Genomic DNA, 144,179 nt, shown 5'->3' with positions numbered 1-144,179 from the left:
GTTACTATGGTTGCCATTTCTGCACCGCAGAAGGTGTAAGCATCGGCAAAACGCACGCCTATTACCCGTACCACAAGAGTGGGCAATTGCGTGATGCAAGCATTAATAATTTGTATGTATATTACGCTGAGAACTTTGATGCGGAAAAACCTTTGAACGTTGTCGGTGTTAAAGGGCGAAGCGCTTTTGCAGATTTAGTAGACGGGTTGCCTCTAACAGCCCCCATTGATTATATGCATTGCGTGTTACTGGGGGTTTTTCAGGAGCTTTTGAAATTTTGTCATAAATCGTTATCTTCAGACGATAAAACCACAACTGCGCAATTTGTGTACGATCTCTCTTGTCCGCGTGAAATGATTGCCTATTCGCGGAAAATCAGATCATTAGAAGAACTATCTCAATTCAAGGCCAACGAGTATTTCAATTGGTTACTATATCTAAGACCGCTAATTTTTTTGTCCCGTATTCCGAGTGAGTTGTATGAACATCTTTGCAATTTAGTGTTCGGCGTTGGATTACTTTTTGAGTCAAGCTTGCCCTCAGCAGTTTCAGTTGCAGAAAGTTTTTTGGATAAATTTTGCCGGGAAATTGTTTCAATTCATAAAAATGATCGAATCGAAACGATAAACGTGCACTGTATTAAACAATTAGTTGAGCAAGTTAAGAGGTTTGGACCACTGTGGTGTTACTCGGCAATGAGCTTCGAAGCAGCAAACAGACCTTTAGGAGATGTATTCAGTGGCAGTTCTCATTCAGAATGCAAAATCATTTGTCGTAGAGTATTGCAGCGTCACAAATTAGTGAATAGTGATATAGTTGAATCTCATTTGAAGCCAGTTTTTGACAAGCTCAGTGGAAATTCTGCTTCAAATTTAGATAATTTTGACAAAGAATTCATTGAAACAGAGGATCTCAGAGCAGCAAATTTGCGTTATCTTGGAGTGAAATTTCTCAACAGACATTTCAATGGCAGAATTTATTTTGACTCAACATGCTACAAACGATCAAAACGAGGAAATTGCTTTGTTAGATTCGCAGAAAACGGTGAAAAACGTTTTGGCCAAATTCTTTTTTTTATTCAAGAAACAGGACCGAAAAACTATGGGGAAGTTATGGCTCATGTTAAAATTTTGTCAGTTCTCGAAAAAGGTTGGACCATTGGCTGGCTTTTTTTACCGCGTGAAAGAAACAAATGAAGAAAAACTTATTTCATCAAAAGTAATAGATAAAGTTTTTTTTATTCTAACGAACCCAGCGAAAGCAAACCTCAAAACTGTTATGTAGTTGAGCTGTGTACCTCATTTGAACATTCCTAAAATTTAACGCAGACAGTAAAAAGAAATTGATCAAGGCATCAGATTACTGAACCTGCTATGCTACTTTGTAGATTGTGCTTCTTTCCTCGCAGTTATTTGTTCACTCGTTTGTTAGTTTTGCATCAAGTTACTGAACTTGTTATGCATTTGAATATACCAAATTATCAAAATTGAAATTCAATTGTTTTGGGTCATCTCTTCAAAATTTCTAGTTTAAATGAAAAATATGAAAGCATCGGGTTACTGGATCTGTTATGCTTAACAACTCTTTCCCAAATATTATCGCAGAAAGTTAAAAAAAAACTGATCAAGGCATCAGGTTACTGAACCTGCTATGCTTTTTTTGTAGATTTCTTTCCTCGCAGTTATTTGTTCACTGATTTGTTAGTTTTGCATCAAGTTACTGAACTTGTTATGCATTTGAGTTTTCCAAATTAGCAAAATTGAAATTTAAGTGTTTTGGGTCATTTCTTCGAATTTTCTAGTTTAAATGAAAAATATGAAAGCATCAGTTTACTGAACCTGCTATGCTATTTTGCGGAGATTGTGCTTCTTTCCTCGCAGTTATTTGTTCGCTGATTTTTTAGATTTGCATCAAGTTACTGAACTTGTTATGCATTTGAATTTTTCAAATTATCAAAATTGAAACTCAAGTGTTTTGGGTCCTTTCTTCAAAATTTCTAGTTTAAATGAAAAATATGAAAGCATCGGGTTACTGGATCTGTTATGCTTAACAACTCTTTGCTAAATATTAACGCAGAAAGAAACTGATCAAGGCATCAGGTTACTGAACCTGCTATGCTTTTTTTGGAGATTGTGCTTCTTTCCTCGCAGTTATTTGTTCACTGATTTGTTAGTTTTGCATCAAGTTGCTGAACTTGTTATGCATTTGAATTTTCAAAATTATCAAAATTGAAATTCAAGTGTTTCGGGTCATTTCTTCAAAATTTCTAGTTTAAACGAAAAATATAAAAGCATCAGGTTACTGAACCTGCTATGCTATTTTGCGGAGATTGTGCTTCTTTCCTCGCAGTTATTTGTTCGCTGATTTTTTAGATTTGCATCAAGTTACTGAACTTGTTATGCATTTGAATTTTTCAAATTATCGAAATTGAAATTCAAGTGTTTTGGGTCATTTCTTCAAAATTTCTAGTTTAAATGAAAATTATGAAAGCATCGGGTTACTGGATCTGTTATGCTTAACAACTCTTTGCTAAATATTAACGCAGAAAGAAAATGATCAAGGCATCAGGTTACTGAACCTGCTATGCTGTTTTTTGGAGATTGTGCTTCTTTCCTCGCAGTTATTTGTTCACTGATTTGTTAGTTTTGCATCAAGTTACTGAACTTTTTATGCATTTGAGTTTTCCAAATTATCAAAATTGAAATTTAAGTGTTTTGGGTCATTTCTTCGAAATTTCTAGTTTAAATGAAAAATATGAAATCATCAGGTTACTGAACTTGCTATGCTATTTTGCGGAGATTGTGCTTCTTTCCTCGCAGTTATTTGTTCACTGATTTTTTAGATTTGCATCAAATTACTGAACTTGTTATGCATTTGAATTTTCCAAATTATCAAATTTGAAATTCAAGTGTTTTGGGTCATTTCTTCAAAATTTCAAGTTTAAATGAAAAATATGAAAGCATCGGTTTACTGGATCTGTTATGCTTAACAACTCTTTCCTAAATATTATTGCAGAAAGTTAAAAGAAACTGATCAAGGCATCAGGTTACTGAACCTGTTATGCTTTTTTTGTAGATTTCTTTCCTTGCAGTTATTTGTTCACTGATTTTTTAGTTTTGCATCAAGTTACTGAACTTGTTATGCATTTCAATTTTCCAAATTATCAAAATTGAAATTCAAGTGTTTTGGGTCATTTTTCAAAATTTTTTGTTTAAATGAAAAATATGAAAGCATCGGGTTACTGGATCTGTTATGATTAACAACTCTTTCGTAAATATTATCGCAGAAAGTTAAAAGAAACTGATCAATGCATCAGGTTACTGAACCTGCTATGCTATTTTTTGGAGAATGTGCTTCTTTCCTCGCAGTTATTTGTTCACTGATTTGTTAGTTTTGGATCAAGTTACTGAACTTGTTATGCAATTGACTTTTACAAATTATCAAAATTGAAATTTAAATGTTTTGGGTCATTTCTTCGAAATTTCTGGTTTAAATGAAAAATATGAAAGCATCAGGTTACTGAACCTGCTGTGCTATTTTGCGGAGATTGTGCTTCCTTCCTCGCAGTTATTTGTTCACTGATTTGTTAGTTTTGGATCAAGTTACTGAACTTGTTATGCATTTGAATTTTCCAAATTATCAAAATTGAAAGTCAAGTGTTTTGGGTCATTTCCTCAAAATTTCTAGTTTAATTGAAAAATATGAAAGCATCAAGTTACTGAACCTGCTATGCCTGCACAAGCGTCTTTGTACATTTTTTCCCTTTCAAATTTATAAATTATCATTATTTTCGAAAATAATAAAGATTTTTTTGTAGATTGTCGGTTCTTCTAAATTGCAAATGATGAAGGAGAATGCATACTGAATACGTTAAAAGCAATGATTAGAAATGAAATTGCACATAAAATGTTTATTCTTACAGGACTTATTTCATTTTCTCAAAATGTCCGGAACACTTTTTGTCCAACCTATATCCGGGACAAGTTAAAGACATCGAGCAAAGTCCAAATTCTTTTCATGCTGTCAAGGACAGCCTTTTTCTGCCCTAATTCGGTCGAGGACAGTCTTTTAATAATTACACGTCTAGACTAGGCTCTGTTTGGGTGTGTGTGTGTGTGTGTGGTTGCGTGTGGGTGCATGTGTGTGGGGTGTGTGTATGTGTATGTGGGGTGCGTACGTATGTATGCGTGTGTGTGTGCGTATATGTGTGTGGTTGCGTGGTTGTGTGTATGTGTGTGTGGGGTGTGTAAGTATGTGTATGTGTCTGTGTGTGTGTGTGTGTGAATGTGTGTGTGGGTGGGTGGGTGGGGGTGGGAGGGGGGGAATTGATAAGAATATCCCAGATGCAACGGCTAACGCAGTTTTTTTATGCTGGATTTACGACAATCGCTTAGAAAAGTATTTGTGTTAAATAGAGATTCAAGAGAATCAGGAGACTTTGGAATAAAACTTTAATGTTTCAACCTTTTTTCTTTTTTAATAGCCGCACAGCGATAGCTGGGGCTATTATTGGCCTTCACTTTGTTTTTTTTACAATTCAAAGAAGTTGAATTGTATTGGGGCGCTTTCTTTTTTTTAAGATCTGTTCACACATTTTCATGATTTTTGAAGTCAAATTGGAGAAGTGATTTTGGTCACGCCGAAACAGAAAACGGAGCGAAAAGCGAGCGTTTTTGCGGCGTGAATTTTTTTGCTCTGATTTTTCAACCACAAATCTGCTTTTTGTTCAATCGTTCATGCAATTTCAACTGAATTGCGTGCCTGACGTCAGTTTTTGCTCTTAGTGGAGCGAGTTTTTTTGTTCGTTTGATTAAATTTTTGGTCACACTTGACCTACATCACTCTCAGAATGACTTCTTCACTTTGAAATTGACTTTTTTTACTTTAGTTCAAAGATAAGGTCAAGTGGGTGTCTGGCACTCTAAATGAAGGTTATTTCAGAGCAGCTAATAGAGGAAGCAAAGAATTAAACATACTTTTAAAATCAAAACATAACATAACAGCCTTCAATGAACGGATTTTTTTGGTCCGTTTTTTAATGTTTTTTTTTTTTGAGATTGCAGATCTACAAAGCTACTGCGGCTATTTTCTGGCAATCTGCCAGCTATGTTATTTATAAATTATAAAACTAAACTGTTTCAAGTTTAAAGTTTACTAGGTGGCAAGCAAAATACCGATGCGCACCAATCGTGGTCTGGGCGCGAACAACAGACAGGCTGCGTTAGAAGCTCAGGAAATTACAAAAAAGCAACTTAAGAACAAGTTTTGGTTGGTCCTTTTTGAAGACCATGCTTGCTCTGTGGTTTCTGTGTTGAGCAATAGCGTTTGCCTAGAGCTTGGAGAGAGGGCGGACGTGAAAGTGAGTTTAATTGATAAAGCAAAATTTTTTCAACTGAACAAGTTTTAAATAAAACTTCTTTTGAGGTTGTCGAGTAAGTGAATATAAAATGGATAAAAAAAATCCACGAACAAAGTCTTATATTTGGACAGCCAGAGTCCTGCAGGAAGGGCACGAGGATTTTTGTAAATTTTGGCTCAGTAAAGCAACAGTACAATTGGAGGATTCCGCTGGCAACACAAGTTTCGTACCAATTGTACCCAAGTCATGACCCAGACTTAAGTAAATAACAAAGTAAAAAAAAATGATTTCCAGTTTTTGAATAGTTTTCTGATTATCAGGTTGAGGAGCAAGTGCCGTCTTGCAGTGGTGCTCAAGCGATAAAAGCAAAGCCACTATCTTCAACACCTGGTGCTGTTAAGAAAGTCAAACGTGCAAGAACTATTAATCCTGACGATGTTGCAGAGTTTAAGTCCCGTAAAATTGACAGAGAAGCAACGGATTCCATCAAAGCTGCTGCGGACAAGATTATGGACGCAGCCATGTTGTTCATCAACTGCATGAATGATTTGAGACCAAAATTGAGAACTTTATCTAATCGCAACTACCGCGAGATCTAAATATCCACTTACGCTGTTAAACAACTGGTGAGTGAAAACAATTTTAATAAGACCTCAAAAATTCACAAAAACGTGTCATCGTCTGTAATAAATTTTGATTCCAAAATCGGAGACCGTTCGTAGCAAAAGTTTTTTGTTATTGTCTCGTTTTCGTACAGTTGAAACTGTTTCAAACTATTGAGATATCAAAATTGGGTGTGCTGCTACCAGCAGCAAAAAGCTTTCCTGTATCCGATCAGCCTTTACTACTTATCACAAAGGGACCGGGAAAAAGAAAAGATTTGGCTTTGGTAACGGGAACATCGCCTCAAATAATAGGGAGAAATGCCTCTAAACAACTCTGGACGGATGATGAGATGAAAAATTCACATGCTGTCTCCAAAAGGGAAGAAAAAACAAGGAGCCATCATTGGAACCGATTTCTCGCCAGTTAGAAAAGAACAACTCAAAGGTTTGAGTAAAATACTTGAAACTTTGTTTTTGGAATAAAGTTATCAATAGGATTGAATAATGTGTAATATAGATGCTCTGCGCTTTAAAAGTAATGGGAATTTACAAAATTTAGAAATGGGAGTTGCTGATAAGATGCGTCTTTGATGACTCAACATCAATTGTAGCAACCCTAGTGTGTTTGTTCTAGAACTTTTTCGCCTCAAATACGAGGAAAAATGGCTCCATATGTATGAGCTCACAAAAATTAGTCTTAACAATAAAGGCAATGAGATCAAGTCATGCGAACGCAGAAGTGGTGATCTCAGAGAGATGAATTCGCTGCCCGACGACCTTGGTGATCACGGCAGTCATATACCCGATGATAATCTTGGCAATATAGTGAATGAGGAAGAAAATCAATTCACTGAAAACCAAGATTGACACACGCATTCGTGGGATGCTAGGTAAACAATCTTGAAAATAATGTTCAATCACAAGTTGTACTCTCCTTTGAACTATCCAACTTTTAAATGTTGTTTGCTTGCTTTGCTTTCAGTAATTGTGCACTTGAATTGATGTTCAATTGTGATAAATTAATTCTTTTCTGCCAGTTTGAATTATTTTTGTTACGGATGTTCTTTTGCTAACGTAATATCTGGAAAGTTCATTTCTGTTAAAAAAATTCTTGTTTTTCTTAGATTGAGGTGCTTTTAAAAAAATGCGCAATGGTTTCATTTTTTGGTAGGTCCAACATGAAAAAAACCTGCGTCAGAAGTATCATTTTCTTTTAATTTTAGAGAAATAAATGTTACCAAAAAACGTAAATTGGTCAATTCTCGCCCGGTGCGATTTATTTCTTTGCGGTTGAAAAAATGGTTCAGACTGCGGATCGCACTGCGATGAAAACGATTGAGCCCTTGCGAGAAAGTATTTTTCAACGAAAATTACAAAACAATAAATTATGGAAAGAGACATTTGACACTGTATGTAGGGCTTATGCTAGCCTCGGCCCCAACTTCCAAATAACGCATGACGATTTTGGTGGCTATCGCTTGATGTATAGTGGTAAGCATCCGGTGAACCCGCCATCTATTCTAAGACGTAACCCAGTTGGTTTCATTTCTGTAGTTCCTGCGGGCATCGTAACAGATCTTTCAATAATGTCTTCTGAACGTACAGGTGAACAGTACATAATACTTGGGCCTATGCGTTTCGTTAATTCCGATTGTAGTCCCAATTGTGAATATGACTTTTCAAGTGATTGCGGCATTGTGCAACTGCGAGTTCGACAAAAGATAAAACCAGGCGATGAACTGTTTGTGAAAAATGGATCTGAGTTTTTTGAGCACAACACTTGTCGATGTAGAACCTGTGCCGTAAGGAAATCTCTGGAAGATCAAAACCAAAATTTTTTTGAACTGTTGTTGCATGACAATTTTTTAATGGTCGCAAATGAAGCAATCCATGAAATTCAAGCGGAGAGCCCACAATTAAATGAAATTGTGAGTCCTGTAAGAAAAAAACGCATCAAAGGTCGAGAGTTAGTTGAGCTATATAATGAGGCTGCTGACAGTCCACTGAGCAATGAAGGGTCGCCCATTGCATCTGCAAGGCCCAGTTCGTTTGGCAATCAGCAAATGTCAAAAGAATACAAAGGAAGTTCTGAATCGGAATCTGATTCAGAAATTTCTTTGTGCTCAACGGAAACCAGCTCAAATGAATATTTGTGTCCCTCCGAAGAAAACCCTGTTGCAGATGAGGCAATAAACCTCTCCAGTCAAACGATAAACGAAAGTTCTGTACATCCACAATCAAGTTCAACGTTAAATTCTGAGCCAGAATCTCCCCATTGCTCATCTAACATTTTTCTTGAGCCAAGTTCATACATTGTCTCTGAAAAATTGTACGAGGGTAGCCAGATTTCCGTTGACGATGCAAAATTTCTGGTAGAGTTTTTTTGTTCTCGTTTCAACCTGTCTGATGAATGCTCGTCTTCTTTACACTTGTTGATTAGAACCTGTTTACCTTTAGGGAATAAATTTCCATCGGGGTATTCATTCGTTCAAAAAATGATAAAATCATATGAAGAAGAGCTCTTCTTTAGTAAAAAAACTTTAGTTCTGAATATCCGTTCTCAACTCAAGGATTTAATCGAGCGTCACTTCATGTCAATCAGTAGTTACTCCTCTCAACGTAAACAGAACCCAAACAGTGATTTGAATGAAAAAGTCAGCCCCCCTGCAGAAAGAAAAGATTATGAGAGAACATTCAATCTTATTTTGTTTTCGGATGGAGTTAACATCAAAAAATCTACTTTAAAAAGGGAACTATGGCTTATCTGGGTACAACTCGCAGATCTACCTCCCGTTTTGAGAATGTCACGCAAAAATATTGTCCTGGCGTCTATGTTTGTTGGTTCAAGTCATCCTGAATGGAAGGAACTAGTGCTCCATATCAAAATGCAATTGCTTTCACCTGTGACATTATGGCCAGGAAACATCAACCCTATTCGTGCTCACTTCAAAGTAAGGTTAATTGTGTCTGATCTTTGCGCTAAATGTCTAATACTGAACATGATGAAATTCAACGGTTACTATGGTTGCCATTTCTGCACCGCAGAAGGTAAAAGCATCGGCAAAACGCACGCCTATTACCCGTACCACAAGGGTGGGCAATTGCGTGATGCAAGCATTCATAATTTGTATGTATATTACGCTGAGAACTTTGATGCGGAAAAACCTTTGAACGTTGTCGGTGTTAAAGGGCGAAGCGCTTTTGCAGATTTAGTAGACGGGTTGCCTCTAACAGCCCCCATTGATTATATGCATTGCGTGTTACTGGGGGTTTTTCAGGAGCTTTTGAAATTTTGTTATAAATCGTTATCTTCAGACGATAAAACCACAACTGCGCAATTTGTGTACGATCTCTCTTGTCCGCGTGAAATGATTGCCTATTCGCGGAAAATCAGATCATTAGAAGAACTATCTTTCAATTTGATTACTATATCTAAGACCGCTAATTTTTTTGTCCCGTATTCCGCGTGAGTTATATGAACATCTTTGCAATTTAGTGTTCGGCGTTAGGTTACTTTTTGAGTCAAGCTTGCCCTCAGCAGTTTCAGCTGCAGAAAGTTTTTTGGATAAATTTTGCCGGGAAATTGTTTCAATTCATAAAAATGATCGAATCGAAACGATAAACGTGCACTGTATTAAACAATTAGTTGATCAAGTTAAAAGGTTTGGACCACTGTGGTGTTACTCGGCAATGAGCTTCGAAGCAGCAAACAGAACTTTAGGAGATGTATTTAGTGGCAGTTCTCATTCAGAATGCGAAATCATTTGTCGTAGAGTATTGCAGCGTCACAATTTAGTGTATAGTGATATAGTTGAACCTCATTTGCAGCCAGTTTTTGACAAGCTCAGTGGAGATTCTGCTTCAAATTTAGATAAGTTTGACGAAGAATTCATTGAAACAGAGGCTCTCAGAGCAGCAAAGTTGCGTTATCTTGAAGTGAAATTTCTCAACAGACATTTCAATGGCAGAATTTATTTTGACTCAACATGCTACAAACGATCAAAACGAGGAAATTGCTTTGTTAGATTCGCAGAAAACGGCGAAGAACGTTTTGGCCAATATCTTTTTTTATTCAAGAAACAGGACCGAAAAACTATGGGGAAGTTATGGCTCATTTTAAAATTTTGTCAGTTCTCGAAAAGGTTGGACCAGTGGCTGGCTTTTTTTATCGCGTGAAAGAAACAAATGAAGAAAAATTTATTTCATCAAAAGTAATAGATAAAGTTTTTTTCTATTCTGACGAACCCAGCGAAAGCAAACCTCAAAACTGTTATGTAGTTGAACTGTGTACCTCATTTGAACATTCCTAAAATTTAACGCAGACAGTAAAAAGAAACTGATCAAGGCATCAGGTTACTGAACCTGCTATGCTATTTTGTAGATTGTGCTTCTTTCCTCGCAGTTATTTGTTCACTCCTTTGTTAGTTTTGCATCAAGTTACTGAACTTGTTATGCATTTGAATTTTCAAAATTATCAAAATTGAAATTCAAGTGTTTTGGGTCATTTCTTCAAAATTTCTAGTTTAAATGAAAAATATAAAAGCATCAGGTTACTGAACCTGCTATGCTATTTTGTAGATTGTGCTTCTTTCGTCGCAGTTATTTGTTCACTCATTTGTTAGTTTTGCATCAAGTTACTGAACTTGTTATGCATTTGAATATACCAAATTATCAAAATTGAAATTCAAGTGTTTTGGGTTTTTCTTCAAAATTTCTAGTTTAAATGAAAAATAAGAAAGCATCAGGTTACTGAACCTGCTATGCTATTTTGCGGATATTGTGCTTCTTTCCTCGCAGTTATTTGTTCACTGATTGTTTAGATTTGCATCAGGTTACTGAACTTGTTATGCATTTGAATTTTCCGAATTATCAAAATTGAAATTCAATTGTATTGGGCCATTTCTTCAAAAATTCTAGTTTAAATGAAAAATATGAAAGCATCGGGTTACTGGATCTGCTATGCTTAACAACTCTTCCCTAAAAATTATCGCAGAAAATTAAAAGAAACTGATCAAGGCATCAGGTTACTGAACCTGCTATGCTTTTTTTGTAGATTTCTTTCCTCGCAGTTATTTGTTCACTGATTTGTTAGTTTTGCATCAAGTTACTGAACTTGTTATGCATTTGAGTTTTCCAAATTATCAAAATTGCAATTTAAGTGTTTTGGGTCATTTCTTCGAAATTTCTAGTTTAAATGAAAAATATGAAATCATCAGGTTACTGAACCTGCTATGCTATTTTGCGGAGATTGTGCTTCTTTCCTCGCAGTTATTTGTTCACTGATTTTTTAGATTTGCATCAAGTTATTGAACTTGTTATGCATTTGAATTTTCCAAATTATCAAAAATGAAATTCAAGTGTTTTGGGTCATTTCTTCAAAATTTCTAGTTTAAATGAAATATATGAAAGCATTGGGTTACTGGATCTGTTATGCTAAACAACTCTTTGCTAAAAACTAACGCAGAAAAAAACTGATCAAGGCATCAGGTTACTGAACCTGCTATGCTATTTTGTAGATTGTGCTTCTTTCCTCGCAGTTATTTGTTCACTCATTTGTTAGTTTTGCATCAAGTTACTGAACTTGTTATGCATTTGAATATACCAAATTATCAAAATTGAAATTCAAGTGTTTTGGGTATTTCCTCAAAATTTCTAGTTTAAATGAAAAATAAGAAAGCATCAGGTTACTGAACCTGCTATGCTATTTTGCGGATATTGTGCTTCTTTCCTCGCAGTTATTTGTTCACTGATTTTTTAGATTTACATCAGGTTACTGAACTTGTTATGCATTTGAATTTTCCGAATTATCAAAATTGAAATTCAATTGTTTTGGGCCATTTCTTCAAAATTTCTAGTTTAAATGAAAAATATGAAAGCATCGGGTTACTGGATCTGCTATGCTTAACAACTCTTCCCTAAAAATTATCGCAGAAAGTTAAAAGAAACTGATCAAGGCATCAGGTTACTGAACCTGCTATGCTTTTTTTGTAGATTTCTTTCCTCGCAGTTATTTGTTCACTGATTTTTTTTAGTTTTGCATCAAGTTACTGAACTTGTTATGCATTTGATTTTTCCAAATTATCAAAATTGCAATTTAAGTGTTTTGGGTCATTTCTTCGAAATTTCTAGTTTAAATGAAAAATATGAAAGCATCAGGTTACTGAACCTGCTATGCTATTTTGCGGAGATTGTGCTTCTTTCCTCGCAGTTATTTGTTCACTGATTTTTTAGATTTGCATCAAGTTACTGAACTTGTTATGCATTTGAATTTTCCAATTTATCAAAATTGAAATTCAAGTGTTTTGGGTCATTTCTTCAAAATTTCTAGTTTAAATGAAAAATATGAAAGCATCGGGTTACTGGATCTGTTATGCTTAACAACTCTTTGCTAAATACTAATCGGAATCTGACTCAGAAATTTCTTTGTGCTCAACGGAAACCAGCTCAAATGAATATTTGTGTCCCTCCGAAGAAAACCCTGTTGCAGATGAGGCAATCAACCTCTCCAGTCAAACGATAAACGAAAGTTCTGTACATCCACAATCAAGATCAACGTTAACTTCTGAGCCAGAATCTCCCCATTGCTCATCTAACATTTTTCTTGAGCCAAGTTCATACATTATCTCTGAAAAATTGTACGAGGGTAGCCAGATTTCCGTTGACGATGCAAAATTTCTGGTAGAGTTTTTTTGTTCTCGTTTCAACCTGTCTGATGAATGCTCGTCTTCTTTACACTTGTTGATTAGAACCTGTTTACCTTTAGGGAATAAATTTCCATCGGTGTATTCATTCATTCAAAAAATGATAAAATCATATGAAGAAGAGCTCTTCTTTAGTAAAAAAACAGAAACGAAATCGTTTTGCGTTCTGAATATCCGTTCTCAACTCAAGGATTTAATCGAGCGTCACTTCATGTCAATCAGTGGTTACTCCTCTTAACGTAAACAGAACCCAAACAGTGATTTGAATGAAAAAGTCAGCCCCCTGCAGAAAGAAAAGATTATGAGAGAACATTCAATCTTATTTTGTTTTCGGATGGAGTTAACATCAAAAAATCTACTTTAAAAAGGGAACTATGGCCTATCTGGATACAACTCGCAGATCTACCTCCCGTTTTGAAAATGTCACGCAAAAATATTGTCCTGGCGTCTTTGTTTGTTGGTTCAAGTCATCCTGAATGGAAGGAACTAGTGCTCCATATCAAAATGCAATTGCTTTCACCTGTGACATTATGGCCAGGAAACATCAACCCTATTCGTGCTCACTTCAAAGTAAGGTTAATTGTGTCTGATCTTTGCGCTAAATGTCTAATACTGAACATGATGAAATTCAACGGTTACTATGGTTGCCATTTCTGCACCGCAGAAGGTATAAGCATCGGCAAAACGCACGCCTATTACCCGTACCACAAGAGTGGGCAATTGCGTGATGCAAGCATTAATAATTTGTATGTATATTACGCTGAGAACTTTGATGCGGAAAAATCTTTGAACGTGGTCGGTGTTAAAGGGCGAAGCGCTTTTGCAGATTTAGTAGACGGGTTGCCTCTAACAGCCCCCATTGATTATATGCATTGCGTGTTACTGGGGGTTTTTCAGGAGCTTTTGAAATTTTGTTATAAATCGTTATCTTCAGACGATAAAACCACAACTGCGCAATTTGTGTACGATCTCTCTTGTCCGCGTGAAATGATTGCCTATTCGCGGAAAATCAGATCATTAGAAGAACTATCTTTCAATTTGATTACTATATCTAAGACCGCTAATTTTTTTGTCCCGTATTCCGCGTGAGTTATATGAACATCTTTGCAATTTAGTGTTCGGCGTTAGGTTACTTTTTGAGTCAAGCTTGCCCTCAGCAGTTTCAGCTGCAGAAAGTTTTTTGGATAAATTTTGCCGGGAAATTGTTTCAATTCATAAAAATGATCGAATCGAAACGATAAACGTGCACTGTATTAAACAATTAGTTGATCAAGTTAAAAGGTTTGGACCACTGTGGTGTTACTCGGCAATGAGCTTCGAAGCAGCAAACAGAACTTTAGGAGATGTATTTAGTGGCAGTTCTCATTCAGAATGCGAAATCATTTGTCGTAGAGTATTGCAGCGTCACAATTTAGTGTATAGTGATATAGTTGAACCTCATTTGCAGCCAGTTTTTGACAAGCTCAGTGGAGATTCTGCTTCAAATTTAGATAAGTTTGACGAAGAATTCATTGAAACAGAGGCTCTCAGAGCAGCAAAGTTGCGTTATCTTGAAGTGAAATTTCTCAACAGACATTTCAACGGCAGAATTTATTTTGACTCAACATGCTACAAACGATCAAAACGAGGAAATTGCTTTGTTAGATTCGCAGAAAACGGTGAAGAACGTTTTGGCCAAATTCTTTTTTTTATTCAAGAAACAGGACCGAAAAACTATGGGGAAGTTATGGCTCATTTTAAAATTTTGTCAGTTCTCGAAAAGGTTGGACCAGTGGCTGGCTTTTTTATCGCGTGAAAGAAACAAATGAAGAAAAATTTATTTCATCAAAAGTAATAGATAAAGTTTTTTTCTATTCTGACGAACCCAGCGAAAGCAAACCTCAAAACTGTTATGTAGTTGAACTGTGTACCTCATTTGAACATTCCTAAAATTTAACGCAGACAGTAAAAAGAAACTGATCAAGGCATCAGGTTACTGAACCTGCTATGCTATTTTGTAGATTGTGCTTCTTTCCTCGCAGTTATTTGTTCACTCATTTGTTAGTTTTGCATCAAGTTACTGAACTTGTTATGCATTTGAATATACCAAATTATCAAAATTGAAATTCAAGTGTTTTGGGTCATTTCTTCAAAATTTCTAGTTTAAATGAAAAATAAGAAAGCATCAGGTTACTGAACCTGCTATGCTATTTTGCGGAGATTGTGCTTCTTTCCTCGCAGTTATTTGTTCACTGATTTTTTAGATTTGCATCAGGTTACTGAACTTGTGATGCATTTGAATTTTCCGAATTATCAAAATTGAAATTCAATTGTTTTGGGTCATTTCTTCAAAAATTCTAGTTTAAATGAAAAATATGAAAGCATCGGGTTACTGGATCTGTTATGCTTAACAACTCTTTCCTAAAAATTATCGCAGAAAGTTAAAAGAAACTGATCAAGGCATCAGGTTACTGAACCTGCTACGCTTTTTTTGTAGATTTCTTTCATCGCAGTTATTTGTTCACTGATTTTTTTAGTTTTGCATCAAGTTACTGAACTTGTTATGCATTTGAGTTTTCCAAATTATCAAAATTGCAATTTAAGTGTTTTGGGTCATTTCTTCGAAATTTCTAGTTTAAATGAAAAATATGAAAGCATCAGGTTACTGAACCTGCTATGCTATTTTGCGGAGATTGTGCTTCTTTCCTCGCAGTTATTTGTTCACTGATTTTTTAGATTTGCATCAAGTTACTGAACTTGTTATGCATTTGAGTTTTCCAAATTATCAAAATTGAAATTTAAGTGTTTTGGGTCATTTCTTCGAAATTTCTAGTTTAAATGAAAAATATGAAATCATCAGGTTACTGAACTTGCTATGCTATTTTGCGGAGATTGTGCTTCTTTCCTCGCAGTTATTTGTTCACTGATTTTTTAGATTTGCATCAAGTTACTGAACTTGTTATGCATTTGAATTTTTCAAATTATCAAAATTGAAACTCAAGTGTTTTGGGTCCTTTCTTCAAAATTTCTAGTTTAAATGAAAAATATGAAAGCATCGGGTTACTGGATCTGTTATGCTTAACAACTCTTTGCTAAATACTAACGCAGAAAGAAACTGATCAAGGCATCAGGTTACTGAACCCGCTATGCTATTTTTTGGAGATTGTGCTTCTTTCCTCGCAGTTATTTGTTCACTGATTTGTTAGTTTTGCATCAAGTTGCTGAACTTGTTATGCATTTGAATTTTCCAAATTATCAAAATTGAAATTCAAGTGTTTTGGGTCATTTCTTCAAAAGTTCTAGTTTAAATGAAAAATATGAAAGCATCGGGTTACTGGATCTGTTATGCTTAACAACTCTGTCCTAAATGTTATCGCAGAAAGTTAAAAGCAACTGATCAAGGCATCAGGTTACTGAACCTGCTATGCTTTTTTTATAGATTTCTTCCCTCGCAGTTATTTGTTCACTGATTTGTTAGTTTTGCATCAAGTTACTGAACTTGTTATGCATTTGAGTTTTCCAAATTATCAAAATTGAAATTTAAGTGTTCTGGGTCATTTCTTCGAAATTTCTAGTTTAAATGAAAAATAAGAAAGCATCAGTTTACTGAACCTGCTATGCTATTTTGCGGAGATTGTGCTTCTTTCCTCCCAGTTATTTGTTCACTGATTTTTTAGATTTGCATCAAGTTACTGAACTTGTTATGCATTTGAATTTTCCAAATTATCAAAATTGAAATTCAAGTGCTTTGGGTCATTTCTTCAAAATTTCTAGTTTAAATGAAATATATGAAAGCATTGGGTTACTGGATCTGTTATGCTAAACAACTCTTTGCTAAAAACTAACGCAGAAAAAAACTGATCAAGGCATCAGATTACTGAACCTGCTATGTTATTTTTTTGGAGATTGTGCTTCTTTCCTCGCAGTTATTTGTTCACTGATTTGTTAGTTTTGCATCAAGTTGCTGAACTTGTTATGCTTTTGAATTTTCCAAATTATCAAAATTGAAATTCAAGTGTTTTGGGTCATTTCTTCAAAGTTTCTAGTTTAAATGAAATATATGAAAGCATCAGGTTACTGAACCTGCTATGCTATTTTTTGGAGATTGTGCTTCTTTCCTCGCAGTTATTTGTTCACTAATTTTTGAGTTTTGCATCAAGTTGCTGAACTTGTTATGCATTTGAATATACCAATTTATCAAAATTGAAATTCAAGTGTTTTGGGTCATTTCTTCAAAATTTCTAGCTTAAATGAAAAATATGAAAGCATCGGGTTACTGGATCTGTTATGCTTAATAACTCTGTCCTAAATATTATCGCAGAAAGTTAAAAGAAACTGATCAAGGCATCAGGTTACTGAACCTGCTATGCTTTTTTTGTAGATTTCTTTCCTCGCAGTTATTTGTTCACTGATTTGTTAGTTTTGCATCAAATACTGAACTTGTTATGCATTTGAGTTTTCTAAATTATCAAAATTGAAATTTAAGTGTTTTGGGTCATTTCTTCGAAATTTTTGGTTTAAATGAAAAATATGAAAGCATCAGGTTACTGAACCTGCTATGCTATTTTGCGGAGATTGTGCTTCTTTCCTCGCAGTTAGTTGTTCACTGATTTTTTAGATTTGCATCAAGTTACTGAACTTGTTATGCATTTGAATTTTCCAAATTATCAAAATTGAAATTCAAGTGTTTTGGGTCATTTCTTCAAAATTTCTAGTTTAAATGAAAAATATGAAAGCATCGGGTTACTGGATCTGTTCTGCTTAACAACTCTATCCTAAATTTTATCGCAGAAAGTTAAAAGAAACTGATCAAGGCATCAGGTTACTGAACCTGCTATGCTTTTTTGTAGATTTCTTTCCTTGCAGTTATTTGTTCACTGATTTTTTAGTTTTGCATCAAGTTACTGAACTTGTTATGCATTTCAATTTTCCAAATTATCAAAATTGAAATTCAAGTGTTTTTGGTCTTTTCTTCGAAATTTCTAGTTTAAATGAAAAATATGAAAGCATCAGGTTACTGAACCTGCTATGCTATTTTGCGGAGATTGTGCTTCCTTCCTCGCAGTTATTTGTTCACTGATTTGTTAGTTTTGGATCAAGTCACTGAACTTGTTATGCATTTGAATTTTCCAAATTATCAAAATTGAAATTCAAGTGTTTTGGGTCATTTCCCCAAAATTTTTAGTTTAAATGAAAAATATGAAAGCATCAAGTTACTGAACCTGCTATGCCTGCACAAGCGTCTTTGTACATTTTTTCCCTTTCAAATTTATAAATTATCATTATTTTCGAAAATGATAAGGATTTTTTTGTAGATTGTCGGTTCTTCTAAATTGCAAATTATGAAGGAGAATGCATACTGAATACGTTAAAAGCAATGGTTAGAAATGAAATTGCACATAAAATGTTTATTCTTACAGGACTTATTTCATTTTCTCAAAATGTCCAGAACACTTTGTCGAACCTATATCCGGGACAAGTTAGAGACATTGAGCAAAGTCCAAATTCTTTTCATGCTGTCAAGGACAGCCTTTTTCTGCCCTAAATTGGTCGAGGACAGTCTTTTAATAATTACACGTCTAGACTAGGGTCTGTTTGGGTGTGTGTGTGTGTGTGTGTGTGGTTGCGTGTGGGTGCATGTGTGTGGGTTGTGTATATGTGTATGTGGTGTGCGTACGTATGTATGCGTGTGTGTGTGCGTATGTGTGTGTGGTTGCGTGCGTGTACGTATGTGTGTGTGGGGTCTGTGTATGTGTGTGTGTGTGTCTGTGTGTGTGTGTGTGTGTGTGTGTGTGTGTGTGTGTGTGTGTGTGTGTGTGTGTGGATGGGTGGGTGGGGGGTGGGAGGGGGGAATTGATAAGAATATCCCAGATGCAACGGCAAACGCAGTTTTTTTTATGCTGGATTTACGTCAATCGCTTAGAAAAGTACTTGTGTTAAATAGAGATTCAAGAGAATCAGGAGACTATATTCAAGAATAAATTCGCAAAAATTTTGATGGTGTAACTTACAGCTGCAAGTTCTCTGCCGATTACACTCTGTATCCCCATCCAGTTCACACACTAATTAAGTGCAGAAGAGATATGTTGCAGAGACCTCCTCAAAAAAGCGCACTGCTGGCATTGAGAATCGGGCCTGAAAAAAATCAAAAACAAAAATCCTTAATTTAGTCGTCGATCTACGCTAATTTAGACATAGACTTGTGAAAAGACCCAAAAATGTCTTGCGAGTGGGCATGAGGAGTGGGCGTGGGTGTGTGTGTTTTTGTGGTCGCGTGTGTGTGGGGGGTGCGTGTGTATGTATGTATGTATGTATGTATGTATGTATGTATGTATGTATGTATGTATGTATGTATGTATGTATGTATGTTTGTGTTAGTATGTGTGTGTGCGTGTGGGGTGTTTGTATGTGCCTGTGGTGTGCCTTTATATATGTGTGTATGTATGTATGTGTATGTATGTGTTAGTGTATGTGTATGTGTGTGTGTGTTTGTACGTGTGTGTGTTTGTGTGTGTATGTGTCTGTGAGGTGCGTATGTATGTATGTATGTATGTGTGTATGTGTGTGTGTGATTGCGTGTGCGTGCATGTGTGTGGAGGGTGTGTATGTGTATGTGTGTCTGTGTGTGTGTTTGTGTGTGGTCGCGTGTGTGTGTGTGTGGGGTGTGTATGTATGTATGTATGTATGTATGTATGTATGTATGTATGTTTGTGTTAGTATGTGTGTGTGCGTGTGGGGTGTTTGTATGTGCCTGTGGTGTGCCTTTATATGTGTGTATGTTTGTGTGTGTGTGTGTGTGTGTGGTTGCGTGCGTGTGTGTATGCGTTTGTGGTTGCGTGTGTGTGGGGTGTGTGTATGTGCCTGTGGTGTGCCTTTATATGTGTGAGTGTGTATGTATGTGTATGTATGTGTTAGTGTATGTGTATGTGTGTGTGTTTGTACGTGTGTGTGTTTGTGTGTGTGTATGTGTCTGTGGGGTGCGTATGTATGTATGTATGTATGTGTGTATGTGTGTGTGATTGCGTGTGGGTGCATGTGTGTGGAGTGTGTGTATGTGTATGTGTGTCTGTGTGTGTGTGTTTGTGTGTGGTTGCGTGCGTGTATGTGTTTGTGTGTGGTTGCGTGTGTGTGGGGGATGCGTATGTATGTATATATGTATGTATGTATGTGTTAGTATATGAGTTTGTGTGTGTGCGTGTGGGGTGTGTGTATGTGACTGTGGTGTTTTTAATGTTCTTTACATGTCGCTACAAGTCAAAACTGTAATGCAGTCGTTTTGGCTCTGCTCGAAAAAAGTTTTTAGTTTAAATTCTTCGTTAAGTAGTCACCAATATTTAATAAATCATAACACCGTCTTGAAATATATTTCAACTTGATGGGGCATTTTTGTTTCAGTGCTTGTTTTTGACGCATTTACAATAAGGTCCCTCTTTTTAGAACAGCAATATAATTCGCTTCCGTAAGACAACTTTTTAAAAGTTTCCAAGATCTAAAATGTAAGCTTTCATGAAATCTAACATTTACAACTGTTTGCTTAAATGCGACGAAAATTTTCTACCTGGGAATTTAGGAGGACGCAAACCTACAATTCCAGGTCAAGTAATCCAATCAATCGATGTTTTGTCTGGTCGTCACAGAAATTTTTAAGTTTCTCAATTTGGCTCAAAATTGATTTCAAAATTTCAAAAAAATTTAAAGTACCCTAATTTTCTCTAGCATGTAATTCTATAGAGAATTGTTGTTGCGAAACAATAATTTTTTCGGTTACTCTTGGAGAAAAGCTTTATTTGACGTCGAGAATTGCTCAGATTCAAAGTCCCGATGCCCAGGCAGTTCATCAAATTTTAGTGCGTATTTTATTGAGGCCTTTTTGCTCATTAATTAATTTTTGGTGGAACAAGTTACAGTCTGAGACTGAATTTGTGAATGAAGACTAACGCGCGCGTGTGTGCGTGCATGTGTGTGTATGTATGTGTTGTGTGTGCGCGCGTGCATGTGTGAGTGTGTGTGTGTGTGTCTGTGTGTGCGCGTGCCTGCGTGTGTGGTTTGTGTGTGGTATGTGTATGGTGTGTGGGTGGTGTGTGTGTTGTGTGTGAATGGTGTGTGGGTGGTGTGTGTCTGTGTGTGTGGTGTGTGTGTGTGTGGTTGCGTGTGTGTGGGGGTGCGTCTGTATGTATGTTTGTATGTATGTGTTAGTATGTGTTTGTGTGTGTGTGCGTGTGGGGTGTGTGTATGTGCCTGTGGTGTGCCTCTATTTGTGTACGTTTGTGTGTTTGTGTGTGTATGTATGTGTGTTTGTGTGTGTGTTTGTGGTTGCGTGTGTGTGTGGGGTGTGTGTATGTGTGTGGGGTGTGTGTGTGTGTATGTATGTATGTATGTGTTAGTATATGTGTTTGTGTGTGTTTATGTGTGTGTGCGTGTGGGGTGTGTGTATGTGCCTGTGGTGTGCCTTTATATGTGTACGTGTGTGTTTTTGTGTGTGTGTGTGTGGTTGCATGCGTGTGTGTATGCGTGTGTGTATGCGTGTGTGTGTGTGGTGTGTGTATGTGTGTGGGGGGTGCGTTTGTATGTATGTATGTATGTATGTGTTAGTATATGTGTTTGTGTGTGTTTATGTGTGTGTGCGTGTGGGGTGTGTGTATGTGCCTGTGGTGTGCCTCTATATGTGTACGTGTGTGTGTTTGTGTGTGTGTGTGTGGTTGCGTGCGTGTGTGCATGCGTGTGTGGTTGCGTGTGTGTATGGGGTGTGTGTATATGTGTGGGGTGTGTGTGTGTATGTATGTATGTATATATGTGTTAGTATATGTGTATGTGTGTGTTTATATGTGTGTGCGTGTGGGGTGTGTGTATATGCCTGTGGTGTGCCTCTATATGTGTACGTGTGTGTGTTTGTGTGTGTGTGTGGTTGCGTGAGTGTGTGCATGCATGTGTATGTGGGGTGTGTGTATGTGTGTGGGGGTGTGTGTGTGTATGCATGTATACATGTGTTAGTATATGTGTTTGTGTGTGTTTGTGTGTGTTTATGTGTGTGGGGTGTGTGTATGTGCCTGTGGTGTGCCTTTATATGTGTACGTGTGTGTGTTTATGTGTGTGGGGTGTACGTATGTGCCTGTGATGTGCCTTTATATGTGTATGTGTGTGTGTTTGTGTGTGTGCGTGTGTGTATGTGTATGTGTGTATGTTTCGTGATGCGGGTTGGCCCACAAAAGTAAAATTTTTTGGGCATCTGAGACGTAAGGATTTGCCAACTCAGTTAGTGTCTAAGAGTAATATGTTTCTACGAAATAAACTTGGGTCCCAACTTAAAGGAACCAGAGTGGTTAAACGCGAGGACTTCGATGATAATATTGGGTATCATTTTGATAAATATGGTGAAAATTTTCGCCACCTTGGTGTTTTAATATTATCTGTGTTCAAAGAGTTCTGTTATGTGTAACTGAAATGTTGAGTTTCAAGCAAACGCTAAGTCAGTTCTTCTGACAAATTTGTTTTCCCCTTAGAACCTACTTTTTGTTTAATTCATTTTATTTAATGGACTCCAGGTTCTGCTGCATTGTTTTACCATTTCAGATTCATGTTTTGATGTTCTGAGTTTGTGTTAATGTTCCGTGTGACGTCCGTGACGTTTGACATCTTTACCGTTCGATTCGAGAAGATGGCGCATGATGATGGCGCTTGGATCTGCCTGCGGCAAATGTTAGGAAAAGATCACCTGTGACAGGCGAAGTCGATTTACATACAGATTCTGACCTGATTAATTACAGAAAGAGGGGAAAGAGGATATGAGTGGGGACATTTAAACTTTTTAATGTAATGGACATCACGTATTAAATGGACATTAATTCCATATTCCATATTTACATTATTCCATATTTATATATGACATGTATTTAAAAATTCATGCGTTTATAAATTCAAACAATATGACATGTATTTATAATCATGCGTTTATAAATCCAAACCGGAGCTTATTCTTTTTGCATGAGAGAGGGAGCAATTTATTTGACCGAGCAGCGTGAAACAACCACTTAAAGCCCCTACCAGATCAAAAAGCGACAAAATTTAGGCAGCAATTAAGCATGAATTAACAAAATATGCAGAGCGAGTTTTAGCGGTAATTACTTGTGTGCAGACCAAAATTAGGCGGTAATTACTTATACACAGACAAAGCATAGCCGGCAATTATTCATGCGCAGATATCATTTAGAAGGGAATTATTCATTGGCAGATAAAACTAAAGGTAATTTACCCCTGCAAATAGTCAACAGTAAAACTTTTTCATGCTCGTAGTATTTACTATGAAATTTTATCTGTAATTTCCCAAAAGTTACATGAACATAGTAATGGTAAGCCAAAAAAACAGACTGCAATTTTCAATGATTCAGCGATGATTTTTGCTGCAAGCAAGGTACGGGAAGGTGAAAAAATTCAAGCACAGTTAGGAAAAAGAAACGATGGGAATTAACCAGAAACAATTGTGCTGCAGTCATCACAACCAATAGGTAAAATCTCAATCTCATCCATTGATACAATTACGTTACGTTCCCCAGGTCTACTATATATAGTTTTTTTGACAATATTGAGATAAACTGAATGCATTTTTAGGACAAAGACAGATCAGAAACAAAAATTTAAATCATTTGAAATCTGAGATTCAAGACAAGTTTTTTTGTACGTCAGATTCCAAAGAAACGCGATTGATAAAAAGGTCAAATGTTGGTTAATAAAATGTTGGTTGTCTAAATTTCATAACTCCCTTTGCTCTCTTTTTTTTTAGCTTTCTTTGCCTAATTCAATGAATGAAAAATCCATCTTTAGGAACGCTTACGGAAATCCGTTTCTTTAATATTCGAAAGGTGCATAGCACAAAAGACAAAAATGGTCCCTTACGCCTACCCGGGCCGAGGATTTTCCCCAAAAATAACGGGGAAGAGAGTGTAAAGAGTGTATTAATAAAAAAATTACCCCCTGTTTCTCCGCTTAATTGAGGGTGAAAGAGTGTAATTATAAGAGTGTAATCTTAAAAAATAAAGGTGGAAGAAGGTAATGAGAATTGATCCCCCCATCTTCCCCCTGTCGAACATATTACTTTAATAGTCTGCAATAGCCATTGCGCCAACTGACACTAGGATCAGATGTTTCAATTTGGTTATGTTAGTAATCGTGTAAGAGTGTAATTTTTTATCAGTTCACCGTAAATTACACTCTTTGCAAAGAGTGTAAAAAGAGTGGAGAAAAGAGTGTAAATACAGTGTAATTTTTTAAAATTACACTCTTACCCTCTTTTCCCCTATAAATAGGAGTGGAATACGCATTACACCCTAATCCCCGCTAATTAGGGGTGGATTAGGGGTGAAACCGCGGCCCGGGTATTAACACTGTTCGTTTTATTGGAGTTCTATATCTTGGTTTTTAACTGGTGCACCATTGCCCTAGAAATTTTACATCTGAATGTTCATTGAAAGACAAATAATCAAATAAAGTGCAAAGGCAATAAATGGACACTGCCTAATTAAAAGAAGAACGTAGAATGTTAAATCCTAAGTAGAATTTGGTAATATAAGAATTGCAGTAGAAAATGGGAGAATAACCGGAATACAGAACCATACCAACAGTTAGGATTAATTGATATACCTTAGAAAGTACTTAATCCGAAACTTTGTGCTTTTTTGGGTTGGTTCGGGAACAAATTGATTCAAAGTTAAATGTTTGGACAAATTAAAAAACTTTAATATACGGGAATTACTCGAAATAAGGAATTCTTAAACAATGCCAGAGAACTTGAAACACACCAGCAGGTATATATTTTAAGCTTGCGACGGATAAAAAATTTATAATTATTTTCGAGGCAATCTATCAGCAAACTCATTAAGATAATGAATTTTCTCTGAAGTTTTAAAAATAAAGATGAAAAGGTTTGACATAAACTCCAAAAGATCACAAGGAACTGAAAAAAAAAGAAACTTTGGAATCAATAGATCAATTAGTTATGCTTCTAAATTGTTTGATAAGGCGATGAGAACACAACCTTCATTTCAATAATTACCACAAACAGAGAAAGCAACTGAACTGAAGACCCGAATAGATTTCAGAATATACTATGCACTTTGAGAGCCTTGTTTTCGACAAGGAAAAAAGAGACAATGCCTTCATTTCCAAAATTTTTAAAAACTCTTGGGGTATTGATATTTTGCATATTGATTGGAAGTTGCCAATCATGCAGCTAATTAATTGGAGTCAATTTTTAGATGAATCAAGTTCTTGGCCTTCATAATACAGTTTCAAGCTTTTAATGCAGAAATTTTTGATTTCCCTTTAATTAATGATCATATGAAAGCACTTAGCTAGTATATTTTTTGCTACTGTTGTTCTTCTAATGATAAAAACTTCTTTGCATAGACTAGCTTCTCAGAATTTGAAGGTAGCACTTTTTGCAAATCATTTCAGAAAAAAACGATTTTGAAGTCTTTATAAGAATACGGCAATAGTTCGCTGTTGTTTCGTTGAAAGTGTTCAACTTTTTTTCCAAGTCGTCTTACGTCAGTGATGTTCTCCTCGCAAATCAAGCTCATAGGACATATTAGAACGAGGCATACTTTTCGGTCAGGAGGCCAAAAATAAAGTATATTTTTAATGCATCTACTTTTAGAACAACGACAACATATATTAAAAGAACATAAATTATCATGATCAAAAGACTTCTGGAGCAAATAGTTTCGTACCGCACGCTCATATTTCGGCCCAAATCCAGATATCATCTTGTGACGATGAAATATGTTAAACATTTCCGTAAATGTATAAAAATTAATTTTCAGAATTTCTCCTTAGTCTTGAGCACTCGCGTTTTTTATCACATGCTTGCCTGAGTTCTCTTTTTTTGTGTGAAACTTGTTTGAGATATCGACCGAAAAAAAACCTAGGATGAAAACGTGAAAATTTTTAGCTCAATTTCACGAACAAAGGAAGAAATTTACGTTGTTTAAAAAGCTACATAACTGATATTAGCCTAAAATATCCACATAAAACTTCTTTTAAAACGACTTCAATTTGTCTAAGTCGACTAATATCAGGCGTTCAAACTTGTAAACCGTAAATAAGGACAAGCATATGCATTGATTTGTAATGGTTCAGTTTCGCAATGGAAGGAGTGCTTTACGGAGTAACTTTCTTCAGGCTATGAAAGCATCTACATGCTTTTCATTTTTACTTTGACATGACTTGTCAAATTCAAATTAGAGCGAATTCTTACTCATAAGTCTTTTTAAGTTTTACATTATTGTTTTTCAAGCAATTTGCAAACTCAAATGTAATGTTTTCACAAAGTTTCAAGTAAACCGTTTTAAAACAGTTTGTAACCATCCCATTTGCTATGTTCCAATTGCACAACCCAGTCAAGTCATCACAAAAATTGACAAAACTAAATAGCAATTTTAGGTCAAGGGCAAACATCCAGGGTATAGAAAAAAAGGCATGGCAGGTCATTTATAAAAGGCAAGAAGAGTTGTGGGCCAAGTAATGAGCCCTGTGGTACACCAATCTTCACGTTTAGTACAAAGCAAGAAAAACTATTCAACTTTCTTGAATGAGTTCTATCAAATAGATAACTGTGGATACAATATGAAAATCGTCATCAAAATTGAAACAAGTGAGCTAATTCAGCAAAATATTAAAAAGAACTTTATCGAAAATTTTTTTAATAGTCTAGAGATGGCATTTAAGTGAGAGTTTTGATTCCAATGCACTGATTCTACGAAGTCAATTTGTTTTAAAATAGTGCTTTTATTAGATTGAAAACTGAATTGTTCCGGATGACCTTCAGATTTCACGTGATTATAAAAAAAATTCAAAATAAGTTCTTTCAAAAATTAAGCAAGTTGATTAGTTGATTGGTCTGTAGTTTCCAGTGTCCGGCTTAAAACTCTTCTTATGGAAAAGATTGATAAAAGCACATTTTCAAAAACTGAAAAACCCCTTGTTAAATCCATCGAACTAAAAATTGAGCGTAAACTGTCTGCAAAAAAACCAGCTAAGATTTGTCGAAGCTGCGTGGGAAAATTGTTGTTGGTTTATGAGTAGAACTTTAGTCTTCAAAATTTCACTCATAATGTCATACGAGGCAAAATATGACAAGCTATCTGTTAGTATAACGGAAGTTTTTGGAATCGTAGCATGTTTAACTGCAATCACTTTGCTTGAAACATGTAACAAAACAATTGTTAAACGCATCATCAATCTGCTGAGAAAAAGTAAAAAAGAAAAGGGTTCCATGGTTATTAATAATAGCAGGTTGAGTGTTTTACCTTGCGCTCCTGACAAGCAAAAAATAGTCGGCGGTTGTAGAAGAGGAAGCTCTGTTCATAAAAAAACTTTGTCCAGCTCAACAGAAACGCACATAACCGGGTTTTGGGCGATTTAACAGAGTTCTATTTTTATTTGACGGCTTTTTTCCAAAACGTCGTGCTGCAGTGTTCTTTTTAATGAGAAGATGCATTTTATGAGTTGTTATAAAAAGTACCCTTAACTCGTTTTCTTCTTTTTCGAGGGAAACACATATCAACACGCTCCCTTAAATTCCTTTTGTAAAGAATCATATTTGCTTCATCTGGATTTTTAACCAAAACGAATTCTATGAGTTCATAATATTCATTATGCAATTTGCGTCCTCAAAAGAGTAAACTTTTCTGAGTTGAATATCCTCTAGTGCAAAAACTAAATTGAATTGGAATATGGCCAGTGAAAGAAACGGGTTTCAGCACTACTGCTGAAAACAATTTGAAATTGTTGGTCACAAAAACATTGTTTAAATTGCTTCCTGCTATGTGGGTGCTGGATTTCGTGTTCAGAGAGATCTAACAGAAACTCCTGGAGAACATAAAATAGGATGCTTCCCTTATGTTTTGGCTAGTCAATTCCTTCAAATCCGTATAAAATTTTTTAAGATCCGTCATAACACGCAGTGAGATGTTGCATGGCGCAGATTTATACTTGTTTTTGCCCATTTGACTGCATGTTCAAAAAGGTTAAGTTAAGTATTATATGTAAAGGATTATTATAAAAGTTTTATAGCGAAACATACAGCAATAACTAAGAGGAATTAGTAGGATGTCTTTAGGAATGAACAGCAAGCAATATCTGTGTCAGAATAGACATCCAGATAATCTACTGATATTAAAACCTCTTTCCTTTCATAACAAGAACTCCACCAAGCTTTTCATTCTTTTTATTTTGACATGAAAAAATCTTGAACCAAGCAAACAAGCTCCACGTTGCAATGTCCTTCTCTTCAGAAAACCAATTGGGTTCGAAAAAAATATGCCAAAACCACGAATGTTCGCATAATCAAGTAGAGCAGCTTGTTTTGTTATATTGAGAAGTTGAAGACCTCTAATATTTAGGAGCAAAAGCAGGTGGGCCAGCTTGTTTAGTAATTACGAACCATTGGGTCTCAGTGCTCTAACGAGATCTTCCACATCCTTTCGTTTATCAATTTCATGAACCTTTTGAGATAGTTTCAGGTCTCGCATTCGGGAAATTTGATTACGGAGGCCTTTTTGAACGAGGCTGTATGGGACCTTGAGAAGAGTTTTTCCATTGAGCGTTTACTCCATTTCAATTTCGTTGTGATAAAGAAATTTGATCCTTGGAGTTTACATTTATTGGATATTGGAAGTCGTTCGTCGTATTCGCAATCAAGCAGTAGTCCAACTGGTCTAGCTCTGGCTTCAGAGTCACGCTTTTTTGGGCCTAGTCGCTCTGAATGTTTTTCAAAGTTTGCAGAAACAACTTGGTCCTCTTGAAGAAGGTAGAAAATTTCCGTTTTGGCTGCCTCTTATGTTCTGAAATTTTTCATTGTCCAATCCCATTTGCTTTGATAAGGTGTCCGTTGACTAAGAAACGTAATTATTGATGAATTGTAACCACACTCCTTTTTGAAAATGAGAGCAATCTGAGAGAACATTGTTGTAAAGCGTTATGCTATTGTCAACAGCTCTTTTAATATTATTGAATGAAATACTTTGAATTGATTTCCTAGCAGTTTTATGACGAGATTTAGATACTGAAGCAATGAATTTGCTGCTCATTCAAATAAACGATCAATTTACCTTAAAATAGGTTCTAGAAACTGGAAGTCATTGTTAAGTTTTCAACATAAGACTTGCAGACCCAAGCATAATTTCGTTTCTATACCAACCATATGGAATCAGCTTGAGAGCGTAACACCATGACCTCAAAGTTGACAGTAATTTGGCAGTAAATTGGAATTCATTTTTGGGGCAAAAACAGAAAAATAATATATTTGTATTTGAAATTTCCGAGTCAGAAAAAGAATTTTTGCTGCCCAATAACATTACCTTTGGTTAATAAAAAAGAACTGAAACCCAATGTGCGTTAGGTTTCAAAACAAGGCCATGAAAAGGAAAGGTCAAATGAACTAACAAAAATTTGCTGGTCAGCTCTATCGACTCAATTAGAGATTTACAAAGCTTACTAGGCAATAAAAGATAATCAACCAGTAATTGTACCTCATCTTACTTACATTCTTAACGAATGCCTTAAACAAAACTTTTTAACCACGCTGCTTGAAAAAAGTGGAAATCGGCCTTATCTACATGAAAGATGACCCGATGGAAGCAACCAACTCCCGCTCAATATCAATCACAAGTGTATTTTCAACTTTTTTGAGGTTATCCTACATCAAAAAATAACGCATCACGTACCAAAATTTTGAACCCAAGAATCTGCTTCAGTTTGTTTTCGAAAAAGTGATTCCACAGCCGATGCTTTGTTATTTTTCGTAGAACCAGTTTGTAAAAGTATAGACTCAAACAATATTGACCAAAATGCACCTTTGGATCTCCCAGAATTTTTCGATTCCATATCTTATGATGTCCAAAAACAAAAAATAAGTATAATTGGTTCTAATAGCGATGCACAGAACCTTTTAATTTTTTTCCTAACAGACTTCAACGTGTAAAATTAGATTCAATTCACTGCAACTGGATGAAGGTTATCAGAGGTGTAACCGAAGAAACCGTATTGGGACCTCTCTTGTTCAATTTATATGTAAGCGATCTTTGTACAGCTAATGATACTGATATAACAATGATACAGGATGCTGATCTTTGCCTAATTTGGCTTCTAACAAGGATAAAAAGATAGCAAAAGTCCATGGAATCAATCATACACATTTTAGCAATCTACTTCAGAGGATATCACTTATGTTTTAATTCTTCACAGACTTAGTTCCTTTATTTCAGCAAACGAACTGATCAATGAAACAAAACCCAGGACACAATATTTGTAGATAACAAAGTAATCAAAACGTCTCATGAATGTAAATATTTAGGACTAACAAATGATAACAGTCTTAGTTTCATGAATCATTTTAAACAAACATTAAAGAAGATGACACAGGGGACGAAACTATAGATTCAATTGGAACTCAACTACCTACATCATGCTTAGATATTTTACCTAATTCAATTGTTTTGTAACATCTCAATTGTACTGCTCTGTTTATCCAGCACATTAGAAAACGTATGATGACTTCTCTAGAAAGGCAGCTGAAATGAAGTCTTAAAAAAGTGTTCCTCCGTTCAAATTGCAAACAGTCGTGGCGCTTAAGAAAAAAAACAGGTGATCGGGGTTGAACGGAGAATTGATCAACTTTCTATAATTTAACTCAGAAAATATATCAGGCAAGAAAAAAATGCATTCATTAATCACTGATTTTACCATACGCAAAATACTCAAACAACGAACGCACCCAAAGAAAATTTTTCCATGACCACCGATCAACTTTTGTTCAAGACAACTTTTTTTTACATGCTACTTCAAAAAGAGGAAATCACTAGCAAAAAAACGTTTTATTAGCTTTCAAATCCAGCAAAAAGTTGTTTAAAAAACTGTTAATAAAGCACTACAAAGATAAAATTCCTGATAGCGTGAATAATTCTGAATCTTAGCATAATCAAGTAGAGCAGCTTGTTTTGTTATATTGAGAAGTTGAAGACCTCTAATATTTAGGAGCAAAAGCAGGTGGGCCAGCTTGTTTAGTAATTACGAACCATTGGGTCTCAGTGCTCTAACGAGATCTTCCACATCCTTTCGTTTATCAATTTCATGAACCTTTTGAGATAGTTTCAGGTCTCGCATTCGGGAAATTTGATTACGGAGGCCTTTTTGAACGAGGCTGTATGGGACCTTGAGAAGAGTTTTTCCATTGAGCGTTTACTCCATTTCAATTTCGTTGTGATAAAGAAATTTGATCCTTGGAGTTTACATTTATTGGATATTGGAAGTCGTTCGTCGTATTCGCAATCAAGCAGTAGTCCAACTGGTCTAGCTCTGGCTTCAGAGTCACGCTTTTTTGGGCCTAGTCGCTCTGAATGTTTTTCAAAGTTTGCAGAAACAACTTGGTCCTCTTGAAGAAGGTAGAAAATTTCCGTTTTGGCTGCCTCTTATGTTCTGAAATTTTTCATTGTCCAATCCCATTTGCTTTGATAAGGTGTCCGTTGACTAAGAAACGTAATTATTGATGAATTGTAACCACACTCCTTTTTGAAAATGAGAGCAATCTGAGAGAACATTGTTGTAAAGCGTTATGCTATTGTCAACAGCTCTTTTAATATTATTGAATGAAATACTTTGAATTGATTTCCTAGCAGTTTTATGACGAGATTTAGATACTGAAGCAATGAATTTGCTGCTCATTCAAATAAACGATCAATTTACCTTAAAATAGGTTCTAGAAACTGGAAGTCATTGTTAAGTTTTCAACATAAGACTTGCAGACCCAAGCATAATTTCGTTTCTATACCAACCATATGGAATCAGCTTGAGAGCGTAACACCATGACCTCAAAGTTGACAGTAATTTGGCAGTAAATTGGAATTCACATTTGGGGCAAAAACAGAAAAATAATATATTTGTATTTGAAATTTCCGAGTCAGAAAAAGAATTTTTGCTGCCCAATAACATTACGTTTGGTTAATAAAGAAGAACTGAAACCCAATGTGCGTTAGGTTTCAAAACAAGGCCATGAAAAGGAAAGGTCAAATGAACTAACAAAAATTTGCTGGTCAGCTCTATCGACTCAATTAGAGATTTACAAAGCCTACTAGGCTATAAAAGATAATCAATCAGTAATTGTACCTCATCTTACTTACATTCTTAACGAATGCCTTAAACAAAACTTTTTAACCACGCTGCTTTAAAAAAGTGGAAATCAGCCTTGTCTACAAAAAAGATGACCCGATGGAAGCAACCAACTCCCGCTCAATATCAATCACAAGTGCATTTTCAACTTTTTTGAGGTTATCCTACATCAAAAAAAAAACGCATCACGTACCAAAAATTTGAACCCAAGAATCTGCTTCAGTTTGTTTTTGAAAAAGTGATTCCACAGCCGATGCTTTGTTATTTTTCGTAGAACCAGTTTGTAAAAGTATAGACTCAAACAATATTGACCAAAATGCACCTTTGGATCTCCCAGAATTATTTGATTCCATATCTTATGATGTCCAAAAAGAAAAACTAAGTATAATTGGTTCTAATAGCGATGCACAGAACCTTTTAATTTTTTTTCCTAACAGACTTCAACGTGTAAAATTAGATTCAATTCACTGCAACTGGATGAAGGTTATCAGAGGTGTAACCGAAGAAACCGTATTGGGACCTCTCTTGTTCAATTTATATGTAAGCGATCTTTGTACAGCTAATGATACTGATGTAACAATGATACAGGATGCTGATCATTGCCTAATTTGGCTTCTAACAAGGATACAAAGATAGCAAAAGTACATGGAATCAATCATACACAATTTAGCAATCTACTTCAGAGGATATCACTCATGTTTTAATTCTTCACAGACTGAGTTCATTTATTTCAGCAAACAAACTGATCAATGAAACAAAACCCAGGACACAATATTTGTAGATAACAAAGTAATCAAAACGTCTCATGAATGTAAATAATTAGGACTAACAAATGATAACAGTCTTAGTTTCATGAATCATTTTAAACAAACATTAAAGAAGATAACACAGGGGACGAAACTATAGATTCAATTGGAACTCAACTACCTCCATCATGCTTAGATATTTTACCTAATTCAATTGTTTTGTAACATCTCAATTGTACTGCTCTGTTTATCCAGCACATTAGAAAACGTATGATGACTTCTCTAGAAAGGCAGCTGAACTGAAGTCTTAAAAAAGTGTTCCTCCATTCAAATTGTAAACAGTCGTGGCGCTTAAGAAAAAAAACAGGTGATCGGGGTTGAACGGAGAATTGATCAACTTTCTATAATTTAACTCAGAAAATATATCAGGCAAGAAAAAAATGCATTCATTAATCACTGATTTTACCATACGCAAAATACTCAATCAACGAACGCACCCAAAGAAAATTTTTCCATGACCACCGATCAACTTTTGTTCAAGACAATTTTTTTTTACATGCTACTTCAAAAAGAGGAAATCACTAGCAAAAAAACGTTTTATTAGCTTTCAAATCCAGCAAAAAGTTGTTTAAAAACTGTTAATAAAGCACTACAAAGATAAAATTCCTGATAGCGTGAATAATTCTGAATGTCTTGCGTGTCGTGGGTTTCGACTAGTTTAATCTTTAACCTAACTGTCCAGTTCTGCAACAACTTTTTTTAACGTAATTTTGTTTTGATTTAAACTTTAGTATTCATATGCACTTGATACACATTGATATACACGTTTTGTTTTACATTTTATATTTGATTTACTCCTCCCGCTCCAACAATTACAGTACCAAAAACGATAAATTGTCTTCTTCTTTTTCTTTAATTGCTTAATTGAACATAAAGAAACTGCTTTTTGTGAAACTTTGCGAATATTCTTCTCCTTAAGGTTCGAAAGCTGCATTGTATGAGAAGAGATATAAACTGGTGCGTTACGTCTTCTAGTTCTTTTTTTAATGGATTTCTAAAACCTTGATTTAAAAAAAGCGTACCACTGCTCTGGAAGTTTAACTAAACAATCATTGAAAACAAAAAACCAATTAAACTAGAGAGATAATTATTTAAATCTCTTTTCCAAACAAGAATATATCTGCGATTCAGAGAGTTAGCTTTTTTCCAGGTCGCTGCTCGTCAGTAATGTTCCCCTTGCAATCCAAACCCGTAGAAGATAATGTAATGGTCTTCTTCTTAACTTCTCTGTGCTTCAAATTGGTGTGTGCCAATTCAGTAACGCTAATGAAAATGAGAGAGCACTGAAGCGATATCGCTGTAAAATGGCATGCTTTCGTCAACGGCCTTTTTAATAGCGCATATAGTATTTGAAATAGACTCCTCGACAACTTTAGGAAGCATTTCAGAGAGAAAAAGAGAGAAAGAAAGAGAGAGGGAGAGGTGGAGAGAAATGCTTAATTCCCGAATAAGGGCAAATAAATAAAAATCGATGAAATTCATATCTACTATTTAACATTTACAAAGCTCGTACACACGGGGGCAATTGCAAAAAAAACCACGGGCATCAAAAACAGATATTAAAACATGGAATGATGGATTCAAATTGTTGAACAATATTGTTGATATTGAATTTTTTATAATCGAAAAAATTGATCATGCTACTGACCGTACGTAGAAAGCTCCAGGGGCTACTTTACGTTTGAGTTTGAAATTGTTTCTCCGTCTTCTCGTCACACCAAGAGATAACACTTCAACAGGAGTTGCTCAATAGCCTATTTTGGGCCAAGAGAATGAACAGTCAGCAGTCCTCAACTTGGATTCGAAAGGCCTTCGGTAAAGTTTTTTTGTGTGAGAAGAGTGTCCAAGTAGTTCTTATATCTCCCTAAACCCATTTCAAGCACTCTTATTGAATATTTTGGAAAACCATGAGTTCTGCAATGTACAGGCAAGATATTTGAGAAGCATTGGAACAACATAGGCGACGTAGAGTTTGTACTTGAAATGCGATGGATTGCTCCAAATTATAGTATTCTAAAGCTTTTAGAAAGCTCTGCGGCTATTTTTGACTTTACATTGAGTGTGCGTGTTCCATTTTAATTTTCTGTAGACATAATATCCAAAATCCTTCACGCACTCTTGTTGCGGAATTTTGGTGTTGGCGTACTAACATTGTTTCGACAGTCCCAAAAGAAAATCATAAGCATCTTTTTGCGTTGACAAATATCCAGTTTGTTTGATTCCATTTGCAAAAACGTACACGACCATCATTGAAATTCAATGAGTTGAATACTAGTTTTGCGTCATCCGCAAATAACCATATAAAACCGTCCAAAAGAATATGCGGCAAGATAAAAATTAAGAAGAGCATGGGCCCATGTACTGAACCTGGGCTACGCCCCTCACAATTCATGTGCATTGAAGAAAAAATGTTGATTCGTACTGCTTGAAATCTTCCGAGGAGGTAACTTTCGAAGAAGGAAGCAAAATTTGAGTCCAGACCAATTTTTTGACGTTTCACTAGCAGAACTGAATTTGGAACAAGACCGAAAGCTTTTTCATAATTGAATTACATGTATGTCTCCCCTGTTGAGATAGAGATAGTTGACGTATTCTAGGACCTGACAAACTGTTGATATCTTAGACTGGAAACCATACTGCCTCGGATAATTTTTATTCTCAAGTAGATTAATAGGAATCTTGTGGAGTACCTTTTCGAATATGAATGAGATCCTTGGCAGCAGACTAATAGAGCGGTATTTGGTGATCTTGTTCCATTAAGTTTCTATGTGGATAGGTTTAAAATACGAAGATTTCCATAATTCGGGGAATTGACAGTTCGGAATTACGCAACTGAAGACGTTCCGGAACAAGGTTGCAAAAATATCAGATCATTTCTTAATAGTCCTTTCGGGAAGTCATCAAGGGTCTCATAAGCGCAAGCGGTGCTGTTAAGAACTACTTGAAGACTATCAGATCACTAAATGAACCACAGAAATAACTGAAGAAAATAAGACTTTGGTTGTCACCTGGTTTCTTTGTTTCGTATGAATTCGTGTTAAAAGTCGTAGTAAAAAAAATCATTTAAAACATTGGCAACGTCAATCCATGAACCATGTATTTGAAAACATTGGATGGGGAAGATTTTTTTCCCTGAAGCTTTTGATGAGTTTGAAGCAAGATTCCAGATTGGAAGTAACTTTCCCAGATATGTAGAGCACATTGGTCAATTCCAAAAATTTTTCAAGGGTGTCCTCAAGGTTACGCACAACACATGACCAGAATGATACTTTCTTGTGCTAGTTGCAGTTTATTCAAAGTATGCATAGCATGGGATGAGTAGTAGGTTGGCACATATGCACTTTTTCTGGTTACGCTCCAAAATGACTGTTTGACACAAAGACAAAGATGTTGGTAGAAATGGGCGGCCACGTCCGCAGACGGGCAGCTCAAGAAGGTGTAACATTGCCATAGTGAGCAAAAGCGACAATGCTTGTTTCAGTGAGGGCACAATTTCGGATTTATATAGAGGTGGGTATAGATTTTGTTTATATCTTTGCTGATATGGGAGCATGATCTGACAGCGGATTGAGTGGGAGCACAGGCAGGCAAAAAAACCGGTGATAGAAGAGGGAACAAAAATGTTGTCGAGGTAGTTGCCACAGCTATGCGTGGAGCTGAGAAGAGTAGGGCACAGTTCATAGTCATCTTAGACTTTAAAAAGCTGGTTTTTCTCGCAGATGAAGGGCTGAATGTTGAACAATCAGTTTTCGGAAAAATAAAATCACCAGAAGGCATTTATGGCGGGATTCAAATTCAAAATTGTCATAAAAAATTAGCAAAAATGTCGAGCCATGATGTATGCAGTCTTGTGTTCAAGCAACGTAAATAGTCATGTCTCGATAAGAAAAACAAAGCGTAGTTGGTGTTTACGCAGGAGGGCTTCAAAGTCAGCTCGTTTTGCTAGCGATGTCATTACACGACAGTTCAGAAGAAAAAACAAACGTAAAAGTCATTGCCTATTCAATTGTCTTTAGTTTGCTTTGCTAGAACGTCTGGGGCTTTGGAGTAGTCCAAAGCCAGGTTCCCATGACAAAATTTAAGTTCAAAATTTTCATCTCTTCTTTGAATATAATTAGATTTGCTAGCTTGAAACACAAATTCAGCAGCTGTTTCTTCAGGGCTCGTTTTTCCGGAGTTAACATTGTTTTCAGAAAGAACTTGTTGTTTTTCAGCATATAAGGCGTCGACCGGCCTATCCGTTTGTCCCTTTGACTTTGGAAAGTTACAACTACTTCTCTGAGTTTATGATCGTTAGTGAAATTGCCATTTCGGTGGACATCTTCGATGGAGCAAATGAACGGATCTAGAAAAATTGGTCGGATATGGAGTTTTTGAGAAAATTTGGTGTCACTGCGGTCGGTGCAGGTGGGCAAGGCTTGGGTTTCGACAATTCAACTTTGATATTGTTGACTTCTGATGAAGACCAATTGACCAAGAACTTTACATCCGTCAATCCACAATTGATTTTGGTTAACGGATATGATATTCTTCTTCAGCTCCTCAACGCTGTCACGAAGTTTTTGGACTTCGTCAATTTTGGAAGATGACATGGAGAATGCTTCTTTAGCTGGACATTCACAAGACTCAAAAAACCGAAAGCAATCCTTCAACTTTATTCATGTGATTTAACGGCTGCTGGAACAGCTATGGCATTGGAGAGCTTTGACCTGCAGTGCGCAATGACCACGTGGTTATCCAATTAGGTTTGGATCCCGGGGGCATTTAAATGTTGAGTCCCGAAAACGAGATCTCGTTGCCCTCAAAACATTTAAGTCTCAAGGACTCAGAAAACCCAACAAAGAACAAAACAATTAGCTAGGCTCAAGTTTTCGCCGTCTAACTTTCAACATGTGCTATCTTTTTTTCTTGGAAGAATAGCGTTTCCGATAACCACGCTTCCTCTGGGCTAAACAACGAAGGTCTTTCAAGTTATTTAGGACGGTTGAAACAAATTTCAATTCCAAGTAAGCTGGTGGATGGACACGACGATGTTTTCAACAACGGAAATAGCTCCACGTTTTCGAGTGGAAAGCAAACGGTTCATGATGTCGATGGTCACTATTTGAGAATTCTTCAATTGCTCTAGTGTCAGGAGCCGATGATCTCGTATGTTAAAGATTGGCAGCTAGTTGAGGCTTGAATTGTTCGATGAGACTTAACAACTTGCCAATGCGAGAAGCCCGATTGTTGATAGAAAGATTTTCGGTGAGAGTATTGTTAATTATATCGCGCCAGATAACAATGTTGAACTTTTTGGATAACGTAGTTTTTTTGGAGAAAATTTAGCAGTCTTTTAAAAGGTTTACGTTACCAAGTGTTGAGTTTCATTCCAGGGATTGCGAAACAGTCGCAGTACCTCTTCAGACCGTAGGGAGCAGCGTCGATGGCATTTGTAAAGAGCTGGCGCCCACAATGAAGACCTATCAGCAGTAAAAATTCAAAATACTCTGAAATTGAACGTGATAAACTTATTGAATATTTAATAAGTTTATTACAACAATTAAGCTGTGAAAATGAAACAATAAATTCATCCTGAATTGCGTTTTTCAAACAGTGCCAAAACAATGATATAACTCCGGATTTTTTGAGGATTCGCGCTCCTAAAAATTAAATTTTTTTCTGAACAAGCGGTGCACAGTTTTCAATTAAAACTCATGAAACAAAAAATAAAGCGTGCGAAGAAGGGCCGTAAAGTGTTCAAGGAAAAAGTTGAGACAGGTAGGAGTAATTATAGGGAGAATGTGAGACCAGAATTGATGTCATCCGTTGTTGGCAGCATTAGGCGTGAAATGTGGAATTACGCCGCAATGGTTCAAAACAGACTTAATTGAAAACAGGATAGACTACTGCGGAATAGCTCCCATAGTAATGTTATGATAATGGATGGCCGTGAACTTCCAAAGTTTGTACTTGACATCATATCGTTGGGACCTAAACACCTTGTGAGAGACAAGTTTAATGAGGTGCACCTCCTTGCAGACGTAGACCAATTGTACATGAGTTTCGCAAGAATAACACAAAGAGTGAGAAGCTTTGTGAAATTCAGGCGTCCGCAAAATAGTGAGCAAAAAATTTACGCGAAACCCCAATGGATAGAGGGGACAAAAAAGTGCATGATTACCTACAAGCCAATGATTTGCTGGCGGTACCATTCGACAAAAACTGCGGTTTCTGTGTGATGAAGACGTCAACGTACAGGGAAAAACTTGATGAGGTGTTGAACTCGGATCAGTTTCATAACACCAAGGGAGCAAAAGATGATACTGTGATCAAAAATGAAAAACAGATCAATAACAGCATGCAACAATTAATGAAGAAAAGGAAAATTAGTGACAATATTTATCAACGACTCAAGTCAACAGGTTAACAACCAGCGAGGCTTTATGGCCTGGCTAAGGTACATAAAAAACACCTCTTCAAACTGTTTTTTCGTTACCTGGTAGCAGCTACGAAAACTTAAACAGATTTCTGACACAATTTTTCCAGAACCTAGCGGGCGCAAACATTGAATCCAACAAGCAAGATGCTATAAAAGCCTTAGAGTCTCTCAGTCTTGAAGACGACGAGCACATATTATCTCTTGACGTTAAAAGTTTGTACACCAACGTTCCGGTTAGAGAGGCTATAGAATTTGCTGTAAGAGAACTCTATTTAAGCAGCCTAGCTCCAGATATGCCAAGATCCGCCATGAAAATTTTGCTAAAGCTTGCAGTGACGAATGTTCATTTCAAATGTAATGGGATTTGGTATGTACAATCAGATGGTCTGGCTTAGGGTGCATCACTGGCTGTAATACTAGCAAACGTGTGGATGAAGTCGTTTGAGGCATCACTGCAAAAACTAGAGCTCAGTAAAATATTGTCAGATCCGACCAAAACCCGAAGTGCAAAGACTGTAACCGGAGAGTGACTTTCCGAGGAAGAGGAGCAGAATGTGAGTCATGCAAAAACTGGTTTTATGCTAAATGCTAAAAATATTGAATCAGGAATACGCCAACATGCAGGATGTTGTTTGGTTTTTGTACTTATTACAGCAACAAACAGACAGTGGAGCTTTATGAGCAGATGAAATTGTTTAAAAGGTATGTGGATGATATTATCTGCACGGTTCGTGGTGACCCGCACGAGTTTTCAAAATTTGCAAAATCATTACACAACAACCTGCAATTTATTTTAAAAAAGTAAACATTGTAGGGGATTTGGTTTTTCTGGACATTAACGTAAATTCGAGCGGCAAAAGTAATATCAAGTGCCAGTGGTATCAAAAAACAATTGATACTGGAATAATACTGAATTTTCGCAGCTGTGCACCGCCTCAGCATAAGAAAAATGTGATTCAAGGGACTGTTCATAAAGTTTTTATGCAACCTCTAATTGGTCGGCCTTCGATCAGGCTCAAAATTGGCTTGAATCGATCAGTGGCTTGAAAAGAAGAAAAATTTCTGGACCAAAAGTCAATATCCAGAGGAATGATCTTCAAAAGTAGTGAACCAGACTCTAGAAAAGATAATAAGTGGCGGTAAAGACCAATTGAGAACAACACCAAAAGAGCATCAAAAAAGCAAGACTAGATCTTATGATAAGCCAACTATTTTTCTTCAATACAGAGGCAGACTTACTCAAAACTTTGCAAGCAAAATGAAGAAACTATGCGAATTGCAAGAGGTTTTTACAAAGCGGAAATTAAGATCACGCCTCCCCACCCTGAAATCATCTTTCGATAGATACCTGAAATCCCACGTGGTTGTGAGATTAAAATTAATGGATGCGGATCCATCTATGTTGGGCAAACAAGCCGGCATGTTACCACAAGGATAACAGAGCATCAAAAAAAGGTTTCACAGGTGGGTCAACATCTGATTGAATATTGGGCGACGAATATTGGGGGCGGGAACTCACGTTAAAAAATTAGTTCAAATTATAATTTTGACTAGACGAGGATACATAGGGCAAAAAACATTTTGTGCATGACAAAAGGAAATTTGCAAAACCTCCACAAGAGGGATACTTAAGTTTAGGGCAAATTCGGAATAACCCTAAAAGTACAAGAAGATGGCCAAAATCGAAAAATCAGGAATAGGAACGTTTTTAAATAAACTGATAACAGATGTAAATATGAGTTGTAAATAGGCTAAATATTGTATAAAAGGAAAAATTTTCGATTGAATTTTTTAGAATAGTTCCTAGAATTGTTTTAAGTGTGGTATCAGACAAATGTAAATACATTCATTTTTATCTTTTAACAAAATGTAAAACAGTTTTAATCTGACGATGAACGTGAAGTTCGAAAACGTTTGTTTTAAATATCGGAAGTAATTTTAATTTGACAAATCGGTTTCTTTCACAATAAATTTATCGCTCAATGAACTAAATAAGTAGGGAGAGCCAATAAAAAGTATGTGGAGAGCCAGACAGTTTCGTTGCGATCACCAACATGTTATATCATCTTGAGAGAGTTGCACACATGCAATGCGAAGACAAAGTTAGCACGATGCATAACCATTTGCAAGAAATTTTTAAACTCTTTTGCAGAGGCAACATATCAATGACGTCTTGGAGTTAACTCTTTGTGCCTTTGATTCATGACAAGATGAAACTATTTAATACGTTTATCACATCAATTAACCTTGACCTCCCTCAGTCACCCCCATATGTTAGCAGCCCTAAGCCCCAGTTGGCTACTACCGAAGCTAACCGCTCGCCAGTAATTTGAGCGAAATTCGACCGATGTTAGTTGGTTGTCTTCTCTTATAGTGCAATTACTGCTGTTTCAAATACTTTCTTTCTTTATACTTGACAATTACTTGAGCGTAAGTATTTTGTGTTTCTTCCTGTTACGTATGTATATATGCGGATCTAATTTACAGTTTTTATTTTCGTTAACATAGTGCTGTCCCTTTGGTTCGATCTGTTACGTCTTTCAAAATACTTCTAGCTATTTACGAGAAGATCAGTTATTTGCTTGTTTTTTCTTTGCAAATCCTCATCAAGTCGCTCGCAGGTTGGTTTAAGAGCACAAAAGATTTACAAAATAGTAATCCTTAAGTCGGGATGATAATAGGACAATTTTCTAAGACGACGACTGGGACGAAAATCCCCTCAGTGAAAACTGTAAATCCCCAACAACAACAACAACAACAAATAGATTTTTGTTCGAGCCCTAGACAGGTGGCAATAGCAAAAGGCACCAAAGTTGTCCCCCCGATCTGTTCCTTTCCAAATTCTTGAGAGGTCAATTTTCGTCCAATTTCTCAAAACCCAACGTCCAGGGTTTAATTTTTTTCAAACTTACAGAGTATTTAATAAATAGACACGAGTGAAAAATGGGCATCATCGAACCAAATTATGTTTAAAGGCTTTCACAGCTTGCCAGATTAATTCAATACAAAGAAAAGTTTGTCTATTTCGGCATGACTTTGGAATTTGATCAAAAATTTTATGTCGAAAGTGCTCTTTCATTGTCATTCCCACAGTTATGAAAATTCTGAGATTATAACTGGAGACACCTGATTGTTTATTTTGGACAATTTGATTAGTTTCAGTCGTATTTCGTTTTTTGTCCATGCTCAAAACATTTATGTTGGTATATCAATTTTAAAAGATTCAATTACGCTGGATTTCTTGAATTTTTTCTGATGAATGAAGAAATCAAATTAAGTATTGAGTGTTGCCATAGACAATCACCTTGGTATTGAAACAGAACATGGCTGCTGGCATCTATACCATCAATACTTTTGTTTTTGCACGCGCTAGATAGTAATCATTTATTTGGAATGCTCTCCTTTTTGTTCAAATTAGTTCACCTTTAGTTTTTTGGCGAAACAGGTGAATTGGGCTTTGAAATTTGCATTTTCCCCGTTCTAATATTAGATGAGAAATGATTGAACAGTTATGAATATAAATGGCATAAGTCAACTGATCGAGTTCAAATCAGTAACATACCTCGTCCAAGACATCGGAAAAATGAAAAATTTTCAACATCAGCTTAAATTATATAGGGAGACTGCTTTTATATTATCCGAGAAATTTATCCACCTGTTGGCAAACCTAATTAATATTTGGCAATAGACTATTTTCCTCACGGCGTTTTTACGTTGCTATTTTGTTTTTGCATAAATTTGGTTCTAGTGTTGGTTTTGTTCAAATCTTCAAGGCAAATCTTCAAGGCGTTTCTCGTGTTCTACTGTTTCTGTTTATCATGAAGAAGTTTATCACGAAATATCTGTTTATCATGGCAAAAAAGTACGCCAAAGGAAGTGGAAAAACTGTTGCAAAGCACAACCATTGTTAAACTAAATTCCTAAACTAAGTTTGTGTTTAATTTTTTGTTAAAAACGAACGGTTGCCCCCAAAGATATCTCTTGTATCCTTAATATTAACAAAAAGTCAAGAGAAGCCTACTTTTTGGCAAAAATTTTTTTCTGATCTATTTCAAATAAAAATATGCCTTTGATTTATTTGCATGTTGAAAAACATTAGTTGATTATACAATATAGCGAGATAAAGATGTTGGATATTTTTTGGGAAACAGTTATGAATATAAATGGCATAAGTCAACTGATCGAGTTCAAATCAGTAACATACCTCGTCCAAGACATCGGAAAAATGAAAAATTTTCAACATCAGCCTAAATTATATAGGGAGACTGCTTTTATATTATCCGAGAAATTTATCCACCTGTTGGCAAACCTAATTAATATTTGGCAATAGACTATTTTCCTCCCGGCGTTTTTACGTTGCTATTTTGTTTTTGCATAAATTTGGTTCTAGTGTTGGTTTTGTTCAAATCTTCAAGGCGTTTCTCGTGTTCTACTGTTTCTGTTTATCATGAAGAAGTTTATCACGAAATATCTGTTTATCATGGCAAAAAAAGTATGCCAAAGGAAGTGGAAAAACTGTTGCAAAGCACAACCATTGTTAAACTAAATTCCTAAACTAAGTTTTAGTGTTTAATTTTTTGTTAAAAACGAACGGTTGCCCCCAAAGTAATCTCTTGTATCCTTAATATTAACAAAAATTCAAGAGAAGCCTACTTTTTGACAATTTTTTTTTCTGATCTATTTCAAATAAAAATATGGCTTTGATTTATTTTTTGCATGTTGAAAAACATTAGTTGATTATACAATATAGCGAGATAAAGATGTTGGATATTTTTGGGAAACTAGTTTTGTTATTAAACATTTGGCGTCTCCTCGAGAGGGGTAAGTTACCCATACACTTTAGTAGGTACGTCATATTTTTCAATTAAAAAATGAACGTAGTTTATAATTGCTGGAATTCAACAAGGATCTAAAAACGTGTTGTTTGCTTTCGGAATTGAGATTATTTACTTCGAGTTGAAATCTATTTTGCTGGGAACTAAGACTCGGTGAGTGCACTGAAACCAGCATGAGCTGACTGAAACTTATTTTGCAAGCCCAGCTGCCAAGAACGGGCAAAAGACTAGTACATTCTGGTGGGCTAGTAGACCTAGCATTAGCTAACTGAATTCCCCTCGACATACTCGAGAAAAGAGATAAAGATACTCCTTTCATTTACTTTGCAATCTACTTGAAGTATTTTATGGCGCTTATTTGTGTAAGCAGATCAACTAACTTGTCGGATTCTTACTTTCACTAGTAGTGCTACACATGTGCACGTATACACGTATGTGTGCATGTGTTTGAGCTGTTCTGTGCAAGTTGTGTAAGTGCCTGTGGTGTTATTGCCATAGCTAACTAGCTTCAAGTATTTGCTTGGTTACTCGCTTGCTGGTATGTGTGTGTTATGGTGGTTGTTTTTGTTCCATAGATAGAAGTATAGCAAGCAAAGCGGAGAGATAGCGAAATATTTGCAACTGAAAGAGAATGAGTGAGTGAAATGCATTTGCCCTGTTTTGCATAAAGCAACCCACAACCGTAACTTGTGCATGTAAATAAATTGTGGGTATTGGCTGGTGGTTGCCTTGTGTCATGTTGTTCTTTGTGCGTCTGTTAAGCAGATATTACTATTCCGGATATAGACATTAAAACCCATTTTTGCTCCTCTGGGACCTTTTTTCTAACTCCTCTTCTCCGTGTCGGCATCTTTTACATCCTAGCTTGACAACGCGCAATTGCCCCCTCTCTGCCTTAATACATCTATCTCCCTTTTTCCGCTGCCTCTGGTATCTACCACCTTTACCTGCTAGTTTTCCTGTTGCCAATAGTTTTTTGCCCTACTAGCTTTGATCAACTTTTAAGTACACAACGAGCACCCGATAGTGAAGTTTGCTTTAAAAAGGAACTGACTTACGATCAATCGATTACATTTAACCTGTTGAGGTTGTAAACCTGGATTTGTCTTTTAGTTCTTATTTGTCTCTCAATCTAGTTTATACAATCAAAATGAAGCTGCATTGCCCGATTACTGTTTCTACCATTATTTCTACTACTGAGTAAACTGTGGATTTAATATCGTTTCAGATGATGATAATGACTAAAACAGTGACTTTAATTGTGTGATTATGACTGGCTGATTCAAATATTTACTAACTACTGCTGCTGACAGTCTATTTATGTCTGATTAATTGACTCGAATTGATTGCTGTTACCTGTCGCCTGCTGTTAGTGTACACTTACTGCTATCCTTAACTAACAATCACCATTTATCGTGCAGAAAGCTCACAAGATTTATTGAGTTATGGAGAACCACACTGGAGAAGCTGCTTCTAATCCGAGCAATGCTGCACCATCTAGCAATCATACATCTTCTACTCAGGTAGATATTTCTTTTTTTATACAGGATTAATATTTTTGTAAAATCTACCTTACTTAAAAAGACTTCAAAAGAGTTTTCGAAGTTCAGAAATTCAGTCCTTTTATGAGTCATCAAAGTGGCTCAGTAATATGCATCCGCACAATATGTTCGGACCCGTCTGAACCACAATAGTTGCTCGAGTCTTCAAATATGCCTAATTTTTTAAAATAGGGTATCAATTGACATTTTGAGACTTATAAACTGGAATTATACAGACCGACCGTCGAGGACTTCAAATTTTATTTTGAACGGTTTGTGTTTTGTCAGAGACCTACGCATCAGATGATCCTTGAAGATATGATAAAAAAGCAAGCACAAATTTATTTTCGTTAAAAGGGAACGGATTTTTCTTCTGACCTTCCGCTAATAATTGCATTTATAATTGGAGCACACCATCTGAACGTATACCGAACCCGCAGTCAGAGGGTTAGCTCTACTCTGAGCTGTTCAACGATTGAGACTCATTTTTTCGAAATGTGTACTGAAAACTTCACTGTTATTTTAGAGCCTCCATGCTCAGGTAACTCTTATTTTAAAGCCTCCATACTCAGCCACTTAAGTTCTTGTAGGTTGATTTTTTCTTCAAATTTTGAACTAATGTTTATTCAATAATAGTTTCAAAATCATCAGTAAAAAGATTTATCAGGAAAAATTTTATGAAGTTATGTTCAGATCAAAATTCTTCTTATAGGCAGTTATGGAACATTATTCAGTTCGATATGAACTAGTATTTCTAATCTCTCAGAAAGATTTTTTGTTGAATTTGATGCTTTATTTTCGAAAATTTTGGTTTTATGAAAAATGTTTCAGCAATTGGTCCCAATTTTTCACGTTTTGAAAAATTTAATTTCATAAGCTGAATAAGTCTACACCATGTTTACGGGCCACTAAGGAAGAGCTTTTGACGCTTTTCCCTCGTGATTTTGTAAATAAAACCTTTATAGTGCAGACAAATGGAAAGCGCAGAAAGTGTTGGCTTTGTTATTCTTGTTTGAGTTGAAAAAATTGGTCCTATAATGGGAAATGTATTGATTTTCATTGTTTTGGAACCTTGATTTGTTGACTCGGAGAGTCTAAACAGAAACAACTGTAGCTTCTGGATTTTAAATAATTTCAGCTGTGAAAGATCAAAAGCTCTTAAAGATTGTAACATAACAGTCATGAGCCTGAACTGAAAGCTCTTTGTTGCAGCATAAAGCCTTCTGTTTCAAGAGTTTTCCCACTAATTGAATTTTAATTTTTGATTTTTGTCAACCAATCCGCGATGGAGGTTGAAAACGATTGCTTCAACGAAGTTGACTTATCAAGTATTATATTTAATAGCCGCGTCAGCAATTCCAGGCGGCTAATGTTGCGATCCTATTTTTTTAAATTCGTCTAACAGATTTTTATTTTGTCTTACCGTAATGAAATTTCTGCTTTTAGGTCAATTGCGTGACTTACCTCACTAGAATGATTTCTGAACTCACTTAGGGAAGTTAAAGATCAATAGCGTGCATCCATGTGGTGCCAAACTTTTATGCCCTAATTAATTGCTCTCAAACGAAGTTTGTAACAATTATATTAGTCCTGTCGGTCTTTTTTATGCGATTTTTCGCTTGACCGATTTTTCGTCTGACGCTATTGACTTTTCGTCCTCAAAAACGGGATAAACGGGTAGCGCCCAGTGGGCATTAAGTGCTCTTAGAGCCTTTCAGCTCTGTTTTAGCTCAAACTGTTTTGAGAATTATACTTATGGTGTAAAGGGCGGTTCTTAGAGGTTGAAGACCCCTCCACTGTTGAACCTCCCTCTATTGCCCCCACCCCCCCGCGCTGGTAGCCCCCACCCCACTGTTGCCCACACCCCCCATTACCCCCGGTGCACTCCCGTTTCTAGCTACCTACGAACAACCGCTCGCTAAAAACACGCAAATGCACACACTATTATGCACAATTTTTTTCAAGTTTTTATAAAATTTACGACATTTTTTGATTTTTATTAATTGCTCTCAAACGAAGTTTATAGCAATTATATTAGTCCTGTCGGTCTTTTTATATGCGATTTTTCGCTTGACTGATTTTTCATCTGACGCTTTTGACTGTTCGTCCTCAAAAACGGGATAAACAGGTAGCGCCCAGCGGGCATTAAGTGCTCTTAGAGCCTTTCAGCTCTGTTTCACAGCTCAAACTGTTTTGGAGACTTATACTTATACTTATAGTGTGAAGGGCGGTTCGTAGAGGTTGAGACCCCCCTGTTGACCCCCCCCCCCTATTGCCTCCACCCCCACCGCGCTGTTGCCCCCCCAGCCCAGTGTTGCCCCCCATCAGCACCCGGTGCACCCCCCCCCCCGTGGCTAGCTACTGACAAAGCCAACCGCTCGCCGGTCGTTTGAGAGCAATTCGCCCGACGTTTGTCGGTTATGTTTCTTGAGTGTTATTCTTGAGTTTTTGTATTCGAATATCAAGTTTGAGAACGCTTTTTTAGGGATTTTTCCTTATAGACCGTATGCGTCATAAAATTGACAGTACGAATCTAACCCAAAAATCTAGTGGTCTACTAAAGGATTTTTGGTCAATCTTCTTTTTTTATTTGTTTCAATTTATGGAAGGCAACAAGCGTCTATCGCGGCTATTTTCCGGCAATCTGCCGTCAATGTTTTGTATATACTATTAAAATGGTTTGAAAGTTTGTAGAACTTATGTTAGCCCTGCTGCTCTTTTTTTTGCTTTTTTCGCCTGTCCAATTTTCCATCGGACGATTTTAATTTTTCGTCCTAAAAATGGGATAAACCGGTAAGGCCGCGAGGACATGTGGCTGAGCAACTTTTTAAGTGCCTCATGCCTCAATGGTCTCTAAGTATGCGATTCACTGGAACTGTCTTGTGGAGACATAAGTTCGTAATGTGAAGGGGGGTTCTCAATATTAAGAGCTGCCCTCTAGGTGACCCCCAGTCCCCTGCCACTCCCGGCATCCAACCTGCACCACCTCGCGATTTAGGCCCCATTATTTCACACCCTTTTAGAAAGAATTTTTTTCAAGGATTTTGAGTGAACTAAACAACGCGTTATTAAAAAGCTGTACGTTATTGGCCAAATTACGCCACTACGTGAAGGCCTAATGAAAAGTGGGCCACAATTTTTTTGTTTTTTTTTACTTTAAGTTTTGCTAGGGGCCAATCTAAGCTCAATAAGCGCTATTTGAAGCACCACTAAGAAAATCTGAAATTCCCGCTAATTGATTTAACTGGTAATCTTAATCAACAATTAGGAAGCACTTATTCCAAGATATCAATTAGCTAACACTCTAATTTAGGTGAGAACAATCTTTATTTACCTCTAAATGTACTGTGCTTATAGGATAAAATTGAGCCAAAGAACCTCAAAATTCTGGTCAAGTGGAAAGTAAGTACGCATTGGCTATAACAGAAGTGCTTATAATTATTTACAAAAACTTTCAATAAAGTATCGGACTGGTTGGAGAAACTTCTTAGAATGACCTCGAAAATGAGATTGATTGCGACAGGAATAGACAAATGTATGAATTCTATGCAAATAGCGGAGAGCACACTAAATGCATTGACGCTTTCATCATTTTCAATTGTAATTCGAGCTGCTTTTGATTTTTTTCGACGTCTTTAGCTAGTTGGTACGATAGTGATTCTCCGCTGAAGTTCAGTTCGATTAAAGAGAGATGCTCAAAGTGATGTTTCCCTGAAAGAGTGAGACAATGAGTTGCTCTCTATCGAGGTTTGGTGCTGGACTAGATGCTTGTCATTGTAATTTGGGTTTGACTTTTTCTTTTGGAGACTTCAAATTCATGAATTCAAGTGATCTGAAAAGAGCAAGATATTAAAAATTACAGTTTCTGGCGATAAAGGGCATGTGCGAGAATCCAAACTAAAAATAAAACCGACTATTTTCCTCAAATAGTTCGTATGATCATTAGGGATTTCTAATGCTTTCATTTGCTGTCCATGGTGAAATCGGAGATTCTCAGCTAGAGTAAGTGGCAATTGCATTTCCCTTGCTCTTTGCGTGATCTTACTCGCTCGCTCTCTTCTGCAGATATTTCAACAGCTGAGCTCATTCCTACTAAATTTCAAATGAAAATATTGCTAAAATTTTTTTGTTAAATCCTAGTGGTAATTGTTTGCTAAACATCATTTGAAGGCACTTAGAAAACCTATTGTCCCCGCTACTAGCGCCACGCGCAAGCAGGCTACAATAGAATGGAGTCCACGTTTATTTATGAAGCAATAGAACTAGCAGAGAAGAGGAAACATTTCCAATAAAGCAAATTGTTATTAATATAGTTTAGTCACTGCGATGCAGAGTGAGCTGGCTTGCTAATGTGATATGGTACCAAGTTTGCGTTAGCCTATAGTTCTGAGAAGCCCAAGGCAAGAAGAGTTCAGAGAATAGAAACTAAGCTCCCTTGTGTTAGGTGTTCTTGAGCTTTGCTTTTTCAAAAGAGAACGTTTAAGTCGTAATTTGGCTTCACAGAAATTTTACACGAAGCTTGCAATAAAATTTCTAATGGTTTTCCCTGGAATTAAGCTGTATTTTGCCGAATTTATTCCGCACTTTTGCTCTAACAGCATTTCTGCAAGACATGAGTTAATCCTTTTTATATATTATTTTTAAATAAAATTTCAGGCAATAACTATACTCTTGTCATTTTAATTTCGAAATCTTTGATTGACGATGTAGACTTTCTTTGTGACTTTGCATTGCGCTTCACTTTTGCTTCTCTCGCGATCTAACTGGCTCGCTTTCTTCTGCAGATATTTAAACAGCTCAAATCATTTGTCGGAGCTTTCCTACTAAAGGTTAAATGAAAAGCTTGCCAAAACTTTTTTCAGTAAAATCCGTGGTCATTGTTTGCTCAACATCATTTGAAGGCCCTGAGAAATTTTATTGTCCCCGCTTATAGTGCCATGGGCGAGCAGGTTGCCTTGGAATTGAGTCCACATTTAATTATGAAGCGATAGAAATAGCAAAGAAGACGAAACCTTTCCAATTAGCAGTTAGATATTAATATAGAAGTCTGGTAGAAAGTTCTGCTTTTTACAGCGATGGGGATTGAGCTGTCGTGCTAATGTATTATGGTACAAAGTCTGTCAATCTATAGTTTTGATAAGCCTTAGGCAATAAGAGGTCACCGAATACAGCATTTTTAAACTAAGTTTTTGAAAAATGTGAACACAAGTGTGAAAATTTCAGCAAAACGTTCACGAGAGTTTTTTTGAAACCTCGAAATGAGTAATAAGAATTTTTTTCTCAAAATAAAGCAAAAATAAGTAAATCACATATACTAACAAAGAAAAATTTTACAAAAATGTTTGCACTGTAAATGTGGCAATATGGTGAGGAAAAACAACGGAGCCACTGTGGCTCAAGCTTTTTTCCCTGGCGTAAATGAAAAATGATCTTTTTTTCAAAAACTTCCGGGAAAACTGTGATTTTAGTATCATGGGCCAAAAACGTCAATATCACATATTCTAGAAGGTTTTAGACGCATGAAAAAACACCAGTAAAAAAAGGTGGTGTGGGCCGCCAGGTGCCTACAGCCCCAGAATTTTGTTTTTTTTTTTCAAATATAAATTTCACTAGATGATGATTATCCAAAATGTAGTATTTAACTTTGATAGAATGAAGAGATAAATTGTCGTGATGCGCTGGTTGAGTCAGCAGTATTAATTCCCTGATGTTGATGGATGTTGTACTGTGGGGTTGCTCTATACGACAAGAAGTATTTTTTGATTTTGCTTTATAGAAAGGTTCTTTAAGGAGGTGCATATTTAAGGATCGCGTTACACGAGATGAGTTTCAAAAGAAAGCAGATACTTGAGGTAATTATCAGGTTCTAGATTGTTTGTGGTCCTGAGGGCAAATTTCATGAGATTGCTTATGTGCATTTCATATACCGTAAGTAATTGATTATTGAGGAAAAGCTCCGACGACGAATCGCGCTGGTTTCTGAAAAAATCGTATAACTGTTTCTTTCGAAATATAATTTGGTTTCAAAGAAAAACGGCAGCAGCCGCACACCAGGATACGATACTGTATAATCGAGTTGATTTGGTTTGATAGTAGTTAAGCAGCTGCTTTCGAGTTTTGAAACATTGCCACACTGATTACTAAGTCTTAACAAGATCATCAATGTGAAACAAAGCAAAATTTTGCTATCAAAAAGAATACCTAGATAATTACACTATGTAACCGATTGGAAAATTTTATCATTTATAAAATCATACTTGGGTTATGATCATTAGGGATTTGTAATGCTTTCATTTGCTGTCCATGGTGAAATCGGAGATTCTCAGCTAGAGTAAGTGGCAATTGCGTTTCCCTTGCTCTTTGCGTGATCTTACTCGCTCGCTCTCCTCTGCAGATATTTCAACAGCTGAACTCATTCCTACTAAATTTCAAATGAAAATATTGCCGAAATTATTTAGTTAAATCCTAGGGGTAATTGTTTGCTAAACATCATTTGAAGGCACTTAGAAAACCTATTGTCCCCGCTACTAGCGTCACGCGCAAGCAGGCTACAATAGAATGGAGTCCATGTTTATTTATGAAGCAATAGAACTAGCAGTGAAGAGGAAACATTTCCAATAAAGCAAATTGTTATTAATATAGTTTAGTCACTGCGATGCAGAGTGAGCTGGCTTGCTAATGTGATATGGTACCAAGTTTGCGTTAGCCTATAGTTCTGAGAAGCCCAAGGCAAGAAGAGTTCAGAGAATAGAAACTAAGCTCACTTGTGTTAGGTGTTCTTGAGCTTTGCTTTTTCAAAAGAGAACGTTTAAGTCGTAATTTGGCTTCACAGAAATTTTACACGAAGCTTGCAATAAAATTTCTAATGGTTTTCCCTGGAATTTTGCCGAAATTATTCCGCACTTTGGCTCTAACAGCATTTCTGCAAGACATGAGTTAATCCTTTTTATATATTATTTTTAAATAAAGTTTCAGGCAATAACTATACTCTTGTCATTTTAATTTCGAAATCTTTGATTGACGATGTAGACTTTCTTTGTGACTTTGCATTGCGCTTCACTTTTGCTCCTCTCGCGATCTAACTGGCTCGCTTTCTTCTGCAGATATTTAAACAGCTCAAATCATTTGTCGGAGCTTTCCTACTAAAGGTTAAATGAAAAGCTTGCCAAAACTTTTTTCAGTAAAATCCGTGGTCATTGTTTGCTCAACATCATTTGAAGGCCCTGAGAAATTTTATTGTCCCCGCTAATAGTGCCATGGGCGAGATGATTGCCTTGGAATTGAGTCCACATTTAATTATGAAGCAATAGAAATAGCAAAGAAGACGAAACCTTTCCAATTAGCAGTTAGATATTAATATAGAAGTCTGGTAGAAAGTTCTGCTTTTTACAGCGATGGGGATTGAGCTGTCGTTCTAATGTATTATGGTACAAAGTCTGTGTCAATCTATAGTTTTGTAGTTTTGATAAGCCTTAGGCAATAAGAGTTCACCGAATACAGCATTTTTGAACTAAGTTTTTGAAAAATGTGAATACACGTGTGAAAATTTCAGCAAAACGTGCACGAGTTTTTTTTGAAACCTCGAAATGAGTAAGAATTTTTTTCTCGAAATAAAGCAAAAATAAGTAAATCGCATATACTAACAAAGAAAAATTTTTAAAAAAATGTTTGCACTGTAAATGTGGCAATATGGCGAGGAAAAACAACGGAGCCACTGTGGCTCAAGCTTTTTCCCTGGCATAAATGAAAAATTGATCTTTTTTTCAAAAACTTCCGGGAAAACTGTGATTTTGGTATCATGGGCCAAAAACGTCAATATCACATATTCTAGAAGGTTTTAGACGCATGAAAAAACACCAGTAAAAAAAAGGTGGTGTGGGCCGCCAGGTGCCTACAGCCCCAGAATTTTGTTTTTTTTTTTTCAAATATAAATTTCACTAGATGATGATTATCCAAAATGTAGTATTTAACTTTGATAGAATGAAGAGATAAATTGTCGTGATGCGCTGGTTGAGTCAGCAGTAATAATTCCCTGATGTTGATGGATGTTGTACTGTGGGGTTGCTCTATACGACAAGAAGTATTTTTTGATTTTGCTTTATAGAAAGGTTCTTTAAGGAGGTGCATATTTAAGGATCGCGTAACACGAGATGAGTTTCAAAAGAAAGCAGATACTTGAGGTAATTATCAGGTTCTAGATTGTTTGTGGTCCTGAGGGCAAATTTCATGAGATTGCTCATGTGCATTTCATATACCGTAAGTAATTGATTATTGAGGAAAAGCTCCGACGACGAATCGCGCTGGTTTCTGAAAAAAATCGTATAACTGTTTCTTTCGAAATATAATTTGGTTTCAAAGAAAAACTGCAGCAGCCGCACACCAGGATACGATACTGTATAATCGAGTTGATTTTGGTTTGATAGTAGTTAAGCAGCTGCTTTCGAGGAACGTAATATCTTAGTTTTGAAACATTGCCACACTGATTACTAAGTCTTAACAACATCATCAATGTGAAACAAAAACGAAATTTTGCTATCAACAAGAATACCTAGATAATTACACAATGTAACCGATTAGAAAATTTTATCATTTATAAAATCATACTTGGGTCATAATTTATGTACATGTGCTTCCATAATTTATGGAAGCACTTGTGATCATCTTTATTTACGTAAATTAAGAGCTGGTTTGTTAGCGTTAAGCCATTGACTCACGTTTTCGATGTCCTCATTCATTTGCGTTTGCGATAGCCCCGTGGCTGCTATCTAATCAGTGTCGTCTGATCAGTGTCGTCTGCAAACGGAAACAATTCTATTTTGAAGAGTGACCTTGGTAGGTCATTAATGTGTATTAAAAACAGAAGGGCTCCGAGGATGGACCCCTGCGTTATCCCACAGCTAAAGCAATTCCAGTCAGAGGCATTATTCCCTACTTCAACCCATTGCATTCGATCGCTCTAGTAGCTCGTTAACTAACTTGAGGTGTTATAGCGCACTCCATACTTTTCTAACTTGTCCTGCAAAATACTATGATCAAATATGTCAAATGCTTTCTCTAGATCAAGAAAGAAGCTAATTGTTTTCCGATTACTAAGGCGCATTTGTTCTGTTAAATCTGCCAGTGCATCAGTTGTACTATGCTTTTTTCTGAACCCAAACTGTCTACAATGGAAGAAATCATTGATCTCAAAATACTCAGAGTTGGCTGTACATTACTCTTTCGAAAACTTTCCTGCAAACTTTTAATAGGGATATTGGCCGATTATTGTTTCCATCTGTTGTTGAGTTTCCTTTATGCAGCGGAAAGACTTTAGCCCTTGATAAGCTCTTGGGAAACTTACCTTGGGGAAAAACAAATTGATGAGATCCTTCGAATATGTAGCTACTATAGGAGCAGAGGCTCGAACTATCCGGTTAGAGATGTGATCGTCCCCACATGACGATTTTAATTCTAGCTTTTTATTTTTATCACCTTCAGAGCCGATGTTTCACGAAAAGGCATTGACCAATTTGCTTCATGCAAGCTTATGACGGACATTGAGGTATTTCAGCCTAAAGTTCCTCACCAATGGTTGAGAAAAATTTGTTGAATTTGTTTCAAACTGTTACTGCAGTAACACCATCTGACAACACTCATCGAACGATCTCGGCATGATCTGTTCCTTAAAATTTTACCTCTTCGTTCACTTAATAACTTATAAGTTTGCCTTGAGTCTCCTTGAGTTAACCTTAACCTATTTTTATATTTCTTTTTGGAAAGCTTAACTTCGTTTTCAAATCTTCCCCCAAGAGAACAGAACTTAGACAGTGACGGTTAGTAAGCTTTTGATTGCTCTTGAACGAAGTTCATAGCAATTATTGTAAACGTGTGTCTTTTTTATGCAAATTTTGCGTTTGACTATATTGCGCTTTTCTTCTAGAACATTCTTTGACTTCTCAGGTGACTTTTTCACGCTTTCGTGCATCTTCTTGAGTGATATCTAGTGCTCCAATGTTGCTAATATAAAATCGATTGCAGCATAGCAAAATTAAGTGACTCGTACCGCAGTGATCTCCTAGTGCTCCGATGTTTCTAATATAAAATCGGTTGCAGCATAGCAAAATTAAGTGACTCGTACCGCAGTGTGGGTCGCCATGGATCGAGAGGTCAGTAGTTCGAATCCCGGTGGGGTCAATAATTTTTTGCACCCATAAAGAGAAATCGATCTAGACTAAAGACCATGAATTAAATTGCCTTGACTATCGTTCAAGAGCAATTCTTCCGACATCTGTAAATAGTTTGTGAATCATTTGGGTTCATTCGAAGGAATGGTTTTTGACTTTACAAGCGGCGCGAAGCGATCAGTAACGTCAGTGAGCACACCTTCAAACGTTTTGAATGGTTGTTTAATACCAATGCTACCTTGTATTGAATGACCAGGTTAAATAAGATTTTCTTAAGAGATTTGAAAGCAATTTACTTGAGATTCAGATTTTAGGATGTTTGTTGTATTACGAAATATTTTAGAGCTTACACCCTTGTATTGTTTTTTCCATTTTAGTACAACAGGGTGATGGTCGCTGAAGTTCTGAAATTCCATGACCTCAACTACAGGTGAGTTCAGTTTTAGGTGTATGAAATGGTCAATGCTGGTGGAGTTAATATCTACACAAGTGGCTTTGAGGGGGCTATTAGAAAGGCATTTGATTCGATTGCAGTTAGATAACTATTTGACATAAGATTGCTGCCTAGTAGATTGATGTTTATGTCCCCGCATAAAACTATTGGTTTATTTTTTGATGCTATTTCACCAAAAATTCATCTACCTTCTCTGTAAGGTCCTATGTATTGTAACGCGGAATGAAATCCTTTCTTTTCAATTTCGCCATTTTTTGCCTCATCAAAGGGACTGGAAATTTCTTCAATAACATTACAATACTGTCTTAATTGCAGCATAATTCCTCTACCATAAGCTTTACGATTTTTTGATATAAATCTACTGTAGCCCTTGATAAGAAAAGGTAGACAGTCATCATTATCACCTGACCACTATTCAGTTAATCCTAGCATACATGGTGGAAACCCAAGGCTATACACAAGTGCTTCCAAGTCGAGTGCTTCTTAAGAGATCTCACGTTAACATTCAAAAACGAAATGCAAGCACTTGAGAATGAAGTATTGGATTTTTTGTTTGAACTTTTAAGACTCTTGGTTTGCACCAAAAACAATAGAAGCGCTGTTGAAGCAGTTCCAGACGTCCGCGAACGGGTGTTCAAGGAACAGCCCCGCTTCGTATAGCCCATTTACTTTGTATAACCTTTTGTTTTTCCAAATGTAGTGGGTATATCTCTCTTTGGTCCAGGCACTTTCAATTCGTGAGTTATTCTTCATGAGTTTGAGTGATGACTTCAATTATCTTGAGACTGCGAAACTGTTCACTGAGAGCTTTTTCCTCTTCTTCCACATTTCGATCTTTGCAACTCTTCTAGCAAACTTCACAATGATAGGCCTTTCGTTTTTCCGTCTTGATGGTAGACGATGGGCAATGGATATGTCGTTTTAAGAGATTTAAGCACATCCGCAATTTCCATCACTTTCTTCATATTCACATCATAGCCTTCAGGCATTTTGCGTCCGTTGGAATCAATTTTTCTGTCTTCTGGCATTGCAACTAATTTTATGTTGTCTCGTCGGTTGTAGCTTTCTGCTTTTTTGGCTTAAGATTGCGCTTGCAGAGCACTTTGGTCCGTTATATTTGTCAGTTTTGGTTTTATCTCCTTCTCAAGTTGGATCTTCATTGATGGTATAGCATCTTCCACGTTTCTTTGGATGGTTTCCTTCAATTCAGATATACTTTAATCAGTTATATGGGGAATAGCACCTGTAATTGCTTCTTTGATAGACACTTCAATTTGCGATATGGTGCTTTCGGGTAACAGGTTTTGGCCTCTGGGACTTAAGGCAGGAGCTTTTGTTATTGCTTTTTGGAGTTGAGTTCTGACCCAGATCAATATGGTGGCATATCCACTTCAACGCATGCATCAATGCTAGTGGTTAATGACATTGTCCTTCTCTGAAACTATTAAATAAAATTATCACAAAAATCAGGCGAAGTAAGTAAGTTTCATAAACATCATTTGAAGCCCCTTAGAAAACCTACTGTCCCCGCTCTTAATGCCATGATCAAGCAGACTACAATGTAATGAGTCCACGTCAGTGGTTCAAGAGCGGAACAATTTATGTTTGGATAATGTTTAATTTTTGGGCAAAAGAACTAGCAGAGAAGGTGAAACGTTTCCAATAAAGTTATTAGTTATAAATATTAAAAAGTTGCATTCACTGGGGTGGAGTCGGAGTGAGATGGCGTGCTTTTGTACTATGGTATACTCGTGTCATCTTATTTTCAAATTGTTTGCTTGACTGTGAAGGTTGATTTTCCTAGTGATTTTGCAACTAACTTGCTCGCTCTCTGCAGATTTTTAAACAGATAAAATCATTTATTGGAGGTTTCCTATTAAAGGTCAAATAAAATGAGCACCAGAATTTTTTTCACTTTAAATCTTGCTGGTGGCCAATCTAAGTTCGCTAAACACTATTTGAAGCCCCATAGAAAACCTACTGTCCCGCTATTTGATTTTACAGGGAGTCCTAATCACCAGTTCTAAGAAAATTTTCCAAGTCACCAATTTGCTAAATTAGATTTAGCTGTCAACAATCTTCTATTGTCCCCTAAATAGACTGTGTTTGTATGTTAAAGTTGAGCCAAAAACCTCAAAATTTTGAATTAGTTAGATAGAAGATAAGCATATGATGTGGCTATAACGAAAGTGCTATCAATTAAAAAATCTCCCTCGAAGTATAGGTAGTGTTTGGGAAACTTATGAAATAAGAGCTGGGAATCGAATTTAACTCGGACGTGATCAGAAAGCTCTTTTAAATCTATACAAACAGTCTGCCACGCGCTACACTGCTATAGAACTGTGCAGTTTTACTGGTTTTTAATTGTAATTTGTTTCGCTTTGAGTTTTTGATATTTGGTACGATAGTGATTACATCTCAAGTTGTGTCCTCTTAATAAGAGATGATCAAAATGTTATTTCCCTGAACAAGTGAGTTTATGGATTGCTCTCGAAGTCTGTTGCTGGACTGGATGCTTTTCAGTGGAATTTGGCTGATCTAAACAGAACGATTTATTATGAAGTACGCTTATCGGCGATTAAGTCAATGTCCGAGAATCCAAACTAAAACCGATTATAGTTTCTGTACTCAAATAATTCTTATCATTTAGTATATTTATTACGTTCGTTTGTTGTCCATGATGAAATCAGACCCTCAGCTAGAGCAAACTGCAATCTGCCTTCCTATGGCACTTCTGATCTGAGAGCACATGCTGCGAAGATAAAAGTCAATCTAAGTTTTAGGCAATTTTTGTAGTCTTTCCGTTAAAATTTTATCTTCTGATCGTGTAGATTTTCAGACCGACTTTGAATTATGCTTCTAATTTTTTGTGATCTAACTTGATTGCTGTCTTGTGCAGATGTTTAAACAGCGGACCTCAATTGGCGAATTTTTACAAAAGTTGAAATAAAAATGGCACTTAAAGTTGCTTTTTTGCCAAATTATGTTCCACGCTTTTGAACTCATATTTTGGAAAATCTGAAGACAAAAAAGTTGAGCAAAACGTGCTCCGGTTTTCTTTAAAACCTCCAAATGAGAAAGCTCAATTAACATCTTTTGAAGTCCCTTAGAAAACCTGTTGCCCGCTACTAGCTCATAGATTAAGAAGGCTAAAGTGGAATTGAGTCCCTGTCAGTGGTTCAAGAGTGGAGTAATCCATGCGAATTGTGGGTAATGTTTAGTTGTAAAGCAATAGAACCAGCAGAAAATATGAAACAGTTACCAATAAAGCAATTAGTTCGCAATATAGAATTTCGGTAGAAAGTTGCATTCACTGCGACGGAGCTTGCTTGCTTTTGGTACTATGGTATCAAGTTTGCATTTGAATTTAGTTCTGCAAAGCCGAAGGCAATGAGAGTTCAGAGAATAGGAGCTGAGATCCCTGGTGTTTAGGTCGTCCTGAGTTGTTGTTTTTCAGAAGAGATAATTATGTTGTAATTGGGCTTGAACAAGTTTTTGGCGGAAGCTGCCATTAAAGAGTCTAATTGTTTTCCCAAGAATTTTGCTGTATTGCTGAATTTTTTCATTTTGGCTTTGAGAGCGAATTCTGCAGAGTTAGGTCAAGCTTTCTAAAATTATTTTCAAAAGAATTTACAAGCTGTTTCTATTCTTGTGTCGTTTTTTAAAAATCTGCTTGACCGTGTAGCTTTTCCGAGTGTCTTTCCATTACGTTTCTCTTGCACTTTGTGTGATCTAACTTACTCCTACTAGGGTTTCCTACTAGAGATCAAAGCGCGCCGAAATTGTTTTTTCACTTTGAACCTTGCTGGTGACCAATGTAAGCTCACTAATCATTATTTGAAGCCCCATAGAAAACATACTGTACCGCTATTTGATTTGACAGAGAGTCCTAATCACCAGTTGTAAGAAGAACTTATTCCAAGATATCAATTAGCTGAATAAGATTTAGGTGTTGACAATCTTATATTGTCCCCTAAATACTGTGCCTGTACGTTTAAATTGGAGTCAAAAACCTTAAAGTTGTAAAATAGATAGGAAATAGGCACTTGATACGGCTATAGCGAAAGTGCTAACATTTACAAAAGCTCACTGTAAGTATCGGACGTGTTTGAGAAACTCATGAAATTGAGCTAGGAACCGAAATTGACGCGGACGTGATCAGAAAGCTGTTTGAAATCTATACATGCACTGTACCCCACGCTACAATGCTGTAGGGCTGTGCAGCTTTACTGCATTTTTAAAATTGAATTTGCTTTGGATTTTTTGACGTTTCTCGCTTTTTATGTCATTTTTGCCTGAAAAAAGTGAGTCGATGAAATGCTCTCTATCGAAATTTGTTGCCTGACTGGATGTTTGTCAGTGTATTTTTGTTTTCACTTTATCTTTTGGAGACTTTAAATTCTTGAATTTGAGTGATATAAACAGAGCAAGTTAAAAATTAAAGCGCATGTGCCAGAATCCAAACTTAAAATAAAACCGAATATAGTTTTTTACTCAAGTAAATCGTGTGATCATTAAGGATTTTTAATGCTTTCGTTTGCTGTCCGTTGTGAAATCGGAGATCCTAAGCTAGAGCAAGCTGCAATCTGCCTTTGCATCTCAATTTTGATCAGAGAACACATGATCCAAAGATATAAATCAATCAATTCTTAAGTTACTTCTGTGAACAAGTTGCAGGCAATAAATGTAGTTGTGCCATTAAAGTTTTAAATGTTCGCCTGACCGTGTAGACTTTCCGAGTGACTTTGCATTGCGTTTCCCTTGCTCTTTGCGTGATCTAACTCGCTCGCTCTTAAGATATTTCAACAGCTGAACTCATTTTTCGGAAGTTTCCTACTTAAAGTCAAATAAAGCGCACCGATTTTTTTCACTTTGAATCTTGCTGTTGGCGAATCGAAGCTCACCAACCATTATTTGAAACTCGCTAGAAAACCTAGTGACCTAGTCTAAATTCCGGGTTCTAAAAAGTTATTCGAAGACATCAGTTTGCTAAATTAGATTTAAATGTGAACAATCTTCTGTTATCACCTAAATAGATTTTGCCTGTGCTGCAGTGGACCCACAAAAACCTCAAAATTCCACAATGGATAGAAAATAGGCACATGATGTGGCTATAGCGAACGTGCTAACAATTACAAAATCTCACTGGAAGTTTTGGACGTGTTGGTGAAAATGAGCTCGGAATCGAAATTGACGTGATTAGAAAGTTGTGTGGAATCTATACACGCAGTGTACCCTACGCTACAATTCTGTAGGGCTGTGCAGCTTAACTGCGTATTTAATTGTAATTGACGCTGCTTTTGGTTTTAAAGTTGTTTGCTCTTTGCTACGATAGTGATTCTCATGTCAAGTTGGGTCCGATTAATAAGAGATGCTCAAAGTGATTTTTCCCTAAACAAGTGTGTCGATGAATTGCTCTCTATCGAAATTTGTTACTAGGCTGGATGTCTGTTACGAAATTTTGGTGACTTCATCTTTTGGAGACTGTTTATACATGAATTTGAGTGATTTAAACAGAGCGAGTAATTACAACGTACGGTTATTGGCGATAAAGCGCATCTGATCGTGTAGAGTTTCAGATTGACTTTGTACGTTTCTCCTGCTTTATCGTGATCTATCCTTTGTTTATATTTAAAGCAGCTGATCTCAATTGGCGAAATTATACTACAAAATGGTTTGAAGCCCCTTAGAAAATCTATTGTGCCATCGATTTGCTCCATGGTTCAGCAGGTGACAGTGTAATCAAGTCCAGGTCCATTGTTCGACAGCGGAGAGTTTTAATCGGCATGTGTCAGTAATGCTTATTTTTGAAGCAAAGAAAACAGAGATGAAATATTTCCAATAAAGGATATAAATATAAAAGCCTGGAGAAATTTCTGCGTTTTCCGGTGATGGGGAGTGAGCTGGCGTGATTACGTATTATGGTACCTAGTATGCGTTAACATATAGTTCTCAGCAGAATATGGCAACAACAGTTAGGGAATAGGAGCCGAGCTCTCTGGTGTTTTGGTCCTCTTGAGTTTTGGTTTTTCAAAAGTGAAATTTGTAATTGGGCTCCCGAGAAATTTTCCAGGAAGTTTGCAATAATACGTCTGATTGTTTTCCCAGGAATTTAGCTGTAGTTTGCCCAATTTTTTCCGCACTTTTGCTCTAACAGCATTTTCTGCGAGACATGAGTTAATCCTTTTTATAAATTATTTTTAAATAAAATTTCAGGCAATAACTATACTCTTATCATTTTAATTCCGAAATCTTTGATTGACGTTGTAGACTTTCTGGGTGACTTTGCATTGCGTTTCACTCGCTCCTTGCGTGATCTTAGTGGCTCCCTCTCTTCTGCAGATATTTAAACAGCTGAACTCATTTGTCGGAAGTTTCCTACTAAATTTGAAAAGCTTGCAATTTTTTTTCAGTTAAATCCTTCGAGTGGTCATTGTTTGCTCACCATGATTTGAAGGCCCTTAAAAAACTATTGTCCCCGCTACTAGTGCCATGGTCAACCAGGCTGCAATGGAATGGAGTCCACTTCAGTGGTTCAAAAATGGAGCAATTCATGCGACATGTGGGTAATGTTTACTTGTGAAGCAATAGAATTAGCAGAGAAAAATTAACAATAAAGCAGTCAGTTTCAAACCTAGAATACTGATGGAATGTTCTGCTTTTTACAGCGATGGAGATTGAGCTGTCGTGTTAATGTATTATAGTATCAAGTCTGTGTCAATCTATAGTTTTGAGAAGGCAATAAGAGTTCACAGAAGTGGAGCTGACATCCCTGGTTCTGAGATCTTCTTGAGCTTTGGTTTTTTTCAAAAGAGAAATTTTGAAGTTATTGGGCTTCCCAAAAATTATCCCGGAAGCTTGCATGAAGGCGTCTAATGGTTTCCCCGGGAAATTTGCTGTGTTTTGCTGATTTTTTACAGCCTTTTTGAACTAAGTTTTTGAAAAAATGAAGCTTGCAGGCGTCTAAAAGTTCACCAGAAAATTTGCTGTATTTTACTGATTTTTTAGCACTCTTGAACTCGGTTTCTGAAGAATTTGAATACATGTGTGAGAATTTAAGCAAAACATGCACAATTTCATAAACATCTTTTGAAGCTCCTTAGAAAACGTGCTGTTCCGCTACTAATGTCATGATCAAGCAGGCAACAATGTAATCGAGTCCACATCAGTAGTTCAGCAGCGGAACATTTCTTGCAAAATTTTTGGGTCATGTTAAATTATCAGGCAATAGAACTAGCGGAGGTGAAACAATTCCAATAAAGCAATTGGTTATAAATATAGAAGTCTGGTAGAAAGTTGCGTTCACTGCCAGGGAGTGAGCTGGCGTGCTTTTGTTCGATGGTACCAAGTTTGCATTATAATTTAATTCTGAGAAGCCTAACACAATGAGAGTTCAGAGAATAGGTGCTGAGCTCCCTGGTTTTAGGTTGACTTGAGCTGTTGTTTTTCAAAAGAAAGTCAAGTTGTAATTGGGCTTGTAATAATTTTTCCAGCAAGCTTGCTTAAAGGCGTCTAATAGTTTTCCCATTAAGATTGCCGATTTTGCACATTTTCCGCATTTTGTCTTAGAGAGCAAATTCTGGGAAGGCAATCTTTTTTCTAAAATAATTTCAAAGGAAATTTCATGCAATTGCTTTTATCGTGTCATTTTATTTTCAAATTCCTTGCCTGACCATGTAGAGTTTCCGAGTGGCTTTGCATTACGTTTCTCTGGCTCTTTACGTAATCTAACTTGCTCGCTCTTCTGCAGATATTTAAAAAGCTGAACTCATTTTCGGAAATTTCCTACCAAAAGTCAAATTCAAGCGCACCGATTTTTTTTTACTTTGAATCTCGCTGTTGGCGAATCGAAGCTCACCAAACATTATTTGAAACTCGCTAGAAAACCTAGTGACCCCGCTATTTGAATTGACAGGTAGTCCTAATCACCAGTTCTAAGAAATTATTCCAAGACATTAATTTGTTAAATTAGATTTAGGTGTGAACAATCTTCTATTATCCCTTAAAAAGACTCTGCCTGTGTTAACGTGGAGCCGAAAAACTTCAAAATTTTAATTATAGATAACAAATAAGCACATGATATGGCTATAGCGAAAGTACTAACAATTACAAAATCTCACTGGAAGAGTTGCACGTGTTTAGGAAATTCATTAAAGTGAGCTCGGAATCGAAATTGACTTTGACGTGATCAGAAAGCTGGATGAGATCTATGCACGTAGTGTACCCTACGTTAAAATGCTGTATGGCTGTGCAGCTTTACTGCATATTTCATTGTTATTGAAGCTGCTTTTGATTTTTTCGACGTTTGATGCTCTTTGCTACGATAGTGATTCTCATCTCAAGTTAAGTCCGAATAATAAGAGATGATCAATGTGATGTTTGCCTGGAAAAGTGAGTCGATGATTTGCTCTCTATGGGAGTTTGATGATTGCATGCTTGTTGTCACTGTATTTTTGGTTTGACTTTATCTTTTGGAGACTTTTAATTCGTGAATTTGAGTGATCTAAACACAGCGAGTTGTTCAGAAGTACGGTTGTTGGCGGTAAAGCGCATGTGCGAGAACGCAAACTAAAATAAAACCGAATATGGTTTCTTTTCTCGACTTGTTCGTTTGATCATTCAGGATTTCTAATGCTTTCATTTGCTGTCCATGCTGAAATCGGAGAACCGCAGCTAGATCAAGCGGCAATTGCGTTTCCTTTGCTCTTTGCGTGATCCAACTCGCTCGCTCTCTTCTGCATATATTTCAACAACTGAACTCATTTGTCAAAGTTTCCTACTAAATGTCAATTAAAAAGCTTGCCAAAATTTTTTTCAGTTGAATCCTAGTGGTCATTGTTAGCTCTTAGAAAATGTTAGCTCTACTAGCGGCATGGTCAAACAGGTTACAATGGAATTGAGTCAACATCAGTTGGTTCGAGAGTGGAGCAATTCATTCGAGATGGCTCGGTGTTGTTTTCTATGAAGCAATAGAACTATCAAAGAAGATTCACAAGAAGAAACAATTCCAGTAAAGCAGTTAGTGATAAGTATAATAATCTGTTTGAAGGTTTCCTTCACTGCGACGGATTGAGAAGTCGTGCTAATGTACTACGGTACCAAATTTACGTTTGAATTTAATTTTGAGAAGCCTAAGGCAATAAGGGGTCAGAGAATAGGAGCCGATCTCCCTGGTTTTTAGGTCTTCTTGAGCTCTGGTTTTTCAAAAGAGAAGGTTGTAATTGGGCTTCAAAGAATTTTTCCATGAAGGTTGCAATAATACGTCTAATGGTTTTCCCAAGAATTTAGCTGTGTTTTTCCGAAAGTTTTCCGCAATTTTGCTCCAACAGCATTTTCTGTAAAGACAGTCAATCCTTTTTATAAATTATTTTTAAACAAAGTTTCAGGCAATAACTGTACTCGTGTCATCTTGTTTTTGAATTCTTTGATTGACCGTGTAGACTTTCTGGGTGACTTTGCATTGCGTTTCACTTGCTCCTTGCGTGATGTAAGGCGTGGCTCGCTCTCTTCTTTTGATATTTAAACAGCTGAACTCATTTTCGGAAGTTGCCTTTTAAAAGTCGATTAAAAAGCGCACCAAATTTTTTTCACTTTGAACCTCGCTGGTGGCCAATAGAAGCTCACCAAACGTTATCTGAAGCTCGCTAGCAAACCGAGTGACCCCGCTATTTGGCTTGACAAGTAGTCCTAATCCAAGACATCAGTTTGATTTGACAGGTAGTCTTATTCCAAGACATCAATTTGCTAAATTTGATAAATTCTGAAGTTTCGTACTAAATTTCAAATGAAGCAATAGAACTAGCAGAGAAGAGAACATTTCAAATAAAGCAATTTGTTTTTAATATAGTTTAGAGACTGCGATGAGGAGTGAGCTGGCTGGCTAATGTATTATGGTACCAAGTTTGCGTCAGCCTATAGTTCTGAGAAGCTCAAGGCAATAATAGTTTAGAGAATAGGAGCTGAGCTCCTTGGTGTTTGGTCTTCTTGAGCTTTGGTTTTTCAAAAGAGAACGCTTAAGTTGTAATTTTCCAGGAAACTTGCATGAAGGCGTCCAATGGTTCGCCCATGAAATTCGCTGCCTTTTGCTGAATTTTCCGCGCGCTTTTGAATTCAGTTTTTGAAAAATCTGAATATATGTGTAAAATTTTGAGCAAAACGCACTGTACTTTTTCAAAAGCTCGAAAAGTGTGATCTAGCTTGCAAGCTTTTGTGCAGTCTCAAATGAAACGGAGAGCATGGTTTGTGCTCATTTAGCCTGATTTGACTATTTAAATTGTGCTAGTAAATTGCATCTGTAATTGTTGTGCATAATGTAGAGCCCCTTGTCTTTTGCAGACTGCAATCTGGCTTCGCGACTCTCATGCTGAAGAAGAATTCCTCCGATATTAGCTTAAGCAGTACTCGGCCATTGTTACCTCTGTAGCAATGGATGTATAAGAGAAAATTGGCGTGTTGTAACTGAGTGTTTATACGTATGGAGGCTAAGGGCTATTTTTAACTCGTAAGAAGGTCACAAGTATCAATTCTCGTCCTCAAAATGATTTTAAATATCCTGTCTTTAGAACCAAGACCCGGCTCATCAATTGTTGAGAGCAGCACAGTCTGGCAACATTGACAGAGTGGAGGAACTATTGGCCAATCCGGAGAATGGAATCCACGTCAACTTGGCCAACAGTGTAAGTGCACTCCTACAAGCTCCATTCTTGCAGACACATCACAAACAAATGACATTTCTAACTTGAGAACATATGTAGCAATAACAAAATACGAAACTTGAGATTGGTTTTAATCAATTTTCATATGCGAAACGCAAGCAGATAAAACCTTACCTAGAATGCGTGTTCAGGCGACACAATTTACTAAGAACTCGGTTTTATTTTGTCTCCCATATTGTTTTGTCTCAAATTCTGGACAATTGCTCTTCGTTATTCGCTTAGATAAAAAAATCTTTTCCGTGTTTTCCTTTCATGAAGTGACCGACATATAATATACCACCTTTTCCTATTACAACACTATTATATTATGCTTTATAAATGAGTTCGGAAAAACGTTCTCGTGAAGAGGTATTTAACGAAAAAATGTGACTTGGGTCTTTTCATATAACGTCAGAAGGTGTTTTGAGTTGGTGTTATTTACAGGCCGCAAAGGTAATGTCGCACAAAAGTTTCAACTATTTAATCAACGGTAATTTTTAAAGAAATAAATCCGGTTGAACTGATTAAACAGCTTACAAAACTGAATTGGCAGTGAAACATATGGTTGTTATAAACTGCAGCTGTTGTTATCGACATTTTCACAATTTAAGTTATGAAATCTTTCTTTGCACCTCGCAAACTGTTTGCCTAGTGTTTCTTAACTGCAGGTAGAACTATCCCAGTTCAATGTCTTCAGTTAGGAGCACTTTGTATCATCAGTATTGCTAATAATTATAAAATATGAATTATATCTGACCTGATTAAAGCCTCCTTTGAATATCTTTTAGGTCTGTTGAGGAATATATAAATATAAATGAGTTATAAGTGAAAGCTGTTTCAAATTTCTGTTGGGTCATATTGATGAATTTGATTGGGTTCTATCGTTATGCCTTCTGTCTGGTTAATGATCTTTTTCCTAATCACGTTCAAAAGAGGCAGATAAATTAAAACTATTATGCATATTATCAGGAACTGTTTATTTCGTCAATATCAAAAGTGTTGTTTTTGGAAAGCTGTTGTTTATCTCAAACCTATCATTTGTCACAAACTATTGTTAATGTGAATTGATGAAGTGCACCATTCTCGAACGAAAAGTTCAATTTGTAATAAAGTACGGCTGCTTGAAAATGACGAGGAAATAAGCAGTTCTTTCTTCTGTATCTTTCAAGTTAACTTTATTGTCCTCACCAACGAGCTTCTACTTCAAACTGTGTGTGTCGTAATGAGTTGGTTGGTTGGTTTTGTGACGCTTTTTAATTAAGTTTTCTGTAATAATAAGGGTGTGATCTGTGATGCCTTTTGCAGGGTGGCCTCACGTCTCTCCATTTGGCTGCTAGAAAGAACCTGCCTGAAATGTGCGCCTTCCTATTGGACAAGGGAGCTGACCCCAGTTGTCGGTCAAATGTAAGTAATTGTCAATCACACCAATACCCTCGAAGTCTGTCCTGGCTAAAACTTGGTCATTCGTGTTAAAAAATTGATTAACTACTTTTTAAGGGAATGAGGTCAATACTAATGAGAATTAGGTGATTTTAATCAATGCTCTTTCATCAGCATGATATTCTCAGTAAAAATTAACTGTCCACGATTATTCGGTGACTATCTCTCAGCTTAAGCAACGCTTGATCAATCACGCCTATATTATTGTGTCCAGTTTTCTGAATGGGTGCCCTCTTGACATGATTGACGTTTTACATCTTAACATCTGGGATTTATATCAGCTATATGCCGCGTAAATAGAGTGGAGTTGAGTACCAAAAATTGTCCTATGGCGCTGTAAAATATCAATTTCTATTAGTTTGAGTCTCAGGTGGCAATTAAATGTTCCGTGTTCTCGCAACGGGATTGATTTCTCAGCTCAAAAATTAGAAAGTAGAAATGAAGTAGTCTCATTCGGGATGTGGATTTCAGAGAGGCAACACAGCCCTCCACATTGCGTCTTTGGCGGGACATTTGACAGTAGTGAAATTACTAGTAGAACGGAAGTGTGACATCAACTCAAAAGCCCAAGGCTCCTTCACTCCACTATACATGGCAGCGCAGGAAAACCATTTGGAAGTGCTCAAGTATCTTCTGCACAAAGGAGCAGATGAAACAATTACTACTGAGGTAAGCAAATCTCTAATGCTGCAAAGTTTCCGATTTGCTAATGGCCAAATGAAGTTGTGTGGATTTGTTTGAGCTGTTTTTAAAACGCCTTTCCTCTATTCGTGGACGTTGACAGTGACAACAACTATTCCAACCTAAGCCTTTTCCATTGAAAAGTATAGGAATAAAAACAATGATAGAATTCTGAGAAAGTATTTTGTTAAGCCCCTAACATCAAATTGCTATGACATTTGGCGCCTACTTTACGACTAATTTGAACTTTTTTGTTCAACATTTCTTTAGAAAAGGTGGAATGTCCACGCACGCGAGTCTGGCTTTTTTCTCCTGACCAAGCTACATTTTATACGCATGCTAGAAAAATAAACGTGGTACCATATGAATACTTTTAACTCGAATTTTAACCGCCTAACTTTGAATGATTTTCCTAACTTGATTTTCTATTTTATCAATTTATTTCTACTACTTTCAATGTTTTTTCTTGCTGATAATTTTTCAAATACTTTTTAAATGTTAATAGTCGTCCTCATCTTAACCGTGGCCTATCATTGCGAGCCTTTTAAAGATTCAAAAAATTTGAGTTGTATTGGTGGTACTGTCCTCTTTTCTCTGCAAAATCTGTCCCCACTTTTCACTGTATGTCGTCGATTAAAAAAAATGAATTGGAGTATTGAGTTAAGTCACGCTGGAGTTTTATTTTAAAAAGAGCGAAAAGCGAGTACTGTTAAGCCATAAAGGTTTTGCAAACTGTTTCGACTTTTCGAGTTACTTTTACGCCTTTAATTTTTTCGTTCTGCGTGATCTAAATTTCTCTCTTTGACAAGTGTCAGTATCTGAACTCAAGTGGTATATAGTAGCCTCTGAAAACAGTCATTTGAAGTGATTTTTTAAAACACTGAAGCAGGCTGCAATAGGTTTTAGCTCCCACTAGTTGTTCGAGAGTACTTCTTCCGACGTTTGTCGGTTATATTTTGCACTTGGGCCTCTGCACGAAAACTTGCAAGTGCGGTACAAGTGCATTGAAATTGTTTAAGCACGTCAAAAGGCAACTGATTGTTTTTAATAGCCGCCCTCATCTTCTCAGCCGGCTATTATAGCGCTCCTAATTTTTTATTACAATTCAAAGAATTTGAATTGTATTGGGGCGCTGTCTTTTTTACGACTCGAAGAGGAGTATTGGAGAAGTCCTTTTCTTTTTTTAAATCAATTTTATTGGAGTGATTTTTGAAGCGGGAAATGAAACGCGTGAAAAAATTTGGAGTGATTTTGGTGCTGAACAAAAAAGTGAAGAGCGGAGCGAAAAGAGAGTGGTTTTTGTTCATACCGCTGTTTTTGAGAGAGCGAGAAATTGATGTGTGAAAAAATTTTCTAAGCGAGCGAAATTTTTTTCACGTGCGGCATTTTAAAGCAGTTTTTTTTTATTTATTTTCGTTCAGAGGTTTGGTTATGATTTTGTTTTAATTTTTGGCTGGTTTCAGTAATGGTTTGAAGGTTTCTAGAAATTCATATAAATTTTATGATAATTCATTTTTTGTTGAGAAATACGACAAAAATGGCGCAAATTGGAACTATTTTTCTTAATTTTTTTTTGCAGTTTTTCGTTTTTTTTTGTTTTTAGCTAAGTTTCTTTGCCTATTATGACTTGCCTATTGTTTTGCGAGCATCTGGATACCCTATTGGAGGAAGGGAATGTTTCTGGGATTTATATGTTTTTTGAAATACTAAAAAATTTAGTAACTTCTTCTTCCAGTTTTTCTTCCAGTTTTTCAGTGAAAGTTGTTTTTAAGAGCTTTTTTTCATAATTTAGCCTAAAGTATTTTCAAAATTCACATAAGTGGTTTTTATAAGTACTAGTTGTTTTGATGAAATTATTTTGGTAGAGATAGTTTTTTCGGGATCTCAATTTATAACAAAATTTGATCAGATTTTTTATCATATTTTAACAGATTTGATTTTATTGTTTTTACTTTTTCGTTTCATGACTTTGTTTCAAGATAATCATAAATTATTGAAGGCACGTTTGGTTTGATGAGTAGTTGAATGGCGTTTAAATGGATTTTCACTTCGATTCGTTTCCGGAATTCTTCCGCCTGTTTTTTTTTTAAGATCTGTTCACACATTTTCATGATTTTTGAAGTCAAATTGGAGTAGTGATTTTGGTCACGCCGGAAAAGGAAATGGAGCGAAAAAGCGAGTGGTTTTGCGGCGTGAAATTTTTTCGCTCTAAATTTAAAGTAGAGTGTGAAAACGGTGTTTTTTGTTCACATGCGGCAATTTCACTCTGATTTTTACTGTTTTTTCGATTTTTTGTATCCTTTGAATTGTACGTCAGGACTTGTCCTGCTATGTTTTTTTTTACTTCGTCGAACTTTTTTTCGCTTTACCATTTTGCCGCTTTTTCAGCATTTTGCGTGAAATCTTTTTGACTTCTCTAGGCTAGTTTCTCTCTTCTCTCATTCTGCTAAAAGTGAATTTGATTATCAGTTGCTCAGCGAAAAATCGAAATTTATGAATGCTTTGATGTTCAATTGTAGTTAGTTTTTGCTGTAATCAGTTTTGATCGAGGATATCTTATGACCCGGAAAGATATGTTTGACCAATTTTTAGCAACCATTTCATACAGTCTCACTACTCGTAGAAAAACTCGCAAAAGATTTGCGGTATTAATTTTCCAACATTTTGACGTTTAACGTACCAGAGTCACTAAACGTTTCCGTGAATACCTAGGTTTGCACTGTCTTCCTGTTTGTATTGTAATTTGTGTTGTATATGTTAACTTTTAGAATTACTGATTATGATGCAATACAAACGGAAACGTACAGTCTAGCTGAATCAGTTATATCTGATTTTAATTTTTCTGCTATTGGAATTTTTTTGAATTACGCGCCGCTACGGTGCATTTCGTGTCGTTTATGCAGTATATGACGCTCTTGGCGTTAAAATAATTGCGCGTGCTCTCAACAGCTGATAAATAGACAAAGCGCATTGAAGTAGTGGCACATTTTGTCTAGACTTTTCAGTTTCTATTTTACTCTCGTAGTTGATTAATAGACAAAGCGCATTGAAGTAGTGGCACATTTTGTCTAGACTTTTCAGTTTCTATTTTACTCTCGTAGTTGATTAAGAATTTACATTAAATGATCAAAATTCGATTGGTTGCTTTTATTGAACTGTAGCAGATGTGAGAAGTAAAAGTGATTGATTTTTGTGCAGAGTTGGGACTGTGTTTTAAACAATTTTTGTTCGTATGTTTATGAAGTGCGATTAAGGTGGCTAGCAAAGCCGCTAATACTTGAACTAATGCTGAAAACAAAAGACTACTTGCCATTGTAAATGCTATTCATGTGTTCGGTCTAAATACATGCTTTTAAGTGGTCAATAACTGAGCGGTTGAATTCCAAAAGCAGATGTCGCTTTATTGGCAAATTTTTACTGGGCAGACATAGCGGGTATTTTAGTTTTAATTTTAAAAGGTAACAGTGCCCATGTATAAGGTGATGAGATTTCCATTAAATTTCCACGTCAATGCTTTGATTGGAACAATTGGAAACCCGGGTTGGGGTCCCATAGAATCCCATCGATGGATCATGGGAATTTCAGAGAAATCCATCGATGGATCATTGAATGTCCCATTACCATTTAACGCTGGGCATGGAAAAATCATAGAAAACTTTATGAAATTGTAATGATTTCCTCTGGTTCATAAAAAAACTTTCATGATACTATTATGATTTTTTCTGGATCATAGATTAGTTATTATGTACTTACTATGATTTTCACTGGATCATAGCAACTTTTATGATTTAAGCATGAGTTCCTCTGATTCATAGAAACTTTTTATGTACTTACCATGAATTCCTCTGGATCATGACAACTTCAGAACTGCTAGCCATTGCTTTTTGAAAGAGAAAAAACATTTTCTCTCTTGTACTAGATAGATTAGATAGATTAGAAATATTAGATAGATTAGATAATTTAGATTGATTTGATATATTCGATAGATTAGATATATTAGATAGATTAGATGTATTAGATAGATTAGTTATATTAGATAGATTAGATTAGATATATTAGATAGAATAGATAATTTAGATAGATTTGATATATTAGATAGATTAGATATATTAGATCTAATCTATCTAATAGATTAGATCTAATATATCTAATCTATTAGATATAATAGAAGTACGTTATGCCCCCAGTACGTTATGCCCCCAGTACGTTATGCCCCCAGTACGTTATGCCCCCAGTACGTTATGCCCCCCCCCCTCCAGTACGTTATGCCCCCCCCCCCCCCCAGTTACAGAGCACGTGCCATTACATAATAAATCATTATGTAGAGCCCGTGCGTCAAATACTATGCACCTACTAAGCTGGGTAAATAAAATAAATATGCTGGGTATAAATAACGTTTCCAACTCACGATTCGTTCTTTCCTTTGTGTGGATAATGACATCTGACTTCTGCCGCAATCAATCAGTATATCTGAAAAAAAAAGACTATTGAGACATGACCTGCGAAAAGTATCTGATAACAATTGAACCAATTGAACCAATGCCCGGTATAACAATTGAACCAATTGAAGCAATGCCCCCCCCCCCCCACGACAGCTCTTTTTTGGTCTCTTTTTGGTGACACGTTACTAAAAACGAGGCATTTAGGGGCACGTAACTGCATTTTATTTAAGAAAATTGATTAACATGTGAGATTTTCGAAATTTTCATTTTCATGGATTTACTATGATCCATCGATGGGAAGTTAGGTTTTATGAAATTACACTGATCCATCGATGGGAAGTTAGGTTTTATGAAATTACACTGATCCATCGATGGATCTAAAAGCTACTATGAAATAACTATGACCCATCGATGGGATTCTATGGGACTCCAACCCGGGAACAGTTCAGCAGTCGTGTTTAAATACGGGAAAAGTTTAATGAATTTAACTGAAGTTTACGCTACTTTCTGAGCAGTTTTTTTTTCTGAAAATCCGCTACAAGAAAACAGATTGTTGTCGAAATCAATAAATAAGTGTTTAAATTTTACCTGAACTGCAAAGATATATTGGTAAAACTGTGTTTTTAGGAAGGATTTACTCCCTTAGCAGTTGCTCTTCAACAACAGCATGCAAAGATCGTAGCCACCCTCTTAGAAGCAGAGCACTCCAAGAAGGGGTATAAACTGCCCGCCCTACATGTAGCAGTACGAAAGAACGACGAGAAATCAACGTTGCTCCTTCTGACGAAGAAATACGACCCTAACATTATGTCATCCACTAACTTCACACCCTTGCACGTTGCAGCCAGATACGGTCATTACAAGATAGCTAATCATTTAATTAACTTCGGTGCTAACATTGACCAGGCTGCTAAGAACAGCATAGTGCCTCTACATGTGGCCTCTAAATGGGGCAAGGTGGATTTGGTGGAGTTGTTTGTGAATTCGAATGCGAAGATTGATTATAAAACAAAGGATGGCCTGACGGGTCTCCACTGTGCTAGCAGGAATGGACATGATGAAGTAGTGGATAAACTGTTGGTCAAGGGAGCAGATCATAAAATCAAAACTAAGGTAAATCTTCCAACAAGAGCAATCAGAATTATGTGGTCCGGACAATAATTAGATGAAACTGTAACTAGCGAAACTAAAATGCGTGTATTACGAAGAGATTGTGCAGTCAATGTAGGTAGGAATCATTTGAAAGGCTTTCGTAGAAAAGGTCAGATTTTTGCGATCCCTTATCAGTACAGTGCGGTGTCGTTGTCTCTAACACGAGTGGAACGAATCGAATAAGTTGAAATTGAAAATAGAATTTGAACTGAAAAAATGTTTCTCTGGAACCATCACATGTTTTTTGTTCAGAGTGGTCTCTCAGCTCTGCACATGGCAGCACAAGGCAACAATGAGTCATGTGCCCGTCTATTGTTGCATCACGGGATTCCAGTTGATGACGTAACGAAAGACTTGTTGACTCCTCTACACATCACAGCCCACTGCGGACACTTCGAGACCTGCAAGTTTGTTCTGGAGAGAGGAGCATCACCAGATGCCAAGGCACTGGTAAGAATTTAGGATATTAAATCTCTATGTGTAGAAGGCTCATATTTGCTTTTAACAAGTATGAGGTTTAACAAGGGCGTTACAACAATATCCGCTTGGTCATATCGGATACCGAATAGTAGTTCCCAGGTTCCTTGTGCAAATCAGTGCAAATTTTGAAATGGAAAGTTTCGACGGAATTTTTAAAATGTTAGAATTAGAATGTGATGCCCTAACTGTTAAGGTTGAATGCGAAATAATTGTCTTTTAATTAATAAAAAATAAAGTCTAAGAGGATCTGGTGAAAATGGATCTCTTATTAATAGCCGCATAGCGATAGCTGGGGCTATTATTGGCCTTCTCTTGGTTTTTACGACTCGAAGATTTTCTTAAGGTTTTTTTTAACCGGAAGTACTATTCGTTCAGACGCTGTTTTAACCTAAAAGCGAAAGTGAGTAAAATTGCCGTGTGAACTAATTTTTTCTGAGTGTGAGAAGTTTCTTTGATCATGCGCTACGTTTAGTGAATGACTTTTTGAGTGAATGACTTTTTGACTTTGAAAAGTAGTTTTTGACTGAATGGCACATATAGATAACCGTTTTTAGCCGCTTTTTCGTCTAAGTGGCCCATTGTTTTTGCTTGTAATTTGGTTTTTTGTAGAAATGATTTTTATTTGATGCTATATTGAAATGTAAACCTCGGCAATTGATACCACAGTGTTTTGCAGAGCCTGAAAATGCGTTTCAAGTTCAAAATTGGCACATACTTTTGTTTTTTGTCCGTTTTTTAAAGTTAATTTTAGGATTTTTCCTATTAATTTCTTCAGTTCTGGATCTTTCAACCGTCTATTTGTCATAAATCAGATAATATGGCAACTACCCTTTGATAATTCATATACTCAACGCCTCTTTTTACCTCGATGTAATTTTGTTTTTATAAAATTGTACATATGCTATTTTCTTCATTTCTGGATCTTTCAGCCGTTTATTTGTCATAAATCAGTTAATATGGCAGCTACCCTTTGATAGTTCATCTACTCAACGCCTCTTTTTACCTCGATGTAATTTTGTTTTTATAGAATTGAACATATGCTAATCCGATTTTGGTAGTTTTTCGAATTTTTGTCTTTTTTGTTGGTATTTTGGTTTTAATTACTAGAAATAGTCTTTTTGTGCAACATGAGGGACTTTAATTTTGTTTCAATCCAATCATTTTCTGGCGTTAATTTTTGAAAACCAGTTAAAATTAATTTCATAAATGCAGTCTTAAAAGTTCTTCGACCATTGTTTTTGCGAAATGTTTCAATGTTTTGTATTTTTGATTTCTGCTTTTTCTTTTTCGTTCTGTTCAGGAGGGCGGATTTTTGTCTCGGATGACTCGTTGTCTTTTCTATGTCTCGAATGCTGAACAATGGAATGTATTGGTTTTTCTTGAATTTTCAATGTGATTTTGAATTTCAAAAATCAAGAATTAGTCTTTTGTTCCGGTGTTCCTTACATTGTGTCCATATTCCTCACATTCTAGTTTGTATCATTCTAGCTTTGTCGTTGCACCTACATTTATATTCGTTATATTGATTTTTTCAGTTGTTAGAAAATTGATTGTTTTTAGCTTTTTATTAGATTTTTTGTCATTTCTTTGATTTGCAATTGGCTTCATTCAACATAAGGCAGTAATGCGAGTTTGCTAGACAACACTTATTAGTATTTTTTGCATTTCTTTTCTCCGGCCTTGATATTGTTTTTTAACAACTTCTTGCCTTTGAATATTATTGTTGCTTATGTCTTTTCTATGATTAATTTAAGTTTTGAGTAAGTATGAAATCATGTTGTCGAGCATATATACAACAAGGAAGAAGTGTGCCTTGTTTTTTTCTTTATTGTAGTGATTAGAAATTTTTTTTGTAGTGGTTTTCTGATTCTTAAATTTGATCATTCTTTGAAAAATTTAACTCATTTTCTAAGATCATTATCTGCCGTTTGCTTTCGCGTTTTTTTTAGATTAATGAATTATTCATGAATTATTTGAGCCCAATTGATAGCCCTGTCGGCTTTTTCAGCCTATCAGCATTTTGATCATACTAATTATTTCAGACTTTTTGAACGCTACCAAACGTTTTGAATAAAAAAGAATTTGCTGCGTTTTGTTTCTCTTGGTGACTCTTGGTGGTTAAAATTTCACCAATTTTTAGATCAGGCCTGGGGAGGTAATGAGTTAATGGTTTAATGCAAAAGATAATGGCTTCAGCTGCAGTTACGGTTTTTTGTGAAGTTTTGACGCTTCGAGTCGCTTCCGGAATTCTTCCGGCTATGTTTTTTTTATTTCGTCGTCGCGATTTTTGTTACGACCATATGACGTCACAACCACTTCAAATCTGCTTTTTGTTCATTTGTTCATGCCATTTCCACTGAAGTGCATGTGTGACGTCATTTTTCGCTCTTAGTGGAGCGAGTTTTTTTGTTCATTTGCGTGATTAAATTTTTGGTAACACTTGACTTACCTCACTCACAAAAATGACTTCCTCACTTTGAAATTGATTTTTATTTACTTTAATTCAAAGAGATAAGGTCAAATGGGTGTGTGTCAATCTAAATGAAGGTTATTATAGAGCAGCTAATAGAGGCAGCAAAAAGTAATACAGATTTTTAATCAAAATTTAACATATCAGCCTTCAATGATAAGACGAAATTTTTTGGTCCGTCTTTTGTACTGTTTTTTGAGACTGCAGATCTACGAAGCTATTGCGGCTATTTTCTGGCAATCTGTCAGCTATGTTTTACTGTATGTACTTGTACCATTTTTTAGAAGCTTCATAGGCTGGTCCAGTTTTAAGAAATAAATAATTGTTCCATGCTGAATTTACTGAAAACTCGTTGTTTAGAATGGCTATGCAGCTTTGCATATCGCAGTAAAGAAGAGACGAATCAGAATTATTCTGCTTCTGTTGAGAGAATACAATGCGGATCCAAACATCCCCAATGAGAGTGGAATGACACCCTTGCATGTTGCCTGTTTCTTCGGATTTGACGATGTAAGTTTCTTTCAAGTGCGCTTAGATTGAAGGTATTAAAAACGTAATTGCGAGGTAATAATAGCGTTTTATAACAAGGTAATAATTGCGTTTAGGTAATAATATAACAAGTTATTAAATACGTTTTATAATTTGAATGATGGTTTATTTTCAGTGTGCAAAGCCACTTCTGGACTGCAAGGCAAGGCCTAATGTACAGACAAAGAACTATTACGAGTCACCCTTGCATTTCGCAGTCAGGGGTGGACACTACAACTTAGCACAGCTTCTGCTTGACAAAGGTTTTGTATGCATCATTTGAAATTAATGATATCTGCTTTAGTGTTAACGTCGTTACAGGTGATCTTTGAGCAATTTGGATAGTTTGACGAGGATTCAAATGTTGTTAGTTTCCTATTTGTCGGCCTTCTTGTTGAAATAAAAAGACTTTCTTTCCTCAGTCGTCTTATAAAAAAAGAAAAAATCCAAAGTCTTCTCTGGTGTTCATGAATTGAGAACTGTTTTAGGCGCAGACGTGAACGCAGAAGCTCTTGAAAAATTGACACCACTGCACATAGCTGCGAGGAATGGAGATCTGGATATGACGAAGTTACTGGTGAAGAGAGAGGCTGATGTGGAACATGAAGCTCTAGACAACTACCGGCCAATACATATGGCCACCCGGGAAGGTTAGTTGAGCTAGAAATTAACTCTAGAAAAATCTGAACGAGATGAAATGCCATAAAAGTTTGTTGCGAGTTATGTGTACGGGAAATTGGGGTTTTCAGAAAAAAGGATCCCGGCACTTATTGGGAAGAATTAGGTGAGAATTTGAAAGTTTTGAAGATTCTGTAAATCCACGTGCGTTCAAGTTGCTCTCTTGATTTCAACAAGCAAGACGAAAATAGAAACAAATTTTACACCGAATCTTGAGCACCCTAGATTGATCCCCCACCAACTTTTTTTTTTACTGTTATCATATCAGAAGCAATGTGCACGTGAGCAAATCAATTATGTAGTGGTTCTTCAGCAGCTTTTGTGGACCTCAAACCGGTGAGATCTAACCAAAACGACCCCCGCCCTTGTTTTTTTTTATCTGGTTGGATAAAAAAAAACTTGATAGGCAATTGCGCATTCAATGTTAACAGTTATGAAAACTAGAGAAAGCAAGAAGGTTTCGTTAGCTGAGACTAACAATACTACAGAGCTTAGTCAGGGGGCAAAACAATGCAATTTATCTTCGGGACTGACTCAGCAAATGAATAATTTAATAATTGATGACAACACTTCCCGCTTTCAAGTGCCCCCCAAAACAACACTTTTCTACCCCGACAAAAAGGATAAACTGTACCAGATATCTGTTATCGAACATCATCTTGGAAAAACTAAAATTAGATATGACCAGTGGGGACCGAACTTCGATGAGATGGTGTGCTCCAAATCAATATGGGCCTACTCGCAATTTACGCCTTTACTGTCTAAAGTGAAAAAGATACCACGTGATTTAGCTAAGCGAATAGATGAGATTGTGCAATCCGCGAGTTCACCAAATCTAGCTACAACAGATATAAATCTAAATGAACTCCCAGATCTCGAAACCATCAGCAGTAAGCACATCCCTACCCTAAGGTTCATTCCTGTAAAGTTTCGGGTGAGATGGTCAGAATTACTAACATCCGTTATCGATGCTTGCATTTCACACGCGCAATCGTTAGAGAATTGGAAAAAGCTCTTTGCAATTAGCAAATGTGTTCTACGCGCGTCTAATCGTGGCGGTAAGAAACACAAGCAGCAGCAAGAGAAACAGTTGTTGAGCAGACTTGAGCGATGGAAATCAGGTGATTATGCTGCACTGTGGTACGAGGCGGCCTCAATGAAGCAGTCAAATAAAACTAGCAATGAGTCAATAGACGCCTTAGCAAGCCGCGCGAAATCTCTTTGTCTGCAGGGGCAGTTTGGGAGGGCAGCGAAAGTTCTGTCTTCTGACGGCGTTGCACCTGACAATGCTGCAACGTTGAATGAACTTAAAAAGCTCCACCCTAAAGAAAAGCAACCTGACCACCAATTTGATCAAGATGCTAACACGAACGCATATCAATTTGACGAGGCATCAGTATTCTTCCAAATCGAGTCGTTCTCCAAATTTACTGCAGCTGGGCCGTCAAAAATGTATCCCGAGCATCTGCTGCATGCAGTAAACTGCGGTGCCCCTGATCAATCAAAGCGAGCAATCACTAGTTTAACAAAATTTGTCAACTTAGCTAGCAGGGGTCAGCTTCCCGAATTTGTTGCTCCTATACTATGCAGTGCAACAATAACTGCATTGAAAAAATTGAAAGGTGGGGTCCGTCCTATCGCTGTTGGGGAAGTCATTCGACGTCTTATTGCTAAATGCATAGCTCGTGAAGCGAATTCAGATGCTGCTGATCTTTTTAACACAAAACAATTGGGGGTAGCAGTCAAGGGTGGTGCTGAGGGCATAGTACATGCAACAAGAGTTTCCTTTGAAAAACTGCAAAGGTCAAAAAATTCCGGAATATTGCAGATTGATTTCAAAAATGCCTTCAATTCGGTAAAAAGAAGCAAGGTTTTGGAAGCAGTCGCAAAATTCTTACCTAGTGTTGCCCCTTTTGCGACTTTTTGCTACTCACAACACAGTCATTTGCATTTTAACAACACATACTTAAGTAGCCAATCGGGAGTGCAACAAGGGGATCCTTTGGGGCCGCTTTTGTTTTCACTAGCTCTGTGGCCAATCATTAAAGAAATTGAAACAAAGTTACCAAATCTAGTACAGCATAATTGGTATTTGGATGATGGCATCCTTGCTGGTACCCACCAACAACTTTGCACAGCATTGAATTTGTTGACAAATTTGGGTGAAGGATGCGGCTTAGAGCTCAGAATAGAAAAATGTGAGCTTTGGTCACCCGTTGATCTGAACGCTATAGATAACAGAGTAAAAAGAAATAGCAAAGAAGGACTTGAGATCTTGGGCGCTGCCATCGGCAATCCCAGTTTTGTTGCTGCATCTTTGAGGAAAAGAGTCAACAAAATAGAAAAACTGCTCGACAACTTGGCGTACCTAGACGACCCACATTGTGCGCTTGGAATTCTTCGAAGCTGTCTTGGTGCCCCAAAGATGGTATATTCCCTGCGATGTAACACTCCATCTGACGAATCCTCTGTTATTTTGCAGGATTTTGACAAGCTTCAGAGAACAACATTTGAGAATATGTTAGGCACCCTTATAAGTGACAACGCTTGGAAGCAGGCTTGTCTACCAATAAGCAAAACTGGCGTTGGAATTAGACAAGCAATTGACCAATTGAAAGCGGCGTTTGTTGGGTCAGTATCGCAGGCAGACGCTTTAGTGGAACAAATAACCGGTGAGAAAATTACAGACAATCAAATTTTCAAAGAAACAGTGGAAGAACTGAAGAATCTAGAAATTAGCCAATATACGCAACACAAGATTCAGGAGGCACTTGACGATGCTGCTTTTTCTGACCTTCTTGGTAATCAGACTTCAAATCGGGAGAAAGCTCGTTTGCTTTCACTAACGTTGCCTCAATCTGGTGCCTGGCTTTCCGCACCTCCAATCCCTAGTCTGGGCCTTCACCTTCAGCCAAATGAATTCAGAGCCGCATTGAAGTATCGGATTGGTGTTCCGTTATACATTGAGGAACGAAAGTGCCCTTACTGTCAAAACGGCAGACTGGACAAGCTGGGTGATCACGCTTTAAGCTGTCATGGTCGGGGGGATATGATATCGCGGCACGATAGAGTGAGGGATAGAATATTTGCTGCTTGCTCGACCGCAAACTTATCACCCGTCTGCGAACAGAAAAATTTGATTCCAGATAATAACTCAAGGCCAGGAGACATATACTTGCCAAGCTGGTCAGCGGGACAACCATCTGCGTTAGACGTGACCATAACTTCCCCACTGCAGCCCAGTCTAATTTCAGATGCGGCGAGGAGGTGTGGTTTTGCTCTGACAAATGCTGAAGATAGGAAATATGAACAATATGCCCAAAAATGTGCCGAAATAGGTATCCAGTTTGTACCACTCGCGTTTGAATCTTTCGGGGGCTTCTCAGATTTGGTCCGGAAAACTTTGAAACGTATAGCCTTGCTTGCCGATAACCGAAACTTTCAACCAGCTGGTTTATCAGTTGCCTACAATCGGTTATCTCAAGGAGTCTCAGTGACTTTAATGAGAGGTTCAGCCACAATGCTGATCGCCAGAGATCCCCTGTTATGAGACTCATTCCTGCGACAACACCTTCAGCCCCACAATAGTTAATTTACAGTGTTGACTCACCCAATTTTAGTTGCCCAGTTATTGCTGTGCGCGAACTTGTTTGTCACCCAATGAGCGGGGACAATGCTCATTTCTTCTGTTCAACCCGATTGTGTGGGTTGATTTTGAAGAAATTTTGAAGACCCGATTGTGAGGGTTTGTGGGAACAAATAAAAGGCAAATACTCAATTGCGTGGGCGCCATGGTGATTTGTGGGCACAAGGTTGATCGCAAGAAAACTTTCTGAGAATTGACTGAACTTAGAAATGATTTAAACCATGATTTCCACAACCAAGCACACCTTAAATTTATGATTGGATATAAAAAAAAAAAAAGGTTGAGAGAGATCCTATATCTGCCGTAGAGCACCCCAAATTTTTCTATATTATCATGGATATTCAGATTTTACATGATAATGATTGTCAAGTTCGGGTCGAATTTCAATAAAAAATTGGACTACTTCTTTAATTTTTGATTTGAAACTATTTTTTCTTTAACCTTTCTGTTAAGAAAAAGATACTGGTATTCTCAGATATCTCTGTCGGGAAGTTCGAGTCAGCAACTTTTTGCCGCATTTAACCTCTTTTGAGTGCTGTTTAACTCTTGAAGTGATATTTATGTCTCAGGTCATCCAGCTGTCGTGGAGTATCTGCTGCAGAACAAAGCAGAGCCCAACTGTCTCACGAAGAAGCAGCTTTCACCTCTACACCTGGCAGCCAAGTACGACAAGCCTCAAGTAGCCCAAGTGTTACTACAAAGCGGCGCGAATCCAGACTTGGCTGGAAAACTCATGTTAACTCCTCTGCACGTATCTGTACATTACTTGCACCACGATGTTACAAACATTCTGCTGCAATGCAAAGCGTCGCCTCACTGCGTTGCTAGCAATGGCTACACGCCCCTTCACATTGCGGCCAAGAGGGACAACAGGAAAGATGCGCACAATTTGATCACGTACGGGGCGAATGTGAACGCCACTAACGATAATGGCACTGCACCTCTGCACTTGGCGGCTAGAGAGAAGCATCTGAACATGATTCAGTTACTGGTCAACTCCAAAGGAGATCCTCAAATCGCTACTGCGGTTAGTTGAGATGCTGCAGATGTCGTTGAGACCAGCAATATGTTTTCCTGCTTTTTGGCTCGTTGTCCGCAGTGAACTTTAATAGTGATTGTAATAGATTCCTTGAAGCAGAATAGCTGAAAAAATGCAGCAGTACTAGATACAACATAAAGAGATTCGGTTAAAAATCACATCGCATCGGAAAATTCTCTGCGAAATTTGTTTTTGCTCACTTAAAATTGCATCTTAAAGTAGCGGAGAGTGTCCTTTCAAATGTTATGTTTCCTCTCTGTAATGAATTGATTTCATGTATTGTGTATGAGTGTATTTTTGTAGTATCTGGTGACTCCTCTTCACCTGGCGGCAGAGGCAGACAGTGTGGACTGTTGTGCGTGTCTAGTGGAGCAGTTCGGAGTGGCTAAGGACACCAGGACGAAGGCAGGATTCACTCCACTTCTCACTGCCATACATCACAGTGAGTAAAAATTCAACTATAGTTGTAGTATTAAGATTGCCTCCAGCACACATTACAGCACACATCGGCGATTCCAATTGTTCTGTATCTGTTTCTAAATCTATTCTACGGCTCGCGAGTCTGTTTCCGAGCCGTTCAAGAAATCTGCTGGCTTTGTTCTTTACTTTCTTAAGACTTTCTGATTTTTAACGTGGTTCAGAACCCAAATTTTTTAGTACAAGTGTGACGTAATCAAAGCACGCTAAAACTTCACATTCTTTGGGAATGAATCTAGAACACTAAGTCATTTGTATCCGTGAGAGTTATTGGAATTGGTCTATTCAGGTCAGTACTCCCTGAGGCAGGAATTTAGGGACCATTTCAGGTCAAAAATAAGCTCTTCTATTTGTGTGGCCCAAAATTGGGTAAATTTGTTTGCTTAGCTCGATGAAATGATGGCAGCACGGAAAACGTGCTTAAAATTTGCGTTCTCACTGAAGTACATGTAGGTCAGGGAATTAACGATCGTTGTAGTATAGTCTGTCTCATTCCCTGTGATCAACCTTACAGAGTCACTTTGTACCATAATGGAGGAATTATAAAAAGGGATATGAGAATTTTTACGTGTTTTGGATGCAGCTTTTGTGGCAAGGATTGAAGGCTCCATTTCTATTGTTGTGTAATTAGTTTCCGTTTGTTCTGGTTAGGATTTGATCTCATTGTACCATGTGACGCTTCCTTAGTAAGAGAGATATCATGAATTGCGGCGCGTTATTACTCCAAATTTGAGAGAGATTAATAGTTTATTGTTCCATCACTGAAGGATGGAAAAGCAATGAGGCTGAAGTACATTAAATTTTCACTAGAGCCATAGTTTTCTTTTCATGTGGAGCCTCCGTAGTGAAATCCAGTCCATTCATTCTTTATACCCTAAATAAACTGGGGAAGTGAAATGTTACCGCTTTTCATCTATTTGTCTTTGAATATCCAAACTGGAACGGCACTAAGCGATCTAAATCGCTGCCTTTGTGTTGCTTGGTTAAAGTTCCTTTGCGGTGGCTCGCCTATATTGCGCGCTAAATATTGCAGTATGCTCCTATTTGCTCCCTGTTGTGTGTGTGGTACTAATTTATCAATTGTCTGGTTAGGAATAGTAGTGATGTTAGTTGTGGTAGTGGTGGTAGTTTTTGTAGTGATACTACGGTGTGTTTGCATGAGTATGTGGCTATTATGTAGGAATGGAATAATGCTGAACTGAAATAAAGCGCATCCGTGAAAAACGTCTGGACATTTCCTCTCCTCTCCGCTCTTCAGTTTCGCTGCGATTGCTGCCTAGCCTGCCTGCTAGCTCCCTGTTTTCTTTCCAATTTTAGCGTGAGATAAAGCTAGGACTGTTTTATATTTTGGCGTATTCCCCTCTTTGCTCTGTTGTAATAGTAAATTTCCAAAATGATTTTTTAATGCTTGTCGCGTCAAGCGCAATAAAACGCTTTGGTAAACTGTGGATCAGAGTACGTTAATACGCATTTTAAAAAAATAGTTGCACAAGGACGCTAAGATTGGTTTACTGTATTTAATTTTCAGTGCATTCTCTGAAGCGTTAGTTTTGGATATTTGCAGAAACAATGCGCAGTAACCAAAAGGCGAGCAAATACATTAACGTTCGGTTTCAAATGAGCTAAATTTTGACAGATGGAGCTTTCATCATATAATTCGCGCCACTGAGATATTATCATTCGGTCTTCTCGCTGCAAATTTGGTCATGGCCATTAAGTTTGGTCGTTTTTATTAGCCGCCCTCATCTTCTCAGCCGGCTATTATAGCGCTCCTATTTTTTTACAATTCAAAGAATTTGAATTGTATTGGGGCGCTGTCTTTTTACAATTCAAAGAATTTGAATTGTATTGGGGCGCTGTCTTTTTTTTAAGATCTGTTCACACATTTTCATGATTTTTGAAGTCAAATTGGAGAATTGATTTTGGTCACGCCGAAACAGGAAATGGAGCGAAAAAGCGAGTGGTTTTGCGGCGTGAATTTTTTTCGCTCTAATTTTAAAGTAGAGTGCAAAAATGGTGTTTGAACAAAAATTCGGTTTCTCGGTAGTGGTTTTTTGTTCACATGCGGCAATTTCACTCTGATTTTTACTGTTTTTTCGATTTTTTGGATAGGATTTTTTCTAAATGGTTTTCCCAATCCATTCACAGCTCATGTTAGGCCTAGTTTTTTGTTTGAATTAAATTTTCATTGCTCGCTAGTGGTTTTTTGTTCACATGCGGCATTTTGACATTGATTTTTTTGTTTTTTTTCTTATTTTTTGATCTGATTTTTTTGAAATGGTTTTCTCAATTCACTCATAGTCCATTTCAGGTCTAGTTTTTCTGTTTAGTCAATGAAAGTTCTTTGAATTGTACGTTAGGACTTGTCCTGCTATGTTTTTTTTTAAGATCTGTTCACACATTTTCATGATTTTTGAAGTCTGGAGTAGTGATTTTGGTCACGCCGAAACAGGAAGTGGAGCGAAAAAGCGAGTGGTTTTGCGGCGTGAATTTTTTTCGCTCTAATTTTAAAGTAGAGTGAGAAAACGGTGTTTGAACAAAAATTCGCTATCTCGCTAGTGGTTTTTTGTTCACATGCGGCAATTTCACTTTGATTTTTACTGTTTTTTCGAATTTTTGGATCGGATTTTTTTCTAAATGATTGTCCCAATCTATTCATAGTCCGTTCATGGTCTAGTTTTCTGTTTAGTCAATGAAAATTCTTTGAATTGTGTGTCAGGACTTGTCCTGCTATGTTTTTTAAGTTCTGTTCACACATTTTCATGATTTTTTGAAGTCAAATTGGAGTAGTGATTTTGGTCACGCCGAAAAAGGAAGTGGAGCGAAAAAGCGAGTGGTTTTGCGGCGTGAAATTTTTTCGCTCTAAATTTAAAGTAGAGTGAGAGAACGGTGTTTGAACAAAAATTCGCTTTCTCGCTAGTGGTTTTTTGTTCACATGCGGCAATTTCACTTTGATTTTTACAGTGTTTTCGATTTTTTCGGATTTTTATCGAATTGGTTTTCCCAATCCATTCATAGTCCGTTCTTGGTCTAGTTTTCTGTTCAGTCAATGAAAATTCTTTGAATTGTGTGTCAGGACATGTCCTGCTATGTTTTTTTTTACTTCGTTGAATAAAAAAATGTTTCGCTTTACCTCATTTTGCCGCTTTTTCAACATTTTGCGTGATATCTTTTTCACTTCTCGAGGCTAGTTTCTCTCTTCTCTCACTCTTCTAAAAGTGATTTTGAACATCAGTTGCTCAGCAAAGCAATTCAAAATGAACGGAGTCAGTATAAAAATTGAAGTCAGAAGTAGAAACGGGATAAACCCATAAAGCCCAATTTTAGATGCCCGCTATTTGAACGTCGTTCCTATAAGTCTTAGTTACCATCTCTAATGCTTATTGGTATTGATATTAGCCCCTGTAGCCTCTCTCTAAGAAACAGAAGTACGTTATGTTCAACTACGAAATGCCATCAAAATAAATCGGACTTAAAAAATGTTTTTGTACAAAAATCTTTTTTTTTTCAATATCTTCTATTCTTTCAATACCAGTCATGCTTATTGGAATCAACGGCGGCTATTTTCCGGCAATCTGCCGGGTATGTTTCAAGTTTGAGCCCAATGAGAAGTGTTTTCTGGTCACTGTCTACCTGCAGTGTTGATTGATTCTCAGAGGGGCTAGGCACTCTTTCTGCTTATCATCGCATTCTCTTGGCTTAATTTTGCAAAATTTATCTTTCGGCCACCGCCTTTGTGGGACTTCTATCCTAAAGTTGATTTTTTGCCTGTTTTTTTAAAAATTATATTAGTTGAATATCGGTGAATTTTTCGTAGTCTGTGTATTGGTTTACATAGCTGTAAAAAGAACATCAAATCAACAATGTTTTAAAAATAATCAATTGTTATTTAACATTTAAAAAATCACACAGATATTTCGGCCATCCTTCACCATTGCGCGGTCGACTCTTCTTGGGTTAACTTTTGCGCTCTGAACAAAAATCAGTCTTTTTCAGTAAATTTTTGAAACTGTTTTTTTTTCAAGTAATTTTTGACACATACACACACAAAGAGATGGTTCAGAATTTCTTGTGTTCTCCGATTTTTGTTAAATAATTGCTCAAACGAAGTTTGTAGCAATTATATTAGTCCTGTCGGTCTTTTTTATGCGATTTTTTGCTTGACCGATTTTTCGTCTGACGCTTTTGACTTATCGTCCTCAAAAACGGGATCATCAGGTAGCGTTCAGCGGGCATTTAGTGCTCTTTGAGCCTTTCAACTCTGTTTCAGCTCAAACTGTTTTGGAGACTTATACGTATGGTGTGAAGGGCGGTTCTTGAAGACACCCCCACTGTTGACCCCCGCCCCCCTATTGCCAACACCCCCCCCCCCCCCACCGCACTGATGCCCCCACCCCCGGTGCCCCCCAATCAACCCCCGGTGACCCCCACCCGTGGCTAGCTACTGACGAACATTCGCTTGCTAAAAACAAAATTTTTTACTATTTTGCAATTTTTTCAGGGGCCAGGAAACATCCTAAGGGGTTTGATAATAAGTTATTGACAAATTTTTAATGGCCATGGAATAGTTTTTCAACTTTTTAATGTCACAAATTTTAGCAATTTTTTTGATAAAACTTGCTTTTCAAGTTTTTTTTTGAAATATTTTGTAGTTTTTTAGAATTTTTCAGCCTCAAGAGCCAAGGAACCACCTCTAGGGTTTTAAAATTGGTTATTGATTATTTTCTACATTAAATGGAATTTCTTGTAAGGTTTTAACATCACGAATTTTAGCATATTTTTGATATTTTTCGCCATTTTCCAATTTTTTGACATTTATAGTGATTATTCAGATTTTTTGAGCCTCAAGGGTCAGAAAACCTCCGTTAGGCTTCGATAATAAGTTACTAGACATTTTTTGTTTATCATGGATTAATTTTCAACTTTTTAATATTACAAGTTTTAGCAATTTTTTTTGTTAAACTTGCAATTTTTTAAAAGTTTTTTGAATTTTTTCATTTTTTTAGGTTTCTCTGGCCTGAAGGGCTACCGAACGTCCTCTAGGGTTTGATATGATACTGCATAGCTTAAAGATGTAATGGAATGTTTTAGATTTAAATAGATTTAAATATCACTAATTTAAGCTATTTTTTTAAAATATTTGCAATTTTTTCATGTTTTCAATTTTTTCCGGCAACAGAGGCCCTGGCACCTCCTCCAAGGTTTGATAATAAGCTACTGTATAGTTTCTAGAGTTAATGGGATGGTGATCAACATTTTTTATGACTCCAGTTTTAGTAATTTTTGGATAAATTTTAAACTTCTCAAAGTTTTGGAAAATTTTTGTTGGATCTTTAAGCCTGTGAAACTATTTCAGACTTGAAACAGGGATACCGGATAGTCTCTTGAGACCTTGAATCGGTTCTTAAAATATTAATGTCTTGAGTTTTAGCAAGGTTTTGTTAAAATTTGCAAATTTTTCCAATATTTATCAATATTTTTTGTCCTTTTCTGAGTTTATCGACCATTACTGACCAACAAAAGTCTCGCAGATGGGATACTTGACAGAACTTTCGAGACAAAAAATTTTTTTAATTTTTTTGTATTGCGGCGTTGAAAACTTTTTATTTCCTTCAGTTATTTTCTATATGATTTATTTATTAACATGGTTAAAAAACTAGAAGTTAGTGTCGAGTCCAATCATGGAAGATATTCCTGTCTCTTTCTCTCTTTCTGTTAGGGTTCCTTTCCTTCTCTTTCTCGTTCACGTTTTTATCACTCTCTCTCTCTCTCTCTCTCTCTCTCTCTCTCTTTGTTGATGCCGCACTTCAGCTGCTGTTATGTAGCGTAATGTGATCATCCCTGAGTCATTATCAATGAGTTATAGTTGAAATATTTTTTATCATAAATGATCTAACAGGCACTTTTTAGGAAACCATTGTTAATTGCTCTCAAAAGCAAATTGTAGCAAATATATTAATCCTGTTTGTCTTTTATGCAGTTTTTCGCTTGGCAGATTTTTCGTCTGGCCCATTTGACTTTCGTCTTCAGAAACGGGATAAAGAGGTAGTGCCCTGAGGTCACTAAACCGTGGCTAGCTGTTGTCGAAGCCAACGGCTCGCCTGTCGTTTGAGAGAAATTCGCCCGACTTCAGTCGGTTATGTTTGTTTTTGGTGATATAGTAGTGATATTTTAACATTCTGGCAAATTTCAAAATGTAATTCAAATAGTTTTGTGTTCTTTCAATTAATCTCTACATGCACTACAAGGCAATAACTTGGTATGAAATTTTTCCGAAAGGCAATATACAGAACTAATGAAAAACCCAACTGGCAGACCAATGGGGCGTGCGTCCATTACAACTGACAGAGCATTCGAGGCACGAACGTGACCCTTGGTCCGCTATAGCGCTTTGATAGATAGCCTTTTGGTCTCCTATAAACCATCCAATAGCAACATTGTGCTTGACTTTGTTTCGTGCCTATCCCAAAATCTTTCAAATGTTGCTGGATAAAAGTTCAGTCAGGTGAAAGTCACAAGGTTGAGTCGAATGGATTTATTGCATTCTTTCAAACATTGATCTCTATAACCGTTGAGTTGAAATGGGCCTATTTGTCTACCAGTTTGTCATCGTTTTCTGTTTGTTCGATGATATAACCAAATTGTGCGACAATCGGTATTCCGTTTAGTTCATGTAGGGAGCAAAGGAATATGGCGAATGTATTAATGTATGTTTAAAGTTATGAGGCTGAGAAGGCTAAGGCTACCCTAATTATCCTTTCTTAATGTTGACAGCTACGTGGATTGAATTGAATACCTTTTGTTTTTAAGTTCGATGTCATGACGTCTGATTTGTTGAAGTAGATTTGGGAGAGCTCCTCTCGGATTGTTCTGATCTAAACTGGTCTTTTAATGCTTTAATGTGTATTCCAATAGTAGGATTAGCGCCACTTTGCTTTCTGTGTACAGTACCATCGAAGAGTGATTGTCACAACCATGTTTGAAGTCATGGCAGAAAAGTTCACAAAGGTTTTATTGGTTTTGTCTTCTAACTCAGCCTTTAGTTCACTCTTTTCATATTCACTTTACTTAGCAAACTAGTTGGAGTTTGTTCCTTTCCCCGCTTTCATTGATAAACCTGCGATTATCTCCTAGAAGAGCATTCAGAATGCCATGCTGTGTTTAAGTGACTCTAGTTGGTCTAACTTAATATCAAATAAAATGCAGACGGCTTAAGAGGCACTTGGTCCTTAACCACGTGAACAAGTTTTAAAGACGCAAGTTGCGTGTAAGAAAGTTTTGCCGAGGAATGATACAATGTTTGAGTGAGGAACCCGGTTCAAATGAGGACCCGGTTATAGCTAACGTAAATGTTTGATAGTTTCTTCTTAGAGTTCTAAATTGTGGATAATTGTAGTGTTTACGAAAAGAATTAAGCCTCTATTGCGAGTTAGTTGAGTATATTTAACTTTTGATGGTTCGAATTCATAGTCCCGATACAGTTGGTTTAGGCACAACTCTTTTGCCAGGGTGCTAGCTACAAATGCGTTTAAGTTGTGAAATGCAAGAAAGAGAAAAGTGAGTTGTGTGGTGGTATTAATCTAGTGCTAGATCGGAGGTTCTAAGCTCAGTTAGTTGCTATTGAGTTGTCGTGTGTTGGTAGAATAAGTCTCCCGGGTTATAATTTCTACTAACTAACTTCTATTTCTACTCTATTTTGGTCGAGTTGAGAAGTTATGATACAATTTGAAGTCTTCAAAGTGAAATAAATTATTTCATGCGCTTTGATGGTAATGTGCAATTTGAATTATCATGTGTGGAAATATTTTGATCAAATTTGCGAGTTTTGTAGCTTAGTTTCCATGTACTACAATTTGCGTTTAGTCGGCTGCGACGAAACCGTGCAAAAGTGGTTCCACATTAATTGCTTGAGGCTGCTGTAAATTTCAGAGGTCAATTGGAAGTTCGAGTGAATTAGATGTGACAGGTTGCCTTTAAAAAGAGTTTTTGGACGGATTGCTGTGATGTTAAAATAGTTGAGACAATCAGGATTCTTGCAATAATCGTTATTTGCATGACTCAGTGGTCATGCTAACTTGATGTATAATTTTAAAGACTTCATTTTGTTTTTATCCCGGCATACGCTTTCTGATGAACCGTGTGGGTTGTGTGGTCTTTCTAAGCATTTAATTGAAAAATTCCAAAGTAAAATGTTTACTATTTAGAACTAAAAATTAACCAACTATATTGGTCACAGTAATAAAATTTGTGACCTTCTGGATCAGTAAAGTAGAATAGGAAAACTATGACTCTGCGTCTTAAGGTACTGAAAGTAGGGCTTTTAATTCTGACCTGTTGAAACTTTGTTGTGTTTAGACAACATGGACGTTGTGAAATACCTGTTGCGAGTGGGCTGTTCCGTACACGACACGAACGAAGCAGGGCACTCTGCATTGCACATAGCGGCACACCAGGGCAACACAGCCATGGTTGACCTGTTGCTGAGGGAGGGTGCCAACCCCAACGCCAAGACCCTTACGGGGGCGACGCCGCTCATGATTGCGCAAAAGAAGAGATACGTGGCTGTCATTAATGTGCTGAAGCCAGTGACCCAAGTCACAGGAAATATCACCATGGTGGGTATCCTCATGGTCTTAGTACCCTTGCGCATAAAATGAGCCCTCCCTTCGCCCTGCTTTTCTTCATACACAGTATGTGTGCTGAAGGGAGTTAAAGAGTTATCCGCATTGTGTCCACTTTCCCCATCTTTGTATGATTATTATTGTCGTAAAGTTTTCAAATTCTGCTTATAAAAATTGTGGATATCTTTACCTTCAGAACATTTATCCTCTAAGCTGCTTCCTAAGTTTAGAGTTAGAAGTAGTATGCCTCATATTCGCAAATTTTAATCCAAATTTAGATCCAATTAGTTGAAGAAATAATTCGATTGGTTTTTGCGGGTGTTCCTTCCCCGTGAGTTCAGTTTTTGGCATCCTAAGGGACAGAATTTTCTGAATTTTAAATTGAACCAATTAATAGATCATTTCGACTTGGTAAGACATTATAATCTGCTAATATATAGAACTATCCGTTGCATATCATTTCTCCACCAGGAAGTTGAAACAATGTTGACGGGAGGAGGAAACATTTCCTTTTTAAATTATCCATTCTGCCTTACCTGATTGGTAGTGTGGTCCGATGACAAATTATCACCTCATATTGGGTCTGCTCAAAATGGGACATATGTAAGTCATCATGAGGGATTGATGTCTATTACAGACTGATTTCAGGATAAAGATATCGTGAGTATTAACGTGATAGTTGATATCCTCTTAACCTGCGCTATTAAGTGAGCGATAGCATGACAATATTTGACATTATGCATATAGGACGTGGTTGCTCATAAAAACATCCTACATGAACACGTTTTAGAGCCAGTCGGTTAGTCCTGTCTGTTCTTTGTCTCACTTTTCAACGCATTACAGTATATTAAAAAGCCATTGTAATTAGCAGTCGGCTGATCCGTAAATAATTTCTTGCACCAAGATATAACTTGACTAGGGTCAGTAAGTGTTTGTTGTAACAGTTTTAGCATTGTACTCGTTAGCTGCATAAAGTTCCTCTAGAACTATCATGGAAACTCAGTAAATTTTGAATTTTGATGGCAATTCTGAATCTCGCTGCGTCAGAATGAGTTTCTCACGACAACATTGTCACGACTGAGCAAAGCTAATGCAATTTCCGGTTTTTTAAAGAAGGTGAATGACTGTGTTTTTAGAGTGACTGTATAATTTTACAGCTCTCTGTACCTAAAAATCAATTCCATGAAATACTTTTGGATGCCAAATTTTCGCGTGTCTGTGTCTTTTTATGCAAAATTTTTGCTTGACTTTTTCTTGAAGATTCTTTTGATTTCACTTCGCTTGACTTTTAGATTTTGATTGATTAATAGCCGCCCTCATCTTCTCAGCCGGCTATTATAGCGCTCCTATTTTTTAACAATTCAAAGAATTTGAATTGTATTGGGGCGCTGTCTTTTTTAAGATCTGTTCACGCATTTTCATGATTTTTGAAGTCAAATTGGAGTAGTGATTTTGGTCACGCCGAAACAGGAATTGGAGCGAAAAAGCGAGTGGTTTTGCGACGTGAAATTTTTTCGCTCTAAATTTAAAGTAGAGTGAGAAAACGGTGTTTTTTGTTCACATGCGGCAATTTCTTTCTGATTTTTACTGTTTTTTTTCGATTTTTTGTATCGATTTTTTTTTCTAAATGGTTTTTCCAATCCATTCATAGTCCGTTTTTGGTGTAGTTTTCTGTTAAGTCAATGAAAATTCTTTGAATTGTACGTCAGGACTTGTCCTGCTATGTTTTTTTACTTCGTCGAATAAAAAAATGTTTCGCTTTACCTCATTTTGCCGCTTTTTCAACATTTTGCGTGATATCTTTTTGACTTCTCTAGGCTAGTTTCTCTCTTCTCTCATTCTGCTAAATGTGATTTTGAACATCAGTTGCTCAGCAAAGCAATTCAAAATGAACAGAGTCAGTATAAAAAAATTGAAGTCAGAAGTAGAAACGGGATAAACCCATAAAGCCCAATTTTAGATGCCCGCTATTTGAACCTCGTTCCTATAAGTCTTATTTACCATCTCTAATGCTTATTGGTATTAATAATAGCCCCTGTAGCCTCTCTCTAAGAAACAGAAGTACGTTATGTTCAAGTACGAAATGCCATCAAATAAATCGGACTTAAAAAATGTTTTTGTACAAAAATCTTTTTTTTTCAATATCTCTTCTTTCAATCCCAATCATTCTTATTGGAATCAACGGCGGCTATTTTCCGGCAATCTGCCGGGTGTGTTTTGAACTTACGCTTTGTTTTCATGAATTGCAGAAATTCAGAAATTAAGTCTGTTTCTAAAGTAAAATGGATTGTGAGCGATGAACCTACGTTCGAACCCCCACTCCCTGGTTAGAAGTTTTTGCACCAATGAAGTTTCTCCAGCCTATGTCCCCTTCTAAATTGTTTGCCTCACCTCGCCAAAAAACGCTCAGTCTATGTTCAATTATTGCAATATTCTGGCATATTTTTGTGCTGCTTTTATAGAACTTCATTGCAGTTCTTAGGAAACAAATTGCACTGTGCTGTCTTGGTTGTGTTCATAAATTGTGTGATTTTGAAACTGAATAAATTCCAGCTCATGAAGCTCTACAAGATCTATAGGATGTGCTTTGTAACAAAATTCTTGAAATGGAATTTCAGTTTGTCTTTTCTGCGGTTAACCTGATGTTTTTCAAATTTTTGCGCCTAGTGTGATTGTTTCAGTTGTTGTTTTCTCCCCATGCTCCTCCCTCATTTAAACCAACACTAGCCTCCCTAAGCCGCAGCGAGCTAAGGACACCCAACCGCTCGTTAATAGTTTGTGAGCAATTCGGCCGACGTTGGTAAGTTATGTTTTAAAAAATGATCACTCAATACAAAGTCTAATCTTCAAAAAAGTCGAGGCAATGGTCATTTTTAGTAGACCAATGGTCATTTTTAGCAGAGGCTATTATTGGTCTTCTCTTGGTTTTTTTTTACAATTCAAAGAATTGTAAAAATTACTCTTTTTTAAAATTCGCAATAGCCTTTGATCACGTTTTTCGTTTTACATAAGTCACAATTTTCCCGCTTGACTTGTGACTGATCTCACTCGCTGTTTCAACTGAATGGATTTTGAATTCTTTCACGCATTGAATTACGCAATGTAGTGAATGCAGTCAAAGTCAGAAGGATAAACAAAAGAAACGGGATAAAGCTTGGTCATAAAGTCATACTCCGTTAGGTTATCAAATTGCATTAGAGCGCTTCTAGTTGACGTTTAGCTTAATAGCTGTCAGTTAAGAAGATAATTTAGTATCGTTTTAGAATTTAATTGAAGCTGCACACCGAATTAGAACACAGAAAAAATTCTGCCAATTTCTCTTCTTTTCCGTTTCAATCCCGATGTGCGGCAAGTGCGTCAACGGCAACTCTTCCGGCAATCTGCTCTCTATCTCTATGTTTTGTATTGGGGCGCTGTCTTTTTTAAAAGATCTGTTCACACATTTTAATGATTTTTGAAGTCAAATTGGAGTGATGATTTTGGTCACGCTGCAAACAGGAATTGGAGCGAAAAAGCGAGTGGCTATGCGACATGAAATTTTTCGCTCTAATTTTAAAGCGGGGCCAGGAAATGGTGTCGGAACAAAAAGCTTTTCCCTAGTGGTTTTTTGTTCACATGCGGCGTTGGGACATTCATTTTTTTACTATTTTTTCGAATTTTATTTAATTATTTTTAAATGGTTTTCCCAATCCATCTATAGTATATTCTGGGTCATTTTTCGTTTAGTCAATAAAAATTTATTTGAATTGTGTCAGGACTTGTCCTGCTATACTTTTTTATTTTGTCAAGATTTTTTATGACCATATGAATCACTTCAAATGCTTTTCGTTCGTTTGTTCATGAATTTTCAAATGAATTGCGTGCGCGACCTCAGTTTTTACTCTTAATGGAGAGAGAATTCGCTTGAACAAGTTTTTAGTCACACGTGACTTATCCTTATCTCACTCTCTAAAATGAATTATTTACTCTGAAATTGACTTTCCTTCCCTTTAATTCAAAGAGATAAGGGTAAGTGAGAGCTTGTCACTCTAATTGAAGGGTAATTAGGACAGCTAATAGTAACAGCAATGAGTTAAACAGTTCTTTATCAAAAATTAACCTCGCATTTAGTGAAAAGTTTCTTTTTTGGTTGTTTCTTTTATCTTTTTGAGACTACAGATCTACGAAGCTGTGGCTACTTTTTTCTGACAATTTGCCAGCTATGCTATTTCTTCGGCTATTTCAACCCAAATGAAGACAAAGTTGGTCAATTGTTGTTGCTGGGGTTCGAGCCATTTGCTAATTTTAATAGGCCTAATCTTGTGAATTTTTGCCTATTTTTAGTTGCAGTCGTAAGGTTTTTCTGCTATCTCTTGGTATGCAACTTTTTTGGCCTCATAAAATAATTTTGTTGCTGTTAATAGGGGCACATTTTGAAGTGCTGAACACCATGTTAGAACAGGAAAAGGAAATCTAATATCGTTTGAATTGAATAAAGGACTGGTGTCATGCATCAATATGACATTGATGAGCGTCGCAGCTAAGGATGTTTAGTTTACTGGAAATAACTGTGGTATCCTTCCCTTTTTGGGCCTGAATATTAATTGATAGCCGCCCTCAGCTGGCCATTATTGCTAGCCTTTTTTATTGTCGAACAAAGATTTGTCTTGCTTCACCTAATTCTACTTTTTGAACATTTTGCATTGAGCCCAATTTTATCTGCCCTGTTTTTGAACTTTATTCTAATTGGTTTTAGTTACAAAGTCTAATGCTTATTTCTAATGATGCTAATCCATCTGTCCTCTCATAAAGAGACCAGCGTGCCTAACTGCGAGATCTAATCGAAGTAGCGTCATTTTTTTGATTATTTAACTTAAAAGGATTTATGGGATTCAATGGCAGCTATTTTACGGAAATGTTGGCTATCTTTTTAAGGCATTTTTTGGCGTTTTTTGAATACGTCAAAAATCACTTAAGCCTGCTTTGCGAATTTTTTAAAAAAAATTACCTAAACTGGGAAAAAAACTTTCAAAGTTGTTCCACGGGTGCTCAAAACTTTGAAGCTTTAAAGGGAGGGAAAAGTTGCCTGAAGTTGTTTCAGAATCACTTAAAAAGCAAATTTTCGAGAAAGTTATTGTCAACGTGCTGCGTTTGGACTTCTGTGTTCGGTGTTGTTTATCTTTTCACCATTACTTATAATTTAATACATGTGTCCTATGTCATGTTTTTAAGAAGAATTTGTAATTATTCCCGCGATCTTCATGCGATTTTTCGCTGGACCATTTTTTCGTCCGACGCTTTAATTTTTTTGTCCTCAAAAACGGGATGGGATAAACATAAAGCCTTGAGATGCAATTCACAGAAACTTCTTTGAGGAGACATAAATTCACAGTGCGAAGGATGGCTCTGAATCCTAAGAGTGCCACCTTCAGTCACACCCCCATCTCCCCTCAGTCACCACCCATCCCGGTAACACCCACTCACTCATAGCCCGCCACTCTCCCCATCCGCCCGCCTGCACCTGGCGGCGTAGACCCCCATTTCTCTTGTCCCCTGATACGCCCTAATGCTAATATCCCTAAGCCTTGGGTGGCTACTACCGACAGCAAACTGCTCGGCGGTCGTTTTCGATCAATTTTCCCGACGTTTGTCGGTTGTTTCTTTTTGAGACTTTGTGCCTTAGTCGCATTGTGTACCGTTTTTATATGCTTTGGCATGATGATGCATACGGCTTTTGTTGTTCGTCTTAAAAATTTTGACATCAATTTTTTTTAAATAATCTAAATTGTTATTTAAATTTGTTCTTTTTCCCTTGTTTTTCTAGGAAGGTGAAAGGAAGGTGAGATGCTGGTGTTTTCAAATTAGTTTTGTATACTTTCTGCGGCCAGTTCTGGACCCATCCGGATGTTTTTTGGGCTTGGTTTTACTTATTTTAGTTTTTCCGGCGTGATTGCATTCTGCGTATCAATTTTGGCTTGGGAAGTTTGTGGCCCGCTGTCGTTTATTGCTTCTGAATTTGAAATTTGTAAATTGAGTTGCGCATCGTTAGGCTAATTCTGTTTTAAATGAGCATTCAGGTTGAGTGAAACTCGGTTAAACTTATTTTAACTGTTAAGGTAAACGTATTTAGTTTACTGGAAAGAAATGCGGTGTCCTTCCCTTCTTTGGCAGTGGTTATTAATTGTTGGTTTTTTGGAATTTCAAAATTCTCTACAGTTTTTGGTATACATTTGCCAGATTGCATTTATTTGATCAGAGGCTGATTGGTCTTCTCTAAGTAGCTCAGCTTAAAAGCATAGATATGAAATTTTCAATGTTTGAAAAACAGTCACAAAATTGCTCCTGTGAACAGATGATTTTGAAGGGTGTTATCTAATAACATGGCTTTGTCATTTTACAATTGTGGCTCTTTCAAGTGATTGTATTGTGTGTTGAGTGATTAAACAGTGGGTTTTGAATCGGGGCTCCCTCTAATCTGCTAAAACAATCAAAATAGTTCCATCTCTATTCGCTGCAGTCCTTCAGTAACGGTCAGAATTTTGCACCAGACTGTCTATAACCAACATTTGGTACGAACAGCTACTAGCTCACAAACCCATGAACAAAGTATTCTCTGCGCTCAGCTGAAGTGGAACAGTAATATTACGCCCAGAATTAGAAACACGATTATGGTTCCGCGGAATTTTGATTCAAAATACATGTTCATGCGCTCCCTAATACCATAATAAGGAGCGACCTACACCGCTTAAGCTTCTACCCAACCTATGAATACTACATTTATATGAACCCTGCGAAATATTTTGCAGGAATAAGTTTGCGCCGGCCAAATATTATTGTAGTTTGTATTAAAACCGAAATGGTCCGTTGAAATGTGTAAAATAGCATAAATAGGCGCCGTTGGCGAGAGTTTGAATTAATGTACTTTCATGCTAATGAATATGAACATTTATTGAGCAATCGATATTATGCCCAAGGACAATTAATCATACTTGCAACGTGAAGCAGCTAGCTCTCATTTTTACCATTTTTGTTTTCAAGCTCGCTGGTTTCTTTGGCCTATTTCCGTTTGAAAGAAGCGAGAGTGATTTTTGTTGAAGGCCGGACTATTTTCAATATAGCCCTAATGACAATCAGTCCTACAGTGCAACTGTGAAAGAGGCAACGCATAAAGGTATACGGTGTGCGTTTCTATTGGGAACTGGAAGTAAATAATAATAAATAGGAGGCTTTGATCTACCTGAAAGGTAAAGGCTGCAGTGCACCCTTTCGTTTTCAACGGCATGTGCATTTAATGCAGCCTCAATCTGTTTCATGCGTACCTTCAAACCATCGACAGTGCGCATGTACTGAGCTCATAAATTTTTCAGTGTTTTATATACGTGGGCCATTAAAAGCCGGCGGATAGACCCAATGAGTGGGATGAATTTTCAGACTGATGCTAATTAAATTTGCAAGATATGAGTGTGAATGAAGTAGATTTGTCTCCCGGCATTCTTCGAAGTATGAATTTATCCCTGCTAATGTAAATCGTCAATAAAAATAAAACCTTGCGATGTCTGTTCCAATGAACAAACTCAAATTGACCTAATGATGAGATTTTTTAGGCGCAGTCATGTACCTGAATATTTGGATACTCTTCATATTGCGTCATGTTTGTTTTGTTTCATGTCATCTTTTGTTTAGCTTTCATAGGATGCTTTTGAAGGCTGTTTTTCGGAATCTATTTTTAAGTACGATATGATTATGGATACTAGTTGTTGGTATTTTGTTGCAGCCATTTGATGCTGACTTATCATACCAGGTTCAAAAGTTCATTTATTCTTTCTTTCATCAATATTTTCGTCCCGCCGAAAGTAATTGATTACTGATACCATTTGTTCACATTGTATTGGTGTTTTAGGACATGGAGAATGACATAGCCCAAGAGCACAAGCCAGAAACCATTGAACCATTCAACGTCGACGACATCGAAGAAGATGATAGTAAGTATCAGAAATGATATTACATTCTGGACTTTAAAATTGACCTCGTGGAATTGCGAGTGAACTAACTGTTTTGTCCTGTTTTAATTTATCCAAGTCCTCTCGATTACGCGTCTCAAAGAAGAAGTTACAAATGAATGTTATATTATTGCGAGTTTATAATAGGCCTCAGCTATGTTTTTTTCCTCAGCTATGTTAGAGCAAATTCGCTTTTTTTTAATGTCGCTTTTTGATTGATTTATTCACGAAAAACACAGGTTAGTTGTTTAATAGCCGCCTCAGTTTCTCAGCCCACTATTATAGCGCTACAATTGTTTTTACGAAGAGGAGTATTTGTTTTTTTTACCGGAAGTGTATTTGTTCAGGCGGCGTTTTGACCTAATAGTGAAAGTGTGTAAAATTGCCGTGTTAACTATTTTTTTCCGAGCGAGAGAAGTTTTTTGTTCATGCGCTGCGTTCAGTGAATGACTTTTCGACTTTGAAGAGTTTTTGATAGATTGGCGCATATAGATGACAGTTTTTAGCCGAGTTTTCGTCCATTTGGCCCAATTTTTTTATTGTAATTAATAGCCGCCCTCATCTTCTCAGCCGGCTATTATAGCGCTCCTATTTTTTACAATTCAAAGAATTTGAATTGTATTGGGGCGCTGTCTTTTTTACGACTCGAAGAGGAGTATTGGAGAAGTCCTTTTTTTTTTAATCAATTTTATTGGAGTGAATTTTGAAGCGGGAAATGAAACGCGTGAAAAAATTTCGAGTGATTTGGTTGCTGAACAAAAGTGAAGAGCGGAGCGAAACGAGAGTGGTTTTTTGTTCATACCGCTGTTTTTGAGAGAGCGAGAAATTGATGTGTGAAAAAATTTTCTCTGAGCGAGCGAAATTTTTTTGTTTACCTGCGGCTTTTAAAAGCAGTTTTTTTGAAACTTTTCTTGTTTTTGAGGTTTGATTATGATTTTGTATTGGATTTGGGCTCGTTCTGATAGGAATGAAAGGTTTCAAGTAGTTAATTTGAGTTTTATGCAAATTTGGAGGTTTTTGATCAGTTTTGCTGATTTTTCGACGAAATTTATTGTATTTCGGCCTTTTGTTTTGTTTTACTGCTTTAAGTGCAATTTGCATAGAAGCTCGTTACTCAAGGAATATCAGGGATACAAATTGATTACAATTTTGCTGGTATAAAACTTTTTTTCTGAAGAAAAATGACAGAAAAATTGAAAATTTTTCAACCATTTTTTGAAATTTGTTTGCTTTTTCGCTTTTTTTTTCAATCGTAGACATTTTCTTAGCTTGTCCATTACTTGTCCATTATTTCGCGATCAATTCATTGCTCTATTTGATCAAAATAATTTTATTTGGCTTTTTTCTTGTAAAATTTAAAAAAACACCTTACTTTTTCTCGTTTTTTTTGTTCAATTTGGTTTTAAATGTCCTTTCTATTCTTTTTCAACCTTTGATATCATTTGGGGAGTTTTATAGTGGAAGTCAGCTGTTTTAGTTCTTTTGGATGTTTTTCATTTTGATTGATATTAGTTTCGAGTTGTTTTTGTTAAAGAAATTCGAGTAAATCAGAGCAAATTTTGGCCAATTTTTGTCTTTTTTCTTAAGTTTTTTTCCCTACTTCTTCCAATTTAATGTTTTTTGTTGGCAACTTTTTCTCAATAAGGAGCATTTTGTAGGTGTGGATACTATGAATTTGCACTTGAAGGCTTAGCAGGAGGGCAGTTTTCATTTAAACAAATTATACAAATTTCTAATTCGTTCAAGATTTAATAGTCTTTTTTAGTTTTTTGTTTAACATTTCTCTGCAAGTACTAGGTGGGCGATTGATCTAGCCAAATATATAACTAATTGATTTCTATTAGTTATAGATGGGAAACTGCATGTTATCTTTTTGTAGAGAATTTTATTTGGGCTTTTAGAGAATAATTTTTTTTTTTATTTTCTCCTTTGTCAAGTTTCCAGTTCTCCAGTATTTTCTTTGTGAATTGGTTACGCTATCTGTCGATTGGTGATTGGTAATATGCTGGTGATGCATCTGATTAGTGAGAATTTTTTCTTCGTCAGATTCAGATTTTTACTTCGAGTCGTTTCCGGAATTCTTCCGGCTATGTTTTTTTTTTATGATCTGTTCACACATTTTCATGATTTTTGAAGTCAAATTGGAGTAGTGATTTTGGTCACGCCGAAACAGGAAATGGAGCGAAAAAGCGAGTGGTTTTGCGGCGTGAATTTTTTTCGCTCTAATTTTAAAGTAGAGTGCAAAAATGGTGTTTGAACAAAAATTCGGTTTCTCGGTAGTGGTTTTTTGTTCACATGCGGCAATTTCACTCTGATTTTTACTGTTTTTTCGATTTTTTGGATAGGATTTTTTCTAAATGGTTTTCCCAATCCATTCACAGCTCATTCTAGGCCTAGTTTTTTGTTTGAATTAAATTTTCATTTCTCGCTAGTGGTTTTTTTGTTCACATGCGGCCTTTTGACATTGATTTTTTGTTTTTTTCTCTTATTTTTTGATCTGATTTTTTTAAAATGGTTTTCTCAATTCACTCATAGTCCATTCTAGGTCTAGTTTTTTTGTTTAGTCAATGAAAATTCTTTGAATTGTACGTCAGTACTTGTCCTGCTATGTTTTTTACTTCGTGGAATAAAAAAATGTTTCGCCTTACCTCATTTTGCCGCTTTTTCAACATTTTGCGTGATATCTTTTGGACTTCTCTAGGCTAGTTTCTCTCTTCTCTCATTCTGCTAAAAGTGATTTTGATTATCAGTTGCTCAGCAAAGCAATTCAAAATGAACAGAGTCAGTATAAAAAATTGAAGTCAGAAGTAGAAACGGGATAAACCCATAAAGCCCAATTTTAGATGCCCGCTATTTGAACGTCGTTCCTATAAGTCTTATTTACCATCTCTAATGCTTATTGGTATTAATAATAGCACCTGTAGCCTCTCTCTAAGAAACAGAAGTACGTTATGTTCAAGTACGAAATGCCATCAAATAAATCGGACTTAAAAAATGTTTTTGTACAAAAATTTTTTTTCAATATCTTCTATTCTTTCAATCCCAATCATGCTCATTGGAATCAACGGCGGCTATTTTCCGGCAATTTGCCGGGTATGTTTGGTTTTTTGTAGAAGTTAATTTTGATCGACAACAATTCTGAAATCGATTCCACAATATTTCTGAGAGCTTAATAATGCGTTTCAAGTGCAAAATTGGTCCATAATTCGCATTTTTTTTTCAGTTTTTGGCTATTTATTATTAATTTCTACGTTTTTTTACTCTTTTGGGCGGACTTTTTTCAAACCAAATTAGTTATTAAATATGTCCACGCATTTTTGATAATTCCTGAATTGGATGCCTTTTTGAAGTGAGTTGTTTTTGTTTTTATAAAATTGTGCACATGCTAATCCAATTTTGGCGGTTTTTGTCAAAGTTTTCTAAGCCTTTTTGTTTGTACTGTGAAGGTTTTTTACCATAAAAAACCTTTTGGTGCATCATCTGTGTTTTTTTGTTTTGTTTTGTTGCTAATTGAATTGGTTTTGGCGATATCTTTAAAATTCAGTAAAATTTGTTTACCATATTTCTTCAAATTGTTTCTGTTCCCAATTGAGCTCTTTTTTATTCCAAAAGGACAGGAAGATGGCTATGTAATGCTCTCAAATCTCAATTGCTTGATAACAAAAAATCCATGCTTTTTGACCTCAAAGTTTCATTTTGATTTTATTTAGAGTTTCCAGTTTTTTCCGAAATTGCGAATCGTTTTCACAATAAATGTATAATCCACAGCCTAGCGCATTTCTTTCTAACATTCTGAGACCTATAGTTTTATTCGTCTTGTCTTTATTAAATTGAAATTTGTTGATTTGAATGCATAGTTTTTTCTTTTTTGTTTGAATTTTCAAGTTTTTATTTGAATTGATTTTATTTAACATAATATGGCACTGAGGTTTTGCTAGATTCACTTTTACATATTTTGAACAACTCATTCCTCTGAATATACTTAGGGCTTGCTTTGGTAACATACGAAACTCTGCATTTTAATAGTGTTCTTTCTCATGATTAATTTTGATTTGATTAATTTTTTGGCCGTTTAGTTTTCTGCGTTCATTGTGATTTGAAGCGACAACTAATGTTTATAGTGGAGGCGATAAAGTTTATCTAGCTAGCAATTGAATACTGTTTTTGTATTGTGATATAGTGGTTCGATTGAGAGAATTTACGGAAATTGATAAATTTTGTAATAATTTTTGTCAGTTTCTTGCAGTATTCAATTTTTTTTCCAAAATAAAGTTCTGGGAGCCTAACGTCGCTTGACTTTTGTTGCTCGCGTACTTTGATATTTTCAATAGCGTACAAGAAATTTGGCTCTCTTTGTACGTAGGTGTTATGTATTTTAGTTCAGTTGGTTTTATGGGCTATCGTCATATTTTGTTTTTAGTCACTTTAGTAGGAACCAGATGATTTGAAAGTTTATTTTTTCATGAGGACCGCTCTTGGACTCGTTTCCAAAATTTTCTTGGCTATATTTTTTTACTTCTTCGATAAACTTTTTTTTGCTAAACCTTAGTTTACAGCTTGCTCAACTTATTGCGTGAAATCTTTTTGACTTTTCTAGGCTAGTTTCACTCTTCTGCTAAAAATGTTATCAGACAGCAGTTGCTCTGCAAAGCAATCTAAAATGAACGGAACCAGTATCACAACACGGAATTAAAAATTGAAACCGGATAAAGCCCAATTTTAGATGCCGCTACTTAAAGTTTGTCCTTAAAAGTCTTAGTTGCCATCTCTAATGCTATTTGGCGTTGATATTAGGCCCTGTATCCGCTCATTAGATGGCAGAAGAATGTGTTGCAACAAATTGATATTTAAATAGTTCACACTTTAAAAAGTTCCTACATGAATCATGTCTTTTCCCATGTTTTTCTGTTTTTTAAATACCAATCGGATATCTGCTTGGAATGTATTTTTTCGAAAAAGGTTATGTAGAATATTGTAATTTTTTGTTGATTGTATAGCGTTTAACGTTGCTTGAAACGTTTTGAAACCGTTGCCTAAAAATTTTTGTGACTCCTCATTGCCAACCAAAATCATCATTTTGGAGGTTTAAAGGTTTTAATAGCTGCGAAGCGATAGTGGCTGTAATTGGAGACATCTTGGTTTTTTACAATTCAAGAATTTGAATTGTACTGGTGCGCTTTCTTTTTCTTTAAGATCTGTTCACGCTATTTTTGGCTTTTTTGCGTCAGTGAGAACTCAAATTAGAGTGGTGATTTTGTTTACTCTGAAAAACTAAAGGGAGCGAAAGGTGGAGTAGGATTGAGGCGAGACTTTTTTCAAAATACCTTTAAAGTCGAGTGAGAAATTGGTGTTTGATTAATTTCGCGGTAGTTGAGAGGGATTTTTTAAGTACATCAATTCGAAATCTTTTCTCAGAGTTTCCTCTCCGTCAGTGCTTTTAAGACGGTAAATATGTGTTCTAATTATTCCTATTTGCCTTTGCTTGAATTCATTTGAGGGCAGCTAAAAAGACTTTGCATCTATTTTTAATCTTTAGTTTTTGGCTTTTTTACATTATATCATGTCTTATCACTTAGTGTCATTGGGTGTGATTGGTTGTTAATGAGGCATAAAGAACCTAATTAATGACTCTGGTGAATAGCTAGTGGTTTTCAAGACTTCGACACTACTTTTTCTCAGAACTTTGGAGTGAATTTTTGAGTTATGCAAGTATTATTGTACTTTTTGATGTGTTATCGTTTAATCGCATTGGGGATTGATCTCTGATGCTGCTAATTGGGGTTAAAGTTATCGATTTAATCGTTTTTGTTCAAAGCTAGTGCTTTCTATGACTTTGACACTAATTGTTTCAATAATAATCGAGTTTTCCAAGTTTTTCTTTTGAACTTTGTCGTCTTAGCTTAGTCTGATTATTGACTGATCTCATTGGTTGCTCAAAAGGCTTCAAGTGAGGCACGTAATTCCTGTTCATAGCTGTTACTTTTTGTGACTTGTACGCTTGTTCGTTTTATTTTTAAATCTTTGATTTTTTTTGGTTTTGCTAGTATTTGTTGTACTTGATGCTGTCTTATCACTTAATCTCATTGATGACAGATCTCGACGGTGGTCATTGAGGACTCAAATAGTTGATGTAATTGTATCCTTTATTAGTAGTTGCGTGTTGTGACTTTTATACCAAGATGTTTCAAAAAGTTTCAGCGAGTTTTATTGCGATTTTTTGTTGTTTTTGTCTTATTTGATATTATTAATGAGAGGACTTATCGACATTTAATGACAGGTTGCTAATGAGAGATAGAGGATTATAGTTGTTAGTTTGAGTTTATAGCAGTTGTTTTTTGATGGTAATCCAGTCTTTTCAAAAAATTAATGTTGAATTTTTAGTCTTGCTTGTTTTTGTTGTTTTGGTGTTGTTTCTATGCATAGTCTCATTACTAACAGCTCTCATCAGCCTTTTAAAGCAGAGTTTATATTTTTCAGGTCATAATTTAATACAATTTTTGAGTTGTATTTCAGGACTTGTCCTGTTATGTTTTTTTAGATCGTCGTCTCCATCGAGATCTGCCATTGACCTTTTCAATTTCAGTGCCTTCTACTGCTTTGCAGTCACAATCTGTGTGCGTGACATCATTTGTTCTGCTTTTAGGTCTATTACGTAACTTACTCACTCAAAATGTGACTTCTGAACTCTTTTAATGAACTTTAAATTTTATGAGCGCTTGCTAGTTAAAAATCAATTGTGTGCATCTAAGTAGTGCTAAAGGTATATGCCCTAATTCTTTATTTTGAGTAAGTTAATTTTGAAAAATCTCTTAGGGCTTTCTGCTTTGAAAGGGTATGTGTCTCATGAAAATGAGATTCCGAATCTAACACCAAAAAGTCTAGTGATCTATTAAACTACTGATGGTCAATCTGTCTATCTTATTTCTTTAGTTTTTTTTTCAATTCCTTGGACGGCCACAAGCGTCTATCAGGGCTTTTTTCCGGTAATCTGCCGGCTTTATTTTGGAATTTTAATGTCTATTAAAGAGGTTACAACTCGAAAAATGTGTGAGTATTTTGTTTTTGAATTGTTTTGGTGTTGTTATTTAATTAATCAGAGCAGATTGTTGATTTCGAACCGTGGAAGCTAAATGAAAATGCTTTTCAACTCAGCTTCCAAATGAAGTTTTTTTCTTGAAAACAAAATAATACATTTGCCCGTGCCCCAATAGTTTCTATCTACCTTTGACCCCGCAATGGTTAAGACCAAGACACGTATGGAAAGTTGATTATTATTTCATATTCAATAGTTGATGTTTAAAAAGCGTTTTGATGTGCACTTTTTTTTTCAATTTTTTCTGCATCATGCTGAGGTTCTATATTTTATTAAGTTTTTGAAATTTGAATGATAGCTTTTTACCGAGGTAAAAAAGACCCTAATTCTTTTATCCTCTGTAGTTAACTGTAAAATTGCTACGTTCAGTGTTCAAATAATGGTTACCGCTCTTCCGTAGATAGAAAATTAAAAAATAAAATTTTGCTGAAAGATTTTTCAGTTCTGACAAAAATTGTTACTCGTTCCCTCGAGAGTTCCACAAATGCTTGGAGAGTTGCGATTATTAAAATATTATATTTTTTTTCCTTCCGACAAAGAAAAGAAGCTCAATATTACTTTCCTTATTTTTCAAACTTAAAACATCACCGATATTTTTGAACTTGAATTGCTCTCAAGCGAAGTTTGTAACAATTGTATTAGTCTTGTGGTCTTGGTTATACGATTTTTCGCGTGAACGATTTTTCGTCTGACGCATTTGGCTTTTCGTTCTCAAAAACACGATGAAAAGGCAACGCCCGGAGGGCATCAACTTCTCTTAGAGCCTTGCCAGTCTCAAAGAATGGGATTCAACAAAACTGTTTTGAGGAGACAATTTCATGGCGTGAAAGGCGGTTCCCTAATCTTAAAGTTTTAGATTAGGTTCCCTAACCTCAAAATCTCCCCCTCAGTCGCCTCAGCGCCCCCATGCTAGCATCCCTAAGCCCCAGCTGGCTACTACCAAAGTCAACCGCTGGACGGTCGTTTGAGAGCAATTCGCCTGACGTTAGTTGTTTTTACGGATAAATTTCGAATAAAGAGACAAATTCATCTAAGTTGAATTCGTGTAAACTAAAGAGCCCTCTTTTGGATCTTCGTTAGTCAAATTGATGATAATAGTCACTTGGGATTTACAGACTACAGCAGAGAAACTAAAATTTGCTTGCTTTAAGAATACTAAAGACAAAACGAGTCATTCGTCATGTGCAATTTGCTATCTGAACATTTACTTCCGTTGATAAAAGCACCTTCCACTGAGTTAACTGTTTTATGTAGTAGCACTGTTTGATCATAGATCATTGAATTTGCCATCACTTGGCTCATTTGATCACTTGAAATTTAAGCTTAGGAGTATTAGCGAACTGAGGATTGTACAAGACTAATGGAGTGAAGTTATTATTGTCTACTAATTATGGTTGTCGTCTCGATCCTGTTTACTGATCGGAATGACCGGTCATCAGGTCGTGTGAGCTTTGAGAGTTTGTTCCACAAGGTGTATAGCCTACTTGGCCATTTCCGCTGTGACCATTTTTTTGTTTCAAATTTTACGTTTAATAAGTGAATATTTTGATCGAATGATTTAGTCAGGTTTGAGGACTCAGCTTCACTGCAGCTTTGCGTGTACTGGTGGACATTTTAGTTCTGATCAACTAAAGTTTTACTGATTTTCAGCCGAGTATATGCTAGGTTAGTAATACTGTGCAATATACATTGTCAATGTTTAATGTACTAATGTAGTAACTATTGATCAGAAGCCCAACTAAAGAGTTGAAAGCATCAATCACGGGTGACATCTAACATTGTAAACTGATATTTGTTATGAGGCCCGCTGTTATTTCAAACCTGACTAGATCCATAGGATTGTATAGGAGATACAGTGTACCGTGTCCAGGGCTTGATCATGGAGAAGTTTGAGATCACATAAAAGGAGAGGGTCGATTCTGTTAATATATCATATTTACGATCTTTGTAGGCTCATTTAATTGACTAAGTAATATAAGATGGTCTTATAAAATTTCTAGCTTGTTAAAACTTGTGCATTTTTAAAAGTAACAGGGTTTCAACATAATGTATCTTTTATCACGTCTCTTTTTTGAACTCAGGAAAAAAAACCACCGAGTGTAAATTATTTTTGTAGCTTTCCGCTTGTTTGAAAAGAGTTTGTTTGTGATTGCTGGCTCTCAGCCCTTTGATGCTAGAAGGACATTTGAGTGGTCAAGGGTTTATGTATTACGCACTATGTATAAGGTTCAGTGTCCACTATCTGAGTTAAGTCTTCTAGTTAATGTGTCCGCAACTGTATCACGTATCACCTTCGATAATTTTCCCTTAATTTACTTATCACCAAAATAGTATCAAAATGAAAAGTTGGAAAGATGCGAACATAACGTTATTTTCGGGACTGCTACCTAGCCCTACTTGGAAATGGTTCAAAATTCCATCAGTAATTTCTGCTGACTCTGTTTTTGGTTGATCTTTATTAGGTCCTAAATGAAGGAGAAAAATAAGCCACTAGCTCAGTTGCATGAAACTGTTGTGACACATGCTAACATGCCGTTTGTCTTTATAAAGTCGATATGATTAACTTCAAGTCTTAACCCAGCACTCACCCAATTCAATTTAAATGATATGAATTCTCGCTATCTTATCGAGTTTTTGGTTTCAAATGAATTGCGATTGTTGATGAGCTTGACTTTGTGTTTAGTTGATGATATCAACACGCCTTTCGTAACCAATGACGATGAGGAGTGGCTCAACCAGGACGACATCATTTTCAACCCTACAGTCGCCAACCGACTCAACACTTTCAACAACAACTCCTTCCTCAACCCAGTTAGTAAATTTATTTAAACTCTTGTAATTGAACCTATTGTTTTTCTATTTCTTAGTTATATTAATTGCTCTCAAACGAAATTTGTAGCAATTATATTAGTCTTGTCGGTCTTTTTTATGCGATTTTTCGCTTGACCGATTTTTCGTCTGACGCTTTTGACTTTTGGTCCTCAAAAACGGGATAAACAGGTAGCACCCAGCGGGCATTAAGTGCTCTTAGAGCCTTTCAACTCTGTTTCAGCGCAAACTGTTTTGGAGACTTATACTTATGGTGTGAAGGGCGGTTCTTGACCCCCCCCCCCCTCCCCCTATTGCCCCCCCCCCCCACCGCACTGATGCCCCCCACCGCACTGATGCCCCCCACCCCCGGTGCCCCCCAATCAAGCCCCGGTGACCCCCACAACACCGCTTGCGCTGACGAACATTCGCTTGCTAAAAACAAAATTTTTTACTATTTTGCAATTTTTTCAAGCTTTTTGAAAATTTTTGACATTTTTTTATTTTTATCTGCACTGGGTGTCAAAGAACCTCCTCTAGGGTTCGATAATAGGTAAAGGTGTGAATGGTGTGAAGGGCGATTCTTAGAGTTCGAAGACACCCCAATTGTTGACCCCCCCCCCCCACTAGTGCCCCTACCCCCCCCCCCCCACTGCGGTGTTGACCCCCACCCCATTGTTGCCCCCCCTGGCTTCGCTTGAACAACCGATCGCTAAAAACACACAATTTCATACTAATTTTCACAATTTTTTTCAAGCTTTTTGAAAATTTGTCATTTTTTGAGTTTTGCAGCCCTAGGTGTCAAGGAGCCTCCTCTAGTGTTTTATAATGGGTTACTGCATAGTTTCTAGTGGTAGTGGAATGGTTTCAGCACAGCATTTTAACATCGCGAATTTTAGCATTTTTACAAATTTTGCTATTTTTTTTTTTCAATTTTTGACATTTATTGTCATTATTAAGGTTTTTTAGCCTAACAGAAAATCTCCGTTAGGTTTTGATAATAAGTTAATGGAAAATGTTTTATAGCCATGGATTAGGTTTCAACTTTTATTATCACCAATTTTAGCTGTTTTTTGTCATTTTAGCAAATTATTAGATTTTTTAATTTATAATTTTTAGGTTTTTCCAGCCTCAAGGGCCACATAACCTCCTCTAGGGTTTGATTGTAGGCTACTGAATAGCTTCTAGATGTAAGGGAATATTCTTCAAGATTTTGATATCAGAAATTTTTTAAAATTATTTGCAATTTTTTATGTTTTTTTTTAATCTTTTTGAAGTTTTTAATCATTTTTTCCGGCACCAGGGTCCTAAGGACCTCCTCCAAGATTTGATGATAAACTGTAGCATAGTAAATGGAGTTAATGGAATGGTTATCAATATTTTAATGACTCCAGCTTTAGTAAATCTTTTTAGCAATCTTTTTATAAATTTGATTGCAAAAAATTTCTTTAGCAATCTTTTTATAAATTTGGATTTTTTTCAATTTTCCGGAAAATTATTATCTTGTTCCAAGTTAAAGGATCTTTATGAGCCAGTGAATCTATTTAAAGCTTAAAATAGGGATTCTGGATAGTCTCTTAAGATGATTAAATGGTTTTGGAGATTTTGATATCTTGAATTTTGTTGAAATTTGCTATTGTTTTCACAATTTTTGAATATTTTTGTACTTTTCTGTGTTTATCGATCATAACTGGCCAAAGAAGTTTTTCAAGCCTTGCAGATAGGTTACTTGACTTAACTCCAGAGACAAAATTTAGTTTTGAACATTTTCACTGCGAAATCTGGAAGCTTTTCTTTTAAATTTTTAAAATATCAGTTTTTATTTATTTACTTACACGGCTAGAAAACTAAGTTGCAGAGTCGAATCAAGCTAAAGCTAACCTCATTATACCGTGGCTTGCTACTGACGAAGTCAAACGCTCGCCGATTGTTTGAGAGCAATTCGCTCGACGTTAGTTGGTTATGTTTATGTTTCTAAACGCAGTATAAGTTGAAAGCTGTTATTTACTCTCAATCGTAGTTTGAAGCAGTTGTTGCAGTCGTGTTCGCATCTTTTTTTCGCAAAACTTTCACATTTTTTGTTTGAGAAAGTTCTTTCACTTTCTCAAAAGAAACGGGATCCTAAGCTTAATCACAAGCTATGTACTTAATCGTGAGCTACCTTCTTTGTAATTCGAGAGCAAATATTTTTGACATGTTAAGTCACCACCGTCAGCCTCTCAACGGCTATTATTCAGGCGCTCTCCTTTTTACGACTCGAAGAGGAGTATTGGTTTAGCGTTTTTCGAGTGAAAGTTTTCAGAATGTGTTTAATAGCCGCCGTCAGCCTCTCAGCGGCTATTATTTAGGCGCTCTCCGTTTTTTAATCCGCTATACCTCCTGATCACGTTTTCACGTTTTACATAAGTGACGATTTTCACGCTTGACTTCTGATTTACTTCAGTCAATGTTTCAACTAAATGGATTTTAAATTCTTTCACGTATTGAATTAAGTAATATATTGAATATGGTCAAAGTCAAAAGAAACGGGATAAACATATAAAGCCCGGTCATTAAGTCCTAATGCATTAGGTAGGTTATCAAAGGTCATTAAAGCGATTGCTAGCTTGCATTAGTATTATGCTTAAAGCCTTCAGTTTAGAAGCTGAATTTAGTGTAACTGAAAATGCAGCATTTACACACCAAATAAGAACACGTTGACACTTATAAAAATTCTGGCAATTTTTTCTTATTTTCTGTTTCATGTGCGTCAAAGGGCTCCACGGCGGCTATTTTCCTGCAATTTGCCGGCTATGTTTAAAACAGGATTTTAAAGTCGATGCCGCACTTAAAAACGGCACGTGTTGAGAGTGTTTTCTGTTCATGCCTTCTTGGTGAAAAGTTTTTTAAAAGTATCATTCTCAGTTTTTTAAATAAAGGTCTTTCCAGCACCTTCAAGCACACTAAGATCTTGGAAGACTTCTCCAACCAGCTGTGGGACACGTTTTGGACGCTCTTAGTCGTCGGAAAAATGTGATCACAACTTAATTCTTTGAATCGTAAAAGGTATAAGCGGAATAATAGCCGACTGGAAAGATGACGGCGGTATTAATTGACAAGGATATACCTTCTTTCACTGTAGAAATTGAGATTAATTTTGTTTTCACGAAGCTCACTTTAACAAAAATTGTTCTTGTTTTTTTAGAAGTTCATTAAGAAGTTCTCGCCGTCAGTCGATCCAGCTAATTTTCCCCAGTTCACTCATCGTATTGGTAACGAAGAGTTGTTTATTGATTGATCTTTAAAACGTTTTAGAGGCCACAGAAACTAACAATTTGATTCAGCTTATTTTGATTTTTCATATTTTTGTCTTATATTGATTGAGCTTCAAAAAAAACAACCTTAAAACAGCTATTAAAAATTGGGATACTGTTCTGCATGGCCCTCTAATCCTAAAAGAAGAACCTTCAGTTTGAATGTTTTTAGAAAATTATTAGAAAAGTTTTAACTTCTCTATTCACATTTGGACTGCAAATTATCACTCATTATTCTTGTCTGCTTTTATCTCATGGAAAAGGTTGTTATTAGTAGCCGCCGTCAGCCTCTCAAACGGCTATTATTTAGGCGCTATCTTTTTACAGTTCAAAGAATTTGAATTGTATTGGAGCGCTGTCTTTTTTTTAAGATCTGTTCGCACATTTTCTTGATTTTTGAAGTCAAATTGGAGTAGTGATTTTGGTCACGCCGGAACAAGAAATGGAGCGAAAAAGCGAGTGGTTTTGCGGCGTGACATTTTTTCGCTCTATTTTTAAAGTAGAGTGAGAAAACGGTGTTTGAACAAAAATTCGCTTTCTCGCTAGTGGGTTTTTGTTCACATGTGGCAATTTCACTTTGATTTTTACTGTTTTTTCAATTTTTTGGATCTGATTTTCTAAATGGTTTTACCAATCCATTCATAGCTAATTCTAGGCCTAGTTTTTTGTTTGAACCAGATTTCCATTTCTCGCTAGTGGTTTTTTGTTCACATGCGGCATTTTTACATTGATTTTCTGATTTTTTTTGTTCTTTGTCTGATTTTTTTAGAAATGGTTTTACCAATTCACTCATAGTCCGTTTTAGGTCTAGTTTTTTGTTAAGTCAATGGAAAATCTTTGAATTTTTTTCTAAGAATTCTTTAGAATTCTTTGAAATTCTTTGAATTCTTTCGTCAGGACTTGTCCTGCTATGTTTTTTTAACTCTCTTTACCGTTTGATCACGTTTTTTGTTTTACATAAGTCACGACTTTCACGTTTGACTTCTGACTTACCTCACTCACTGTTTCAACTGAATGGTTTTTAAATCCGTTAACTCAATGAATTACACAAGTTAGTGAATACAGTCACGGTCAAAAGAGCAAAACCAAAAGAGACGGGATAAACCGATAAAGCCCGGTCATAAAGTCTTTGAGAATTAGGTTATCAAAGTTCATCGAGCGCGTCAACGGCGGCTTTTTTCCGGCAATATGGCGGCTGTGTTTTTATAGGTTGGATCACTTCTTTTGCGGAGCAAAGCTGGTGCCAATCTTCCCTTGTATTGTATACAATGATTTCCGGATAATCGTGCCAACTATTAAGAAAAAGTCAGTTGTGTCTGCGTAAATAAATGTCTGATATTCTCATTGCTCAAAAAGTTGATTTAAATTGTTTCCGAGGTGGAAAAAATCGTCGAAAATTTCTGTTGTTTTCTCCACGCAATTAAGCCTTTTCATTATCCTGTTCACTTAGTTGTGGATTATATTGAGCTCACCGTTCAACCATCGTTTACCGCCATTTCCAGTGGTCTATATCCAATTTTAATTTTGTTCATTTTTTGCGCTGAAGTTGTCAAAAGTACACTAGTTTACTCTAGCTTCGGATAAACCCCTCAGTGGCCCAATCTGTGTGCATCTAGCTATGTTTCTGTTATCAATTTTTCCTCTTTTTCCTCAACCTGAATAAAATATGGTTTGTAGTGGTTATGATGTGCTCTTTCAGGACTCGAGGCCGACTAGTGGAGACATAATTGGAGGCTTCTCCAGTCGACCGACCAGTGGAACCTCAAATATCTCTGGACTGACTATTACCTCTTACAAGTTAGTTTACATATTGTATTTTTGAAATCAAGCATTGGATGTAATGATGGTCACCGGCTCCTTGTTAGCTGTCTCCTCAATGTTTCTCAACAGAAGTATTTAAACTCAAGAAGAGAGCTGGTTGCAATTCCAATAAAATAAATGACATTTAGAACGGAAACTAAGTATGTGCACGAGAGCTATTTAAATACTAAAATGGTCAATTGCGCTTCTGTCGATAGGGATGGCAGTCAGTATATATCGAATTACTTTAGTTTATCTCTCTTATCGGTACAATATTTGCTGCTAAAAATTATTAGAAAAATTGAATGTGCGATGCAGGCAATTAAAATTTAAGACCCGATTTTACGGAAATCTCCTGAAGAAATAACTTTTTACAGCGAAAGGTTTGTGTAATTTTAATATTTTAATTTTAATATTAAACGAAAAAGATGAACTGTAATGAAATGGTGGAAATTAGCAAATATTAGAAAACAAGGATCATAAATCTATTATGAGCTTCATTTGCTTTGATATATTTTTAACTCCTTTAAGTATCAAACATTCCAAGATAAAACTGTCACAATACCATACAATTGTTTTAGTCATAACCTTATTTGGCGAGACAGATGGACAATTTAAATTGAAGATATAATCTTTAAGCTTTTGTAATTTATAATGCATAAAATAGCGCTACTTCTTAACTGATTAACGATGCTTGTTTTATACATTCACATGATATCGCTTCCTCTTCTCTTATCATTAAAAGTCGGTCATTGTTAAGAAGGGAACTTTCATCATCTGCTGTTCTAGGGAGAGGTACGATACCTGGAACCGTCTTTCAGTGACAGATCTGAACAGGATGAAAAGTGGAACCTTATCTAGTGACGAGGGAGATGACGGTATTGACTTGGCCAGATCACGAAGGGCTGGGTAGGTCTAATTTATTTCAAAAGATTCTTTGATTTGACACTGTGGGTTCTCATGCCATCGTATTCTGAAAATTATGATCTAGTGGCGATATTAAACCTGGAGCATTAGCTGGACGTAACTTGGGATGTTAATGAATGTGTAATCAATCTGACCATTTAAAATAATTGGTCTAATTGTGATACTGTCTTTCCAATTATCTGTGTACAAATTGGGCTTGTCACGTTAACTCTTTCATTGCTCTCAAACCAAATTTGTAGCAATTATTTTTGTCCTTCTAATCTTTTTAAGTAAGATTTTTAAGCCGATTTGACTTTTGGTCCTCAGAAACGGTATAAACTGGCAAAGCCCAAAAGCAATAAGAGGTATAGGAGCAATAGTCTCTAGGAATACCATTCACTGGTTTTTCTAAAGGTGCAGTAATTTTTTTAACGCTTGGATTAATCCTTTTTGCCAGCGCCCCTTCACTATTGAGGCTAACCTACTCACGCTTATTTTAGCTACTATTAAATCCAGTCCGTGCTACTTGATTGAGAGCAATGTTTACCTCTTGCGTGGGTTATGTTTTCAGTGTTCTTTAAACTCGACTGCATGATTGAGTACTGTCTGATTGTGTGATCATTTTTCCTTTGACAGAACAAGGTATATTATCTGTTAGATTCTACCTAGATTCATTTTCGAATCCCTAAAACACCTGCTTTTTGTTTCATTTCTCCTTCATTCTGTTCTTTAAATCTTAGGTGGGGTCAATGTCAACTTTCTTGGTTGTGGGAATTTAAGTTGCAGATTAGCTTGTCATTTTTCGGATTGTGTCCACTTTTTCAGGAGACATCATAAAGATCTTTCAAAGCAATATTAAAGTGGCACACGAGTCTCTCATTTGCATAATCGGATTGTGTTCTGCAATGAAATAAAACAAAAGAACGCCTGCGATTCTGGATAGTGAAACGCTTACAGAATTTCAGATATACTCCTTTCCGCACTTATAATTATGCAACCGTTACCGACTGGAAATGAAACAATAAACGTTTAACATAGTGTGTAAATGAGAACGCGTGAGTAGGGATGATTTCTTGAATTTGCCCAAAAGCTATCGTTTAAGTCAAGTACGAGTTGATGCTGAGCAAATTATTTCCATGGCAACTCATTAAGCTCTCAATAAAACTAGCTTTGCCAAAATGCCCCCCCCCCCCCTTGATGTACGCGTATTTCTTTCCTTTGGTTACAGTCATCTGCTTACTCCACTCTCTCCGAGTTTAAAGTTGAATCGTGGGTAGGGATTTGAGCTGACATTGGCATATTTTCTTGTCGAGCACCATTAAGACATATTTTACACTCAATGTGTAGAAATGAAGAAATTAGGGTTTTGAACATTTGTAATTAGTGATTATGGTTTTCAGGTTCTTCGTGTCCTTCGTGGTGACTGCCAAAGGAGTCACTCAGCGAGGAGCACGTCACTCGGGAATCCGAATTATAATTCCGCCGAGAAGAGTGGACGAGCCCACTAGAATTAAGTGCAGGTACATTCGACCCGAGAAGATGGTTAAGAAGTACCCAAAAGCCGAAGGAGAAGCTTTTGCCGCTAGACCTCTGGAAATGGACCCACCTCATTTGAAATTCAACGGGTAAATTAGTAAAAATTGCCTGCATAAGTATAGTTTTTAGGATCACTTTGTGCATTGTTTATGTTGACGCCTAATATAATGGTTGCTATGTAGTTTTGAAAATAATGGATGTCATTCCAAGAACTTGGTATTAAATAAATCTTGTTTATCCCCACATTCTGTCAATCACAGTATTTAGAGTTCCCTGAAACTGAAATTTTTGGATATCTGCATATGGAGAAATAGGCCCTATGTTTCTCTTGTATGAAGCGGCGGCCAGCTTTGGCTGGAATGCATATGTGTATGTTATTGTAGCACTGTGATCCTGGAGGTGCCTCACTTTGCGGACCTGTGTAATGGACAAAGGGAGATTGCAGTGCTGAACTGCAGTGAGGCTGGAGTGTGGACTGAGCACACACAGGAACCACTCGAGAAACAGATCGAAGAGGCACTCAACATCTCCATGGCAACCGAAGGTGAGTCAGTGTACATAAATCTTCAGTGCTAAATTAATGTTTGCGACAGAAAAATGTTCAGTGTAACGGAAGCCTTTCTAAGTTTGCTTTGTGTTGCTTAGATGACAATTTTTTTATTAATAGCCGCCCTCATCTTCTCAGCCAGCTATTATAGCGCTCCTATTTTGTTTTTTTTACTTCGTCGAACTTTTTTTCGCTTTACCCATTTTGCCGCTTTTTCGACATTTTGCGTGAAATCTTGTTGACTTCTCTAGGCTAGTTTCACTCTTCTGTCATTCTACTCAAAGTCCTTTTAAACAGCAGCTGCTCAGCAAAGCAATTCAAAATGAAGAGAGTCAGCATAAAAAATCAAAGTCAGAAATAGAAACGGGATAAACCCATAAAGCCCATTTTTAGATGCCCGGTACTTGAACTTTGTTCTCATAAGTTTTAGTTACTATCTATAATGCTTATTGGTATTGATACTAGACCCTGTAGCCTCTCACTGAGAGACAGGAGTATGCTCAATTACTAAATCACATCAAAATAAATCGCACTTAAAAAATGTAATTTTTGTCGATATTTTCTTTTCTTTCAATCCCAAGAGAGTTATGGGAATCAACGGCGGCTATTTTCCGGCAATCTGCCGGGTATGTTTTACTGGTTTCGTGGAATTATCAATTGCTCGCAAACGAAGTTTATAGCAATTATATTAGTCCTGTGGTCTTTTGAATTGCTCTTGAACGAAGTTCATAGCAATTATTGTAAACGTGTGTCTTTTTTATGCAAAATTTTTGCTTGACAGTTTTGACTTTTCGAGTGACTTTTACGCCCTTGACTTTTTGCGTTTCGCGTGATCTAAAATTCTCTCTCAGTCACAATTTCAAGCAGCTGAACTCAATTGGCGGCAATTTAATTTTAAAAGTCAAATGAAAAGTGCGCCGTAACTTATGACATTTTTCACTTTAAATTTTAATAGTGGTATATGTTAACTTCTATGTTGTTATTTGAAGCCCACTATTGCACTTCTGAGTCCTTTTAAAGCCCCCCCCCCACCCGACTGAAGCAGGCTGCAATTGATTAGAGCTCCCACTAGTCGTTCGAGAGCAATTCTTCCCACGTTTAGTCGGTTATGTTTTTTATGCGATTTTTTGCCCGACGCTATTAACTTCTCATCCTCAAAAACAGTATATACGGGCAAAGCCTGAAGGGCAGTAAGTTGTTCAGCAACTCTTTTAGGGCCGTACAAATCTCTAAGTATGGAATATGGAATTCACCGGAACTCTTTAAGGGATATAAATTCATGGTATGAAGGGCGGTATTTGATCTTAAAAGTTTGACCCCTTCTCAGTTCCCCCACCGTGCAGCCTCCTCCATCTGGCAATTTTGACCCCCATAGAGACCCGTTAAGGCAGGAAATGACATGCGTGAGAATTTTTGTTTGAGTTGTTTTATTTGAATTGTGAGAGTGGAGCGAAAGAATGGTTTTTCGATCATTCCGCTTTTTTATGAGAGCGAGAAACCTCTGTGCGTTTAATTTTCCTTCAGTTGAACAATTTTTTTTGTTCACGTGCGGCTTTTTTAAGCATGTTTTTGTCTAGAATGTTTTTTCCTGGTTTGAATAGGCAATAATAGTAGTTTCAGCTAGAAAATATTAATCCGAGTTTAATGGTATTAATGAGGTTTCTTGGCTAGATTACCAATATTTAAGCTATTTGTTAGGCTTTCTTTTTTATCGCGTTCATTGAAAACTGAAGTGAGGCCTATTGCTCAAAGTGTTTTCAGTCGTCAAATGGTTACAGTTGTTATGGTATGAAACATTGTTGAGAAAAAATGAGGGTAAATTGCCGTTGTGCGATTTTTTCAAAAATGTAAAATTTTGTGAGCCTGATATGGGTTGCCTATTGCAGTGTGAGCTGTTTGATGTTTTCGATTTCATAGGAAAAAATTTTTTGTTGTTTGGAGTACTTGCATTATATAAAAAAGTAACTAAATTTTTCAAATTTTCCAGATACATTTTTTGGGCTATTTTCTAATTTTGAACTTAATTTTCTATTTTTTGTTAGTCGCTTTAGTTGATATCAGTTAATTCAAAAGTTAGATTTCTTGATAGAGTCGTTTCCGGAATTCTTTTGGCTATGTTTTCTTAGATCTCTTCTCACATTTTCAAGATTTTTGAAGTCAAATTGAAGTGATGATTTTGGTCTCGGCGAAACAGGAAGGGGAGCGTAAAAGTAAGCGAGTGGTTTTACTGTATAGCATTTTATCACTTTCGTATTAAAATAGTGTGGGAAAGATGTGTGTGAGCGAAAATTCGCTTTCTTGCTAATAGTTTTTCCTTCTCTTGCTGAAGTTTCACTTGGTTTACTGTTTTTATAGTTTTGTTTACCAGATTGATTTCTAGATGTTCCCCAATACGTTCTTAGTCTCTTCTAGTTCTAGTTTTTCGTTTAGCTAATGAAATTTTTGAATTCTTGGTCAGCACTTGTCCTGCTATGATTTTACTTCATCGAACAAAAGTTTTATTTCACATCTTGTTCAACATTTTGCATGATATGTTTTCCACTTGTTTGAGTTTGTTTCCCGCAGTAAAATAATCTAGAATCAACAGAGTCAGTATTGGAAATTGGGATAAACCGATAAAGCTCAATTTTAGATGCTAGTTCTTGAACTTTGTTATTAATAGCCGCACAGCGATAGCTGAGGCTATTATTGGCCTTCTCTTGTTTTTTTTTTTTTATTTCGTCGTCATGATTTTTGTTACGACCATATGACGTCACAGCCACTTTTTTGTTCATTCGTTCATGCAATTTCAACTGAATTGCATGTGTGACGTCATTTTTCGCTCTTAGTGGAGCGAGTTTTTTTTGTTCATGCGCGTGATTAAATTTTTGGTCACACTTGACTTACCTCACTCTCAAAAATGACTTCCTCAATTTGAAATTGACTTTTATTTACTTTAATTCAAAGAGATAAGGTCAGATGGGTGTGTGTCACTCTAAATGAAGGTTATTCGAGATCAGCTAATAGAGGCAGCAATAACTTATACAGATTTTTAATCAAAGTATAACAGATCAGCCTTCAATGAAAAGACGAAATTTTTTGGTCTGTCTTTTTTACTGTTTTTGTTTAGACTGCCGATCTACGAATCAATTGCGGCTATTTTCTGGCAATCTGCCAGCTATGTTTGTACTCCTTATACCATCTCCAATGCTTATTGGTAATGAAAATTTTGTGCGTAATAAACTAATTTGTCTAAGATCGGTAATTTCAAAATTTTACGGAGGTAAATACTTTGTTCCCATGTTTTGTTCCCACGTTTTTCTACATTTTAAAAATTTTATTTTTCAGCTAATTTGCTGTCATTTTTATGTTGATGTCCATGTCATGATAATGTCTGTTATATAGATGAGCTATTAGACAGTAGAATTATTCCGGCTGTTTATTAAATCGTAGTGGCTGCCCTGTAATAAGCTCTAGCATCATTTTGGGCCCCTAGTGAAGTTATAGGCTATATCAGGTTAGAGCTGACCCCACTTTTTGTAGTCAACTTTTTGTTGTTTCAAATTTGAGCCGAAAATTCAGATAATTACAGTTCGCCTTACTTATCGCCCCATTACTATAATGTTGCGCGAGCTTTTTTTTGCGTGTTTTAGATTTGTTGTACAGCTTGTTTTGTGAGCCTTTATGCAGTTTTCCATTTTGTTGACAATGAAATTCTCAGCAATTTCTTGTGAACGAAGTGGAACAGCTGTTTTTCGGTTCCCTGTTTGGGCTCCTAATGCATGTGTTTTTGCTTGCTCCCCTGCTGTAACTGCACGCTCATCTTTGCAAGATACTTAGCTTCAATCATTTAATGTGTTTGTAGTGTAATGTCGTGACTGTTTACAGAACGTGGTGTACATTATGGTACGTATTACAGATACTGTGCTCCCTGGACTCACTTTTCAGACTCAAAAATCCTCGAGAAATATTGAGTAAACCTTTTCAATGAGACGCTGCGCTCTCGAAATGGACTTCTTAAGCTTAAGTAACATTACTGAATCATTATCACAGTCTCGTATTTTTTGCTCATTTTAGTTACATTTGTCTGTAATTTAACACTCTGATTGCGATCAATTGGCGTGCAAGTTTCAAACTCAGGTTTTCCAGCTTTAATACGTTTACAGATCAAATAGCCCAGGAAGATCTACAGACTCCTCGCATCTGTCGTGTGATCATGCGTGAGTTCCCAAAAGTGATGTTGTTGATCTCACGAATCAAGAAAGATGTCAGCCCAATTGGCCCCAAAGGTGGTCTCCTGTCTTCGTCTGTTCACGCCCACGTTCAGCTCTCGTTCCCAGAGGAGGCATTGAAGAAGACTATTGAGATTGGCCTGCAGGTGTACAAGATGCCGCAAGACCTGGTCAGAAAGGTCTGTGGAACTAAGTTTAGATGCAGTCCTGTCGTCACCATCGAACCTCAAAGAAGAAGGTTGGTTCTTTTTAATAGCTGGGGAAAATGGCAAGCAACAATTAGCTTTTTCACATGAAAGTGCTTTGAAATAATTCCAGGGGGTTCGGTATTATGCGTTCGCACGATGTTCCGACCCCTCCCAGCCACAAAGTTTGCTCAATTCTCTAGCGAAGCGAATAGAGAACAAAGCGCAAATTCTTGAAAACATAATATAGATTAATTGACGTTTTGGGACTTAAATAATTTGACTTTAATTGACGTTTTGGTTTATCTATTGATTTAATAGTGACCAGAAGCAAGAAAAGCAATTTAGAAATAGCGAAATGAAAAGTTTCAAGGAAGATAGAAATGACGATTGTTAACAGCCGCCGCCGGCCTCTCAAACGGCTACTATTTAGGCGCTCTCATTTTTACAATACAACTGATTTGGATTGTATTGGTGCGCTGTCTTTTTTATTACGACTCGAAGAGGACTGTTGGAGAAGTGTCTATTTTAAACCATTTTTGCGGTAAATTTTGAAGCGGAAAATGAAACGCGTGAGACATTTTGGACTGGTTTGGATACTTAACAAAATTGAAGCGTGGAGCGAAAAGAGAAAGGTTTTTGTTCATACCGCTGTTTTCGAGAGAGCGAGAAATCGATGTGTGAAAAAATTAGAGAGGAATTTTTGTTCTCGTGCGGCTTCTCTAAACAGTTTTTAATATCCGCCCTCATCTTAGCGGGCTATTACTGCGCTCCTAATTTTCATTACTTCGTCAAATAAAAATTGGTTTCCCGTTCCTCATTTCGACATTTTGCATGAAATATGTCTGAATTCTCTAGGCTAGATTTATTCTTCGCTCATTCTTCTCAAAGTGCTTTAAAACAGCAGTTGCTCAGCGAAGCAATCTAAAATGAACGCATTTATTAAAAAAAACTAAATCAAAATAGAAACGGCAGAAAACCGCAAAGCCCAATTTGAGATGCCTGATAAACTTTGTAAGACTTTGATAATGATACTGGCCCCTGTATCCTGTCATCACAAAACAGGAGTATGGTCAAATGAAGCGCAGCAATGGTGGCTATTTTCCGGCAATTTGCCGGCTATGTTTTTTTTTCGTTTAAAGTTTTGATTATGATATTGTGATAATTTTTGGGGTTTTTCTGATTGGTTTCACGGCTAATTTGCATCTGTTATCCTGATTAATTGCTCTTGAACGTAGTTCATTGCAATTATTGTAAATGTGTGTGTCTTTTTTTATGCAAAATTTTCGCTTGACAATTTTGACTTTTCGAGTGACTTTTACGCCCTTGACTTTTTGCATTTCGCGTGATGTAAAATTCCCTCTCAATCACAATTTCAAGAAACTGAACTCAATTGGCGGCAGTTTAATACTAAAAGTCAACTGAAAAGTGCGCCGAAACTGGTGTCATTTTTTACTTTAAATGTTAATAGTGGTATATGATAACCTCTAATGTGGTTATTTGAAGCCCACTATAGAACTTCTTAGTCCCATTTAGGCTCCCCCTCCTCCCCCCCCCCCCCGATTGAAGCAGGCTGCAATTGATTAGAGCTCCCACTAGTCGTTCATGAGCAATTCTTCCGACGTTTGGTCGGTTATGTTTTTTAGCCAAGTTTTAGCCGTTTTTTTGCGTATAGTTTTGTTTTACTGCCTTAAGTAGTAAGATTCAAATTGACGCCTATTATTTACAGAGTTTGTTGATACCAAATGAGTAGAGTGCGGTCAAAACTTGAGGAATTCTTTCTTGTTTTGTAAATATTTCTCAGGTTATCGTTTTTTTCTATAATCTTAGGCAAGTTTCATACCCTATCTTGACTTGTCTATTGTTTTATAAGCTTTTAATACCTTCGTTTGCTACAATGTTTTTTCTCTGACTTTAGGTTCCCTTGTAATATGAAAATTTAGTTGCTATTTTCTATTTCACTTTTTAAGTGTTTTTCAAATCGTTTTTTCTGGATTTTAATTCAAATATTTTGCAGTGGTTTAAGTAAGCAGCAGTGGTTTAAGTAAGCACTAGTTTTTTGAGGTTTTTTCGGGAAATATATCGGCTATGTTTTTACGACACGAAGAGGAGTATTGGTGGAGCGGCTTGTTTTGACCGAGTTTTTTTGAGTGATTTTAAAATTAGACATAAAAGTCAATGCCGCACGTTAAAACTAAGTTTTTAGGTGAAACGGCTGAACGAATTGAGGAGCATTTTGTGATCATACCCCATTTTTGTGAGAGTGCGAAAATTAGGTGTTGCCATTTTTTTTGCTAATTGAGCAATTTATTTGATCAAATGCGGCATTTTGGAGGTAATTTTTTTAGTTTTAAACTACCTTTTACCAAAATAAGTGGTTTTTCTGAACCGTTTTAGTATGAAACAGCAGTACATTTTAGTATGTAGTTCCGTGTTTTTCTTACTTCAACGCCACTAATTTGCAAAAACATTACGTTTTCCGCTAATTTTCTCAGTTTGCACAGTTTGATACTGATTTCCACAAGTTTGTTTTATTGTGTACTCATTCTAAGGTCGCATAGTTTCAATGGTTCTTTAACATGTTGTTTTAGTTAGTTTTTATAAAAACTGGTTTTTGGAAAGAATTTTTAAAATTGAGAATTGTTTCTGATTTTGGTTTTGTGCAAATAGGAGCATGTGTCACAGTTTGATGTTTCGGAAAAAATGTTGAGGTCCTTAGTTAATTAAATGCCTTTTTCAATGTTGGTTTTTGTGGCATTTTGGCCTAAACTGACTTGATTTGAGATACCGTATTCGAGAATTTCTGAATCTTGCCTTCATTTGTAGTTATATGTTCCCCCTTTCAGCCGTTAGATTTCTTAGGCGTTATTTTATGACTTAAGTGTTAACGTGCGCTTTGGTTAAAGATTTTGGCATGTTGTTATGTGGTTTTCTTACTTTGACGCCACTGACTTTCACAATTTCCTGATTTCTGCCATTTTTGTCAGTCATTGAATCTCAAAGGCTTGTTTTATTGTGTACAAATTCTAAGGATGCGTTTGGTACATATTTTCTTAAAGCTTGTATTATTTTTGAGACACTTGATCTTGGAAATGTTCTAATTGTTTTTAGAAAAATTGATCATTTTTGACATCTGAGCTACCTACCTCACTGTTTCAGGTAAACGAATTTTCAAAAATCCGCTCTCATTAGAAGTTGAATTAAGTGTAACTTGAAAATCTATCGGAGACTCCACACTAAATTAGAACGCTTTTTCACATTTTGAAACAAATTCTGTCAATTTTTCTCTTTTCTTTTATTCTCAACCCGATTTGCGCGAAGCGGGTCAACGGCCGCTGTTTTTCGGCAATTCGCGCATTATGTTCAATACATTCACGCATTATGTTCAATACAAATATGGGAAAATAAAAGTAACAGCATGAAATAAGTTTACAAAAATTTTTTAATTACGAACTTCCGCCAATATTTGCATTCATAATGAGAGCGCAATTTCTTAAACATTGGTCAAACACGAACAATCGGATGCTGCCCTTACTCTGAGCATTTAGCCAATTTACGTTTTTTTCGAAAAAACAAAAGGTTTACTGAAAAGTTAACTGTTATTTTCAACCTCTGTGATCGGCCTCTTTACTAAAAAATAAAACTTCCTAAACATAGCAACTCTCTGTATTATTGCTTTCACGATAAACTGGGAAATGGAAATTCAACAAAAGAAGATTTAAAAAAATTGGGTTCAAAATTAGTAAGATGGTTTTTAAATTTCCCTCGGTAGTGGTTTTTTTTGTTAACATAAGGCATTTTGACTTTGATTTTCTGTTTTTGTTTTATTTTTTTATTAATAGCCGCACAGCGATAGCTGGGGCTATTATTGGCCTTCTCTTGGTTTTTTTTCATTTCGTCGTCATGATTTTTGTTACTACCATATGACGTCACAGCCACTTTTTGTTCATTCGTTCATGCAATTTCAACTGAATTGCATGTGTGACGTCATTTTTTGCTCTTAGTGGAGCGAGTTTTTTTGTTCATGCGCGTGATTAAATTTTTGGTCACACGACTTACCTCACTCTCAAAAATGACTTCCTCAATTTGAAATTGACTTTTATTTACTTTAATTGAAAGAGATAAGGTCAAATGGGTGTGTGTCACTCTAAATGTTTAACTGTTTTTTTAGACTGCCGATCTACGAATCTATTGCGGCTATTTTCTGGCAATCTGCCAGCTATGTTGTTATTTTCTTCGAAATGGCATTCACAATTCACTCATAGTCCGTTTTAGGTCTATATTTTTGTTAAGTCAATGAAAATTCTTTGAATTGTACGTCAGGGCTTGTCCTGATGTTTCTTATTCGTTCACACAGCAAAGCTGAAATCGTGTAACTTTCTTGATTTTTTCGCCTCACTATTGGCTTTTGCGCGCGTTACTTCATTTCTCAGTCTATCTAACAAATGGTTTTAGGTAAATTGCGTCGTAATGATTTTGATCGTACAAAGAATTTTGCTTTTTAAAACTTAAGTTTTATTTAATTGTTACAGAAACTCAAATGTATCATTAAAGATTAAGAATTTCCTAATAGAAGGGTTTCTGCGTAGTGAATTTTAAAAGGCCATTTTACTTTATTGCTGAAAGTTTTACAGATTTTAAACTTTTTCAATTCATTTCTGTATCTGTTTCTCTGTAGTCTACGGCCACAGGTCTATTTTTTTGGCTATTCTTGTTATTTGCCAGCTATGTTAGGTGGAAATTGAAAAGATTTTCGGTTTACGCAGAGCAAAAATAATCTTGAAAAACTTCGCGTATCAAAAATTAGATGAAGTTTCATTAATCATAAACATAAGTCCTATTTATACTAACAAAGAGCAAGGATATTTTTTGCGTTTGTTTAGTTTTGAAATGAAAAAATTGAGAATTGCAATGAAGTTAATCGTTTCGATGAACTCTTCCCGATTTTTTGGGAAACTAATTTTTGCAAAAGCTCATATCTTCTCAGCAATTTTCTATGCTGTAAAGAGTTACGCGTATATTTAGTTACGTTCGAAATCATGAGAAATTTTTAAAAATTGCCGGATAGTCAAAATTTTACGAAATTCGAAGTTTATAGGTGGAACACAGATTTCTTATATTCCTTACTAAAAAACCCTTTGTGGAACTGTTTTTTGCTGCAAGTGCTTTTGTTTCGTTTTTTGCTGAATGTTCAAGGGGTTCAAAAGTTGCGTAATGTTCTTTACCTCATTACAGGACGTTGGGACAATTAATGCTTGAATGATTATAACCACATGGTTGTTACGGCATTCAAGCCAAGATGTTGAATAACTTCGAGTGGGAGATAACAAACCGTGTGGTAATGTTTTTAATCGGCTTTCGTTCCGATTGCAATAGTTGGATAACTTATGCCACTGTATAGCTGATTTGTTTACTTTTTTCCACAGAGCGATAAAATAGTACCGGAAATCGTAGTCTAATCTCGAAGCAGAATTTAGCCATTGTTTCAGGTTTTTCGTAAGATTCTAAGAGTTCTAAGAAGTTAATTCATCATTAAGTGATACCACCGATACAATCGCAACGTGAATAGATTAACAAATAATACGAGATAGATGTGCTTAACATGAGTAACTGTTCTTTAGCATTGCGGGCTTCAGTTTTACGAAGAAGCTTTATACCCAGTTGTGCGCTTTTTTAGGTTCCATCAAGTTTTTACAGTATATCTTCCCCACCCGTCGAGTGACTACCCTGCCTGGCCGGCGGGTACGAGAACAGAGCTCAGAGTCCTTAGATCAGTGCAGGCCAAGACAGACCCCTCGGTGTTCGAGGACAAAACAGACTCATTCGTTTTGAATAAACCTGACAAAGATGGCAGGATTGCCTTTACTACAATGATCTCTGGAAGGTATTGGGTGATTGAGTACGCGCTGCCAGATACCACACAGCCAGAGTCGGCAGAAGCCAAGATGCACCTGGACAAGAGTCTCAAGATGGCCGCTGAGCTCTATAGGGAGGTCAGTTTGACTCTTCAGCTATTCTCACATTAGCAATTTCAACCTGAATGTAATCATATCGTGTCAACAGTTGATTTTGAGGTTAAAAATTAAAGCTGAAATTTCTTACTGAGGAAGCAAGAGAATGATACCACTCGCATTATTGCTGAGTTCGGCACTTGGCTTTGAAAGTCATTTTCTGCACACTTTTTTTGTGTTTTGTATGCATCAAATTGGACCTTGCACCATTGTTTGTTTAGGCTATGGTTGTCCCGTACCAAGCCAAATTCTTCGTTTTTGGCAAGCGACATGACGAGCAACAGGCGTTGGTGCGCGCATTCTTGATGCTGGATGACAAACACGACCCCTGTCTAGAGAACCAGCTACACTTCCAGCTCTTGTCCAAGAGCAGAGACATCTCTGTGCTGGATATGTCGAGGACATTTGTTGAGATGACCCAGGGCAACTTGCAGGCAGCTTCGGCTGGGATGGACAAGCAGCCTGACACTGTGTTTGTGCCTTTCAGAGAGAACAGAATCATGTATTTTGTACAGGTGCGTGTTGCTCTGTTGTAATTAACTATACTTCGATTAGGTGTACTGAAGAGAACCTACGAGAGCTTTTGAAAAGTATTCAATCCTTGTGACGGAAAACGACTCAGTTGATCCACGAATTCTCCCCTACATTCTAATCAGAGTAAATAGCCTCTTAAATTAATTGTGTTCAGGTGAGTGACAGTGAGCAGCCCCCAACTGGTACAGTTGAATTCTACAGTCAGCCCAGGAGCACTCTTGTCAAAAGGAGTGAACAGGAGAGGGAAAACTGCAGACTTTGTCGACTGGCCATCACCCTACCCGAATATGTTCAGGTCAGTTGTATTACAATTTTTCGTGCTAAAACCACAAAAAAATTACATGGATTTAGGACAAGAGAAATTTTTACCACCCTTAAAGATTTAGCACCCTTAAAGAAAATTTTATCTAGGCTACAGCCCCTGAATTAAATTGCCTCGCCTGTTGTTCAAGAGCAATTCTTCCGACATCAGTGGGGTTTTTTAAATAGAAATGATGACATTAAATGTCCGTTCAATTTCAACAGGCTTCAAAAACAGGAGGAAATCAAGCACTTAATAGGTTTCAATTTCTAGTCGTGCTGTTTACTTGTTTGATCAGTTTATTTTGACATTTGTAAATCAAATTGACAAGAGAATCATAATCGGCAAATTTGACGTTGAGGGAAAACAAAGTTGAGGGATTAATAACGTCTTTTTCAGTCTGATGACAAAACTGGAACCATCAACTTTGCGTCGACTGACATTCTTAGAAAGAATCCAACCCTCTGTGACCCCAACCTAAGTCCTAACAGCTCCCACGAGCGAGCGATGCTCCGATTGGTGAAGGTTGCGAGCATGCTGGGTGAGGACTGGCACTTGCTAGCAGAGACTCTGAAGATAGAAGCCAATGTTGTTGGTATATTCTGTGAGCAACAGGATCCAAGTCAGCGAGGAATCGCCATGCTACGTCACTGGGCCGAGAAGGAAGGACAAGACGCTAGTGGCTTTGCATTAACCAGGGCTCTCCAGATGATTGGTCGGGAAGATATCGTTCGGGAAGCAATGGGACCCAGCTTCAAACTGCCCTCGGATAAGACCATGGAGGAGATTGAAGCTTATGTTGACAGATTCCAGACCTCCAAATTCGATCCCATGGGTAAGTATCCATGCGTTTTTTTTGAAAATATAGAAAATGGCAAGAAAACATTGTTGAACTGTAGTTGACAAATGATGTCTTGAATTAGGATTGTGATTGGAGCAGGTAATGAAAAACTTGTTGTGTTGAGAATATTGTTCTTTCCATTATAGTCTGCCCTCCAATAGTCAGCCAAACATGAGATTGATACTTGTTAGATTGTTCTTATGGGAGGCTATAATGGGCGAGATTAACTTGAATATTTAAGTTGATTTGAATTGATTGGAGTGTGCACTATTCCTGACTAGACTGCCCTCATTTACTGTTGTTGACTATTTAGACAAACCCTTAGACAGTCTCAAAGTGGAATCCACTTCAGGAAACATTATGCAGAATGGACTTCCGTCGCCCATGTTTAACGTAAGGATCGATACAAACCATTAACATGCTTTATAATAGCTTTTTGTGGAACGTGGAACTTTGTTTAACAGTGTGTGCTCTGCCCTAATTTTCTCTTTACTGTAAAAGTTAAGAACTGTTTTGTTGAACCGACTGATTACCTGGTTTCATTCTTAGTTTCATTAAATTGAGACATTTTGTGTACTGCGCACAATTGAAAAAAAAAATGATTTTACGCTGAATTTTATGTAGTTTTTTACTGGGCTGGTTCTACTAATGTGTAATATTACTAACTGAGGTAACTGCTTAACTTTCAGCATGATTCCTCGCCCTCAACCCCTCCTTGTACCCCTGCGCATAACAGCGTTAGTCCAAATTCCTCAGACCCAAATAACACCACTAACCAATCCTTAACAACTGCCGGAGATGGTCCCAACAACGATTCCCCAAACTTGCAACATGAAAAGGAACCGGATCTACCCGAAAAACGAAAAAGTTATGACCCCAGAATCGGATCCCTCCTCGCTTATGAAACGGTGGACCTCGAAAAAACAGTCGATTTCAGTGATTCAAGACTACCAAATGAATTTAAGTTGGCAGATTTGCCAGAAAATGAGCAATCGTATTTAGCGAGCAGAAGTGTGGAGGAGTCACAAGTTGCTGAACTTGAAATATCTTCAGAACCAGCGGAACTTACTCCGGTGGCGTCTACTGTCGAGCCTGTATCTAATATGCCTGTTGAAGATACAAATACACAGGGTAAGTATAGTCGTATAATTCTGGCCAACTAGCTTGTTAGAGTTGGCTGATCACAAACGAAACCACCATATAATGCAGGTTATTCTAAATATTATGTTTAAAAACTGTTCTAAATAAGGTGTATTAAGAGTTTCTGACTACAGATTAATTACATATTATGATTTGTGATCTGTCAACTTAGCAAGCTTAGGAATAGTTTCATCATTTGAATCATCGTGACTGATAATCATACATTGGTTCGTTCGTTCCGAATAGTCCAAGAGGCGCCCGATTCAGCAGCTCCATTGACTGCTGACGAAGCATCAGACCACAATGAAAACAGATCACAACCTACAGTAAGTCCCGAACCACCTTCTATTGAAATGCCCCAGAGCAACGAAGATGAATCAGCGTTCGTACAAGATGGACAAACATCAGAAGAAACAAAACCGGAAGATACAACTAGACCAGAGAGTGAATCAGACAGGGAAGATAACAGCTTGAGAGAGGATGAGTTTATTATCAAAGAACCCTATTCGAGGTACGAAGCTAGACAAAATGACATTGACTATATTAAGGAAGAAGTTGACGTTGCCGAGCCATCATGCTCTAACGAAAGAGAATCAGCCGCGAATAACACTGATGAGGATTTAGCTTTACCCAGTAACAATGCTAGTGTCAATAATTTGAATGATAGTCCTCCTGAAACCAGTGATGATTGTGCAGTGACTCAAAAAGACGCCTCTGATCAAAATGATGAAAATGAGACGAACTGTCCAACTGTCGAGGTTACAATACCTGAACAAAGCGCTGAAGACGAACTAACAAGCGCTTTGGATCAAAACGAAAGCGAATTAGCCGAAGAAAGTGGAAACGAAACAACGGAAAACGATGCAAGTTTAATTGAAGACGACAAAACAGCTGACACTACAGAAGATGGAGTCGAACAACCTGATGATATTGAAAATGATGGGGCTGATGATGACAGTCCTTCAAATTCAGTAGCTCAAAAATCAGGGCTAATTAACAGTTCTAACGCAGCTGTGAGTGAGTTCTAACTTCCAATTAACCTAACCTACTTGTCTAACCTAGTGTTTTTGGGATATGAGTGTTCAATGTTTAACAAATCGTTACTCGGAATAGACCAGAAGCAATAAAGAATTTTTATAAGGGTCACGATCATTGATCTCACCTATCGTTTGTTAAAAAAACTGTGTTCAAATATCATAAATGTAAAAACTGTCATTTGTCTGTCATATTAGGTATTTCTATCTTTGTGGTAAGGAAAGTTCTATCTTTCTTCTCCTGCCAATCTCTACAAATATACGCTATCAAGACCCCTTTTCCGAATATTTTGAGGGTAGATAATGCTTCATATCGAGTTTTGAAAAAGTGGATAGAGTTGGAGGTGATCTAGAGGTCTTGAAAACGAGATGTTCGAACAACTTCTATCCTTTGATATCTGAGTTATTGGTTGCTGTATCAGCAAAATAGGCCAAGTAATCTAAAGTAGGTAATCGGATTGCATAGGTTGTGTCGTGTATGATTGGCTGATGGGCTGAGTGATTGTATGTGTTGTTTTAGCATGCTGATGATCTCAGTAGCCCTACTTCTCCTGCTTCAGACGTCTCAGCACCACTCCCGATAGTGGCAATGACGTCACAAACACAAAATAACGCAGATAATTCCAACGAAAATGCACCCTCCTCGCCCACCACCCCTCCGCCTCCCGCCCCACAAGTGGCAGAGGAGGAGACATCCCAATAGTCCTTATTAGCCAAGGAATCCAAACACATCTCTCCTTCTCCCTGGAACTGAATTGTCAGACGTGGCTGGTTCCCTCTGTCTTGTGCCTGCATCTCCCCTATTATACGAATTAGTGAACATCTCAGAAGAACAATGAGAAATTAACGTAGCTTTCAAGGTAGTTCATAGATGTTCACATTTTTTGTTCCGACCCACATAGTGGGGGGAGGAACTATTAACTCAAATGGGTTTTTTTTGTTCAGTCAATTTTGGCCGATCGATATAATCATCGTAAAGAATCGAGGGGTGTATGATTAGAAAACTCTTCCAGCATAGAATTTGAAATTGAAAAGATTTTTTGAATTTCCTTTTTCGGGGAGTAATCAAGCTTAAAAGTTTTGGTGAATATTTCACATTTGGGTGTGATTTTATTCACTTTTAGCGTCCGTTTTTATAGCTGCGAAGCTGTAAGCTGAGCGTAGCCATATTGCGGTGCTCTTGGTTTTTTACAATTCAAAGAATTTGAATTGTATTGGTGCGCTGTCTTTTTTTAAGATCTGTTCACACGAAAAATCGAATGGTTTTGCGGCGTGAAATTTTTTCGCTCTTAATTTAACGTAGAGTGAGAGAACGGTGTTCGAACAAAAATTCGCTTTCTCGCTAGTGGTTTTTTGTTCACATGCGGCAATTTCACTTTGATTTATACAGTGTTTTCAATTTTTTGGATCGGATTTTTTTCGAACTGATTTTCCCAATCCATTCATAGTCCGTTCTTGGTCTACTTTTCTGTTTAGTCAATGAAAATTCTTTGAATTGTGTGTCAGGACTTGTCCTGCTATGTTTTTTTTTGTTTCGTCGTCTGACGTTCTTTTTTCGTTTTACATTTGTTCACACAGCAAAGCTGAAAAAGTCAAATTTTCTGAATGACTTCTTCCTCTCACTAACGGCATTTGCGAGCGTGACGTCATTTCTCACTCGCTTTAGCGAAAGTTTTTAGGTTATTTGCGTCATTAGATTTTGATCATACGTGACTTACCCCACTCAATAAAATGAATTCTGCACTTTAAAACTTAAGTTTAATTTGACTTTGTTTCAGGTCAAAGGAACTCATATGCGCAGTAAAGGTCCCTAATAAGAGGCTTCTGTGGAATGAATTTTAACAAGCTTGATTAATTTATTGCTGAATGTTTTTTACCTAGTTTTTTGAGTGGCGTCGATTTTTTCAATTTAGATCTGTATCTGTTTCTATCTCTTATATGTCACGCAGGTCTATTCTCTCGCAGTTATTCCGGCAATCTGCCGGCTATGTTGATCATTTTTAGATTTTTTGTATCAAAAAGTTAATTAATTTGTCTTTAATGGCCGCACAGCGATAGCTGGGGCTATTATGGGCCTTCTTTTGTTTTTACAATTCAAAGAATTTGAATTGTATTGGGGCGTTGTCTTCTTTAATATCTGTTCACACATTTTCAAGATTTTTGAAATCAAATTGGAGTAGTGATTTTGGACACGCCGAAACAGGAAAAGGAGCGAAAAAGCCAGTGGTTTTGTGGCGTGAAATTTTTTCGCTCTAATTTTAAAGAAGAGTGAGAATACGGTGTTCGAACAAAAATTTGCCTTTTTGTTAGTGGTTTTTTGTCACAACCACTTCAAATCTGCTTTTTGTTCATTCGTTCATGCAATTTCAGTTGAATTACGTGCGTGACGTTGTTTTTAACTCTTAGTGGAGTGAGTTACTTTGTTGATTTGAAGTTTTTGGTCTCACGTGATTTACCTCACTCAAAAATGACTCTCACGCTGAAATTGACTTTTTTAAATTTAATTCTAATTTATAATGTCAAAAGAGTGTATGTCACTCTAATTGAAGGTTATATAAGAGCAGCTAATAGAAGCAGCAATAAGTTATACAGATTCATAATCAAAATATAACATCTCAGCATTTATTGAAAAAGTTTTTTCGTCTCTTTCATTATCTTTTTGAGATTGCAGATCTATAACGCTATTGCGGCTAATTCTTTGCAGTCTGCCAGCTATGTTTTTTATGATAAAATATGGAACAGTTCGAACTTCCTAAAAGGCGAGCAGCCATTAAAAAGATTCGAATTATACGGGAGAGCTGTTTTTTTTACTTTTCACAAATGTTTGGTTTTCTTCTCGTCATTTAAAGACAAATCTATTTTCACATTAAGGTTCCATTAATAAAAAAACCCATTTATGATCAAGTTGGGCACAATGGACAGTAATTTTGTTGCAGGGAATGATCGCTCTTGGTTTTTGTGGTTTAAAAAATTGTTTTCCTTATTTTTAGTTAAGTTCTGTGTGTTTGCCTTCCTTTTTTGCTTTTTTGGTAGTCCTATGGCATAATCTCGCTGACAAAAGTGCAATTGGTTTCCCAAAGAGTATTAAGTTAACCTATCTATTGATTTGATTGCATACCTAGTGGTTGTTAAGACTTCGAATTTATTTTCAAAAAACCTTATTAGCTTTTAGTAAATTAATTTTCGAAAATAACTCATTTCTGTAAAGTTATTGGTCGGTCTCATTCTTTAAGGCTCCATAGACCTAAAATTGAATAAAAAACTAGTGTGGTCAGCGTTTTTATCCTATAACTAATGCTTTTATGACTTGTTACGAGTTTTCATAATTCTTTTTGATTTTTTCGAATTGATTTTTTCGATTTTTTCGTTTTGTTTTCGAATTTTTAATTGCCCTCAAACAAGATTTGTGGCAATTATTTGAGTCCTGTTGGTCTTTTTTGTTTGACTGATTTTTGTCTGACCCATTCGACTTTTCTTCCTTAAAAAAGGGAGAATCAGGTAGCGACCAGCGGGCATTAAGTTTCATTAGAGGCCCATAACTGCGTTTAGTAGTCCTTCATGCGCTAACTGTGGTGAAGCTACTGGGAATGCGGTCGGTCATTTTTAGGAGTTGCAATTTTTTTTGTTATTTTTCAAATTTTTTCGATGGACTGGTCTAAATTTGAGGCTGGTTGAAGTTGATAAAGGTCTTTTGCAAGAAGTAAGTAATTTTGATGACCATTTTAAAAGCTATATGTTCTGGTACTTCAAACAAAAACATGCAAATCTATTCTGTTTTTGTATTTGTTTTTCAAGTTTTTGACTTTTTTCAGGTTTCTCGAGCATCAAGAGCCAATAAACTTCCTCTAGGGTTTCATTATAGGTTACTGCATAGTTTTTAGGGCTAATGGAATGGTTCTCAACATTTCGAAATCACGAAATTTAGCATTTTAAGACAAATCCTACAATTTCAATTTTTTTGACATCATTTTTCAGTTTTTTTTCAGCCTCAGGGGTCAGAAATCCTCCCTTAGTGTTTAATAATAATTTAATTTCTATTGGCCATGGAAGAGTTTTCAACTTTTTAATGTCCTAAATTTTAGCAATTGTTTGATAAAACTTGCAGTTTTTCAATTTATGTTTAATAATAATTTAATTTCTATTGGCCATGGAAGAGTTTTCAACTTTTTAATGTCCTACATTTTAGCAATTGTTTGATGAAACTTGCAGTTTTACAATTTTTTTTTTGAAATTTTTGTCATGTTTAAGGTTTCTTCAGCCTCGAGAGCCACGGAACCTCCTGTAGTGTTTGATAATAGCTTACTGCTTTGTTTCTAGTTGTAATGGAATGTTATTCAAGATATCAATATCACGCAGTCTAAGCACACAGTTTAAGCAATATTATATAAACTATTTGCAATTTTTCAAGTTTTTTATAGCTGCGAAGCTGTAAGCTGAGCGAAGCTATATTGCGGTGCTCTTGGTTTTTTTTGTTTCGTCGTCTGACGCTCTTTTTTCGTTTTACATTTGTTCACATAGCAAAGCTGAAAAGTCAAATTTTCTGAATTACTTCTGCCTCTCACTAACGGCATTTGCGCGCGTGACGTCATTTCTCACTCGCTTTAGCAAAAGTTTTTAGGTTATTTTAGATTTTGACCATACGTGACTTACCTCACTCAATAAAATGACTTTTGCATTTTAAAACTTAAGTTTAGTTTGAATTTGTTTAAGGTCAAAGGAACTCATTTGTGCAGTAAAGGTCCCTAATAAAAGGCTTCTGCGGAATGAATTTCAACAAGCTTTATTAATTTATCGCTGAATGTTTTTTACCTAGTTTTTTGAGCGGCGTCGATTTTTTTTGAATTTCGATCTGTATCTGTTTCTATCTCTATTATATGGCACGCAGGTCTATTCGTTCGCAGCTATTCCGGCAATCTGCCGGCTATGTATGAATATTTTTTGGATTTTATTTATTTTCTGGCACCTTGGGCCCGGGGAGCTCCTCAAAGGATTGATAACATGCTGCATAATTTCTAAAGTTAATGCAATGGTTGTCAATGCGTCGTTAACTCGAGCTTTAGAATTTTTTATTTTTTTGAAAAATTATTATGTTCCAAGTTTATGGATCTTTGAGCCAGCAAATCTTTTTAAGGCTCGAAATAGGGATACTGGAGAGTCTCTCGAGACAATGAAATGGTTCAGGGTAATATTAGAAACTTAGCAAGATTTTGTTAACAATTACAGTTGTTTTTAAAGTTTTTGATTATTTTTGTCCTTTTCTGAGTTTAACGATCATTGCTGGCCAACGAAATTTTTCAAGTCTTGCAGATGGATTAGATGACAGAACTGCAAAGACAAAATGGGTGTGAACGTTTTTTCCAGTATGAAATCTGGAAACTTAAATTTTGCACTTCAATTTTTTTTTCTATATGATCCAACTACTAACAAAGCTGGAAAACTAGAAGTTGCAGAGTCCAATCTCATCATTCAAAATAATCCTAGCCCTCTCTCTCTCTCTCTGTAGGTTGCGGTTTCTTCCCTTTTGTTCTTCGTTCACGTTTTATCTCTCTCACTCTCTGTGTCTCTCTTTCCTTAACTCCTTTGTTGAAGCCGCGCTCCAGCTGATGTTGTGGCTTGATATTGTCATCTATTACCCTTAATAACGCTGAATTATAGAAGAAATGTTTTACCTTATATGACTAACTAGCAATTTTCAGGAGATTCTTGACTGCTCTCAAACGAATTTTGTAGCAATTATGTTAATCCTGTTGGTCTTTTTAAGCAATTTTTTGCTTGACCGATTTTTCGTCTGACCCATTTGACTTTTCGTCCTTAAGGACAGTATAAACAGGTAGCGCCCAGCCAGAAATAATTTTCATTAGACGCTCATAGCCGCATTTAGTAGTCACTCAAGTGCTTAGCGTGGTGAAGCTACCTGGAAGGCCGTAGTTTAAGGTTAAAAGGCCATTTTTAAGTTTTTTTAGCCCAAAATGTTTCAATTTTGTTTTTTTGTTATTTTTTGTTGGACCAGTCTAAAATTGAGGCTGATTAAAGTAAAGAAGGGTGCTAAGTTAAGTTAAGTTATGGGGCGAAGAATGGTTCTTAGAGGTGGGCCCCCAAAATAAAATCGCCCCCACCCCAGCACATCAGCCCCACCGCCACCCCACCACTGTTGCCCCACCCCCGCTGAGGTGAACCCACCCCCTCCCCGTGGCTAGCTAATGACGGAGCCAATTGCTCGCCTGTCGTTTGAGAGCAATTTGCCCGACGTTAGTCGGTTATGTTTATCACGTTATCGCTAGAACAAAATTTCCCTCTGGCGTTGAAAAAAATGGGTGAACACAAACTTATCAGCGAATAGTTTTTTATGGCTTCGAAGCTTTGACGGTTTTTTTCTTGCATATCGTTTGACTACTCGATTTTGCCTGTAGTTTTCTCCTTTTTGTAGTCGTTAGACTTATTCTCATTAATGATAAATGTCATTGGATTTAAGTTGATTTAAAATGTTTTTTTTTTAATTTCCGGTTTTTGCCTGTAATTGTTCTTCATTGTGTAGTCGTTCGAAATTTCCTGATAACTGACAGATTTCATTTGCTTCTCTTCAGGGTGGTAATTAAGTTATACAAGGTCGTCAGGTGATAGCCAATGGTTTTATTGATTTTGATCTTTTTTATTTGTTTTCAAAATTTTCCCAATTTTTAATTTTTAAGGTTTTTTTGTCAACTTGAAAATTGGTCTTATCTATGAGCGGTCTCATTCACTTTCTCTTTCTTTAATTTTCAAACCCCCTGTTGGTCTTATGGTGCAATTGATGCTCTATGTCTTGGAGAGTATGCATTTTCCTAAAACTTTTTTGATGATCAATTTTTGTTTGTTTTGTTTAAAATATTTTTGTTAAAAACAAGTCTCATTGATTTTCAAATGAGATACAAGTAAGCATACTCAATATTTCATTTATAAGTTAACTGAAGCGAAACAAATAATAATTGAATTAATATACATAATACTAAGATAATAGCTGATAATTTTAATGGCTTCATTACTGTGTGTTTTCGGAAGTTAATTGTAAATTTTTAATTGATCTTGAACGAAGTGCATAGCAATTATTGTAAGCGTGTGTCCTTTTTATGCAAATTGTTTGCTTGACAATTTTGCGCTTTTCTTCCTAGAACATTCCTTGACTTCTCAAGTGATTTTTTCACGCTTTTGTTCTTCGTTTTTGATTGATCTCTATTGCTCGCACTCCGAAGTAAAGCTTCTTGCCAATATAAACTCGGTTGCAGCATAGCAGAGGTATGTGATTCTTAGCGCAGTGGTTATTGCGGGTGGTTGTGGGGGAGGTCAGTGGTTCGTATCCCAGCGGTGGAAAGATTTTTTGCACCCATAAAGAAGAATTGATCTAGGCTACAGCCCCTGTAGCCTCGATCAAATTAAATTGCCTCGCTACAAACCCTTAAATTGATCTAGGCTACAGACCCTTAAATTGCCTCGCCTGTCGTTCCAGAACAATTCTTCCGACATTTGTCGGTTTATTTTTCTCTTTCTGTATGTGTAGTTATTCTACAGTCTTTTTGTCACATTTTCCTACGGCGCTTATTATTGATTTCTTGAAGACTTAATATTGAATCTGTATAGATTTTTATGACCTTTCAAATTTGATGGTGTAATAAACTCGATAGATTTTTGACCTTCGCCCCCCTTTTTTCTTATTGTTGACTGGTTATCAGGTCCCATTGTGGATAAGTCCCACCTGCTTTGTAGTTCAGGATATGTGTATTTTGGGTCTTTTCTGATAGTTTTTTTTACTTTGCTATTATATGCTTTTAAAATGAGATTTTGAATTTTATGCGTGACTTATTTTTGCGTTTTTTATTGGGTCGTTTGTAATGTTTTGTAAGGTTATTGATGGCAGCATTCCTTAGCTCTCTAAATGTGGATGAGCGGGGTCGGAACATTATGTGCGGTGTCGGAGCCCCCTTGTTTCTCGTTTACTATCAATTTACGAAACGCGTAATTGCATATAAAAAACGCTCGTCACAATATGTAAAAAAAGTAACGAAGCTGGAGAATTATAGAGCAAAATTTTAAATTAATGTTGCAAAAGTAATTGTACACAGAATAGCGCAAAATGCAAACAAAATGTTTTGCCTACAAGCCATCAGCTGGGACGGGCAAGGGAATTTGATCCTCCATGTCATCCAATCGCTGAGAAGTTATGATCATTTGAAGCAATTTTCTGACTTCGGCGAAACTAGTAGTTCTTATGATTGTTGGTTATTATAGGGATAACGAAAGAACCCAGATCAACGCTGGATTGCTTCAACTACTCCCACTGGCGAACAAGATCACACTCCCTGCATAAACTGAAGAAAAAACTATATTTTTACAAAGTGAATTTGAATCAATTACTACAATATCATAAATTTAACAAACGTGCTTCATGCTTGCTTGCATCAAACGTAGAGTAACGTTTTCAGAGTTTGAGTGAGTGTTCACCAATTTCAGTTCGACCTTTTATTTTTAATTCAAGAATACGCAAACTCTTTTCTTCAATCACTAAATTCAAGGTCGAATTTGTAAAAATAAATTATTCCCTGCTAATTTATTGTCGTACATATTTATAATTGAGTAATTTGTTACTAGAAAACTGACTCGGTTTGTCAGTGAATGTAATTTTAATTCGGTATTCGGACTTGTTTCATACAAATTTATCCTCTTTGATGTGAATACTTTGTAATAGCATTGGGCAAATCTTCACTTGAGGCCAACTGACTCCTTGTGTGTCGAGCCTCGGAATTGAAGCGTGTCAGATGCTTTGATATAAAATGATTAATTTAATACAATTTGCAGTTTTCAATTTTGCATGGCATATGGAATTCAATTCAATTTAAGTTACTACCATGGTTGGTTCTAGTGTTATTTTGTGTCATAACTTCCATCTAAAAGTGGTTCACTTGTTACATAACATATGAAAGAAGAATTTAAGACTCTGTCTCTCAGAGGATAGACAGTCACTAATGATGTACCAATTTGTTCAAAATGTTCTTTCGGTGTTATTCTATTTTTCCACATGGGCGTGTAGTTATCAAGGGTTCGTTTCTGTTGATGGTTAATATGTATAGGTTATTCACACTGCTATGATGTTGACACCCGCCTTTCGTAAACTTGTTTCGATCACCAGATTTGAATGATTGCATTGGCAAAGAAAGGCGGGCAGTACATTTTGTCGTAGCTTATTTTTTATTGATATTCATCATTTTTATAACAGCAAATGTTGACAATGCTTTATAAAGAATTTAATTTTTCATAGTTGTTTCTTGATACGATAACGATTCAAAAAGATTTGATTCGCAGCGCAAAGGAAAAGACGCTTCGTAGTTTTGTTGCTACACAGTTCAGCGCTCCTGTCCTATCTATTGTATTGTTCTCAAACGAAATTGGTGGTGATTAAATTAAACCTTGTCTTTTTTGGAAGCAATTGTAAACATGTCTCCCCCCTTGAAGCACACACATACAAAACAAGTAGGCTGCAATACATTTGAGCCCCTATTCTTCCGAGTGTATAATCAGTTTTGTTCTAAATTCCTCTTATTCAGAAATTAAGTGTTGCTAAAAAAGCGACAAGGTTCTTATAACCGGTTGGGTAGCGCTTTAGTCGAGCCCCTCCGGATTGTTTTATCCATAATTTTTTTTTCTAGGTTACAGCCCCTCTGAATTAATTTAACCCGGCCGCGTGTTGATTCGAGAGCAATTTGTCATCGTTCCACCGATTTTGCATGACTTCTGGTCTTGAGAAATTGGATACTTAACTGTCAAGGTCTACTCGTGCAATAAAATAATCTGGCTTTACTAGTAATATCAAAAGTTTACAGCAAAAACTACATGCAATACTACGAAAACGGGGCGGGGCGACAGATCAGGTGAATGATAGTAAAAGCATTCATATATGGGAAATCTAGACGAGGTTTCAGGTTCGGGGTGACGAGTATAATTAACAATCAAACATTAATATTTTTCTAAATTAGCATGATTAAATAACCTTGACCAGAAAATAAGCATCTTTCATGAAAATTTTAATGCCTGAATACCAACCAACAAAATAAGAACTTCCTAGAATGCATTTAATTGCTCTCAAACGAAGTTTGTAGCAATTTCATTAGTTCTGTTGGTCTTTCTCTGGACCGATTTTTCGTCTGAACCATATTTTCCTTAAAAACAGGATAAAAAGGTAGCGGCGACCAGCGGGCTTTAAGTTTCAATAGAGGGCGTAAGCGGCGTTTAGTAGTCATTCAAGTGCTCAGTGTGGTGAAGATACTGAGAAGGCCGTATGTTTTTGCTCTTTGGCCTAAGTCTTGCATACCATTACAACTTTTCAATAGTATTTGTATTTCTGAAAGTCGCCACCATGTTTGCAAATCAAGCTCTATTTATACATCATTGTTCTCGCCATTGGCACACAAGTTATTGTTAAAAACGGAAACTTCCGTACTATAAATTATTGAAAATGAATGTCAACCACTTCTGACTTCTTCAATTAAATAAACAAATGAAAAGCTTCAATGGAAATAGTTTGGAGGAGTGGAAATAAGGATATGAAAGGGTTTTGGAGGATGAAAATGTATGTGGGGGAAGAGTATGAGGGTGTGGGGGAGATAAAATATAAAGGCTTCTAGTTCCTTTACCCCCGGCAACAAAAGCAAACATTTGAAATGGAAATGTAAACACAAAAAATTAAAGCAAAAATTTTCATCCTAACATTGATTTTGTGTGTGTGTGTGTGTGTGTGTGTGTGTTAGTGTGTGTTTCAATGAACTTGTTTCAGTGACCCTCCGGAGCACTTGAAAATCGTGGGTCAGAGTCACTTCTGGTCCTTGGACTATTCTTCTAGCCGTCTCGATGTCGAAGCTCCTGGCTGTTCCTTCTGAACATCTGTGTACTTTCACAATCTTCCCAAGAGCCTTGAGGCCTCTGGGTGTAAAGTCCTTGAGCAAGCACACAATGTCACCTTCATCCATGTCATCATTTGATTTTTGCAGCTTCGTTTTCTTGTTGAGCTCAGAAACATTCCTTCAGCAGCTTGCTCCAGTAGTGATCAAGTAGTGTCTGCGTCAACTTTAAGTTCTTAGTGGAGAACCGCTGGTTGTGCATCAGAGGTTTCAAAAACGTGAGGTCTTTGAAGTGAGAACTGGTTTGGCGTAAGAGGTCCCTCATCTGAGACGCTGCAGCCCACGTGAGTTAATAGCCTGGAGATCAAAATTGCCTCAGTCTCTGCGACAAGTGTCTGGAAAACTCCAATTGTTGGTTGCTGATTGGCCAGCATTATTAGTAGACTCCTCTTCGCGGTCTGTATTAGCATTTCCCGGACTCCTCCGCAGTGTTGTGCCAATTGTTATTTGAAAGTCCACTGAATGTTCTGCTGAGCCATTTACAGTCTGGTGTACTCGTTGTCTGGCTTGTAATTTCTCTGGATTTTTTTAACTTCATTGCTTGGTTGGCTCCAATGAAGTTTTTGCCATTGTCACTCACAATGAGCTCAGCATATCCACGTTGTGATACAAATCTGCTGATGGTCATGAGAAGACTATCGATTGATAGGTCATGGCATACTTCC

The 144,179-nt window shown here is 36.6% G+C and overlaps 1 protein-coding gene across 8 annotated transcripts; it reads left to right on the top strand.

Annotated features, from left to right (window-relative positions):
* Positions 1–44,428: 44,428 nt before the first annotated feature.
* LOC142339499 (uncharacterized) lies at positions 44,429–141,881 on the top strand. 8 transcript variants are annotated; one of them, XM_075389563.1, is made up of 30 exons: positions 44,429–45,387; positions 66,585–66,698; positions 68,022–68,120; positions 68,628–68,825; positions 73,907–74,392; positions 74,684–74,881; positions 77,742–77,891; positions 78,046–78,172; positions 78,398–78,559; positions 82,803–83,260; positions 83,576–83,714; positions 92,105–92,364; positions 100,250–100,331; positions 109,093–109,107; positions 110,126–110,253; positions 115,243–115,340; positions 116,133–116,252; positions 117,650–117,874; positions 118,169–118,329; positions 122,200–122,217; positions 122,478–122,781; positions 128,406–128,721; positions 128,961–129,254; positions 129,428–129,568; positions 129,974–130,409; positions 130,729–130,808; positions 131,105–131,546; positions 131,802–132,568; positions 133,110–133,449; positions 140,852–141,881. In XM_075389563.1, the coding sequence occupies exons 1-29, from the start codon at positions 45,310–45,312 to the stop codon at positions 133,290–133,292; spliced, it is 6,279 nt and encodes a 2,092-aa protein (XP_075245678.1). In that variant the 5' UTR covers positions 44,429–45,309; the 3' UTR covers positions 133,293–133,449; positions 140,852–141,881. The 8 variants fall into 8 exon arrangements, with proteins under 8 accessions (XP_075245678.1, XP_075245681.1, XP_075245679.1 ...); XM_075389566.1 differs by lacking the exon at positions 140,852–141,881 and having other exon boundaries at positions 131,802–132,572; positions 133,110–133,253; XM_075389564.1 differs by lacking the exon at positions 109,093–109,107 and having other exon boundaries at positions 44,430–45,387.
* The last annotated feature ends 2,298 nt before the right edge of the window (positions 141,882–144,179 follow it).

The sequence above is a fragment of the Convolutriloba macropyga genome, chromosome 5, assembly GCF_964194025.1.
Source record: "Convolutriloba macropyga chromosome 5, txConMacr16.3, whole genome shotgun sequence".
Classification (NCBI taxonomy): Eukaryota; Metazoa; Xenacoelomorpha; order Acoela; family Convolutidae; genus Convolutriloba; species Convolutriloba macropyga.
The sequence above is the reverse complement of the archived record's forward strand: the minus strand, read 5'-3'. Positions and strand labels throughout refer to the sequence as shown.

Bases quoted from the DNA above. Each gene is read 5' to 3' on its own strand.
- LOC142339499 (XM_075389563.1), top strand. From the start codon at position 45,310: ATGGAGAACCACACTGGAGAAGCTGCTTCTAATCCGAGCAATGCTGCA. The intron at 66,699-68,021 runs GTAAGTGCACTC...TGCCTTTTGCAG, and splicing joins ACGTCAACTTGGCCAACAGT to GGTGGCCTCACGTCTCTCCA. The intron at 117,875-118,168 runs GTAAATTAGTAA...ATGTTATTGTAG, and splicing joins CCTCATTTGAAATTCAACGG to CACTGTGATCCTGGAGGTGC.